This window comes from Sus scrofa, chromosome 8 (genome assembly GCF_000003025.6).
Source record: "Sus scrofa isolate TJ Tabasco breed Duroc chromosome 8, Sscrofa11.1, whole genome shotgun sequence".
NCBI classification, from domain to species: Eukaryota; Metazoa; Chordata; class Mammalia; order Artiodactyla; family Suidae; genus Sus; species Sus scrofa.
In genome coordinates this window covers 108,706,419-108,850,597 of record NC_010450.4, presented here as the reverse complement: position 1 = coordinate 108,850,597, position 144,179 = coordinate 108,706,419, and the positions used below count along the sequence as shown (strand labels likewise).

General features: G+C 36.7%; 1 protein-coding gene across 1 annotated transcript; it reads right to left on the bottom strand.

Annotated features, from left to right (window-relative positions):
• ARSJ (arylsulfatase family member J) lies at positions 45,752-139,962 on the bottom strand. Its single transcript, XM_021100702.1, is given in 7 exon segments — positions 45,752-47,499; positions 47,502-48,436; positions 123,755-124,767; positions 125,048-125,228; positions 125,749-125,830; positions 139,619-139,748; positions 139,863-139,962. Coding segments are annotated over 3 exon segments (1,806 nt in total). The 5' UTR covers positions 124,165-124,767; positions 125,048-125,228; positions 125,749-125,830; positions 139,619-139,748; positions 139,863-139,962; the 3' UTR covers positions 45,752-47,038.

Sequence of the window (144,179 nt, the reverse complement as noted above, 5' to 3'; positions counted from 1 at the left end):
CTGGAATAAAATGTGGACTGAGAGGATATGAGATGATACCCAGGAGATACCTAAAAAAAATGCATAATGTTCCATATTGTGTATTACCATATTTATTTAACTATACCCAGTTGGATAGGTATTTGTGTTGTTTCCAGTTTTATTTTTTGCAACCACAGTGTTGCACTGAACATCCTTATACCTGTATTCTTATTAGCGGGTACTTTTAGGTCTATATAATATATTCCCCAGAGTGGAATTGCTGGTTCAAAGCAGTTTTCATCCGTTAACTCATTTATTCCTTCCATAGCATAGTTATTATTATTGTCTTCCTTTTTCACTTGAGGAGTCAGGAGCATGTGGGAGTCTAGGAAATGAAAGTGGAATTTTTTATTGGGTACTGAAAGCTTTAAATTCCAAACATTTCTTAGACCATAAAAAGAAAAGATTTTAATATTATTAGATTAGTACATTTTTATTTCTTTAATCTAAAAATCATGTTTCTTGGCAGCCTTTTAAGCATCATATTTCAGGGGAAGGGAGAAAGGTGAGTGCTCCTCTCCAAATGAAGAGGCTCTGACCTAGCAGAATTCTATTCACACAAGAAGGTGAGGTGGAAGGCCTGACCCCTGCTGGCAGACCTTACCTATAAGATCATCCTTGGGGTGAGATCAGGGAAAGACCCTTAGATGAGGGCTGCAAGGTTGATTGCTTGAGTTGTAGCTTTTTGCAGGCCCTGACCTAGATTAGAGAATCTACATTTATGAACCCAACTTCTGCACTAGAAGACAGCATGAGAACAAGCTATCAGGCAGACACAGGAATAGGCAAGTTTTAGGGCATGTAATAGGGTCTAGGTTCCAGAAGTCTTTGGACAACAACATAGTTCAGTTTGTTAGACTAGTCCTTGGTCAAAATGTCTGTGATTCTTGAAGGAAACTCAGTATCATGTTCATTTTGTGGCCCTGATGCTAAGGAGATGCTCTTCCAAGTAAGAGGAAGAAGTGCCTATGTTCAGGTGAAACTAAGAATAAATAAGCCGCAATATAAAAGTCTCTCAAGAGACAAAGATGAGGAATCTAAAGATCTTCCAGTCAGTTTAGTTCAACTTTGACTATACTTGTTCTCTCTCTCTCTCTCTTTTTTTTTTTTTAATGGAAGTTCCCCAGCCAGGGACTGAATCCAAGCCACAACTGCGACTTACGCTGCAGCTGCAGGTGCAGAAACACTGGATCCTTTAACCCACTGCCCTGGACCAAGGATTGAACCCATGCCACTGCAGCAACCTGAGCCACTGCAGTCAAATTCTTAACCCACTGTGTGACAGAGGGAACTCCTACACTTGTTCCTTGAGTCAGAGATAATCCTAAGGACGAAAGCCTCACAGATGGATGACATAAGATTCTTGACACAATGAAATAAACCTCTAATGAGTATAATCAATGCATAAAGCAACTAACTGGAACATAATCTAATATGCTCTATTTGTTTTCTACTGCTGCCAAAACAGATTACCACAAATTTAATAGCAACATAGTTTATTTTCTCACAATTTCTTTAGGTCATAAGTCTAGGTGAGCTCAACTGGGTTCTTCGCTTAAGACTTTACAAGGCTAAAATAAAGGTTTTGGCTGCGCTGCACTCCTCACTAGAAGCTCTAGGGAAAAGTCCACTTACAAGCTTATTCAGATTGTTGGCTGAATTCACTTCCTTGTGTTTGTAGGATTGTCTCTGGCTTTTTTGTTTTGTTTTGTTTTGTTTTATTTTATTTTTTGCTACCTGTCATCCAAGGGCCACTCTTAATTCCATGAGTTGCCTATAATTCTTTTTATGCTTTCCAAGTTGCCCCTTTCAGCAATGGTGGACCAAGTCTCTCACAGGCTTTCAATCTCCGACTTACCCTTTTCTCACCTATCTCTGAACTCTGGCCAGAGAAAAATCTCAGCTTTTAAGGGCTCCTATAATTAGATTGGGCCAACATGCATAATCCAAAATAACCTCTTGGGGCTTCATTCTGTCCACTCCATATATCATATGAACGGTGTTCATGGGGACACAGAAGGAGATGATAATTCTGCCTGGACAAAAGGCGGGGCAGAGAAAGGCTTCATCACAGAGGTAACATGTGAATTATGTTTCTAAGGAGGAATGCAATTTCACCATAGAGAGTGGGTACACAGAGGTTATCCCAGGCCAATACCAAGTCAGGAAGACAAAAACACATGGTCATGTTTGGAATTGGCAAGTAGTCTGGTACAGCTCAAATAGGTCCACATTTAAATCCTAGCTGTGCTGCATGACCACCTGTGTAGTCTTAGACAAATCCTGCTCAGCCTCGGTTTCTTCTGTGAATTGGGCTTAGTTAGTCATAGAACTTATTTCACAGAATGTGAGGATTAAATAAGCTAAAATACCAAAGCCCATAGTGTAGTGTCATTCACATTGCACATCCAAATCAAAGACAGCTACCAGTATTAATGTTTCTGCTATTATTATGGCTAAAAGTAGAGTGGATTGGGAAAGAGTGGAGAAGTGATAGGAGTGAGTGAGGCTGAAAGTATAGGCTGGCGTCAGAGTGTGGTACCAGAGTGGCGCTGTATTAATCACTGTTTATTTTGAGTCATTTTCCTCTCTTGGTTTCTCTGATATCACTCTTCTGTGGGTTTCATCTTACTTTTGAAGATCTCATCTTAATTTCTGTGGGTTATACTTTGAGTCCATCAGACCTCTTTTGACACTGGGCCCTTTCTCTAGAAGACTTAGCCTATTTCCATGGTTTTAATGACTATATATTTCTGCCCCCAACTTCTCCCCTGAAGTGAGACTTGCACTTGGACATTTCAAACTAAAAACCACCCTCCTCACCCATTGGGCTCCTGTGTTGACTATCCCCTGCCCTCCCACTGCACCACCATTACTACCATCCCCTCAACATACCCAAGAACTATTCACATTCCAGTGTTCTCCATTTTGGTTCTTGAAATCAATATATATATATTTTTTGTCTTTTATCTTTTTAGGTCCACACCCGCAGCATATGGAGGTTCCCAGGCTAGGGGTCTAATCGGAGCTGTAGATGCTGGCCTTTGCCAGAGCCACAGCAACACCAGATCTAAGCCATGTCTTCAACCCACACCATAGCTCACGGCAATGCCAGATCCTTAACCCACTGAGCGAGGCCAGGGATTGAACCCACAACCTCATGGTTCCTAGTTAGATTTGTTTCCGCTGCGCCACGATGGGAACTCCTGAAATCAGTATTCTTAATAATAAAACTAATTGCACAAACAGTTCCTGGAATGCTGTTTTATTCTTAGGCACTTTGCATGTCATTCTGTTTACTTTGCTCAGACATCTTTCCATTCTGAAGCTCCTAAGATAAGTGATAATTCCCTCCTCCATAATGCTGCTCTACCTTGGGCATGCCCTTGTGGTTGCATATTTTGCTTTGTGCTGTAAATAGCTATCAATACATCTTATTCTCCTGGAAGTCCACTGTGGGTGTCTTAATCCATGCATTTCCATCTGTCGTCATGGTACATAGTAGACTGCATGGCTTGTAATTGTAGATACTAAAAAAATGACTGTTGAAATGTTTGAGTTTATCTTACAGGCAACAAGACAGTTTTTAAGTCAATGAATGACATTATAAGATAAGTGTTTCAGCTCAATAATTCTGGCAGCTGTGCTAGATGGATTGGTAGGAAATGAGAGACAAGTGGCAGCAAATCTATTCAGGAGGTTTCTTTTCAATCCAAACGAGAGATGATGATAAAGGTCTAACAGGGATTGTGGGAATGAGAAAGAATGAACACATTTGAAGAGTTATTACAGGCAGGATTTCTATGACTTATTGAGTGACTGGATGGTGTAGATGGGAGAGAGAGGGGTACAAGATAATGCTGCAGTTCGGGATTGAACCAAGTGAAATAAATATTGAGTTAGGGAACTTAGATGACTTGTTCATGGGGAAAGAATACTAGGTTTGGTTTGGAATATGTCAATATGTCAAGATAGAGGTGCCGAGGGACACACTGGGACAAATGTCCAATAGGCAATTAGAGATAGAGGTTAGGTATATATCTTGTATGTTTTAAAATATCCTTCCAAAAATCTATGTTGATTTTAAAAGTGTGTAAACAAATTTATGAAGCATTTCTTATCTTCTATTTTCCAAAATAGAAGGCTTTTTCTCCTTCTATACTATCTAGACATAGTGTACTCAATGCTGCAAGGTGAGAATCAACAGAAAAATTAAGTAGACAAGGTGTTGGCACCCCCTTGCCTCTTCTTCACTCTGACCCCCTCAGTGAGGAGGAACACAAACACACACCACTGATCACCATGGAAGCAATAGATACACAGAAGTCAAGAACAGGACCTGCTCAAGGTCCTATGAGAAATAATAATGGAACTTAACTACATTTTCTGACTCCCCAAATGTTTATTTCAAGAGAGGATTAGATAAATATAATTTGAATTTCTCAAATATGAAGAAAGTATCTCTTCTCTCTCATCTAAGATCCAGCAATAATGGATCCTTGAAGGACTGACTTTATAATACTGTTTTCAGAGAGTCATAGGCTATTTTGAAAATCTATGACATTAGTTTTTTAGTTTACCTGGATTCCTGTAATTGTAGACAAGACATTTAGGGCCATCTATTCCCTGTGACCTCTAATGCAATGGATGAGGCTAATTTGTACATCTTTCCCTGAACAGGAAGGAAAAGAGAATCATGAGGGATCTAGCAATAAGCAGAATCATTTCCCTGAGGACTATAATTGCATCATGCAGGGTTTGTGCCTGCGTTGTGTCTCCAACTATGGATTTTAACTGTACTGTGATAGCATGTTCATACCTACAAGGAGTATAAGAACAAGTAACAGGCACCTTATTTACCTGTCACTTACTAGCTGCAATATAAACCACAAACAATAAATCTCTCTTGAACATTTGTGAGATTTCATCTTAAAAATGCAGGAAATGTAGCCCTCCTACAGATTGCAAGCACTTCTAAACTCTTTTCCTATGAGATTTACTTAAACTCTTTGTACCAAAATGCAATTTATTTTGAGTACTCTTGAATTTCCTAGGACTTTAATGAATTTAATAAATGTTTGGAGTCATTTTTCACATCAATGCTATGAGCTTTAGAGACTATTCTTTATTATGCTGTACCAGACCTGCTCCCTCTGTGCCTAGCAGGTGGACATCGGCATTTTAAAAATTTGATTCTGAATGTTGCAAGGTACAATAGTAAAAAATACTGAAGTTCCAGTCATGGCTCAGCGGTAACAAATCCGACTAGGATCCATGAGGACTCGAGTTTGATCCCTGGCCTCGCTCAGTGGGTTAAGGATCTGGCATTGCCATGAGCTGTGGTGTATGCACAGACATGGCTCAGATCCCACGTTGTTGTGGCTGTGGCATAGGCTGGTGGCTATAGCTCCAATTTGACCCCCTAACCTGGGAACTTCCATGTGCTGTGGGTGTGGCCCTAAAAAGACAAAAATAAAAACAGTAAAAAGTATTTAAGTTACTGTGCTGTATGGTGGATATCAGAAATTGTAATAATAAGTTCATCAAAATGTTGGCGCATGCATGTTCCCTCTCATTTGGATCTCAAAGAGGATGCGTACAAATGCCTATCTGTCAAGGACCTCTGCGGACACAATAGCCATAGAAACACAAAGATGGTTCTATATACATACAGATGATGGGTTGGGTGCAGTATAAGATAATGTGTCATCTAGGTCATGGGAGTTGTAGACTAAAGCTTTTATGGGAAAAGTTAGGGATTACTAATATAAAAGCCCTAGAGGCTAACTTTCTTTGTCTGTTATCTGAGTAAAGGCTTTGAGCTGTTAGCCTTATTGAGATATAATTGACAAATAAAAATTGTAGACATTTATGATAAACAATGCATTGTTTTGATAGGTGTATACATTGTGAAATGATTACCACAATGAAGCTACATATCCATCACCTTACACAGTCATCATTTTTTGTGGTTGGAACATTTAAGATCTACTAGCTTAGCAAATTTCTAGTATAGAACACAGTGTTGTTAACTATAATCACTATGCCATGCATTAGATCTCCAGAAGCTTTCCATCCCGCACAACTGAAATCTTGTACACTTTGACGACTCTCCATTTCCTTACTCCCCAGGCTCTGGAACCCGGTATTCTATGTTCTGCCTCCATGAGTTTCACTTTTTTAGATTTCACATATAAGTACGATCGTGCAGTATTGGTCTTTCTGTATCTGACTTGTTTCACTTAGCATGATGCCTTCCAGTTTCATCCATATTGTCCCCAAAGGCAAAATTTCTTTCTTTTTAAAGGCTGAATAATATTCTGTATGCCACATTTTCTTTATCCATTCAACCATGTATGGACACTTAGGCTGATTTCACAACTTGGCTATTGTGAATAATGATGCACAGAATGTGGAAAGGCAGATATCTCTTTGCAATTTAATTTAATTTCCTTTGGATAATATACCCAGAATAGGGATTGCTGGATCATATGGGAGTTCTATTTTTAATTTTTTATGGAACTTTCATACTATTTTCCTAATGGCCTTATCAACTTACATTCCCATCAACAGTGCACAAGAGTTCCTGAGCTGGATATACTTTGTTCCGGTAGAAAATCTTGGTTTTAATGATTAGCTATATGGGAAAGAGAATGACGATCAGACTTACAGGCTTAGTTTGGCTCTAAATTTGAAGGAAGAGTGGCAAGAGGGAGGCCAGGTGGTCCTTGAGATTCCAGTATTATCTGATAGTTTCCTAAGTTAGGAGAAGAGGATGTGGATTTGAGACCAAAAAAAAAAAAAAAAAAAAAAAAAACCTGGCTCAGAATGAGTATACCTTGGCCTGAGTCAGCACTGAAATCCAAGAACCAGCACCCATTCAGTGAGATATCCTCGCATGAGACAGAGTAAGCCCAGTGGGATAGCAACATCCATAAAATCCTCACTACAAACAACAAACTGCACCACGGAAAAAGAGTTGGTTTCAGAAAAAGATAATTATGTATCAAGCCATAGCATCCCGATTTAGATATTCTTGTTTAAAAAAAGAGGCAATTATGAAGTTCATCATGTACTATTAGAGAAAATCTCCGTTCGGCTCCAGTATTCTTCAAGACAATTTGGTTTCCACCTGGCTACCCAAAGAGAATTGCTCAGCTGCTATAGTAACTGTGTCCCTGGATATATGGCAGTTGACAAAAGCACTCTTTATATGCTGATTTTTATGCTTAGAAACGTAGGCTGGGCTGGTGGGATGGATAAAATTACAAGCTGGATGATAAAACGGCTGTAGGACAATGTTACAGAACTCCTTTCTTTATCTCATGCCTCACATCCAATTCATCACCAAATCCTGTCACCTTCATCACTCCCACCCTTGTCTAAGCCATCACCATCTCTCATTGGGATTTTCCAGTGGCCTCCAAACTGGCCTGTTTCCTCTCTTGTCTTTCTTCCTGCTCCTCTCTAAACAGTTGTCAGAGTGGTCCTTTAAAAAATATAATTCAGATTACTTTATTCCTTTGATTTAAATGCTCCAGTAGTACATTAATTAGTCAGCTCTTGCTTCAATGAGGCAACCACCCTGACTCTCAGGAGTTTATAGGAGTGAGCATTCATTTTTCTTGTCCAGAAGTCAGAGGGGGTGGCTCTGATTCAGGCTCCGGGATGGGTTCTGGTGTGTTCCATGAATTTTATTCTGGGTCCCTGGCTGAAGGAACAATGATGTCTTGGAGCCGACACTTCCAGTGGCAATCAGGGGAGTTCCAGAAGCCAAGACAATGCATGTGAGCACACCAAAGTTCTCTGCTGGTCTCACATTTGCTAACATTCCACTAACCAAAGCAAGGCAGTGCACCAGTGGTGTAAGGAAGGATACTGCAAAGAAATAGGGTCGAGTGTGTGAGTTTGTACTCCCATTATAGACTAATAAAAATGTAATTGTGAATCAGTTAATAATCTGAATTGCAGTATCTTCATGTTACACCACACAACTTCTGAAGCTTTGGGAATAGAGGAAAATCTGGTCATGTAAAGACATAACATTCACAGGCCAAGGGCAAAAACTTTTTTCCTCTCTATGGATCCTTACATATAAGACTTCTTGCACAGATGGAAAATACTGATCTCATAGTCATTTTTTCTTGTATTTTCCCTTCCAAGTAGTTCTTGTCAGGTTTTTGAAATTGAAAAAAGCCTAAAAATTTTGTTAAGAACTTCTATCAGTCATTGCTCGAGTCAATGTACTTCGGATTGTTTGTATGTTTGTATCAGGGATTGGCACTTTAAATAGTTGGTGACAAGTTTCCAACTCCTGCTTTTTCTTGGTTTTGTTTTACCTTTTTTGAGGTATGGAAGTTCCCTGTCATGAATACCGTATGTATATATTTGAGTGCATAACTGAAATTACTCTCCAGGTCTGGGGATTTGACTGGGAGTAAGTAATACAGCCCTTGAGAGAGGTATTAAAGCAGCTTTCAGAAACAATATTTCTTTAAAAAAAGGTACATAGGTAATCAAACTTATAAGCATTTTCATAGCAAAGGAAACCATTGCAAAATGAAAAGACTACAAAATGAAAATGAAATGGGAGAAAATATTTGCAAATCATGCAACCAACCAGGGCTTAATTTCTAAAATATAAAAACAGCCCATACAACTCAATGGGCTGTTTCTTAAAAAAACCCAAAAACCTAATAAAAAAATAGGCATAAGACCTATATAGACATTTCTCCAAAGAACATATATAGAGATGGCCAATAAACACATGAAAAGATGTTCAGTGTCACTAATTATTAGAGAAATGCAAATCAAAACTACAATGAGGTATCACTTCACACAAGTCAGAATGGCCATTATTAAAAAGTCTCTAAATAATAAATGCTGGAGAGCGCATGCAGAAAAGGGAACCCTCTTACACTGTTGGTGGAAATGTAAATTGGTACAGCCACTATGGGTAACAATATGGAGTTTCCTTAAAAAAGACTAAAAATAAGAGTAGCCAGATGAACCAGCAATCCTACTCCTGGGCATATACATGGACAAAACTCTAACTCAAAATGACACATATGTCCCAGTGTTCACTGCAGCACTATTTACAATAGCCAAGACATGGAGACAACCTAAATGTCCACCAACAGATGAATAGATAAATAAGATGTGGTATATATGTATATATAGAAATACTACTCAGCCATAAAAAAAGAACAAAATAATGCTATTCACAGCAATGTGAGTGTATCTGGAGATTATCATGTAAAGTGAAGTAAGTCAGAAAGAGAAAGACAAATATCATATATCAATTATATGTAGAATCTCAAATATGATATGAATTAACTTATTTACAAAAGAAAAAGAGACTCACAAACATAGAAAACAAACTCATGCTTACCAAAGGGGAATGGGGTTTTGGGGGGGATGAATTAGGAGTTTTGGATTAGCAGATACAAACTACTATATATAAAATAGAAAATAATTAAAGTCCTATATAGCATAGAGAACTATATCCAATATCCTGTAATAAAGCATAATGGAAAAGGAAGTGAAAAAGAAAAAGTACATGTATATTTATATATATATCAGTTTGCTGTATGCCAGAAACTAACACACATATTAAATTAACTATACTTCAATTTAAAAAAAAGAGGCACATGGAGTTCCTACTGTGGTGCAGCAGATGAAGTATCCTGTGCTATCTCTCTGGCAGCTTGGGTTCAATCCCTGGCCTGGTGCAGTGGGTTGGGGATCTGCATTGCTACAGTTGTAGCTAGGTCGCAGCTATGGCCTGGGAATTTCCATAGGCCACAGGTGAAGCCAGAAAAAAAAAAAAAAAAGATATATAGGAAGGACTGCCAGTGACCTAGGGCCCAGTTTCTACTGGGAATGTTCAACAGTAGCACGTGTGCAATGTGGGCAGATGATCCTTCCCACATGTAAGCCAAACCTACAATATCCTGCACATACTCTGCAGGCCAGGCCTAACAAAATATCAGTTGCAAGGAGATGGTATGTGTGGGAGAAGCATTGGAGTAATTTCCAAAAAAGAGAGATCCTTATCAGGGGATAATTTGGGACGAAGTCAGGAAGAACTGTGCTTTGGAGAACAGGGAATGAAGTCAAAAGTCTGGAACTCTGATGGCAGCCAATCAGTTTATCAAGCTTAACAACAAAGGAACCAGGAAACAAGGGAAGGTTAACCATGGGATAACAAGAAAAAGAGAAAATTATGATGGGGCAGTTCTGAAAGTCATTCTGTGAATGTAGCATGCAGGTCATGGTGTTCCTTTAAGGCGAGCTTGAAACTGAGCTGGACCAGGCATATTAGATATGTGTGCTTTATATATGTTTAGAGATTACAGTTTTACTTACTTATTTAATATTGGAGTATAGCTGATTTACAATGTTATGTTAATTTCAGGTGCACAGCAATGTGATTTTTCTCAGAATCTTTTCCTTTATAAGTTTTTACAAAATGTTGAGTATAGTTCCCTGTGCTGCAATGCCAGATCCTTGACCCATTGAGTGAGGCCAGGGATTGAAACCACATGCTCAACAGAAACAATTTGGGGAAAGGATAAATTAGGAGTTTGGTATTTTCTTTTAATTGCCATTATTGTTTAGGAAGAAAGATGTACTTCAAGAGTTAGATAAAGTGTGTAGTTTCTGGCATTTGAAGAAGTTTAAGTTGCTTCAAAATTCAAAAGTGTTTAAAAGTTCTACCTCAAGTCATGTAGTCAATGAGTATTTAGTTCTACTAAGAAGTAGGACTGATGCTTGTTACTCCAATTAAAGGTGAAAGAGAAAGTATATGAGAATAGGTCAGCAGGTCTATTTCTAAGCCCAAATTTCTTCTTTCAGAACTCTAATGATGTATTTATATCATAATTGAGGTGACATTTAATGGAATATACATTTATAAATTATTAAAGTACATACATGTTTTAGGTAAAACATTTTTGTATATAACCAATAAATATTTCAACATCTTTAAAATTTAATTTATCATCATTTTATCTCTATATGTAGCTTTAGCTCAGTATGCTGAGATAAAGGACAAACTTTTGAAAAGAAATACATGATTATATTCATAACATTAAATATAATGATAAGCAAGCAGGCCTTATTCATGTAATTGTTTTGGGCATCAGGGAATTTTAAATAAACACAGGTTAGTATTGTATTCACTAATTCACACTGGTTTACCCAGTTTTTTTCTCATTGTGGAAAATTACATGGCCCAAGGAAAAAAATCTTCTATCTGAGGCACTGATAAGGCACACTTCTAGGAATGTCCTGGGTTCATATAATTATTATTTCTACTCTGCTTGAGAGCATTGTATTTACATTATGTTCTTTTTCAATATTTTTTCTCTTTCTAAATTAATTTTAGGCAGTAGATACTTTCACATCAATTTTTTAAAATAATATAAGTATTCCTGTTTATTCATGTTTAGTCTTTATCTTGTGGTCTGGCACAAAATAGGAATTCTCTAACATAATGTCCATACTCTTCTCAGACCTATCTGTCTCCTTGTCATTTTCTAAGCTCCTTCATTCAACAAATACTGAGTGCCAGACAGGCTCATAAAAAATTGTATGATAATGAACCATCCCAGAGGGTTGTATTATTTCAGAGCCAAGGTTATGGTCAAGTTATATGGTCCATTTATATTTCCCAGTATTTCTAACAGACTTGTATGTTTTCAGTTTTAGTTTTTAATGGTTCTGCAAGCAAAAAGCTCTTACTAATTTCACCAAAATAAAATTATTACTCATTTATATGCATTTATGAAAATTTTTCATTATATAACATTAATTTATTTCAGTGTCATTGCATTAGTCACCTACTGCTGGGTAACAAATTATCCCCAAATCCAGCAGCTTAAAACAAGTGTTTTTTATCTCACAGAGTTCCTGAGTGTTAGGAATCCAGAAGCAACTTAGCTGGGTGGTACTGACTCAGGGTTTCCCATGAGGTTACAGACAAAATGTCAGCCAGGCTGCAGTCATCTGAAGGTTTGACTGGCTGGAGGATCTGCTTCTAAGATGGCTCTATCTCATGACTTTTGCAGGAGGCTTCAATTCCCTAGACAGGAGACCTCTCCTTAGGGCTGCTTGATATAGCAGATAGCTCCACCCAGAATTAGCAACCTAAGAGCCAGAGAGCAAGGCGCAAGCAGCAATGTCTTTATGACTTATTCTCAGTTATTTACACCATATTCATTTGAGTGACTTATTAAGACCAGCCCCACTCAAGCAAGGAGAATTGGTCTCCACTTTTTGAAAGGAGTGTTGTCTAAGAACCTGTGAACATATTTTAAAACTGCTACAATTATAGAATCTGAGCCATTTTCCTGCTTTACAAATGAGGAAATTTGAGTCCCAAAGATGTGATAAGATGCAAAGCTCTCATTACCCTCGTACTTCTGCCCTAAATAGAAGAGAATTCTTTCCTTTTTGATTCAAGTTTTTAAACTTTCTGGCTTCTGGATTTTATTAACATTCTTCAGTCATTTTCACTGCTTTCTGTCTTATATTGGTAAAATAAATAATAAATATTGGGAGTTCCTGTTGTGGCATAGTGGAAACAAATTTGACTAGTATCCATGAGGATGTGGGTTTGATTCCGGGCCTTCCTCAGTGGGTTGGGATCTGGCGTTGCTGTGAACTGTGGTGTAGGTTGCAGATGAGGCTTGGATCCTGTGTTGAAGTGGTTGTGGTATAGGCCATCAGCTGTAGCTCCGATTTGACCCTAGACTGGGAAATTCCATAAGCCGTGGGTGCAGTTCTAAAAAGCAAAAATTTTAAAAAAATTAAAAAAACTTATCTCTAAGTTCTTCATAAGCAAGAACATTTATTACTCATAATGCATTTCAGCCCTAATGCATGGCACAAAGTCTGACGCATAGTAGAAACTCAAATATGTGTTGATTTCTACTAAGCTGGTTAATATTTGTCACCTCTCACTGGCAGGTTGGTGTGCTATTGTTTGAGATCCTAAGTTAAAAATAGCCAGAGGATACCTCTTAATTCCATTCTATAGTCCTTAAGGATATGCACACTTTATTACGAAGATGTTGAGGCAGATAGCAGCTATAAGCAGAGAAAAATGTTCTTTACCTGTCATTATTCTGCCAAAAGAATCATGTGATAGGAGATGAAAGGCAGATTGTAAAAGGGAATGAAAATATTTAATGGGTTCATTAATGGCTACAAAATTTAAAAAGGTACTATTAAATAGAATCTGATTATCTAAAAGATGGGAGTGGCTACTTCTGAGACATCAGGGTTTGCTCACAGCTAGTGTAAATACCACCATAACCGTAACTTGGTAATAGTACACATTTTATTCAACAAATAAATGTAATGAATTAGTGTAAAGGGAAGACATTGTGTCTTATTCTCTATTCCTTCTATCAGAGTGGAACAAATTCACAGAAATATGATACCAATGTTGAAATAAGTATACATGCAAGAGCTAAATCTTCTTATCTGCTGTCATCTGGTTCCATACATCCTACTGCTTTCAGGGAGCAAAATCGGGTCTCTAAGACTGTTAGGGAAACAATCTCCAAAGGGGTTGGAGGTGGGAGCTGAGGATTAGAAGCAATTGGGGCTGGACTCCCGCTGTAGCTTTCTCTCACTCTGTTCTCTCTAGTGAGATAGCTTATAATTGCTGTGAGCTATTTCCTAATGTACTCATTTAGTCATTATTTGTTAAGCTGTATACATGATAGACATTGAACAAAGGACTTTAAGAACTTAAAGGCTATAAATAAAAAATGTTCTTTGGTACCAGAGATATGATGATAATATCTACTTGCTTAGTGTTTTCCAAAGGCCAGGATAATTTGTGCATCTGACCTTCATCCATTGATAATGGCAAGGTAGATATTATCTCCATCTTACATATGAGGAAAGTAAGACTTAGAACATTATAAAAACTTGCCCTAAAGGACTGCAGGCCAGGAAGTACCAATCTGAGCTCAAACTCAGGTAGTCTAATCTTACATTGAATATGTTTTCTGTATAGAAGGCACAGCACCTAACACATAGCTGGTGCTCACAAATATCCATTGATTTGAGAACAAGACATGATTACTAAAATTCAAGGATGTTTACAGTGCTGGATGACTATTGTGAACAAATGTTTCTCTGGATCTCAAGTATGGAATGTGAGATCACTTACATCTCAGGATAATCTACTCAGGTGTGAGAAAAGAAATAGGGAGAAAAGTTTTTATGGACCAGTAGTGTCTTTTAAGAGTTCTTTTTATTTTATTTTATTTTTACTGTCTTAAACACTTAAACAAATATGCATTATATGCATTTAGTCTCATTAAAAATGTTCTTGGTTGGTAGAGGCAAACTATTACATTGGAACAGATAAGCAATGAGGTCTTGCTGTATGGCACAGGGAACTGCATCCAATCTCTTGTGATAGACACGATGGCTGATAATATGAGTCATAATGTATATATTATGACTGGGTCACTTTGCTGTACAGGAGAAATTGATATAGCATTGTAAATCACCTATACTTTAATAAAAAATTTTAAAATGTACTTAGTCCCTTCATTATCCATCTTTTATTTCTATTTTCTTTTCCTTCTATTCATGATCTATTTTGCCTATTTTCCCTTATTTTTGTCTTAGTTCCAAAAGAGAACTAAGATTAAAAAAAATAACATTAAAAAAAAATAAGAGGGTGGAATGGATTAGCAATGAGATCCTGCTGTGTAGCACTGGGAACTATGTCTAGTCACTTATGATGGAGCATGATAATGTGAGAAAAAAGAATGTATATGTATGTGTAACTGGGTCACCAATGCTGTATAGTAGAAAATTGACAGAACATTGTAAACCAGCTATAATGGAAAAAAATGACAATCATTATATAAAAACATTATTTTTACCAAGCCAAAAAAAAAATGAGGATATAAAATGTAAAATTTCTTCAGATGCTCTCACCTTTGTTAAACAAGAAACAATAGGCCCAAAATGGAGTCACTTGTGCTAAGCCCACACCAGCAAACCAAGATTTACTATCTAACCTAATTTTAGCCTCTCCCAGGAATGCGACTTTAATCAGTCAGTCTGGAGTTACCAGGTCAGCACTAATGATATCATCTACCTGATAGCCCTGCCTTCCCCAAAGAAAGGTGACTTGCCTGAAACGATCCACTCTTTGCCAGAAACTTCCTTTTCCACCCATTCTGCCTGTAAGTCTTCCATTTTGTACAGCTCCTCAGAGCTCCTTTCTACTTATTAGATGGGATGCTGTCTAATTCATAAATCCTTGAATAAAGCCAATCAGGTCTTTAAATTACTCAGAATTTTTCTTTTTAACTATCCATATCTTATTTACCTGAGAATTTGGGGTCTATGTGAAACTCTATTCTTAGGTATTTTTGATTAAATGAGCTATTAACATTATGGGTATATGAGAAAGTAATAGCGTTAAATTCAACACATATATTTGTATTCCATAAAGTTTAAATTCTAATTCCTCTAGTTCAGTTTTAGCTGATTTTTTTAATTTAAAATTTTTTTTTTAATATTACTTTCCCAGGAGAGGTGGAAATGGTATCTTGAGGTCCAAGGGAAATTGGGAAATTACTTTATAAAGCTATGTAACATGATTAGATTTATTTTAATAATGTGTGGCATGAAAAGGTTAATTTGAAATGTTTAAGAAAGCAGTAAATTCCTTCAGAATTCACTAAAATGAGCTTTACTTTACAAATTATTTTGCTATACTGTCTTTCTTGCCTGAGAGTCATTTGGTACTAAAGCCCAAGTCAGTAGTAATGAGAAGAAATAATATCATATGGAAAGGACAAAATTTCACATTCAAGTGCTTGTATAACATACATTAACCATCATTTAACATATTTTTATTGCCTTCTGTTATTAATATATCCCCCAAGTTTCATAGCATTTTAAAAATTGAATACCCATAGTTTAGTTAGTGATCTAATAAAAGATAGAATAATTAGATTTAACATACTAAAAACAATTTGCTTTTTTTCATTATAGTGAATTCCCTTTTGATTTAGCTTTTGGATTATCCCTAAATGCGGTTTTGAAATATTTCTTCAGTACATTTAATCGTATGTTTTGAAGCTGATAAAATAAACTGAGAAATGTTTAACTCTCCTGGTCAGCATTTAAAATGTTGTTGTAGTGTTCCAATAAAGTAAAATAAAATAACTAACTTTTATGTTAGGCAATTCACTAGTAATTGACCCAGTAATAAGTTATTTCATAATTAGTTTCAAGATCATTCCAAATCATTTATTAACTTATTCACCTGTCAAATACTTATTAAATATCTTTTAGTTCTTTACAAAAGTATACAATCAATTTTATGCTGATTATCAGTAAAAACTCTACTAATACCTAACCTAAGTATTTAGAAGTATGAGATAGAACTATATTTTCAGGTAAGTGCTTTTTTTATTTCAAGAATTTCTTCCAGAATATTAACAAATTCAAGCAAATTTCTTTAACAAAATACATCTCTTCACAACTGCCTATAATAATAAAGAATATGAGCTCTTGATCCCTATGAAGTACAAAGAGAAATAATTACTGTTTGTAGAAGGACTCAGCTCTAAACTGGAAAGCCAAGATGGAGGATTGCTTAAAGCACAACACATTATTATTAGTTAGGTTTAAATTTAGACTACAGAATGCAAACACAGTCTGCAATTCTACCACCGGTGTAATTGGGGGCAGCCAGGTAACCTCTCTCATTTTGTTTCTTTGTGGGCAATTTAAAGCATTGTAGAGCATTGTTTGGGGGAATAAAATGGTCAAAAGACCTACATTTCCCCAAGAAGACAAACAGATGGCCAACAGGTGATGAAAGATGCTCAACACCACAAATTATTAGAGAAATACAAATCGAACTATAATGAGTTGTCATTTCACACTGGTCAGATGGCCATTATCAAAAGTCTAAAAATAATAGGAGTTCCACTGTGGCACAATGGGATTAGTGGCATCTTTGCAGCATTGGGATGCAGGTTCCATTCCTGTTCTGGCACAGTTGGTTAAGGATCTGGTATGGCCACAGCCGCTGCAGTGGAGGTTGCAACTGCAGCTTGGAGCTAATCCCTGGGAACTCCATTTGCTGCAGGGTAGCCCAAAAAAAAAGTCTACAAAATAATAAATACTGGAGAAGGGAACCTTCTTACACCATTGGTGGGAATGTAAATTGGTATAACCACTATGGAGAACAGTATGGAGGTTCTTTAAAAAACTAAAATAGAGTTACTATATGATTCATCAATCCCACTCTGGCATATATCCAGAAGAGATAATAACTCTAATTCAAAAAGGTATGTGCGCCCCAATATTCATAGTAGCAGTATTTACAAAGCCAAGACATGGAAACAACCCAAGTACCCATCAAAAGATGAATGGTTTAGGATGTGGTATATATGTACAATGGATAGTATTCAGCATAGAAAAGAATGAAACAATGCCATTTAAGGCAACATGGATGGATCTAGAGAATATCATACTAAGTGAAGTAAGACAAAGACAAATATTATATGATATCACTTATATGTGGAATCTAAAAAATAATACACATGAATCTATACACAAACAAAAACAGACTCACAGACATCGAAAACAAACTTATAGCTACCAAAGGGGAAAGAGAGGAAGAGGGATAAATTAGGAGTACAGGATTAATGGATACAAACTATTATATAATCACGCATAAAACAGACCAGCAACAAGGATTTACCATAAGCACAGGGAACTGTATTCAATATCTTATAACAACCTATAATGGAAAATAATCTGAAAGAAAAAAATGTGTATACCTGAATCAATTTGCTGTATACTTGGAACCAACACAATATTTAAAATCAACTGTATTTCAATTAAAACATATGAATTTATATATTTAAATATATAAAATAATATATAAGCATATATATGTAAATGTATAAACAAATTTATACATATAAAGAGTGCTAGCAACTATTATAACATTGCAATTGTTATGCTTAATGATATTTTCAGTTAGAGAATGATCTCTGCTGAAGACTTAAATAGCAACACTTACTGAGTGATAGAGACAAAGACAGAAACTAGAAACTTTGCAATAATGTATTAGAAAAAGGTAAAATTGAAATGTACTCAGAAATAATTTCAGTATTGGCCTTATAAACCACATGTTTGCATTTCTTGTCAAAGCTGTAGTGTTTCTGCAAGACAGCTCTAGAGCCATTGTAATCACTTAATATGCAGATAATCTCAGGAGGCAGCATAAGCTGATGCAATCTCTGGTTTTGTTCACCTAGATATGTTTTAAAATTTCATTGGTTTGGGGTGAACTCTGCCATCTTTAGCAACTCCTTCTCTCCCATTCACATTTGCCTGGATCAAATGAGACTACAGACTTAAAAAAAATAGGTGCTTTTCTTAGCCAGTGTGGGCTCACTATGTAAAGCAAAAAAGAAGTTAGCATATATTATATATGCATTTGGCTACTAATATGTGAAGCAAAGTTTTTATTTTATTTATAATCTGTTGTGATGAAAGGCCCTGATTCAAAATACAAATAGCCACAGAACCACTGTTCAAAAATACCTCATTTTTATGGCACTTTGTTCTATGAAAAAGGGCTAATATTATCTGTGAAATGCTATTTTTAAAAATTAAATAATTTTTATAATGCTGAAGCCTAGGAAGAAATCATTAGTTTATTTGTCAACTTAGTTATTAATTCTTTCTGTCTCTGATCCCTCTGGTGGATAATGTTCATTAGAAAATTCTCCATTATTTCCACCTCTATCTCCACAAGCTCTACATATCTAACACAGTAATATCAAACCTGACAAATTAAAACTTTGCTCCTGAGTAATACATTCTGTCATATCCTTTATTATCTAGTACTGTACCAGTGTAGAATTCCCCATCATAATTGTGAAAGCTAAATGAAGGATAGTACAGCTTAACTATGTGTTAACTATCCATAATTAAGGGCAATAACAAAAGTTTTTTCATGCTCATGAGGCACCTGATGTCATGAATATGCCAGAATCTTTCTTCACAAAATATTTAGAATATATTTGTTCTATTTTAAAGAATCAAATAATGTAATTAATCCAACTTTATCATATAATTATTTTTGAATATACAAGGACTACTTTGAGAATTATGCAACATTTGTCTACTACTACTAGCCAAAAGGAATGCTCTGGCTTTTCTGTTTAACACCTTTTTTTTTTGGCCGCACCTGGGCATATGGAAGTTTCTCCATCAGGGGTTAAATCTGCACCTCAACGGGAACCCAAGTCACTGCAGAGACAATATTGGATTCTTAACCCATTGATCCAAAAAAGAATACCTTAAAACATTTTTTAATTTTAAACAAGGCAGATGAAGAAACACTTGGATCTGAATTCTTCAATTACCTTGATTATATTTACTCAGAATTCTACAATTTCATGAAGAAATATCCCTACTTTTAGAAAACAGTGTTTTCCTTCTAGACCACTATTACCAACCATGGAAAGAATTCTTCAAAAAAGACCTCCAGTGTATTCTTGTTTCCAGCCAGAAAAGAATGAGTGATGGTAATATGCAGAAATCTAAGAATTATCACTCCAAATAAAATTCCTTATTTATGAAATTAGTGACGGTAGTAGTGGAATTTTTAGAGCCTAATTCCCTTAAACTATCTCCTTCCGGACCAAACATATACACACCTGATTAAAACCAGTGGTCTAGACTAGAGAATTTATTTTCTTTCCGTCCTTAAGTCACTTTTTTTTTTTTTTTTTTTTTTTTTTTTATTTTCCCACTGTACAGCAGGGGGTCAGGTCATCCTTAGATGTATACATTGCAGTTAAGTAAGTCACTTTTGATACAAATTGACAACCATAGTTGTTAGAGACTTTGTGTACGTATTGAAAGCTAGATAGACGTGTTAAAGATAGTCTATGCTCTTAAATCTCTAAACTACATTTCAGATTAAGATTTTTAAATGGTGAGTGTATCACTCACATAGACAACCCTGGATGTTATTTTGACAATTAGGGCAAAAAAGTGATACTTTCCACCCATTACTATCCATATTGATTACCCTACCATTGTCCAATTTGAACTTGCATACAAGTTAATACTGAAATCCTTGGTTTCATCTGAAGCTATAATGGCCTTCTATTCCACAGTTAACCCATTACCAAACATCAAAGAGAGGTTGTTCTGAGCTTGTTCCTTAGAATCTCTTCAGTGATATGGGAAGCATGAACATCCTGTATATAAGCAGACTAAAAATAAGATTTCCTGGGAAGGCCTCTTTGCTTCCTGCTGCTTTTCACTACCAGATCATTCCCTAGAACAAGTGCTTTCAGTTCAGCTGTACAGCTTATAATATTTTTGTTCTCCAAATCACAGCTCTTTGGCTGGAGGTTGATAAAACTTGGTGGTTGGAAATGTTCATCTAAATGAACACATCCTGCTTAGCTCATTCTCTATAGACATGGCTACAATTATACTCGGCATTATTCATCTTTCCCCTCATCAAACATCCAGCAAATATTTAATATTTGAATTCTGGTGCTGAATTACAGACACCCTCCACCAAAAAAAAAGTGATGGGAGGGCTTTTCCCCATGAATAGTCTGAACACTTGTGTTGGAAACATAATTACAAAAATGGGATGAGAACTTCAAACAAGCATGGGGTTCTGAAATTGCACAATGACCTAACTGTTGTGTAGATTAGCAACCAGAAAAAAGTCAATAACTTACTAAATAACAGACAAATAAATAAATGCATCATGACACTCTTCTGGAATTCTAGCCAATTCATAGACATTAAATAGGAAAAAAATAAGATTTTCAGTTTGCAGTGAATGAGACAAAACTATTTTCTGGCAATACAGGAAGACTGAAGAAGGATTTGAAAACTCTTAGAAAGCAAAATCAATAAAAGAGTCTGGTATGTGACAGATATGAAAATAATAGCTTTCCAGTAAATATTTAATACTTAGCAGATCCAAATAGCAACAGAACACTACTAAGGAATATATCTTGCTAACAAATATTAGGAACTGCATTAAGAAAACTATAAAACTTTACTGAAAAACATGAAAAATTCTAATGTGTGTAGACATAAGATTTTCCTTATGAGAAGATTTTAATGATGTCAGTTCTTTCCAAATTAAATTAATACTTCTTGCAACTTTAAGTGAAAAGAATAGTATGATAATTTTAGGACATTGGAATAAATATTTGAATATTTATTTGAAACGATAAAAAGATAAAACGGAAAGAGTTAAATTTTTTCTTTCTTACCCTTTTTAAGTGTGAAAAGATTGGACTGGGATCTTGCCCTAATAACTAATAGATTAAAACTGAACTGGGATCTTGCCCTAATAATTAATAGATTTACAAATATAAAAGTAGAAATAATGCTATTCATTATCGTAAGAATTGGTAGATAAATTAATCAGACCATAGTATTTGTTGGTGTGTGTATATATATGTATATAGAGAATATTATATATTGGAATTACACATATATATATATGTAGATATGGATGGATGAATTCTTCAATAAATGGTATTGAGAAATGGCCTTTACTTTGTTGGGATGTGTAAGCTTAAACCTTCTCATTTCATCGTGCATCAAAATAAAACCCAAATGAATCAAAAAGTTAAGCACAGAAAAATTCTAAATTATACTAGAATTAAATGTAACTGAATACTTAACACCTCAGGATTAAGGAAGAATATCTGAGGATATATTCTATGCGAGAAAATACAAATGAAAGACTGATAGATTTCAAAAGTAAAAATATGCAAAGTTTTTCTGTAGAAAAACATCAGAACAGCAGAAGAGAAATGAGGAAACAAGAAATTTATCAAGAAGTTAATGTGTTTTTTTATATGAAGACTTTTAAAGATAAATGAAAAACAACTTTAGTTCCAACAAAAAAACTGGAAATAATGCAGACAATTCATACATGAAAATATACAAATGGCCAATAAATATATTTTATAAAATATCAAACTCACTAATAATAAAAAATGCACAGAAGATAAATTGTTATAAATTTTTAGAACTGGAGTTCCTGTCGTGGCTCAGTGGTTAGTGAATCCAACTAGGAACCATGACGCTGCAAGTTCGATCCCTGGTCTTGCTCAGTGGGTTAAGGATCTGGCATTGCTGTGAGCTGTGGTGTAGGTCACAGATGCGGCTTGGATCCCACGTGGCTGTGTCTCTGGCGTAGGCCGGCGGCTACAGCTGCAATTGGACCCCTAGCCTGGGAATCTCCATATGCCATGGGTGTGGCCCCAGAAAATACAAAAATACAAAAAAAAAATTTTTTTTAATTTAAAAAAAAATTTTTTAACTGCAGAAATACCCAGTGGTGCTGAAGATATGATTAGAAAGACTATTATACACACTGCTGATCAAACTCTAAGTTGAAATAACATTTCTTAGAAAATAATTTCTAGAAAACACATTTATATTTATTTATATACATTTATTTTTGCATGATTTAATGGGAAAAATTATAAACAAACTAAATATCCAATTATAAGGGGAGAGTGTAGCACTTTTGCTGCATATATATAATAGAATATACCAGCAGTAAAAATTCAGCTTTTAGAAAAGATCATCTATTATTTTCTAATATGGACACAACATCATTTTAAAGGAAAATCAGAAAGTGCTAAAAAACCTAATAAACCAAGAAGCTAAAAGATTACTGATAGCCTAACCACACAGAGAAAACATTTTTTTTCCTTTTAAAATTGAAGTTTAGTTGACACACAATATTACATCAACTTCAGGTGTACAATGTAGTGATCTGATGTTATACACTAGGAATTGATCACATGGTAAGTCTACTACCCATCAGTCAGCATACAAAATTATTAAAATATTATTCACTATATATCCCTAATGCATCTCCATAACTTATTTATTTTATAACTGAAAGTTTGCACCTCTTGATCCCCTTCACCTATTTACCCCAACTCTCCTTACCCCTGCCCTCTGCCCCAAGAAGACTTTTTCATGTGTATCCCCTCCCCCATGTTTAAAGAATTAACCTGTATATTTAATCTATCACTTAACATTATTTTATCCTAGTAGTATGTATGTATGTGGAGCAGAGAGGAAGAGCAAGAATGAGAGCTAGAGAGAGAGAGGGAAGAAGGGAGAGAGGAAATAGAAATTCCTTGGGGGAAAAAAAAGGCGGAATGAAGGCAGACACTTTTGTTGCCTGGCTGTCTTTTGATCTACTACAGCTTTTTCTAAACAGTGATTGGAATAGGAGCATCTATGTGCAGTGGATTATTTGTAAAGATGGCCACTCCAAATTCCTTCCATCCCTGCATACGTATGCCCCCTTCTTCCAACAAAAGGTTGAAGTCTGCCTTCCTCTGCCCTTGAATCTGGGCTAGTCCGATGACTTGCTTTGACCAGTATGCTGGAAGTGGTATTGGTTGACCTCTGGAGAGACTGAAAAGACTGTGTCTGAAAATACTTTGCGGCTTCCATTTTTTCACTCTCTCAGAAGCCAGCTACTATGTAAAGAATTTACCTGGGTAGAAAAAGTTCATGGGGAGATAGTGAAGGGCACTGGAGGATGAGAAATTATGAAGGAAAGGAGAGAGACCTAGTTGATCTCCAGTCAGTCTGAGGGCCAAGGAGAGTGCCAGGTTTGTGGGTGAAGACATCTTGGATCTTTCAGCCTCAGTAGAGTTGCCCCTGGAGTTTCACCTGGAGTAGAGACGAGCTACCCCTAGTGAAACCTATCCAAAAAGCAGAATTGTCAGTCATTTTGTTGTTTTAAGCCATCAAGTATTGGGATACTTTGTTACACAGTACTGAGTTAACTGAAATACTCTATGAACCAGATCTGGGTTCATATAGTATTGAGAGAGGGTTCTAATGCACAGAGCCATGGGCAAGATCATCCCCTCCCCCTCAGCCTTTTTTCTCCTTCCTGAAACATGACAGCCACAGATGCAGCAGCCACCACATGGCCAAAAGGTGACGAGCATAAGGATGAAGCCCTATATTCTAAGGAGAGCAAGAAGAAAGACGGAAAGAACCAAATTGCTGAAGGCGTCCTTGAACTACTATGCCTACCTTTTATCTGCCTATCCCTAGAATTCTTACAATTGAATAAGCATTTATAAGTTTAAATGTTAAATTTATCTGTTAGGTTTGCTGTCACTTCAGCTGAATGTAATTGAAACTGACTTGCAGGGTTTTAAAGTCCTGGTAAATTTTAAAGGATGAAAAAAACCCATGATCTAATTGTATGTGGCTGAATCAGTTTTCAAATATAATTGTCTTAACAATAAGAAAAAAAACTATCTACCTACTTATTTATCTATCTATTCATCTATCATCTATCAGAATGAATAAAAATGGGATGTAATACATCAAAACCCACTTTCATCTCTTATGATTAGTGGTCCATTCACTTAATCACTTAACCTCAGTAAATTGTTTTTTCTTCAGCTATAAAATAAGGTTAAACAGTGTAGCTACTGTGCAGTGTTGCTGGAAGGTAGAAAAAATGCATGTAAGATGCTTATATTTGTGCTTACACTAAGTAAGCAATAAATGTTATAATTATTTCTATGAAGTTTTCATTTTCATTTTTATTTTTCTACTTTTTTGCTTCTTCCATTTTTAGCAGTAAGAATAATTAATTTTATCATCAGAAAACAAAGCAAAGCAAAAATAATCTTGTAGGAAAATCTCTGGATGGCATTTATACAATATTGAGCTCCAAAATAAATATAAAGTTCCATGGAACAGAGTTTGAATTTCAGAGTTTTGTGGCTTGGAAATATCTATTCACTATCTATAATATTTATCAGCGTTATTTAAATATTTTGTTTAATATTAACTGGCAAAAACAAATCTTTATTGCAATATGAATCTTTATGTTATGCTCATCTATATATTCTCAACTAAATGTGCATACTTTAAAATTTCCACAAAACCCCGCCCAGTAAAGCTGCAGTGTTTCTAGATAAGTATTCACAAAACATCAAGCTGAACTTATCTAAGAGTTTTCTGAACATATGGCAAAGAGGTGGGAGCTAACACTTTCAGTTACTTACACTCATTGGATTTGCCTGGGCTGATATATTTCTAGAACTTTAATAGTACTCAAAATAAAGTAAAGAAAACAGCACAAGGAATTTGATTATTTCTGACTAGTGGTTGATCCCCAATGTTGATGGAAATCTGGCAATTATAACATAGCAACGGAGTCTGATGGCTTTGGATTCTTGAATTTTAAGTTATTTCATAACTTGCAGGTGGATGTTCTAATTTCTGTTCTGCCACTGACTGGCGGCCTATAATTATCACATTGTCCTGGTTTCTTAATCTGTAAAATTGGGTTATAATGCTTACTTTTGCTTAGTTTTCCTCTCTTTCAGAGTATTATTCTTTTCTACATTCTTTAGAGTTTAACAATGCATATAATATACTCAGATAAAATAAAAATATGTAACTAAGAAAATCACCACAAAGGGAATATTCAAATGAGAGAAATAAAATGAAACTAGGAGTAGTAAAATGTTTGCCAAGAGATACCATGTGCTTGTTGGATATGGACCATGATTTGACTCTGTGTTCTCTAGCAGCCAACAAAAAGGAAATGAAAATGAATAACACAATTCAGAGGGTTGATAAGATAAAACCAACCACATCAATCATCATAGAAAACCCCAAAAACCCACTTGTTCCACAGACACTATACTCCTAGTAAATTCTCTGTGGCAGATCACATTAACACTTGCATAGGGCAATTTCTTATAAAATTAAATAGATCAGTGAAATAACACCAAATTACAATTTTGTGTGATCAGTCTAGATGGGACTGGAACACTATAAATACAGGAACAAGCTTTCTGATGGAAGCACCTAGAGAAACATGGAAGGATTACACAACTTTTAAGCAGTCTTCAATCAACTTTGTTTCTTTCAAAGAGCCTTTGTTAAGACTTAGATTGCATTTACAATACACTGTCAGTTACAGTTCAAGTTGATTGCCAATTAAGTTTCAGTGAGGCTGGCAAGGAAAACCAACATTCTCTTGTGCACATTGAGCTTAGCAAGGACCATGCCAGAATAGAGAGCCACCCTACCTCTTCATGCAGACAGGCTAAGGAGTTATCTGTGTGTAGGGCCAGGGATCCTCCTCATGAATATGAGTCATAGAATGAGGTTATTCAAGAGAATAGAAAAAAATTTAAGTGAAATAATAAATGAAAAAAACTCAGGCATTTAAATAGATGAAGTCAAAAAAAAAAAAGCAGAAATAAGGTATAATTTTAAGGCAAGAGAATTTAATGCTAAAGACAAATATAAATTTTAAACTATGGAGAAAGCAATTAAGAAAATAAAATTTGAAAATAAATAGATGCCAAAGAAGCTAGGTCTAAATAGCAAAAAGTTAAGAAAGAAGTTATTAAGACTAAAAGTAGTTTTTAAGACTATTAAAGTCAAATTGTGTATATTAAAAATGTAGGAATACCTTTTTAAGTTGAAAAAATAAGAGGCAGAAAATCTAAAATCTAAAAATAAAATAGAATAAAATTAAGAGCAAACATTACACAAGTTATTAATAAATTTTAAGTCAATGTTGCACTGATGAAGCACAGAAGTCAGGAAACAAGTATGCTGTAGGCAGGCTAGCAGGAGTACTTGGTTAGGAAAGGTACTTGGTTGGAGGCAACTTCCCAAGTCAAGTCATCAGAAGGTGTGTCCTCCCAAAAGAGGAGACTTATGCAAATTCGGTAGCCTATATTTTTAGCAAGAGCCTCACTCCTGTTAGAAATAATTCACAATGACAAACAAGATTGTGATAAACATTCATGTATTTACTTCTTTACACACTCTTTTTTAAGGAAAAAGTACTAAAAGTTTAGTTGGCTAAAGTATATACACATTTTTAAATGTTTTTTAAGTGATATATAATGTCAATTTGTCCTCCTGTGGCTGGTAGCAATTTATATTTAAACTAACAGTGCATAAAACATCAGTTTTACTTCCCCCTTGTCTAACTCTGGCTTTTTACACCATTTTCTTTGGTAATTTCAGAGTAAAAAAATATCTTGTTTTAAATTTTGTTTCTTTGTTACTGAGATTGAGCCAATTCTTATGAAAGGAAAATTAATTCACTCAGAACTCAACCCTTCCTTTTTCCTCTGCCTGCTAATCTTGATATAAATACTAGAATATTTTACTTCTTACAAGGTAGATAAACTAATTGGCAAATAACTTTGGAGTTGTCACTACATTCAAAACATGTTTGTTTATATTCCTTTTGTTAAATAGGTCCCTTACCAAACTTCCTGCTTACTAGTTAGTTCTCAAATTTGGCTTGATTCCTAAGAAAATGGAAATAATGATTAATTAGTGACAATAGTTGGTTGAATTCCCCACCTTATTTGGTAACATAAAATATGTTGACTCTTATGAACTTCTGGCTAATTTAATTAAAATTAAAAATAAAACAATAAATTAAGCTCAAACTGCTCTACTAACAATCAAGAATAGTTGTCTTTAATGATAATTAAGCTGTATTATAATTTTTTTTATTTTTTGTATCATCAGAACTTGAAAATTAAAACAAAAATTGATGTAAAATTGATATGGTATTTAAATTGCAGGTAATATACAATGCAATTCAAATTTTATTTTCCTAATAATTCATGAACTACACATTTATATTCTTGTCTATTGCATACTAAAATATCTTTGGCTTTTAAAATGTTTTCTAAAAAAAAAAACAAAAATGGAGTTCCCGTCATGGCTCAGCAGAAAGGAATTGGTATCCATGAGGACATAGGTTTGATCCCTGGCCTTGTTCAGTGGGTTAAGGATCTGGCGTTGCTGTGAACTGTGGTGTAGGTCACAGACGCAGCTTGGATCTTGCATTTCTGTGGCTGTGGCATAGGCTGGCAGCTACAGCTCTGATTCAGCCTCTAGCCTGGGAACCTCCATATGCCATGGTGTGGCCCTAAAAAGACAAGAATAAAAAATAAAAAAATAAAGTGTTTTCTTACCTTTTCTTTAGAGGATATTAAATATTGAGAAGATAGGGTTGATAGCTTCTATATTCTAAAAGTCAGTGAATGAGAAAATTTGGTCTGTATATTAAGAAATATTTACATCCCTGACAAAAATAGTTTCAATATTGAAAAGGGAAGACAGATGTTCTTACATTTTAAAATTGGATTACAGACTGTACCCTATATAGCTATAGAAAATCTTTTAAATTACTTAAAGAAAATAAAAATTACAAAATATTTAGTTGAATTTTTCAAGTAGCTTATAGATTTGTGGCAATTTTTCAAAATATACAAAACTGTTTGAAAGCCCTAAAAAACTTTGATATTGAAATTTCATTAGATACTATTTTAGGAGTTTTCCCCCTTACTTTTAATAGAGTTTATTGAGAGTTACTTTCAGCAAGCAAGGAGACATTAAGGTATAAATCTAAAACTTTAATTTTAGCAAAATAGTTGACTAATTGAACAGAAAACCCCTGCCAGCACTGATTGCCTGAAATAATGGATTAACTGCTAAAAAAATAAAGCCAACAACCCAATTGGAAAATGGGCAAAAGACCTGAATAGACATTTCTCCAAGGAAGATATACAGATGGCCAATAAGTACATGAAAAAATGCTCAACATCACTGATTATTAGAGAAATGCAAATCAAAACTACCATGAGATACCACCTCACACCAGTCAGAATGGCCATCATTAATAAGTCCACAAATAATGAATGATGGAGGGGTGTGGAGAAAAGGGAACCCTCCTGCACTGGTGGTGGGAATGTAAGCTGGTACAGCCATTATGGAGAACAGCATGGAGGTACCTCAGAAATCTATACATAGAACTACCATATGACCCAGCAATCCCACTCTTGGGCATCTATCCAGACAAAACTTTTCTTAGAAAAGACACATGCACTCACATGTTCATTGCAGCTCTAGTCACAATAGCCAAGACAAGGAAACATCCCAAATGTCCACTGATAGATGACTGGATCAGGAAGATGTGGTGTATATACACAATGGAATACTACTTGGCATAAAAAAGAATGAAATAATGCCATTTGCAGCAACATGGATGGAACGAGAGACTCTCATACTGAGTGAAGAAAGTCAGAAAGAGAAAGACAGATACCATATGATATCACTCATATCTGGTATCTAATGTACAGCACAAAGGAACCTTTCTACAGAAAAGAAAATCATGGACTTGGAGAATAGACTAGTGATTGTCTGGGGGGAGGGGGAGGGACTGGGAGGGATTGGGAGCTTGGGGTTAACAGATGCAAATTATTGCTTTGGAATGGATTAACAATGAGGTCCTGCAGTGTAGCACTGAGAACTATGTCTAGAAGCAACGCAGCATGACAATGGGAGAAAAAATTATGTATACATGTATGTATAACTGGGTCCCCATGCTGTACAGTGGGAAAAAAAAGTGTGTTGGGGGAAATAACAATAAAAAATAAATTAAAAAAATAAAAAAATAAAAATCATTGATAATGTGGTAGTAAAATAAGAAAAAACATTAGAGGGCAGAATTGACAAGAAAACACAAATCTAGAATAGTAAATGAGCACAGGACTCAGTGTTTGCATGGAAAGCACTTGACAGTTGTCAACAGGCTTGGGCCTGCATTTTAAAGTCCTATGTACCCATGGAGATGGAAAGCAAAGCATGGATCTGAGTTCAGGGAAGGCTGGGTCAGAGATAACCTCAAAATTCTGTAAGACATCACTTCTCAGAGGACAACACCCTCAGGGACTGAACTTGAGGAGAAATCCCCTTTTAGAGGAAGATGTTGAGAGTACTTGCTTATCTAGCCTTGTATATTATAATTTTTAATACTTTATGATGCTTTGATATCTTGTGACCTTGCTGATGGGGAAAGACTGCCCCACTCAGGGCTACCTATTTCCTAGAGTTAGCAAACAACTTACCTATGATCATGCCTTTGATGTGCAAGCCAAACAATCCCAAGTCCATACCCTCAACCATTATGTAACTCTCACATACCAAAACAAGATCCCCTTCGTCCTAAATAACCCCACAACTAAGGATATGAAGTACATTACTGTGTGACTGAAAACCCAAGCCAATAACTAAGTCAAAGTGATTCCAAATTGGTAAAGACCTCAAGAGCCCAGCAAAGAAAACACAAGTCTGTTATGCGGAAAGTATTTACAACACAATTTTCAAACATTTCTCAGAGTTCAAAAGAATACCATCTCATGGTAAAATATCATTCATTAAAAACATAAAGAAATAAGCCACAAGCAAGGTTAGCAAAAACAGAATGTCATGAACCATATCTGCAAAGCCTGTAGACATTATAATAATCAGAAGAATATGCATATTTCTTGGAGTTCCCATCATGGCTTAGTGGAAATGAATCTAACTAGTATCCGTGAGTATGCAGGTTCGATCCCTGGCCTCACCCAGTGGGTTAAGGATCCGGCATTGCCATGAGTTGTAGTGTAGGTCACAGACGCAGCTCAGATCTTGTATTGCTGTGGCTGTGGTGTAGGTTGGCGGCTACAACTCTGATTTGACCGCTAGCCTAGGAACCTCCATATGCCATGGGTATGGCCCTAAAATGCAAAAAAAAAAAAAAAAAAAAAAAAAAGAATACGTATGAGTATTTCTTAATTCCTTGAAGAAAGAAAGAAAAGAGTGAATCAAAAATACAAAGATCAAATTACTATTGATAAAGAACAAAACAGAAGTTCTAAAAATTAAAATATAAAATTAGATTTAAAAACATGACGATAAATAAAATAACACATTACACAGTTGAAGAAAGAATTATTAAATGGAAGATTGATGCAAAGAAACTACCTAGGATGCAGCAAAAAGGGAGAAGGAAATAAAAATGTGAAAGATATGAAGAGGGAAGAATTCCCAGATACTCCTAATATAGTTCCAGGATAAAAAATATAAAGATGGTGAAAAGAAAATATTTGAAGAGATAATTGCTATTTCAGATATGCAAATATCAAATTCAGGAAACTAATGAATCCCAAGGAGGTAAATAAAAACAAATATACACCTAGACATAGTGAAGTTAAGACATTAATGAAAAACAGGAGATGTTTAAAGTATCAGAGGGTAAGAGAGAGTAATCACAAAGAAGAACAATTAGAATAAAAATTGACTTCTCAAGAATAGAAACTGAAGTCAGAAAACAGTGAAATAATTCTAAATACTGAGAGAAAATAATTGGTACTACAGAATTACAGATGAAACAGAACTTTCACCAATGCAATGTATATAGGTATTTTATATAAGAAAAATAAAAGTTATTGTTTGTTAATATGTAGTTCTGCCTATTTTAGAATGTAAATATTGTAATCAATTTAAGCTCTCCTCTCCCTAGAGTCCAGCAGCTTGGAAGCTGTGCTTCACAATGGGAGTCGAGAAAACTTTCATAATATTGTCCCTTTTCATTCCTTCAGTCCACTGGTGTTGAGGCAAAAAAGAAGAGTCAAAACGAGTAACTACACAACTGCCTATGGATAACTGGCTGATGTTTGCTTTGTTCGTTGAAACTATCTTCCATTACTTAAACCAATCCCTCATGAGTGGATTGCTCTTTCCTTTCTGTCAATTGCAGCTACTTCTCTGTGGTAGACATCCTAATGCTGGTTTTCTAGTGGGCAGATATTTGCTGGTGCTGTGAAGGGACTCTTACCCTTTATGGTGATGGCTTAGGAACATCAGATGAGGCTTGACCACATACTGCCCCTCATTTCTTCCAAGGGAAATTGACTTCATTCTTCTTGTGATTGGGAATTCCTATCCTAGTTGTAGCTCTCTTAGGTAGGGCTAGTAAAATAACTCAGTGTCTAACCTATATCCATAGTGATTGTGAAACATCAATGTCCCTGCCACACCACACAGTGGGAGTAGAGGCTGTGTCCCCTTGCAGTTGTCTCTCCTTAGCAAGTCTCTTGCACTTCTCCAATCAGCAGCCTGAAGTCTAGGACACCAAGTGCTCTGCTAGTTCAGCAGCTTTGAACATTTCACTGGACAGATGACCAGAAGTCACAAATTTGTGGAAGGAGTAAGGATTCTGGCATCTCAAAACCACAATTGTCCCTATTTTAAAACTTGTATCGTTTCACTGTAAACAAACTATAAATAGCATTAGAAACACACAATGAAGGTAAACTATGTGCAGTTAAAAATAGATAAAGCACTCTGGTTCGCAGAATTGTCCAGAATGAGTAGTATATAGAGCCATTCAACTTGAGAACTTTTAGGGTACTAATTTCCTTTATAAATTTAATTTCAGGGAGTTCCCATTGTGGCTCAGTGCGTTATGAACCCAACTAGTATCCATGAGGATACAGGTTCAATCCCTGGCCTGGCTCAGTAAATTAAGGATCTGGCACCGCCCTGAGCTGTGGCGTAGGTTGCAGACGGGGCTTAGATCCTGCATTGCTGTGACTGTGGCGTAGACTGGCAGCTGCAGATCCAATTCAAACCCTAGCCTGCGAATTCCCATATGCCATGGGTGTGGCCCTAAAAAGCAAAATAAAAATAAAAATAAATAAATTAATTTCATACTTCTGAGACTTACTCTGAGTCCTAAACTACAACGGTACAAATTGACAGAACACTGTAAATCAACTTTAAATTAAAGGAAAAAATAAAAGTCATAAAAAAAAAGACTTGGAAAAATCATTTTCTATTCTCATTCTATTCTCTCTATTCTTAATTGGATTGGTACAATAATAATAAAAAATTTGGATGCCTATGTAAAATGTTTTAATCTAGTCTTTCTACAAATTCTGTGTAAGAAAAAGGCAAGTTCTTTCTATACAAAATATTCAGCCAAAGGTATAATTAAATTAAAAACTGATTCAAAGCCTTACCTTCTCATTTGATGACCAAAGATCAGAGTTTGTTTTTATTTAATATTTTTCTTCATAAATTCTTACCAATTTTATACTATCACTTATTTTCAGACTTTTTTCAAGAAAAACTTAAATCCCTATCATATCTAGCCCCTTTCAAAGCTACTGTATTTCTTTAGAAAAATAAAAAGACATCATAAATTAAAGGTATGACAATAGTCTTATCCATTGATAAACCTCTTAATAATTAAAAAGCAAAGAGTAGTTGTAACAAATGAAGACTAATTTTGATGTAATGCTCAGCATACATCTACAGACGAACTTAGCACACTTGCAGCTGATATAAATAGGAGAAACGACAGCTCTTGGAAATACAACTAAGGTTTATGAACTGACTCTAATGCAACACCTTATGCTCTCTAGGGGGAGTTGATCATAAACACTGGCATCATACGAATGGTGGCTGGCTGAATGAAATTTGGTAATGATTAGTCTGTCCCTAAAGTTTCCTTTAAACAGTTAAAATAAGAGCAATACTTTTCATAAATCCACAAAGCCACACCCTGAAAAGACATATCTTTTAAAAGTTTCATTTTATGGAATAAATATATCTTCAAGATACATTCTTAGAACTTCATTTTGGAAATGTCTGTTACCTTATAATTATTCAAAAATAAACATACAAGAAATGGTTCCTTTACTGATTTTTTTTAAAGTAATTAACTGGTTAAGATGCATAAGAAAGAATAGGCCCTTTGACTTCTTTCCCAAACTACCAATTTAAAAATCCTATTATGTATAGAAAAGAACAAACTCTAATCAAAGTTGCTCAATTGCATTCTTCAGTTTTGGATATATAAGAGGAAAAGGCAGAATATTTTACGAGCAAGAACTATTGTTTCTGACTGTCCCTTCTTTTTGAGCAAACTCCACTGCTGCATATGATTTGTTTCAATATGCTAAGACAAATTGCTGTTATAAAATTTCTCTTTTGTAAGCCATTTTTGCCCTTTTGACATTTCTATCACTTTGAAAAAGCTAAAATATTATACTATATTATGTTATTTGTGAACAACTTTTTCTCTTCCAATTTTCAGCATGCACTGATGATGCAAGTAGACACTTTTGTGGTCCTCCGGTGTCATTCTTCTTGCTTCTTATAATCACATGGAATAAACTAATGTATGATCTAATGTCAACATTACGGCTTCTGATATTCTTTTTCTATAAAAGTAATCCAAAACTTCTTGAAATATAGATGACTCTACCCTCTTAAGATCAGAAAAATAAGAATGGGCTTGAAATATAATGATATAAAAAGGATGCTTTCAGAAGTATCTGAGATAGTGTGGAAAAAAAGCAGAGAGGCTAGTTTGTGAGAGGGCTTTCAGGGACCCAAGATATCAATTTTAAACTCAAAAGGAAAAATGTTTACAGTCAATTTGAGTACATTAAGTATATTAAAGGAGACAAGATTCTGTGATGAAACTAAAATAGCACAAGTTAACAAGTGATTGTAATGCTCATACAGGGTTCTAATGCTTGTATAAAAATGCAATATATTAACCTCAATTATTTGAGACAAACACTTAAGTTTTGATCAACTATAGGTTTTTAAAATACAGAAGTTTATCCCTCTTTATTTTTTTAATGGAGATAAAAATTTTGAGACGGACATGTAAAAGATGGGAAAACTATTTTGCTTTCAAGGTGGGGAAATTATTTGAATTAATAAAAATAAAATATCAACAAGTCAAAGGAAAAGAGTATAGATCAAAAAGACCTTGTAAAAAATAAGAAAATAACAAGGGGAAACTGCCGAATGCTTGCATTTTAATTACACAAAAGTGAGGCCAATCTAGAATCCAGAGGGAATTTGACCAAGTAGAACAGGCTTTAAGGAAACAAATCGTGCGTTTAGGTTGCCCAGGCAACATGTGTGTCTTCTTACGCTAAGACATTATAATGAGAAAACCACATGAACATAAAGTAAATCACAAATAGAGGTTGGCCCTATTTCCTTGGAGATAGGTTTGGAAAAGAGTTGGGAACAGGTGCATGCCACCACCTAAAGATGAAGTCATGAGAGAGAAAGTTTGAGTGGTGTCCAGAGGGAGAAGTTGAGCCTGTATGCTCACAAGCTTCTGAGTATGGCACAAGCCTGTTGTTTTTTCTACTGATTTCAGCTGAAGCCAGGGAAAATAAATAAACCATGTACACACAGAATCACTGTTGGGAAGGAACCTCGGACTGTGAATCTGTGGAAGGTCATTTTTCTGGTTGTCTGTGTAAGGTGGTTTTGGACCCAAACTGTTAAAACAGTTTGGGCTCTGGATGACTCTTCTGGCTCTAATCAACACAGTCTGGGTATGTCCCTCGCATATAATGATTCCACTTCTATTGGATTTCTTACAATAATGGGAAACACTGTTTTCGAGGCTACCACATTCCACTGAATGTTGCTAGAAAGTTCTTGTTTATATTGAGCTAAAAGTTGCCCCTTAGGAGTTCCAGTTGTGGCTCAGAGGAAACAAATCGGACTAGGAACCACAGGTTTCAGGTTTGATCCCTGGCTTTGCTCAGTGAGTTAAGGATCTGGCATTGCTCTGAGCTGTGGTGTAGGTCACAGACCGCTGCTCAGATCCCACGTTGCTGTGGCTATGGCGTAGGCTGGCAGCTGTAGCTCCAATTCGACCCCTAGCCTGGGCACCTCCATGTGCCACTGGTGCGTCCTTAAAAAAATATATAAATAAATAAGTAAATAAAAGTTGTCCCTCAGTAATTTTAATCTCTTAGTCCTAGGTTTCCTTTACAGAGTCACCTATGGCAGTTTTGAAAACTTTTTTTTTTTTCCTTTTTCTCTTTAGGGCTACACCTGCAGCATATGGAAGTTTCTAAACTAGGGGCTAAATCAGAGCTGCAGCTGAGACCTATGCCATAACAACAGCAAGGCTAGATCTGAGCCACATCTGTGACCTATGCTGCAGCTTGCAGCAATGCTGGATCCTTAACCCACTGAGCGAGGTCAGAGATTGAACCTGCATCCTAATGGATACTAGTATGGTTCTTAACCCAATGAGCCACAACAGGAACTCCTAAAAACATTTTATTCTATTCATGAGCTCTAATGAGTTTAAGCTAATGCCTCTTATAATGTGTTTGAGTGATATGCCTTAGTAATCATATTTATGTTATTAACTAAAATAAATAAGAATAATACACTTCTATTATTTACAGTAATAATAATTATATTGTATGATTCTTTTTTATTATGCAGACAACACTTTATATTTTATAAAAAAATAGGAACAGTGACTTTCCCTGGCTATGAGTCTCTCCAGGATGGAGAATAAGTGTGAGGTATTCAGAAGAGAGGTTGAACTCATCATTTGATTGATTTCAGACTTTTTAATATTTGTTGTTAACTACCCACAGCAAAGGATGAGGTGAGATTCAGATGATACTTATGAAGGATTTGTCAAGCTCAAGGAAATTAGTACACCTATTTTTAAATATTACTATTTGTGAAAAATTAATTTTTCCTTTTACTGTCTTGATTTCCAAACTTCTCTTTTTATAGGAAAAGGCCCTGTATTTCCATATTGACAAAAACCTGAGGTTTATTCAAGAATTTTCAAGGAAACAATTCATGGTGAAAAAATTGGTCAAATGCTGGCTAGAGGATAAAGGAGAGCTATGATATAGTAATAAACTGAGGTTTACTGAAACTACAAATTTGTTTTTAATAGGAAGTGTTAGGTGAAATTTAGAGGTAGAATTATATAACTCATGAAATAACTACAGTTTCTTTAATCAACTGAAGATAATTTAGAATAATTCAAAATATATTCTACTAAATTATTCTGTAACACAGCCTATTAGGTAATTTGACAAATGCATCAATGCTCAAAGTTAGTAGGATATAATTTAATAAACTACTTCTTGCTGGAAAGAATTAATGCAGTTTAATAGAAAAATGGTGATTCACTTTTTTTTATCATAAGTACTTAAATCTTAGTGTTACTTATAAAAATGATCATAAGTATAAAAATATTTGGTAATTTTGGCAAACAGAAATAATACAATTATTTGACAATTCACAATCTATAAAGCAGAGATTTGCTTACTGTTTTATTTTGCAAGGTAATAATGTGAAGCCACTTAAAATTAGTTAATATCCTGTCAGTATATGACTTTTTCCTTAGGAAATATAACAAGACAAATTTTTGAGCCACAAACACATTTCCTTATTTAATGGCCAGTAATAGCTGTAATTAGTTCCAGAACCATAATTCAAGGAACCATTATATGATTATATGATTATAATTAAATATACAATTATGTACACAAAGATAGTTATGAATCTGGTAACAATAAATAAAAATTTTATCTGTTGTTAAAATATGATCAGTACCTTTGACTGTAGGTAAAAATACAAATTTCAATCAGTAGTCTTTTTCACTCTTAAATTAGGTTGGAATGCAAGCGGCGATTTGGAACAGAACATACAAACAAGAAAGTCTGCTCAAAGACTTTTTAAAGATAGGTGCAAAGAACTAAGAGGAGTTAATATTAATTTTCAACAAGTTGGTTTGTTTTGTTTTTAGAGATATTAAATACATTATATTTATTGAAAGATGGGGAAGGAAAGGTAAGCATGAGGAAGAGAGCCAAAGAGAAGTGGGAAATAGACAAATAGGCAGGAGAAACAGAGGCAGTGATAGAGTGGGGCAGGGCAGAAAAACGGAGGCACATTCACTGAAGAGATAAGGGACTCGAGGGGAATTCATGTTTTCTTTGCAGAGTGTCATATAATCAGAAGCTATACATGCATAAGCGTGTACCTTTTAGTTTATCTTTAGTTTATATTTATTAGCATTATTAGACACAAATCAATTGTGAATGAAATGTATATATAGATTTGCACTTACTATTCAATATATCATTCATATTGCCTGTTTCCTCATTTAATTTTAAAGAAACCAGATTTAAATAATTAAAAATTAGTTATAAACAGCTTCAATCAGTTGAAAGAAGCCTGTTGGCATGACACCTGGTGGCAGTCATCTATAACATGTAACAGGGGAAATGCTTATTTGGGTCACACTAATTTCCACTTGCTGGTATCATGGTAGAAAAATGATTAAATATCAAGTGATTATATTAGGCCTTTTTTTTCTGTGTTCAATGTTAATTAAATACTACAATGTACAAGATGCTTTGCTAGGTATGTACTGGCTATATCACTGGATTTGGGTACTGTCGATTAAAAGAAAATAATGCAGGAGGCTGCAGATAAGAAAAGAGTTTATTTAGAGTCTCAATGAAACCAAATATAAACCTCCATGTCCCCATCTTTTGAAGTAAAAGACTTCTACTTTAGTCACTTAGGCTTGCCCTGAGTCTCAAAAGCTGGTTTAAGAGTTAATAATCAGGAAATGTGAGCATGTAGAAACAAAGAACAGCTGTTGGGTGGGGGAACTGGAAACAATTTAGACTATATACATCAGCTATATAGAAGAGTCACTGAACTCCTACTTCCCTCAAAGATATAAAGGTTTGACACACATTCCCAAGTTGTTTTTATAGGAACTGGACCCCCACCAGATGAAAATTGCTAACCAAATCATGTAGATCCCAAACCAGTTGAAACCACAAGATTGATGAAGCTGGAAAATTCACCTTGATGTCAACCAATCCCAGAAGTGAGCACCAGCTTCTCAGGCACCCTGCAGCTCCCTACCTTCCACTGCCTTTTAAAACCCTTCCCTGAAAGCCACTGGGGAGTTAAGAGGCTTTTGTGCATGAGCTGCCTGCTTTTCTTGTTTGGTGCCCTGCGAATAAACACTGTACTTTTCCTATACCATAACTCAGGGTCAGTAGATTGGTTTTGCTGCTCTTGAGGTGAGTGGATTCAAGTCCAGGTTCAGTAACATTAAGAATTGTAGTTTGGGAGACTCAGATTCTGGTAACCCTGAAGGAGGGAAACTACAATAATGACAATGACAGGGACTCTGATGTCTGTTCTGGAAGCTTCATGGTTGCTTTTGAGACAACAATGAAGAAATATAGAGTAAAAATGTATCAATTTTGCTGACAAGGATGGTTTCCTGTTTGAAATGTGGTTTTCTAAAAGAGAAAGAGGAGACTCCTATAGGCTGACAGAATTTGAGAGAAGTCCACATAAGCCAGGAGCTAATCCTATTGCAAGGATTTAAAGACATTTGTTGGCTGATGACTGGAAGATAGGATTGGGGCAAACAGCCTAAATGGTGCTTTTGATTTTTGCTCTCTCTTCCAGGGAAGGGAAGAAAGGGTCCAGGCCTTCCCCAAATTGGGCTGTGGGTGGTACAGAATGTTAGAAGTCTCTGTTGTTCTCCCCTCTGTGCTAGAAAGAAAGAGTAGGAATTCTAAAGGTGGGATATAGGTCGGTTAGACACAGGAGAAATTACCTTGGTTATTGCTCTATCCTGTAGACAGTAGAAGAAAACATTAATTAGTTCCCCAAACTGAAGCAAGGCTTTGGGCACTGCAGCTGGTGAGCTGTTTGAATTGGAAAGAAGATATATCACACTTATTCATGTACTTCCTCCAAGGGCCCACTCCCCTACTACCTTGATCTTGGCTGCCTGAAGGTTTAGGGATGGTGCTCAGCGGAATGGGGGTAGCTTTACACACCCATCCCTTTATCCTAGGGAATTTCAGGAGGGGAGGGATTCAAAAGTTAATAATCCATTGGACACAGGTGTCTTTGTGCCTAGATCTGGGGCAGGAAGTGGTGTGGGATGCGGAGATGGATAATAAAGGTAGCAAGAATGTAAAATGTGGAGCCATAGTTCTATGTAGAGGACGGAAAGACAGTCCAGGCATAACCCAAGTGGTCTGAGGATGTGACAAGGCACTGGAGTTTGGGCTAAAGCAGTGAATTGTGGGAAAGTGACTAGAAAGATGAGAGTTTGCATATATTTGTCTCAGCTTTGACTTCCCTTTTTTGGCAATTAAGAATGTCTTCTTTCCTCCCGATATAGAGAGGGCAATTTTTTTTTTCTTTTTGTCTTTTTTTTTAGGGCCTCACCCAGGCTAGGGATGGAATTGGAGCTGCAGCTGCCAGCTGACACCATAGTCACAGCAACTTGGGACCAGCTGTGTCTGTGACCTACACCACAACTCACTGTCGGATCCTTAACCCACTGAGCGAGGTCAGGGATTGAACTGTGTCCTCATGTATACTAGTTGGGGTGGTTACCACTGAGCCATGACGGGAACTCAGAGAGGGCACTTTTTCCTGGGATTTTTATCTCCTTTCCAGAAGAAAAAGGAAGGTCAGGGAGTTCCTGTCGTGGTGCAATTGTTAATGAATCTGATTAGGAACCATGAAGTTGCAGGTGCTATCCCTGGCCTTGCTCAGTGGGTTAAGGATCTGGCATCGCTGTGAGCTGTGGTGTAGGTTGCAGACTCCGCTTGGATCCCGCGTTGCTGTGGCTCTGGCATAGGCCAGTGGCTACAGCTCTGATTAGACCCCTAGCCTGGGAAGCTCCATATGCCACGGGCGCAGCCCTAAAAAAGGCAAAAAGACAAAAAAAAAGAAAAAGAAAAAGGAAGGTCAAAGTTTCCTTCTTGATCTGCTGTTTTTTGTTTGTTTTCTGCTGCACCTATGGCATGTGGAAGTTCCTGGGTCAGGGATCAAACCAGTGCCTACCCCAAAGAAATGCCAGCTCCTTAACCCATTGCACCACACAAGAACTTCAAGCCTTGATGTGACTTTAAATCATTCAAAATACTAAATATTGCAAGGGGGCATGTTTTGGGGTAACATGCTCTGAACCCCTACATTTTATTGCTAAGTCTGAATGTATAGTATAAATTAATGTGAGTGTTATATGGTTATAATTGCCTACCTTCTAGGTACTACAGGGGATTGATTATTCCAATCAGGAAAACCTTAAAATGGAGAAATGTTAGTGGGGCATGTATTAGAGTCTCCACAACTAAGGAGTTATGTTAACATTTTTGTTGAAAAGAAGCCTCTGGGAAAATTCTGGTGAGGGTGACAAGAGAAGATATAGTTTCAGATTATTGAATTAAATCAAGGTATTTTCATATTTTTTAAAAACTTTTCTTATAAAAACATTCTTTCTCACAGTTGTTTAGAATTTAGATGTTCAGTTGAAAGTATTCCCTAGTCACTTACAACTGTCAAGGCTGAAGAAACTTTAATTTTTTTAAGTATTATTTCTAGAGATTAGTGTGTCATATTGAAAATTGGTTTTGGATTTTTATTCTGAAAGATAAATTTTACTTTTAATTCATTAGATAAGGTGTTATCCACTTATAATTAACAGCTAATTTTGGCAAAGAGTGATATATAGACATTTTTAATGTGTATGTTATTTTCTTGCATCTTTTGAGTTGTTGGGATTGATTTTATCCAAATTGCATAATCCAATTGACAAAGATATTATAGGATTGTTCAAATTTGAGAGGAAGGAAATTTCAAACCAGAGATACAAAATGGTAAGGTAGGAGTTCCCACTGTGGCTGCACAGGTTAAGAATCTGACTAGTATCCATGAGGATGCAGGTTTGATCCATGGCTCCGCTCAGTGGGTTGAGGATCCAGGGTTGCTGTGAGCTTCAGTGTAGATTGCAGACTCAGCTCAGATCTGGTGTTGCCATGGCATAGGCCTGAGGCTGTGGCTCCAATGCAACCCCTAGCCTGGGAACCTCCATATGCTTCAGGTACAGCCCTAAAAAAGCAAAAAACAAAATGGTAAGTTAATATGTTCAAGTGTGCCTAACTTTCAAGGTCATTTTGGTGTTATGTATTTTGTAATGTAATATATAATCAGTTAATCAAGAGATTTGCAGAGATCTATGACCAATAAAATGTTTTAAGAAAAACTTACCTTTAAAGAAGTAGAATTCTTCCTTTGCCAAACTGGAGAGCTTCATAAGAAGATACCCAAGGACGTGAGATATAGTTCATTTGGCTTCATAATTCTATCAAGACACAGAGGTTTATTTGCTATTTATATTTTTCACTTTTACGGTTTGCTACAAAAAAATATTCACAATTTAAGTCATTTCTCCTTTTCAGAAACTCTCATTATTCTGTTATATTCAAAGCAGTGTTAGAATAATTATGTTTTGCCCAGTTAGGTAATAAAGACAAAATTTGCTCTCAATTTTGTATGATTCTTTTACTTGGTTTTTGCTATAACACTCTGTTCCTATAACTATATATTATTCAAGTTAGTTTTTTCTAATGCTAGAAATTTCTGCATTTCACATGATTGCCCCCATTATGAGGAATGGTATTAGTAACGATAGTTCTATTTTTCAACAGTGAAATTCCTATGCAACAATTTAAGTGGAAACTCAAGCCAATATAACTGAATATGTGAATATTTGTGATTTTATCTATTCACTCAAAAAATAAATATATATTGAATGCTGACTATGAGCCAGACATTGTTTTATGGCTGCATCTGCAGCATGTGGAAGTTCCCCAGTCAGGGATTGAATCTGAGCCACAGCTGCAACAATACTGGATCTTTAACCCACTGCACCAGGCCAGGTTGTGAACCTGCCCCTCCACAGCCACCTGAGCCATGGCAGTCAGATTCTTAACCCACTGCACTACAGCGGGAACTCCCAGGCATTGTTTTATATATTTGCAATACAGATGTAAATAGAGCAGGCATAAATTACTTTTTAAAAGAAGTTTATACTCTAATGGGAAGAACCAGAGAATAAATAAGTAAATAAAATTTTACAGAGAAAGATCAAGTAGGGAAAGAGAGTAGGGGAGAGGAGATTGTTTGGTTATTTGACTAAAGCTGTGACCCCCAGGAGAATGTACACTATATGAAGACAGGGACTCTGCCCCATGTGACCTGTCACCATATTCCAGTGTATATCATTGTGTGGCACTTACTTAATGTTGAAGGGCTATGAGTACACTTGGTGTTGAATAAATCCTCCCCTTATCCTGATGTACTCTTCTTTTTCACACTACTTTATACAGTATACAATTTACTCATTAGCTATGTTTATTATTTATTGTCTGTGTCTCTCGGCTAGAACACAACCTGCACAAGTGCTAAGAGTTTTTATCCATTTTGTTCACTGATGGATCCCAAGCACCTAGAACATTGCCTGACAAGCAGGCAGTAGGACTTAATAAATATTTGTTGAATGAATGGACTTTAATAAGTAACTTCACTAAGAGGAAACAAGTTACTAACTCCCAATACAAGAATTTTGTTTGCTCTTTCTGGCAAGCCAGCTTATTCCTGCCAACAACACATATTCTGATTGCTGCTGACAAATTCGCAAAGAATCGTAGGAATAAAATGCTTAAGAAGTAATCCTGATGCCAAATTCATGTACCCTGGAATATCAAATGTTACAGTGTATTAACTATCTATTCACTCAGCTATTAAAGGGACAGTTTCTCCTCTATTAAGATTTTCAAAAGGACCCTGGCCAGGAAACTGTAACATTTACTTGATTTTTAGAAAAGTGAGGGAAAATATGTAAATACAGATAAAGCAAGACTTGACAGCCCTGGCACAGATGTATTCACTGACTGAAAGTCACCACAGAGTTTTGTTTGTTTTTTTATTTGAAAAAGATGATTTGGATCCTTTTCCATCCAAGCCGCATAAGCCATATTCACAATTTATTTTCAGACAAAGCTTGGGGGGTTTCAATCCAGGAGTTTCCTTTGTTATCCTAATAAAAGGATCAGAGATTTTAAAGAGGTGCCATTTACACTGGAAAATGCCATGAGCGACTCTAGAAATGTAACCTGAGAATCACAGGGCAGGAAAATGACACCTGAGAATAAATGCCCCATTAATGGTTAAGGCACAAAACTCAAGTGCACAATATTTTCTTCCCTGGACACCTTAAAATACCTCGTGATTTTCCTGACAGCATTTTGGAAACATTTCTTTTCATTATTTATACATGATTATTGTATTAGATTTTAGTTTCGTAAGAGCAAGACACAGACTGCTCTCACATCATAGTCTCCCCAGAGTCTTTTGCAGAAGTACTCTACTAAACTGTGAGCAGCTTCACTGAAGCCATTTCCAGGTGGAAAACTGTGGGCTAATTTATTTCATTGAGAAAGTTATGGTCACTTATAAAGAACTTAAAATCATATCATATAATACTTGCTGGGCTCAAATGTGAGTTAATTTTCATAATCGTAATATGCCTCTTTGCCGTTTTGTCTTGCTAGGGACTTCTAGAAGATTCTATGTTTACATTAACAACTTCCACAGTCTGTTCCACACTTTGCCTAGTCCTGTGTAATGTGCTGTAGACAAGGATTTTTCAGGGAAGTACACAATAAGGTTTTCGTGATGAAATTCTTTTAAAAGCTACAAAAAAAGTCTGCATAAATTGGCCTCTGTAACCTTAACTTCATATTTCCCAAACTTATTTTTCCTCAGAACTCTTAAAATGTAATAATAACTATATCTTTTTAATTATACCATCTATTTGACGTCACCTCATTAATTTATGTGCCACTGAGAAAGGAAAACACTGACAGCATGGCTTTGATTTTTAAGACTTATTTAAATACACAGTTGACAAAACCCAAACTCGGTAAATAGCACTTTATACTACATAATGAAATGGAAATATACTCTCTAGAAGTGAAACATTAAGATTTTTAAACGTTAAATTTTTTGTTCATTTTAATAAGTTGTTATAGTTTGTCTATTTTTTATAGATTTCCATAAACTGAGAAGCTATCCTTTGAACTGTGATATAATTTTACTTAATAGTATGCCACCATACCACCTCCTACATTTCTTTTAATCCACAGTTGTAATTTCACATATCACAGTTCCAGTTCTCTGCAATGTTTTTTCGAGTGTAGACTATGCAGCTTAGAGGCCATATTAGTAGAGGGCACTTTACTTTTTTTAATTTTTATTTTTTTTGTCTTTTTGCCATTTCTTGGGCCGCTCCCGCGCATATGGAGGTTCCCAGGCTAGGGGTCTAATTGGAGCTGGAGCCACCGGCCTACACCAGAGACACAGCAACGTGGGATCTGAGCCACGTCTGCGACCTACACCACAGCTCACAGCAATGCTGGATCGTTAACCCACCGAGCAAGGCCAGGGATCAAACCCGCAACCTCATGGTTCCTAGTCGGATTCGTTAACCACTGAGCCATGACGGGAACTCCTAGAGGGCACTTTAAAGTAAACTCCAGGGCCCACAGGAATCACATCACCCTTTTTTCACTGAGGAACCATGATAAATCTTATTACAGATCACTCTCCTTTAATCTCCTAATGATGTCTGCATATGTGTGTTCCAACCTAGTTTTTTTTTTTTTTTTTTTTTTGGCTGAGCCTGCGTCATGTGGAAGTTCCTGGGCCAGGGACTGAACCGGAGCCAAGCTGCAACCTGAGCCACTGCAGTGACAATGCCTGGTCCTTAACCTGCTACACCACGAGGGAGCTCCCAAATTCGATTTTTAACTATTTCATGTAGGATCTATGTTTTCATTTCTGCATCTCTTACCATGTCCACTTTAAGAGTAGAGTTGTTATAAATCTTATTTGTTAACATGAGAACACTTTTCTCCATGCAACAGCCTAATAGTAACATCTCTTATTTGCAAAATCCGTATTATATTACTATAGTTGCAAAATCCGTATTATATTATATTATACCTTAATTTGCCAATTTGTAAAGGTTTTCATTTGTTAAAATATGAGTAATATAATTCTATATAGACATTAAATCAGAAAAGCCACACAATTTAGTAGTGCCATAAAATGTCATTTTAATAATTAAGATACATAAATAGTGTTTATGACAGAAACAATAAAGATGTCTTTCTTTCAATTCTGTACAAACACTGAATTTCCAAGAAATCTGTAAGGAATATATTCATCTTATTACATTCAAAACAATGGCTGAACAATGATATTTATCATTTTTCTTTTTATATCCTATGAAAAAACTCTTACAGTAATTTAAAGTATTACAGTGCTTGATAATCTTGGCAATTATGAAATAAAATTCTCCTAATAGCATGTAGAAAATAAAAATAAAATAATTAAAAGTCATTTGTATAGCTTTTTATGACAACAAAATAATTAATATTTTTTCTGTAAAAATAAATTATGTACTTTATGCTGAAATGTCACTCTAGTAAAGTGTTTAGAAAATAGTTACATTCATGTTTTGGCAGTGTGCTCAAACATTCTCATTAGCCACTTTCTCATGTAGGATAAAATGAGGTGCAAGCTGTTCACACGTGAGAAAAACAGCTTATTTTCACAGGATAGGAAATGATATGTGAAACAGAATTAAAAAACCCAGGTGTCCTATGACAGAGATATAAAAATTCATTAAGAAAATAATTTTCAAGGCTTTTGAGGTGATGCAAGCTTTGACTAGACTTCATTAAAGGTGGTTTTCTGTCTTTTTTTTTTTTTTAGGGCCACATCCACAGCATATGGAGGTTCCCAGGCTAGGGGTCCAATCAGAACTACAGCTGCTGGCCTGTACCACAGCCACAGCAACTAGAGATCCAAGCCACATCTGTGGCTGACATCACAGCTCACCACAACACCAGATCCTTAACCCACTGAGTAAGGCTGGGGATCGAACCTGCGTCCTCATGGATGCTGGTCAGATTCGTTTCACTGAGCCATGACATGAACTCCTAAAGGTGGTTTTTAATCATGTTGCCCTGTAAGTCTTATCAGATTAGCATGTTAGAGTCCTTTGTTATAATTTAAAGCATGGTGTTTGGTCAATTGACTGAAGCACAACAGTTGAACTCATCACTGACCACCTTTCATAAAGGGGCAAGAGAAACCAGCATCTCCATTGCCCTCTAAGCGTTGCTCACGAGAGTAGCACTTTTGGCACTGATCAGAAGTCTTCTAAGTGGCCGAGGTCTGTAGAATGGCACAGTATGGACAGTGTGACGCTGATAGCAGTGATCCTACTGAGCCAAATTTGCTGGTTCACCTAGAAAACTGATGAAAGACTAAGAACTGACTTAAGTTTAACCAGACAGGAAAAAATTTATACTTATCCACGAGTAACACCAGAACGGCACTTTGGAAATGAACCCGACTTCGGCCGTTTCTTCTTTGTCTTACTTTTCTTCTGCTTTTTCTCAGTCTTACTTTTGCGTGGCTTCTGTTTCTTGTTTTCCTCTTTATACCATGGGCCCCAGACTCCTCCGTTGAGCCGAGGGTTACTTCTGGGGTCCTTAGGGGGATATCTGACGGGCACCGCGGTTTTATTGAACTGGGAGAGTCTCCGGAGGAGCTGCTTCACGACTCCGGGATATCTGTTAGAAAGGTCCACTCTTTCGTAAGGGTCAGCTGTGATGTTGAACAGCCACACACTTTTGCCAGTTGACAAGGTAATCCTTTCGTTGTGCCACCGGTTCGGCCCCAGGTTGCTGAAAGACTGAGGGGGCACCCAGTCACTGTACCCGGGGTTCCCTGTGAGCAGTTTCCAGTGCTGCACTCTGATAGCTGATGGATGGCAGTGTTCCAGATCCCATAGCCTGCTGCCCAGGAGCCATTCTTGGCCTTGGTATAAATGGGGTCAATGTTGTGCAAAATGTCCACTCGAGGAGAACGAAGGCCTTCACTTATGGTCTCCCAGACGTCATAGCCATCCAGTTGAATGTCCTCATCAATCTGTCCCTCAGCCAGTGAAATCAGAGTAGGGTACCAGTCAGTGATGTGCACGAGCTCCTTACACACCGTTCCCTTGTTTTTCAGAAGTGGGCTGTGCACAAAGCCAACAGCCCGGATCCCCCCTTCCCAGTAGGTTCCTTTGCTACCTCTGAGAGGCCAGTTACTTCCTCCTGCCGTGGGCTGGCCACCGTTATCGGAAGAGTATATGATAATGCTGTTGTTATAGAAACCATACATCTTTAGAGCTAGGGTCACATTGTTGATTGCTTCGTCTAAGCAGGAAAGCATGGCAGCGTACCTGCGCCTGTTTATGTTGATAATCGATCTGTAGTGTTCAAAATACCTGCCAGGGGCTTGCAGTGGAGAGTGCACAGCTTGATAGGCAATATATAAAAATATAGGCCTTTTGGGGTCATGGGAAGCTAAGATTTGCTGCACCCTCTGAGTATACATCTGTGTGGAGTATATGCCATTGTCGTAGTCCCAGGCAGCATTTTCATTTTCATACAAGTCATAGCCACACATCCCAGGACTGTCACATTTGTAGTGTGTATAATAATCGCCACTTCCCAAGAGGGAACCAAAAAAAGTATCAAATCCTCTCTTGGTAGGCATACATTCTTTTCTATAAAAACCCAAGTGCCATTTTCCAACCATATGTGTTGAATATCCAACCTCTTTCAGCTTCTGAGGTAGGGTTGCATTGTCCAGAGGTAAGCAGTTGGGCTGGGTAGGCCTTATGATAGAATGTTGAAGTCCGGTATGTATCTGATACCTTGACAAAAGAGTAAAAATGTGTCAGTGCAGGATAGAAGAGAGATTCTACCCCAAACAATGATTCTTAAGTGAAACAATGTTTCTATGAAGAGGAATTTTACCCCAGTAAAGTATAACCAATTCACTATTTCTACTGTTGACCCAAAAGCCCTACCCTAATTAGCCGCACATTTAACATCTGAAATGCATTTCACTTTAAATTTGCACTCTTGAAACTAAGATTTCACCACTTTTCTCAAAGTCTTTTAAAGTTGTTATAAGAGAATTAATTTAAATAAACTTTAATTTTTTAATTGGTTGTATTACATGGAAAACTAACATGATGAAAGAAAGGATATAAATTTCAGTGTTTATAACTGAGCAGGATCCTCCTGTTAGGCCTTCTAGAGTTAGGAATCCTCCTCCTGCTATGTCCTCTACCTGCCCGTTACATGTAGAAAAACCTTAGCCTTTCAAGTTCCAAAGAGTAAATTTAATTAGAAAAGTGAGAAAGGGCAGAAACAAAGAAAATAGCCAAGCAAGACCAAATAAAGATGTTGAATCCTGGTTACGTTACTCACCGTCAGCCAATCAAAAGAATGTCCATGAGCTGATACACACCCAACAATGCTCTCTCTCACCCTTTCTTTAAAAACTTTTCCCTGAGGAGTTTCTGCTGTGGCACAGTGGGTTAAGAACCTGACTGCAGCAGCAGTGCAGGTTTCATCCCTGGGTCAGCCCAGTGGGCTAAAGGATTAGGCATCAAACACAGCTGTGGCTTGGATTCAGTTCCTGGCCTGGAAGCTTCCATATACCACGGATACAGCCATAAAAACAAAACAAAATAAAAACCTTTTCCTGAGAGTTTGGAGTCTTTTGAGCATTAGCTGTCTGGACTCCTTGCTTGGGACCCTGCAATAAATGCTGCCCCTTCTTTCACCACAACCCAGTGACTACACACAGATGAGTGGACTCACATTTGGCTTGGTAACATGTGTTGTTGTTGCTATTGTTGTTTTTGGTCTAAGGACCACACATAGGCTCCTAAATTATTTCCTAAAACAATTTATTTCAACCTGATTTGGAACTACCAAAAATATATGCAAAAATTATAAAAAAAATCTCCTGTTTGATTGTCAAAACCTGTTAGATCTCTGTGATGAAAGACTATTTCTGACTCACAATATACTGTTGTTGAAAAGCCATCTTAGAGTAAATGTTACAGTGCGAAGGATTACATTTTCCCAAAAAACATCAAGAAATGAATCCTTTCATGTTTCCCCCAGTGTCTCCTTTTTAAGAAAATTACATTCACTTACAAAATAGTCTAAGAAAACACGGCAACTCCCTATACATTAAAATTCAGTGGATATTAATTTCTAGCATTGTTCTCTTCCCAAGAATATTCTGCCATGGGCTTTTTTTCCTAGAGAATGGTTATTACCACATAAGTGTATGAATTTTCGACTGGGTCAAGATGTGCCTATTAGTTTATGGTATTTAAATAGTGATTGATTCTACAGTTACTATGTAATTTCAAAGAGATTTTTAAAAAAGGAAATATAGAGATTCTGAGAAAGTGAAGTTTACAGACAGCATTAGCGTGAAAGTAAAAATATCCTTGGAATCAAATTACAAAGTAATATTGAATTCAAAAACAATTTTTTTTTCCCCAATAGACTGAACCTGAAAAGCCAATGTGTTACACATGCCTTGGGTGAATAGTTCAATTTATTTTTAGATGTTTAAATGACAGTATAATGCAACTGTGAGTTCTTTAAAAGTGTCAATGGCAATACCATGCTGATGGTTTTTGAAGCTATAGGGATGTCCAGTTACTAATACAATGTAGGGTTCATATGGGCCCTGTCTATTCTGCTGATCATTTTTAGCTGTCAAAATTCACAATTAACACAGCTATGATAATTTAAAATGTAATAAACTCCCAAAGAAATAAGCTTTTCATAAGCATTATTTAGCACTAAATTCATAGTGTTATTGTTCTTGACAATTTTTTATCCAGTTCAGGATCCAAAACATATTCACTTGTGAAACCACTAATTTTTGTATAAGTACCTGATAAAATGATAACACCTATAAAATAAAAATTGAGGGTATTTAAAAAGTAGAAATCTGTATGGGAAGAACTTTGAGAAGGATTTGTGGGAATGGGTTATTAGCTAACTAGCTATCTTATGCAGAAAATGTACTCTGCCAGATACCTATTCAAGTCATTGAACTGCTCACCAACTGAAGTCTTTCTAATTAAACTGGGCGTTTTTTTGCACCTAGTACTAAAGGCAAAGGGAATTTAGGCTTTTTAAAAGTGTAAAATACAGTAGATGTTCACATAAAAAAAAGAGTAGGAAAGAAGACTGCTGCTTACAGAAGATGGTACAATGTTAGCAGATAAATAAGGGAGTTCAGAGCTATTAATCAACTGTGTGGTTTCTGTCTTCTCCAGAGAGTAGAATGGTTTTCATACTGGAAAATTTAGAATCAACAACATAAAGATTTGGCAACAGTTCCTAAAAGAAGAGAACTTTCAGGGCAGCTCTTGCTTAAATGAATTCAAGCCTCTGGGGCCAAAAGGGAGGGAGCAGGAAGTAGAATTGGAAGTAAGAGTTAAGGGTACAGGTTTTGGGGTCACATAGATCTGGGTTTGTATTTGCTCCAATGCTTATTACTTGGGTTACTTTGGGCAGTACTTGGCCCCTCTGATCCTCCGTTTCATCATCTGTAAAATACAGATAATAATACATATTGAGTTGCTGTAGCGTTGAAAGCAAGCACAAGGTCTGGTAAGGAGACTAGCTTCAGTAAATGATAGGTTTTACTGTTTTATCCTAGTGTTCTGAATGACAGGTTACTAATACGTTTCTTCAAAGTTTTATAATTTATAGGCCTTCTTTCACATGCATTATATTTAGTCCTCATTACAACAGTGAGAAAGAGGATTTTTTATCTTCATTTTACAGATAGAAGAAAAAAAATACAGAGGTGTTCCTCCAAGTCTCCCAAACTGCCCTGCCAGGCTGTGAAATATGCTCCTGAACAACAAGGCCTAAGACTAGTCTCTAGTCTCTTTAACAGTTCATTTCAGTCCTTCATGAAAAATCAAGGAGCAGAAGAAAGATACTGTCTTGAGAAGTGAATCTGTTCTAACTTTCTAATTAAAGATAGGAAAGACTGGAGCTCCCACTGTGGTACAGTGAGTTAAGGATCTTGTGTTGTCTCTGTGGCAACACAGATTCAACCTCTGGCCCAAAGTAGTGGGTTAAGGATCTGGCATTGCTGCAGCTGTGGTGTAAGTCACAGGTGCAGCTTGGCTTCAGTCCCTGGCCCAGGAACTTCCATATGCTGTGGTGCAGCCAAAGAACAAACAAACAGAGATAAGAAGGATTTATAAACCAAATAGTGTGTGTTATGCTGATCCCAGAAACATTTGAAAAGTCCTGTCAAGTTAGCTTTGCTTGTTTGTTTGTTTAAAGGATCAGAATTAGAAAAATTACTTAAGAAAATGATAGGCATTTGAAAAGCCTGCCTATGATTATTTTCTTATAAAATGGAGAATCAACTGTACGACAACCCTGTATATTTGTGATAAGAATAACAGTCTTGTACTTTCATACCAGTCAACTGCATACAGAAAATTTTCATTTTTCATGATCTTCTCTGGCTTCCACAACTGTGTGGCGCAGGCAGGGGGGTTGGGGGTGGTGTTCCATTTATTAGTTCCATCTAACAACAGTAACAACAATAAAAGGACATAAATTCAGAGTGATTTAGTGGCTTACCAAGTTTTCTAGCTGTTAAGTCTTGAGTTCTACATAGGAATACAGATTTTTGGCTTTGGAGACTTTTTCATTGTACACTCATAGCTAGCTGGACAGCTGGATCCATGTAAAGTTTGGATTAATTTAGTTGCATTCATTCTCAATATATATTCATTTCATCAGTTAAGCAATATTACCGAGAGTATAATGTGTGCCAGGAATTAAGGTTTTGTTTTGTTTCTCCTCTTGCCCTCAGAGATGCTCTATTACTAAGTGGCTTGTAAGTAAAGACACTTCTAGCAATGGGGGTCACCTGAAGGTATGAATTCTCTGAACCTTGGGATCAGATGGAGACAGTGCTGTCAGTCATGGAGAACAATACTGGGTGCTAACAATTTTTTTCTTTCAGGAAGAAGATCTAGGGAAGATCGTGGTAGAGTTTTTGGCTTGTCAATAACATTGACTTAGCAGCAGCAACTAGCTGGAAGGTCAATCAGATAATTCTTCAAAATAAACTACAAAATACTATATTAATTAATATTAACTGATTAGCTGGTTGAGAATCCCTGGTCTGGAAGATAGTTCCTGGAGCAGCACAATTGGGCCCTTTCTTTGCCTTCAACTCATAATTATTATCTATGACTTGAATAAAGGTATGTAAGACATGATTATTACCTAGGAGGAATAGTTAAAAATGGCATAATGAAGATTTAGAGTCATCTAGATGATCTAAAATGTTATTGAAACAAAGACAATGAGTACACAATGAAATTTAAGGAAGAAACTAAGAAATACATAGAAATTTAAGGAAAGGCTTAAAGATTGAAGGGACTATGTCAAAAAGATGTACAAACCTGAATTAGGGGGTTCTTAATGGGTCAAATCAGGGACAATGGAAGCATCAAAATAGATAGTGGTAGTAATAAATTATACCCACTGAACAAAATAGGAGACCTCCTGGGTCCAAACTAATGTAAGTAAATAATACAAGTTTGATATGCAATAGACTGATACAGTCTCAAAGTACCTCTAATACTTACTAATTTTATATATGGAAAAGAGTAACTGCACAATGGAAGTGCTTGAAAAAGACCATATTAATCAGGGATCAAAGATAACAACATCAGTAACTGGGACAAACCAACATCATGTGCCACCAGACAGGGTGCAATGAGAACACAGCATTGTTCCCACATGCATAATCTGAATCTAACCCTCAGTAAACATCAGGCAAAACCAAACTGAGAGACATTCTACAAAATAACCAGCCTAAAATCTTCAAAAGTATCAAGATTATATAAGTCAAAGAAGGTCTGAGGAACTCTTCCAGTTTGAAAAATACTAAGGAGACATGATAAGTAAATGCAATATGTGATTCTGAATTGGAACTGTTATAGCAATAAAATACATATTTAGAGAACTGGCAAAACTTAAATGGGGTTTGAAGATTAAATGGGAATAATAATGTTCTCTTTTTGTCTTTGATAGTTGCTTTACTGCTAATGTAATTAAGTATCTTTGTAGGATATAGACACTAAAGTATTGCAGATGATGGGCCATCAGCCTGGCAAATAATTTTCATACGGTTCAGAAAAAAAATGTCACCTGTGTTCTCCTTAGCTGTTTTTGATTTTTTTTTTTTGTAAGTACAAGATGGTTTCAAAGATAATCTAAATATGATAAATGAAATGCATTATATGACAGTTAAAAAATCAATTGTTTATATGTTAGTTATATAAGAATATGTATATGGATGTGGGAAGTTGGATCAGACTATCAACTTTTTTTTTTTTTTGTCTTTTTAGGGCCACACTTGCTGCATATGGAGGTTCCCAGTCTAAGGGTCCAATTGGAGCTGCTGCTGCCATCCTACGCCAGAGCCACAGCAATGCCAGATCCGAGCTGCATCTGCAACCTACACCACAGCTCACAGCAATGCCAAATCGTTAACCCACTGAGCAAGGCCAGGGATGGAACCCACAACCTCATGGTTCCTAGTCGGATTCGTTTCCACTGTGCCACTATGGGAACTCCCAGACTACCAACTTAATAAACAAAAAGAAAAATGAGAGCTAAAATATATACACTGTCCTGTACTAATTTATAAACATTATAGAAATGTACACAAAACAGAAATTAAAAGATAAAAAAAATATAAAGAGAATTTCTGGTATTTCTTCTTGCATTCTAATGAGTTATCCTGTGTTTCCCTAGGCTCTCAGGACTACAATTTGTAGATTGCTGGTATAGAAGGGAAACTGTAGGGAGATGAAAATCAAAACAGAAGGTTTTTTTTTTTTATGGCTATTAAGGTAGTTTGGGTCAAAGATGATGGTGGCTTGGACTACCATCCAGTGGCAGTAAAAAATGGAAGTAAGTGAATGGAGCAAATGTATTCTTTGGATTTAGAACTGATGGGACTAAATCAGTGAGGGAGGATAATGGGAGAGGAAAGGGGGGGAAAAAACAAGAATGACTTCTAGATTTGTGGCTTTCATAATTTGCTGAACGGTAGATGGACCAACTGGTCTCTTTCATTCCTAAGTATATAACTGGAGCTAATGGGTAACATTACAAGGAGGCAGATTTCAATTTAATACAAAAAAAAAAAGTTCTGAAAAAGAAAAGAAAAGAAGACCAATAAAATAGGAGGTGATTATCTACCAAAAATTCTGTAAAAGATATACCTGAATTGGAAAAGAAGCACTGAATGACCTCTAGGGTTCCTTCTATAAGAATTCAAGGGTCAAGGACTATAGCTTAGTGTTTCCATAAAGAACTCCACACAACTTCAGAGCAACATTACAAAACCAAGTTTATAATATTATGTACAGGTATTTGATAGAGAAGTTTCCTCAATGCATCAATATTTATTTAACTTCTTTCTCTGAAAAGTATAAAGTTAGTTTAAAAACAGGTTTCTCACACAATATGTAATATGTACTATAACATACTGTAATCACGTTGGCTAAAAAAACCCTGAAATTTAGTGAAATTTTTTGTCTCCATCTGGCTACCATGTATAGAAAATTCCATGTGAACAATAGTTAACCTAGAGTTAATGTCAAATCTGCTTAAATCAATAACCAACATTCTCACTTTCCTGTCAACTTAAAAAGAAAAAAAAGCTAGGTAGGCCTTTCAACTCAGCATCAGAACATATGAAGAGTTTTGTAATCTTTTAAAATATTAGTTTATATTACTGCTTGCTGGTAGTGGCAGTAGTTTATGAATTCTCCTTTTTCTAACAATGTCTAACACAAAATTATCTTAGCTCAATTATATATTTTAAGTATTCCTATATGTACAACTACTTACAAGGAGAAAAAAATGAATCCTAATAGTTTCATGCAGAATCTAAAGTACAGGATGCTAAGAGAGCGCAAAAGCAGCCAATAGTGCAGTAGGAATAATTGATATTTGGAAAGGAAGGAAACAGGTACAAGTGACTCCAGTTTACAAACCAACTGTCACACAGATATTTTTAAGTTAGAAATACACAAATTATTTTCCATATTCTGAAAGGTTTTCTCTTACTACTTTCTTCCAAAATACTCTTTTGTCTCAAAGGCTATCATTCTATTTATAGGCCTTAATGTCATCATTTAGTATTTATATCTTCTGGTGGGGGCAGAAGTGGGGGAGGGGAGTTATACCAAGTCTATGCCTAGTTTGTCATCTCATGAACAAATATTCACTCACTTAGGAGATGAAAACCAGGCATAGTTTAGAACTGATTACTTATTTAACACTCTCACCCACCATGAGACAGCACTGCCAGTTTTGGGGGTCAGAAAGTTAAATAACTTTCCTGCTCTCAAGGAACTCAGTGTATATGAGATGTAGATGACAATGACAGGATTATTATGGTAGGAGTAAATGCTACAACAAAAACAACCAGAGCATTCTCTGAGTGCTCACAGAAGGGTCAGGAAATGCTCTCAGAAAAGATTATGTTAGGTCTGAGTGCATTCACAGGAGTATCTGGGTAAATTTTGGAAAGGGGCAGAAATTTCAAACACAACAACACGGACAAAAAACAGTCACAGGGGAACATGAATCTGAGATGACTCTTGAGGGAGGAGAAGCCTTCAGGTGAAGGCTGAAAGGAAGGAAAAGAGAGCATTTTAGTAAGAGGAGCAGAATGTTCAAATACAGAAATAGAGAGTTTGTCCCCCTGTGGACCAACAGTACAGAATTAAGAACAGAGATTCTTAACAGGAGATGAGAATATATAGACAAGTAGGTGCCAAATTACAGAGCTGTAATACAGCCTACAGCTGTACTAAGGTTTCTGTACTTCATGTAGCACTCACAGGAATCCACAGAAATGCTTTTGAAAAGAGAACAACATGATAATAAGTTCTGCATTAGAAAAATCACTCTGGCTGTAGTGTGAATAATGCATTAGAATGGAACAGGGCACAGGCAAGAGCATTTGCCCTTATCTAAGAGAATTTATTTTATTTTTAATTTTTAAAAAAATTGAAGTATAGTTGATTTACAATGTTGTGCCAATTTCTTCTGTACTGCAAAGCGACCCATTCTCATACACACACACACACACACACACACACACACACACACACATTTTCCATCATGGTCTATCCCAGGAGGGCAGATATACTTCCCTTTGCTATAACAGTACTACTTTGTTGTTCATCCTTTCTAAATGTAATAGTTTGCATCGGCTAACCCCAAACTTTCAGTCCATCCCTCTCCTTCCCCTCTCCCACTTGGCAACCACAAGTCTATTCTCCTGTGAGTCTACCGTCAGTGAGTGTGCTTCTGTTTTGTAGACAGGTTCATTTGTGCCATATTTTAGACAAATGTTGACAGTCAAAAGTGAGATGGGTGACAGTAAGGATGAGAGAAGAGGATTAGATTATAAAGTGGAGCAACTGACAGGATTGCAGGACTATTCCTGAGGAGCATGGGACAGAAGAATGTTGAGAATGAGTCCAAAATGTCTGGTCTGGGTGACTGGCTGAAAGGTTCCTTGCACTAAGTTAAGAAATCCAGGAAGAGGAACAGGAATGAATGGGAAGATGATGAATCCTGCTCTGCATTAAGCTAGAGACACTTGTAAGAAATCCATCTGGAGGTGCACAGGATGAAATAACATAAAGGTTTGAGACTCATTAGCATATAGGTGGTCTATGAATTCACAGAGCACATGACACTACCTAAAGAGAGAATGGAGACTGAGGACCAAGGAAATACCATCACTTAGAAGAAAAGCAAGGCGCTCTAGTGAAATCAGTCTGAGATGAAACAGCCACTGGGTGAACTAGAGTAGCAAAGAGGAGTTATACAGAGTCGCATGCATCTGATACTGTAGAGGACCCAAAGAAGGTGAGAAGTGAACAGCATCAACTGGATTTCATAAGCGACCTGACAAAATATACTTTGGTAGAATGGTGTGGGAAGAAGCCCAGATTTTTGTGAGTTGAGACATGATTGGAAAGTGAAAATGTATAGATGGTGAACATAGATTACTTCAAGACTATAGATGGAAAAAGAAAAAAAAAAGAATATGGTGGGGTTCTAAGTGCTGATATAGAGAAGTGCTGATGATGTATTGCTGGGTGCAAGAAAGATCTGGCTATGGCAGAGTATCTTATTGTATTATTACCTTTCTATAATAAAAAAAGTGTAAGTTCCACGAGGGCAGGGACTATCCACTGCATCACCTAAAACAATACTTGTTTCATAACAGGAAATCAATAAGTACTTTTGAATGAATGAATGCAAGTATATGTGTATTTACTGAGAAAGAGAAAGACAAAAATGTAAAGATATTCACCAAATTGTTAGACATGATTATTTCCAAGGGGATGGCAATTGTGGGAGAAGAGGAAGCTTTAACTTTCTGTTACATAAATTTATATATGAATGAAATTTAGATGAATGGTTTCAAAATAACCAGCTTATTCTACTCAGACAAATTATCGATATAGGAAGAATTGTGCCAAAGTAATTTTCAATTTAAAATGAAAAACAAAATCTAAATGCCAATTGAATGGAAAAACTCATTCATCTCATCAAGGACTGTTCTTCCTAGTAAGGACATCTACTTTAGACCAGAAAAGAGGGGATGGAATGAGCTAAATGAATTCTAAAATTATCCCCCAGAAGCCTGAGAAAATGCCCCTTTCACTAAATAAGCAAAAGGACAACCTGTGACACAAATTAAAAAATTTTTGCCTTTGAATGGTCTTTGCTGGTCATCAGAGCCTGCTGTTCATCCTTGCAATTGCCTTGCTCATACACAGTATGTTAACATTTACAATATCAAAAGTTTTTGCTACATTGCTTACAGTTTTCCTGGTCTCATTAGAAATGTGGCTGCAAATCACATGGTATATGATTTCTTTCTGAAAACTTTCTTTTTAATCTCATCTATAATAGTGTATGAATTCTTGGTAGTTTCCATCAAAAAAATAAGTTAAGTCCCTAACTGGAGGGACTTCTCCCTGACCCCCTTTTTCAATGTTCTCTTTGGAATTATGCCTTTAGAAGACCCCATACTTTCTACACTCCATTATTTAAAAAAAAAATAAAGCTTAATACATAAAGACTACCAAACATCTATCTAAATGAATGTTAGCTTATATAATTAATGGATTCCTTATCGGTAACATTTACTAGGGTAAAACTGAAGAAAGAACTCCAGAGGTGCATTTAAAATGATTTAACATAACAGAGACTTTTTCAAGGACACATCATTCCATAAAGCAAAATGTACTGCTTCTGTCAAAATAAACTTCTATTTTTCTGTTTTCACTACCACCACAGAGTATTATCAAATCAATTTTTTAAAACTTTATCTCTATTCTAAACCAAAAATGCACTTAGAGGTGTAGAACAGAGAGTAGCTTAAATATTAAACCACATTTCATGTTGCCAACTTTGCCCTGGTGACAGAATCTATTAAGGAAAATACCCTGGAAGAGGATCAAGATGGCGGAGGAGGAAGACCGGACTCACCTTCTCCCACAAACACCTCAAAAAAACACATCTACATGTAAAACAATTCATACATAATATCTACTGAATGCTGGCAGAAGAATTTAAGCCTTCAAAAAGGGCAAGAAACTCTTGACTTACTGGGTAGAACAAAAGAAAAAAAGAGATACAGAAAAGGAATCAGGACAATGGGACTAGCATTCCTGAGAGGGAGTTGCCCTAGAAAAAAGGAACTCACACCCTGGGAAGCCACCTAACTGACAGGGAGATCAGCCCAGAAAGAGGGACCTCAAAGTCACTGAGAAAAGAGCAGTAGCTGGACTGAGGAGGGCAAAATAGAGTGAGAGCCACACAGATCATCTGTACCACTGCCCCAGACACCATAGCCTGAGATGCTCGGGCAGGGGCTGGGTGCTGAGACTCAGGCTCCAGAGGTCAGTTCCCAGGAGAGGACTAGGGTTGGCTGCGTGGGGACAGCCTGAGGGGCTAAGGAGCAGTGTGCCATGGGAATGGGAGCAGTACGCCACAGCAGAGGGAACTGGGAGGAGGTCTGGGCCTGCAGGAGAAGTAAGGTGCCACTGCTGGAGAGGGCGAGAGGAGGAGTGGCGGACCACCATAGGAATCTCCCTGTGCACATGCGTGGGCTCTCAGAGCGGGGAAGCTCTGGTGCAGGCTATGAGTGGCAAGAAGCCACTTGCTCAGGCTATAGGAGACCAGATGCTTCTTTGCAGGCTATGGGTGGCTGGGCACCTCTTGTGTGGGTTAAGGGCAGAGGGGAGCTAAGTGTGACATGGTGCCTCTTGAGTGATCTACAGGTGGCAGGGATGGCCTGTGGTGGTCATCTTGGAAGCCAGAGGGAGGTGTGGCCTGCCACCACTGGGGGTCTGTCTGTGGGCTCCACATGTGGTCCCAGTCACCTCAGGGGTCAGCAAAAAAAAGAAGAAAAGAGGCCACTGCAACCAAGCACAACATGTTGTGCTTGCCCCCCTGGGAACACACCTGCACTGATGCTGCCACTTCCAAATGCTCTCTGGGCAGTGCCCACATGCTTGATCATTGCCCCCTCCCAGGACCCTGAAACTAGGAACCACTTGTGCAGCACCTCCTGCATGGGCTAAGCGGGACGGGATGCTTCTTGCATGGTCTGCAGGTGGCAGGGGCAAACCACTGCAGTCATCTCTGACTCCAGAGCAGGGCACAGCCTACTGCCACTTGGGGTCCATGAATAGTCACCACTTGTGGCCCCAATCACCTAAAGAGCACCACAGAGGAGGGCACTACAACCAAACACCACTTGTTGTTCCTCTCGAACCCCTGGGAGCACACTGGCTCTGCTGCTGCCACTGACGAAACCTCTCGGCAGCTCCCATAAGCTTGACCACTGTCACTTCCCAGGACCCTGCAACTATGACCAGCCTGTGCAGTACCTCTTGCATGCGTTAAGCAGGATGGGGTGCTTCTTGCATGGTCTACAGGTGCGGGGGCAAACCACTGCAGTTATCTCTGACTCCAGAGGAGGGCATGGCCCACCAACACTAGGGGTCTGAGAACAGACACCACTTGTGACCCCAATCACCTCAGAGGAGGGCACTGCGATCAAACACTACCTGTTGTTGCTCTCACGCCCCTGGGAACTCACACACCCTGCTGCTGCTACTGCCAAATGCTCTGGGGACTTCTGCCTGAGGCTCATTATCACTTCTTGGGGGCTGCAACTAGGAGTAGCCTGTGCCACCTTCCTGCAGGTCCTTGATGCTGTTAAGAGCCCAGCAACCAGGCACTGACTACCTTACCCATTGCCTCATTCTCCCTGGAAACACCCTCAGCCTGGGGATAACAGCCTGCTCACACTGAAGAAAGAGACAGCAAATACCCAGACTCCCACACCAAAAATAAATAGTAACCCCCCACAAAATCCAAAGGGGTGCTTTTGCATAGAAGTAGCCCCCAAGACTACAGTTTGGCTTGCTTAAACTCACAGAAAAAGAAAAACATAAACAAGATGAAGACACTCAGGAACCATTCCCAGTTAAAAGAACAGGAAAATTCACCTGAAGCAGCAAAAAATAAAACAGACCTCTGCAGTCTGATAGACACTGAGTTCAAAAGGAGATAGTGAAAATACCGAAGGAATTAAGGCAGAATATCAAGGAATTAAGAGCAGATATGAACAGTAATGCAGATTCCTTTAGGAAGGAACTAGAAAATATAAGGAAGATGGAGATCCTGTTGTGGCTCAGTGGTTAATGAATCCGACTAGGAACCATGAGGTTGCGAGTTCGATCCCTGGACTCTCTCAGTGGGTTAAGGATCCAGCATTGCCGTGAGCTGTGGTGCAGGTCGCAGATGCGGCTCGGATCCTGTGTTGCTGTGACTCTGGTTTAGGCTGGCAGCTACAGCACTGATTGCATTCCTACCTGGGAACCTCCATATGCTGTGGGTGCAGCCCTTTCTTAGAAAAGACAAAAAAAATACATATATATATATATATATAAGAAGGAACATAGAAAAATTAGAAAATTCATTTGCAGAGATGCAAACTGAGTTAAAGGCACTAAAGAGCATAATGAATAATGCAGAGGAACAAATTAGTGACTTGTAAGATAGAATAATAGAAATCACCCAATCAGGACAGCAGACAGAAAACCAAATAAAAAGCATGAAAGCAATATAAGAAATCTATGGAATAATGTAAAGTCAGCCAATCTATGCACAATAGGAATTCCAGAAGAAGAAGAAAAAGAAAAGGGGATTGAAAATATATTTGGGAGTTCCAGTTGTGGTGCAGCAGAAACAAATCTGACTAGGAACTAAGAGGTTGCAGGTTCAATCCCTGGCCTTGCTCAGTGGGTTAAGGATCTGGCGTTGCCATGAGCTGTGGTGTAGGTTGTGGACACAGCTCGGATTTGGCATTGCTGTGGCTCTGGCATAGGCCGGCAGCTGTAGCTCTGATTAGACCCCTTGCCTGGGAACCTCCATATGCCATGGATGCAGCCCTGAAAAGACAAAAGAATATATATTTGAAGAAATTATGTCTGAAAACTTTCCAAATCTAAAGGAAACTAATATCAAGATACAGGAAGCACAGAAGGCCCCAAACAAGTGGAATCCAAATAGGACCATACCAAGACATATAATAAAAATGGCAAAAATTAAAGAGAGGATTCTAAAGGCAGCAAGATAAAAACATAGTGTTAATATAAGGGAACCCCCATAAGGCTATCAGCTGATTTCTCTACAGAAATACTATAGGCCAGAAGAAGAGTGGCAAGATATATTCCAAGTTCTAAAAGGAAAAAAATTGCAGCCTAGAATACTCTATCCAGCAAGAATATCATTTAAAATAGAAGGGGAAATAAAGAATTTCCCCAACAAACAAAAGCTAAAAGAGTACAGCAATACTTAACTCATTCTAAAAGAAATACTGAAAGGGCTTCTCTAAATAAAAAATGAAGTGAGAAGAAATAAGATGGAGGAAAACACAACTGGAAAGCAGTCACTTAAATAAGCCAGCCTACAGATCTAAAAGTGGAAAGAAAAAAAAAAAAAAAAACTACTGTAAAAGTGATGATAAACACAAGGAACAGCCAAAGGACAAACATGAAGATGTTAAAAAAGGACTTCAAAATCATAGAATGTGGGGAAGGAAAGTAAGAAAATTGAGACTCTTTTTTTTTTTTTTTTTTTTTTTAATAATGTGTTTGAGCCTATATGACTATCAGGTTAAAGCAAGGAGATATAGAAGGGGGTTAACATATTTAAAAAACAGGCCAACCACAAAACCAAACCAAACATTACACTCACATTACACTCACAAAAACTTAAAAGTACACAAGTATAAAATAAATCATCCAACCAAAAAAAGAAAGAAGAAACCTACAATCAACTGGAAACAAGGTTTAAAAGGGCAATAAATACATATTTATCAATAATTACCTTAAATGTCAATGGACTGAATGCTCCCATCAAAAGACACTGAGTGGCAGATTGGATAAAATGCAAAAAGCAAAAAGCTGTCCACAGGAGACTCACCTTAGGGCAAAGGACACACACAGATTGAAAGTGAGGGGAGGGGAAAAGATATTTCATGCCAATGGACAAGACAGGAAAGCAAGAGTTGCAATACTCATATCAGACAAAATAGACTTTAAAATGAAGGCCAGAAAGAAAGACAAAGAAGGACGCTATTTGATGGTAAAAGGATCCGTTCAAGAAGAGGACATTACAATCATCAATATATATGCCCCAACATATAAGAGCACCCAGATACCTACTACAAATACTAACAGACATAAAAGGAGAAATCGATGGGAATACAATCATAGTAGAAGACTTTAATACCCCACTCACATCAATGGCCAGATCCTCTAGACAGAAAATCAATAAGGCACCAACTGACATGCATTAAATAATTTCTTTCCCAAAAGATAAATTCATGGACTTCTGTGACTTTGACCTTCTATTGGTGCCTTTTCTAAATCCTAACAGTGGCAACCACTGAGTCTGTCCTAAATATATACATATAAATATATATACATATATATACATATATATATACACACACATATATAAATAGTTCTATATATATGTATATAGAACTATTTACAATAGCTTAGGATTTATCATTAAAATGGTAGTATTAATAAGCAATTAGTGCTGGCAGATAAGAATGTGGAATTGATATTTTATATTCTGAGGTGCTGAACTTATAAGTACTTAAATAAAATGAACTTAGCAAATATAAAGAGATCCCTTGTCCTAATCATTATTATAGTTCATCTTTATTCTACCCCATGTACAACAACATGGTTACAACTGCCTTAATTTTACATAGTAATTCTTTTTTCATTCAGCTTTCTCCTTTGTGTAGAAAAATAACCAGAGTATTTGTTAAATTATTCTCAAGAGGATTCTGTATGTTTGAAATATTTCATAGTGATAATAATTTTAAAAACTGGAAATAAAAAAGAAAAATAAATATGCCTGAAGATCCCTCCACAAGATTTATTTTTCATTTCTGGCTAGGATTATATGAAGTAAACATAGAAAACATATTATAAATTAAGAAATTCTATACAAATGCTAGTTATAACTATTTATTTCTGTATTGTCTTTCTTGTGTGCCCTTCCTGTTCATCATCTCTTCAACTCCACATCCTTCTCCTACTGCTCTGTTGTGTGCAAGTGATGAAACTAAAACCAGGGCAAAACATGACAACATTAGTTGGGACTAGTGAATTAGTGTCTTGCTCACTGTCTTTCTTCCTGGCAGTTAGACTGGAATTTCCAATTGTCAAACTTAAGTTTTCGTCGTGCAACCACTCCCCTGCCCGCCCCTCCCCCATTTTGCCTGATGAATGCATCAGTTCCTTTAAACATCTATGGAAGCCATGAGCTGTGGTGTAGGTTGCAGATGCGGCTGGGATCCTGCATTGCTGTGGCTGTGGCCTAGGCCAGCAGCTGTAGCTCCAATTTGATCCCTAGCCTGGGAACCTCCATATGCTGTGGGTAGGGCCCTAAAAAAACCAAAAAAATCTATGGAAGAATGCAAAGAAATAATTCACACCGACCTATAGGGAGACCCAGGTTACTTGCCAATTACTCAACTTTACTTTTACAAGATAAATGTTCTGAATGAAGACAGTTTGTAAAAAGAAAGATAGGTGTTAAATCTACAGGAATACTCATGGTATGCTGAGTTATAACGACTTGTAAATAAACACCAACTGCTCTTTTTGTTGCCTGATCATACTGTCCAGTATTAATATATGCATCCTGATATATTTTAGAAGTAGAGATAAACTTGTTCCCCAAGGTTTCTTTGGAGTACTTTAATATCAGTCTACCAGAGGAAAGATCTGATAGATAAATCTCAGCTGGGATATATTCCATCCAATTTTTTTTCTTCGTCTTTACTCATACTGTGACAGACAGGTTTCCAAAACACCACAGGGATATTGCATCTATGACTTAGGGAAAGCACACGCATTACTGATCTTAGGTTTCTCAGCTGACTGTATCCTGGAAAGCTCCCAGAAAGTAGCATTAAGATTTACAGTAAAAATCGTTCTTGAAGTTGTTGCTTTTCCTACTGCCCGTTACCTGCTTTCCTATACTATTAGGAAGAATCATGTGTCCTATTAAGCTATTCCTGTCAAATCCTCTAAAAATTTGTGTTATTACATCTGAAACTGTCATTCCCATATTCTTGAAATTCTGCAATCCTGAAAAGCTGTTAAGCATTGTTTTAGTTGTATTTCTCCTAGAATCCAAAACACAGATTCTCAAAATTATCTTAATGGTATTTTATAGTAATATAAGGGAAAGTACATGCAAACATTATTGATTAGCTAACTATTATATTCAGAAGCTGTATTAATGTAGTTCTTAGATGTCATATTCAGAAAAATTATACCACAAATAAGTTAACAAAAACAGATCACTCATGACAATATAATTGGAGGCATACTAAAGGGATAATAAGTGATTTGGAAGACTTTGTGATCTTCCTTTGGAATTTACCAATATATTATCAGGGTGTTCAATATGTCATGTGCTTATCAATAACTTTGCAATTCTATTATTTGTCCTTGTCATTAGGTTTATTTTACTTTGAATTTACTATCCTGTAAAACAACAGAGTTGAGGACTAAAATGGCAAGTTCACTTCTGAGGATCTTTATGCATTAATTTCCTCATTTCCATTTTTATGCCTCAGTTTACTCAGTCACCCCAGTAACCTCGAAATGAGGTTAACAGTAGCACTTCGCTCATTTAGTTATTGTGAGCATTAAACGAGCTTACACATGCAAAGTTCTTAAAAGAGCATCCAGCACATAGAAACATAATAGAAACAATTACAGAGTTGCCAGAGTTTTGGCAGACATAACACATTTCCCAACCTTTGGATGTGGTCTGGTTTCATCCAATAACAAGTAAGAATCTCTAACTACCACTCAACAAATTTTGGTGTTGTTATCAAGAAGAGTACCCACATGTATCTGAAAAGATGACTCAAACACATCTTCCTTTTCCAAAAACACACCTAAGCTAAATTTTATTATCACACTTCAAACAGAACAATGAAAATCCAATTATCTTCTATTAAACTGGCTATTAAAGAGAACGGAAAAATTGAAAATGCTACTCTTCTCACTTTTTAAAAAGAACATGTAGTCATAAAAATATCTTGCTTATGTTAACATGTAATTGGTTTGTTATTTTTAAATGAATTAATAAATACTTTTAGAAGTGCTCAGTTTTAATTTCTATTACAGTAAAAACCAATACTTTTAACTCATATAATCAAAAGCTTTTTGGAGTCCTTGGTGATTTTTGAGAGTACAAAAGAGTCCTGAGGTCAAAAAGTCTGAGAACCACTGATGTCTTTGTAGTCTCTAAATTATTCTAGGATTAAAAATTTCTGAAGAGATATATCAATCATTACCAAACTAAATAATATGGAAGTTATTTTGTAGTAAAAAGAACACGAGATTAGGAGTAAGAAGCCCAATATTCAATCTATTATTAACTCTCTAGCAAAATAAGAAAAATTGTTTTTTAAAGCCCACTGTTCAGTGCAACACTATTTACAGCAGCCAAGACATGGAAGCAACCTAAATGTTCATCAACAGAGGAATGGATAAAGATGTGGTACATATGTATATATTATATATATATATATATAATATATATATATATATATATAATGGAATATTACTCAGCCATAAAAAATGAAATAATGCCATTTGCAGCAACATGGATGGAACTAGAAATTATGACACTAAGTGAACTTACACAATGAAAGACAAACATCATATAATGTCACTTACATGTGGAGTTTTTATAAAGGATACAAATGAACTTATTTACAGAACAGAAACAGACTCACAGATTTTGAAATACTTAATGGTTAATGAAGAGGACAGGTGGGGAGGTGGGAGGGATGGACTGAGGGTTTGGGATTGGCATATGCAAACTGAGGTGCATAGAACGATTAGCCACCAGGGACCTGCTGTATAGCACATGGAGAACTCTATCCACTATTCTGTAATAATCTACGTGGGAAAAGAATCTGAGAGAATGGATATGTGTATATGTACGACTGGGTCACTTTGCTGTACAGCAGAAATTATCACAGCCTTGTAAATTGACTATACTTAAATAAAACTTTAAAAAAATAATGTAAAAATAGTATGCCAGTTCTGGCAGAATTCAGGTCACTAGCGAAAATTTTCTATATTGCTTCCTTCAACTTCTGGAATAGTCAACTTTGGTTTTAACAATGGGGAGTTCCCATTGTGGTGTAGTGGAAATGAATCTGATTAGTAACCATGAGGTTGTGGATTCGATCCCTGGCCTTGCTCAGTGGGTTAAGGATCCAGTGTGGCCATGAGCTGTAGTGTAGGCTGCAGACATGGCTCAGATTCCACATTGCTGTGGCTATGGTATAGGCTGGCAGCTACAGCTCCGATTCGACCCCTAGCCTGAGAACCTCCATATGCTGCAGGTACAGCCCTAAAAAGAAAAAAAAAAAGATGCAAACTATTGCCTTTGGAAGGGATAAGCAATGAGATCCTGCTGTACAGCACTGGGAACTGTATCTAGTCACTTATAATGGAGCATTATGAAAGATAATGTGAGAAAAAGGATGTATATATGTATGTATGACTGGATCTCTTTGCTATACTGTAGAAAACTGACAGAACACTGTAAACCAGCTATATAATGGAAAACATAAAAATCATTTTAAAAAATCAAAAAAAAAAAAAGAAAAAAGAAAAAAAAGTATTTGGGTTGCACTGAAGCTGAGAGATGTATTTTCATAGATGAGAAGATGAGATTCAGCTAAGATCAAGGACTCAGCTGTAGGAAAATGTGATCATGAGACTGGGAACCCCTAGCAATTAACAGAAATGTTTGGGACACTACTGGGCTTCCCACAAGGTATGGGTGAAGGAGATGAAATCGATTTTAGGTAAATGAAATCTCAAAGGTAAAGCTGAGCGATAACAAATAGACATTACCTAAGGTAAATCAATTTTCCATGTATCCACATCTGCTTCTTCAAAATGGAACAATAAAATAATTACTTCAGAGGGTTATTAAAGACATCAAAATGAGTTAAGGTAAGTAAAATGTCTATGTAAACTATAAGGTGGTAAACAAATGGTTATTGTTGATCTTGTTAAAGTCACAAGTGGAAACCTGGATCTGTCATCAGAACACATAGCTTTCAGGTCATGCTCCATCATTTGGATCCATCACTTACTCCTCCTAAACCTGATTTTACCATCCCGTATGAGGAGCAGGGACATGTTTGATGCTTGTGGGCTTTGGGGTAGTTTGTGAGGTGGAGATTCAGAGAGATGGCAGAAACTGTTGTTGTGCAACATGACTCCACATTTTCAGAAAAGTAAGTAATGCCTTAGAAAAGACTGTGACTCTTATAGAGAAAAGAGAGGGCAGGACTCCATAGTTCAGTGTGACTAGAGGAGGAAGCTGGAGGATGTGCAGATGCAGGAATGTAGCCCAAGAAAGGCAAAGAAATTATAAGAATTGCCTTGGCCAGCCTGGGCTATGGAAGAGGGCGGTAGATCATGGTTAACTAAATCGGTGCTCAAACTGACATCTCACTTTCACTTAATATGGTCACGATTGTAATATATGCCTTTCTCAAGTTGTTGTAAAAGTTAATTAAGATAATATGTATAAAGCCCCTTTAATAAAGAACGAAGTACTATACAAGTTTAGTAATCAATACTAAGTAAGATAGGAGCAAAACAGAGACCTGTAGATCTCTCTATAGCCACAATCTGGCTGTTGAAATAGTTTTGTATCTAAGAGGAATCATGCTTTGTAAAGTGAGTATTGTCATATTTTATTAAAGATTTCTAGTAGGAACAAGAAACATGGTATTCCATGGAAAGGAAAGGAAGTTCTTCCTTCCGTGAAATGAACACTTTGTTCTAAACTCCTTTGATTTGAATAAAAGAGAAAGTAACTTGATATTCCTTTGTATAAAGCTAACAGCTAGTTTCTGAAAGTTAGAAAAATTAATACTACCCTTCTGCAAAAGACCATAATTATTCTCTAGCTCTTCTAACAGAGTAGTATAGTGTGGATGGAAAGGCTTTCACAGAATGTTTATGTTTATGTGAATGTTCAAATTTCATAAAATAACTCTCCAGAAAAGTGTCCAGTAGCTCTTAGGTACAGGTGAGCAGATTTAAAGTACACATTCATAGGGAGTTCCCATTGTGGCTCAGTGGTTAATGAATCTGACTAGGAACCGTGAGGCTGAGGGTTCAATCCCTGGCCTTGCTCAGTGGGTTAAGGATCCCACATTGCCCTGAGCTATGGTGTAGGTCACAGACGCAGCTTGGATCTGGCGTGGCTGTGGCTCTGGCACAGGCTGGCGGCTACAGTTCTGGTTAGACCCCTAGCCTGGGACCCTCCATATGCCATGGGTGCAGCCCTAGAAAAGACCAAAAAAAAAAAAAAAAAAAAGTACACATTCATAAAACAAGGTAACAAACATAAAAATTACCCAGGATCACTTCCCAAAATTTCTGAACACTACCGATTCACCTGCAGAAACAGGTTAGAATAACGACTGGAGATATACTTCAAGAAGTATACTAGTCAACATCAGGAAAACTCTTCTAAAAAACTGTGAAATTTCTTATATAAAATAAGGAGTCTGGAATTAGAGAGTCTCCATGGCTTTTCTGTTCTAACATTCTATGAATAAGTAATTTTCACCAGCAATTAGAAGCTGAAAAAGGGACTGAATTCTCCTAAAATAAAAACTTTTAGGAGAGAAATCTTAAGAATCCAGAGGCCCATGTCTCTTCAGAGGCACAGACTTAGCATCAAAGTCCACATCAAATCTAAGTCCATGTGGGAACATGAGTATGATGACGGCCTGTTTTGAATGCCTACAGTGAGAAAGTCAATCTACATTTAATATACGTTATCACCTTTTAGAATAAGAATGAAGTTTTAATTTTTTTGAATAGCCATGAGGTCCAGGATAACATAAATGTCACATTCTCATTCTTCAATAATTTAATCTGGGTCACTGACAAGCTTTAGAAAGTATTTGCTAAAAAGCAATTGCACCAATAATAACATCCTGGAGCATTAAAGCAGGGGTTACTGAATGAAACGGAATGGCTGGATTCTGTGGACATTGTATAGAGTTGAATTTGATTCATCAAAGAGAGAGAACAGAATATTGCTTAAAACACTTGGAAATGGTTGTACAGATACACATTTTTAAATGATCATAACTGAAACCATTAGAAAACCAGAGTGGAGAAAGGAAAAATATAAGCTTTAAACTTTGAGTCATCTTTGTTTAAAGTAAAAAGAAACTATAGAAAACCATGGTATTTGATGACAAGGCTTGAGAGAAAAGAATCTTGTTGACACTAGTGCTTTGCAATTTCCATAAGTGGTGCTAAGTATTACTCATTCCAGTAACAGAAGGAAGAGAACAAAAAACTGGGCTGTTAAGGAGACTGGGGGGTTGGGAGGTGTGTGCAAAGGACTTAGGGATGATTCTTTTAGTTTATACACATTCTTTTTATCATCTCTAATGATAGTTCCTCTGTTTAATATTTACTGAGAGGCGGAAGGAGGTTCTCAGAGCTATTCACCTGCAACTACAAAATTTCTTTAATCTACCAGCAAAGTAACTTTTAACCAAAAAGCTAGGTTAACCACAATGCTGATTAAACAGACTTGCTCATCTAGGCTGTAAACAAAGCCACCAGCTAAGTGATTTTTAACCCATTATTCTAGGAGTAATTTCACCACACTTGTGTTAATTAAACTCACCACACACAGGCATAGTTTCTCTTCTTAGAAAGCAACAGTCACTATGAGTCCAACTTTCCAAATTGCAAACTGCTAAAATAAAGCCTACTTCCAGTAGTTTCTAACCCAAATGCAACATAAAATGTCATCTTCTACAACAGCCACACAGCCTGGTGGGCAGCAACCAGGAATGGGCTGCCTTAGCAAAAACTTGAGGTGGACAATGAGTCTAAACAAATAGGCAAATATCAATGAATTCTCAGGGAGATGGGATTAGGATGGAAGAATAGAAGGACTGGAGCACAACTTCTCTCCTAAAAACAACAAAATTTACAACCAAATGCTGAGCAATCTTCAACCAAATGGACCAGAAACTTTCAAAAAGATATACTACTCCAGAAGATAAAGTGGAGGCCACAACAAGAGGTAGGAGAGGCAATTACGTGATATAAGCAACCTCATACCTCCCTGGTGGGAAGCACTACAGACTGGAAAGTAACTGTATCACAGAGACTCACCTATAGGAGTGACAGCTCTGAGCCCCACATCAAATCCCCTCGCATGGGGATCTGGCAATGGGAGGAAGAGCCCCTGGAGCATCTGGCATTGAAGGCCAGTGGGGCTTGTGCACAGGAGCTCCACAGCACTGGGGGAAACGGAGACCCCATTCTTGGAAGACACACACAGACTTGTGCACTGGGTCCCAGGGCAAAGCAGGGTCTTTGTGGGAATCTGGATCGGGCCTGGCTGTGGTTCTTGGAGGACTTCCTGGGAAAGCATGGGTGAATGTGGCTTGTCATGGGGGAAGGACATTGGAAGCAGAGCTCTTGGGAATCTTCATCAGCATGCATTTCTATGGAGGTGGCCATTTTGGGAAAATCTGGCCCCATTCATCAGTGCTGAAAAGCCTCAGGCCAAAAAACAATCCAGGTGGGATCACAGCCCCACCCATCAGTAAACAGGCTGCCTAAAGACCCCCACCCACCCCCGGCACACAGCAGCCTCTATTCTCACCCAGAGACAAAGCCCTACCCACCAGAGGGATAGGAATCAGCTCTACCTACCAGTGGGCAGGCATCGGTCCCTCCATTAGGAAGCCTTCAGCAAGCCCCCATACCAACTTCAGCCACAAGGGGGGAAGACACCAGAAGTAAGAGAGGCTACAACTCTATTGTCTGTAAAAAGGTCACCACACCAAAAACCTATAAAAATGAAAAGACAGAGAACTATAACTCAGATAAGGGAGAAAGAAAAAAGCCCAGAAAAACAGTTAAGTGATCAGGAGATCCTCAGCCTCCAGGAAAAAGACGTTACACTGTTGATGCTAAAGATGATGGAAGACATTGGAAATAAACTGGAGGCAAAGACGGATAATTTACAGGAATCACTGAGCAAAGAGATACAAGATATAAAACTTAAGCAACAAAAGATGTAAAATACAATAACTGAAATAAAAAATTCATTAGAAGCATTCAACAGCAGAATACAGGAGGCAGAAGAACAAATAAGTGAGGTGGAGGACAGATTAGTGGAAATGACAGATGCAGAACAGAAAAGAGAAAAAGATTGAAAACAAATCAAGAGAGTCTCAGAGAACTCTGGGACAACCTTAAATGCACATGCACCAACATCCGTATTATAGGAGTGCCAGAAGGAGAAGAGAGAGAGAGAAAGAGACAGAAAAAATATTTGAAGAGATAATACCTGAAAACTTCCCTAACATGGGAAAGGAACCACTCACTCAAATCCAGGAATCATAATGAGTACCATATAAAATAAACCCAAGGAGGAACACCCCAAGACTCATATTAATCAAACTGACCAAAATTAAAGACAAAGAGAAGATATTGAAAACAGCTACGGAAAATAAACAAATAACATATAAGGGAACCCCAATAAGGTTATTGGTAGATTTTTCAGCAGAAACTCTGCAGGCCAGAAGGGAGTGGCATGATATATTTAACGTGATGAAAAGATAAAACCTCCAAACAAATTTACTTTACCCAGCAAGGCTCTCACTCAGATTTGAAGGAGAAATCAAAAGCTTCACAGAGAAGCAAAAGCTAAGAGAATTCAGCAACACTAAACCAGCTTTACAACAAATACTAAAGGAACTTCTCTAGGCAGAAAAGAAAAAGTCACAACCAGAAACAAAAATACTACAAATGACAAGGCTCGCCAGTAAACGTATATATGTATATATATATACAGTAAAGATATGAAATCATCCATGCATAACTATGCCACCAAAATCAGAAATTGTGAGAAGAGGAGGGTACAAATACAGGACACTGGAGATGCACTTGCAATTAAGAGACCAACAACTTAAAACAATCTTGTTTATACATATACACATATATAGACTCTTACATCAAAACTTCACAATAATTGCAAACCAAAAATCTACAATTGATACACAAACAAATAAGAAAAATCAACTCAAATACAACACTAAAGATAGTCATCAAACCACAAGAGGAGAGAACAAGAGAAGAAGGGAAGAAAAAAAGAGCAACAAAAACAAATCCAAAGCAATTAATAAAATGGCAATAAGAACATACACATCAATAATTACCTTAAATGTTAATGGACTAAATGCCCCAACCAAAAGACACAGACTGGCTGAATGGATACAAAAACAAGACCCATATATATGCTGACTTCAAGAGACCCATTTCACTTCTGGGGACACATACAAATTGAAAGTGAGAGGATGGAAGAAAATATTTCATGCAAACGGGGATCAAAAGAAAGCTGGAGTAGCAATACTCATATCAGACAAAATAGACTTTAAAATGAAGAATATTTTAAGGGACAAGGAAGGTCACTACCCAATGATCAAAGGATCAATCCAAGAAGAAGATATAACAATTTTAAATATCTATGCACCCAACATAGGTTCACCATAATATAAAAGGAAACTGCTAACAACCTTAAAAGGACAAATTGACAATAACACAATAATAGAGGGGGACTTTAACACCCCACTTACAGCAATGGACAGATCATCCAGACAGAAAATCAATAAGGAAACACAGGTCCTGAATGTAGCATTAGACCAGATGGACTTAATAGATATTTATAGGACATTCCATCCAAAAACAACAGAATACACATTCTTCTCAAGTGCACATGGAACATTCTCTAAGATTGATCATATACTGGGCTACAAATCCAACCTCAGTAACTTTAAGAAAATTGAAATCATATCAAGCATCTTTTCCGACCACAACGCTATACGACTGGAAATCAACAACAAGAAAAAACTGCAAAAAACATAAACATGTGGAGACTAAACAACATGCTACTAAACAACCAATAGATCACTGAAGAAATCAAAGAGGAAATTAAAAAATACTTAGAAGCAAATGACAACAAAGATACGATGCTCCAAAACCTATGGGATGCAGCAAAAGCTGTCCTAAGAGGAAAGGTTATAGCAATACAAGCCCACCTCAGGAAACAAGAAAAAGCTCAAATAAACAAGCTAACCTTACATCTAAAGCAGCTAGAGAGAGAACACAGAAGACCTAAAGTTGGCAAGAGGAAAGAAATCATAAAGATCAGAGCAGAAATAAATGAAATAGAAACAGAAAACCACAGAAAAGATCAATGAAATGAAAAGCTGGTTCTTTGAAAAGATTAACAAAATTGATAAACCCTTAGCCAGACTTATCAAGAAAAAAAAGAGAGAGGACTCAAATCAGTAAAATTAGAAATGAAAAAGGAGAAGGAACAATGGACATCACAGAAATACAAAGGATCATAAGAGACTACTGTATGCAACTATATACCAATAAAACGGAAAACCTAGAAGAAATGGACAAATTCTTAGAAAAGTACAATCTTCCAAGACTAAACCAAGATGAAATAGAAAAGATGAACGGACCAATCACAACTACTGAAATTGAAACTGTGATTAAAAAACTTCCAACAAACAAAAGTCCAGGACCAAATGGCTTCACAGGCGAATTCTATCAAACATTTAGAGAAAAGCTAACATCTAAACTTCTGAAACTATTCCAAAAGATCACAGAGGAAGGAACACTCCCAACCTCATTCTATGAGGCCACCATCACCCTGATACCAAAACCAGAAAAAGATACCACAAAAAAAGAAAACTATAGGCCAGTTTCACTGATGAACATCTATGCAAAAATCCTCAACAAAATAGTAGCAAACCACATACAACAATACATTAAAAAGATCAATACATCATGATCAAGTGGGATTTATCCCAGGGATGCAAGAATTCTTCAATATCCGCAAATCAATCAATGTGATATACCACATTAACGAACTGAAGAATAAAACCCATATGATCCTCTCAACAGATGCAGAAAAAGCCTTTGACAAAATCCAATGCCCATTTCTGATAAAAACCCTTCAGAAAGTGGGCAAAGAGGGAACCCACCTCAACTTAATAAAGGCCGTATATGACAAATCCACAGCTAACATCATTCTCAATGGTGAAAAGCTGAAAGAATTCCCACTGAGATCAGGAACAAAACAAGGATGCCCGCTCTTGCCACTACTATTCAACATAGTTTTGGAAGTTCTAGCCACAGCAATTGGAGAAGTAAAAGAGATAAAAGGAATTCAAATTGGAAAGGGAGAAGCAAAACTATCACTATTTGCAGATGACATGATACTGTACTTAGAGAATCCTAAAGACTCCACCAGAAAACTGTTAGAGTTCATCTGTGAACTTAGCAAAGTGGCAGGATACAAAATTAATACACAAAAATCGACAGCATTTCTATATATTAACAATGAAACATCAGAAAGAGAAATTAGGGAAGCAATCCTGTTTACTATTGCATCCAAAAGAATAAAATACCTAGGAGTAAACCTACCTAAAGAGACAAAATATAAGACACCAGTGAAAGAAATCAAAGATGACACAAATAGATGGAAAGATATACCATGCTCGTGGATTGGAAGAGTTAATATTATCAAAATGACTATACTACCTAAGGCAATCTACAGATTCAATGCAATCCCTATCAAATTACCAAGGACATTTTTCACAGAACTTGAACAAAATATTTTAAAGTTTGTTTGGAAGCACAGAAGACCCAGAAAAGCCAAAGACATCCTGAAAAAGAAAAAATGGACCTGGAGGAATCAGGCTCCCGGACTTCAGACTATACTACAAAGCAACAGTCATCAAAACCGTACAGTACTGGCACAAAGACAGTAATGTAGGTCAGTGGAACAGGAGAGAAAGCCCAGAATTAAACCCACGCACCTACAGCTAACTAATCTATGACAAAGGAGGCAAGAACATACAATGGAGAAAAGACAGCATGTTCAATAAGTTCTGCTGGGAAAACTGGACAGCCACATGGAAAAGAAAGAAATTAGAACACTCCCTAACACCATACACAAAAATAAACTCAAAATGGATTAAAGACTTAGATATAAAACCAGACACTATAAAACTCTTAGAGGAAAACATAGGGCAAATACTCTCTGACATAAATGACAGCAACATCTTCTAGATCCACCTCTTAGGGTAATGACAGTAAAAACAAAAATAAACAAATGGGACTTAATTAAACTTAAAAGTTTCTGCACAGCAAAGGAATCCCTAAACAAAACAAAAAGACAACCCAAAGAATGGGAGAAAATCTTTGCAAATGAATCGACTGACAAGGGATTAATCTCCAAAATTTATAAACACCTCCTACAGCTCCATACCAAAAAAACAAACAAGCCTATCAAAAAGTGGGCAGAAGATCTAAACAGACAATTTTCCAAAGAAGACATACAGATGCCCAAAAAACACATGAAAAGATGTTCAACATCACTCATCATTGGAGAAATGCAAATCAAAACCACTATGAGGTACCACCTTTCACCAGCCAGAATGGCCATCATCAAAAAGTCTACAAACAGCAAGTGCTGGAGAGGGTGTGGAGAAAAAGGAACCCTAGTACACTGTTGGTGGGATTGCAAATGGTGCAACCACTGTGGAAAACAGTATGGAGATTCCTCATAAAACTAAAAATAGAACTACCATTTGATCCAGGAATCCCACTCCTGGGCATCTATCCAGAGAAAACTATGACTCGAAAAGACACATGTACTCCAATGTTCATTGCAGCACTATTTGCAATAGCAAAGACATGGAAACAACCTAAATATCCATCGACAAAGGAGTGGATAAAGAAGAGGTGGTACATATACACAATGGAATATTACTCAGCCATTAAAAGGAACGAAATAACGGCATTTTTAGCAACATGGATGGACCTAGAAATTATCATGCTAAGTGAAGTCAGTCAGACAAGAGACACCAACATCAAATGCTTTCACTGACATGTGGAATCTGAAAAAAGGACACAATGAACTTCTTTGCAGAATAGATACTGACTCAGACTTTGAAAAACTTAGTTTCCAAAGGAGACAGTTTTGGGGGGTGGGGGAATTTGCTGGGGTTGTGGCATGGAAATCCTATAAAATTGGATTGTGATGATCACTGTACAACTATAAATGCAATAAATTCATTGAGTAATAATAAAAAAAGAACAATGAATTCTCAAATAGTTCTAAGAAAAAAACAACCACTATGTTTATACAAGAAGAATAGGGCAGATGTCTTCTTCCCTGTGATCCACCTTCCTCATTAGAATGTGAAAGAGAAAAAAGTAACATCATGGTTTGTGAAGAAAGTAATGTCTACCTCAGGAAAGAACACATAAAAATGAAGGAAATATCACTGTGTCTACTTCTATTTCCAAGGGCAGTCCTTTGCTTAAGTAAAATCTCATGCCTTGGTCAAAGATGCTATGTTAGGAAAGTAAGTACTGAGCTGAAATCCTTGGTATGAAATTAAAAAACAGACCAAATCAAATATTGTTATTCAATTTTAAATAGTTCCAATTACTAAGAGTTTGCAATCAATGAAGAAGTATAATTGACCACTAAATTTTCATATTTAAAATGTAAACAGAAGAATTAACAAATATTCTAATTATTCTTTTATGATCAGCTACTATTGAATATTAAATTATGGCATGTGTAACATATCATCCCATCAGCTCTATTGTTACACTTTCCCCCTCAAATATATTAGCTATGTTCTGTAGTTTTCTGATGGAAGTAATGGTGGATTGAACTCCAAGTATCATTGTGATATTTCCACTATGGGAAAAATGATAATATTTAGAGCAAATTTAATACTTTTACTCATACAGTATGGAAAGCAAGGAAGTAGTATTTGATAATAACTAGATAGCATCAAAGATATTTAGAATACTCTGAAACAATGTAACTAAGTTAGAATGCTCTATCTGATGGTTTACTAAATATGTCAGTTTTGTTTGATTTTATGAAAGCAAATTGGTACCAAATTCCTTTCTAGTGAACTTCATGGAACAATGCAATTTGTTATACTGCATACAAAACATTGAGTGAACTATGCTGTGACTAATTTTTGCATCAACTTGGCTAGGCCATGGCACTCTCATATTTGGTCAAACATTTTTTAGATGAGATTAACATTTAAATCAGCAGACTGATTGAAACAGATTATCCTCCATAATATCTGTGGGCATACTACAATTGGTTGAAGGCCTTAGTAGAAAAAGATTAATTTCATCTGAAGAAGGGAGAATTCTCGTATACTTCCAACTTGAACTTCAGGGTCTACAGCCTGCTGACCATCCAACAGATTTCTGAATTTGCCAACCTCCACAATGATGTGAGCCAGTTCCTTAAAATAAATCTTTCTTTCTCTGCAGCTATTTATATTGAAAGCAATTAAACTAAATTAAAATTCAGTTTCTTACTTACATTAGCCACAATTCAAGTTTTCAATAGTTACATGTGACTAATGCCTACCATTCTGGACAGCACAGATATTTCTATTACTGAATAAAAGTTCCAATGAACCACACTTCTCTAGAGTAAGACTGCCTAGATTTAAATTTTACTTCCAGGCTTATTACCAATACAAACTCTGTGCATTTAGTTTTCTCATATGTAATATAACAATAGTAGAATTTACCACCTAGGTTTGTTTTGAGAATTAAGTGTTATAACTTATATAAAGTATTTGTTTTTTTGTAAGTAATTGTTGTATTTTACTATTAGTAATATTACCATTGTTCCCAATTCTAAAATGTACATTTTTCATAACTTAACAATTCCAAAATTATTAAGTATTTTATATTTAACTTATATATTTAACATGATTTTACTTACTATATTGGGTTTTCTATTATTAATGGCATCTTATAATCAATAAAATATGAAATATATTCCCAGAGCAATGTATATGTTTGAAATTTGCATATCAAAGTGGTATAAAATTTTAAAGCACCAAGAGATATAAATTAGGCAGGAACATTTAGATAAATTGCTTGGAACAAAGATAATTTGTTTTTATTTTATGTCATAACTACAAAACTTCATATTTATATCCCTATCCTTCATATTATGAAAGATTTCCAGCAAGTATTTGTCATTTTAAAGATGGAAGACCCAGAGCTCTTTACTTTTCCTCCATTTTATAATTAACTTCCTCATTCTCTCCCTCCCTCCCTGTCTTGCTTCTTAGACAATCTGCTGCCCAAACAAAGGTGAACAAGAAATAGTGGCTTATCTCAAGGAGTTCATGGCCAAATAATAAAAGATACAGTAAACATCTAGGTAATTTCAATTCAGTGTGTTAAATGCTTAAAAAAGGGCTGATGACAGTTTGATATGGACACTCAAATGTTGGCATTTCAAGAAAGTTCAAAGAAATATTCTCTGGGGAAATATTTAAGCTGAGACTTGAATATAGAATAGAAAGATGAAGAGGGTAGGAAAAAACTTCTTTTATGATTTTTATTTTTTCCATTATAGTTGACTTACAGCATCCTGTCAATTTCTACTATACAGCAAAGTGAGCCAGTCATACATACATATTATATATTCTTTTACATATATATATTTTTTCTCATATTATTCTCCATCATGTTCCATCACAAGTGACTAGACATATAGTTCCCTATGTGCTATATAGCAGGATCTCATTGCTTATCTACTCCAAATGCAATAGCTTTCATCTATTAACCCCAGACTTGCAGTCCATCCCACTCCCTAATAATGTGAAAATTCAATGGTAGAATTTTAAGTAGCTCACTATGGCAGGCAAGAGCCAAGGTTGAGTATGTTGAGAAGGGTTTTGTTTTGTAAAAGGATAAAGAGTGCAGTGTCTGCTGATAGAACTTTGTTGATATAACTCTACAGTTTTCAAGATATTCTAGTTTTCAAGTTACAGCAAGAGAAAGTTCCTCTACAAAGGAATGGGGAACAGTAAAGCTTTGAAATATTGGATGTGGAAGAGAGAGGCATAGAGCCCAGATGTTGTCCATGAAGGGCAGTACTAGGCCATGAGGTATACCAGGAGGGCACTGCACGATGGGGCAGTGAAGCCCAGCTACAAGGGAGAGATGTTCTGGGGGGAAAAAAAAGGTCAGAACACTGGAAGCCAACTTTATGTATCTCACTTTTTGACAACATCTGGTCAATCAGAGGACATTCCATAGAAAGAGCATTAGCTTCACTGCGCACAAAGCAACAACTTGGGATTTTATGAAGGGGTGTGTAAGAGAAGCAAACTCACAAACTCAGAGGAAAGAAAAAGACGTACCTTATGAGAATTAAACTACAAAGTTAACCAGATTAGGGAAGAATTTTGGTATAAAAGTCATTTGGTGAAGATATCCATTGTTAATTACCAATGACATTTGTGCCTATATAAAAAGGAATGTGTAACTCAGAATGAGGACCACTGACTTGCAAGTTACCCAGAAAAAGAAGTCAGAGGGGCATTCTTTATTTTTGTGTCTCCGAGGCTTTTCTGTCATTTGCGTGCCTTGGTTATTTGACTCTTTTACCTGTCCAGTACCTGTGACAAGTTTATCTCTACAGCGAAGATTCAATCACTTGGTTATTGGTCTCCAAACTGATGTGTCCACCTCAGGGCAGGCATGAGGCAGAAAGAAAAGATTAGAAATACTGTATATATTTTTCTTTCTAGTTTTGGGGGGTATTATTTCTTATTAAGCATATTAAATATTATCTGTACATATAATACATGATTAAATACATATGCATACTTTGGGGGAACCTAATTTTTTTAATTCTAAGTTGTTGGTAATAAAAAAAAATCAACTTTGTAAATCATAAAACCGAATTACAAACATGTCCACCAGTTCTAGACTCACTAACCAGTTTTTGTTTATAACTTCGCTACCATTTAGGCAGAGAATAAATGCAGTGGTTATGCAATATAATAGCATTCTATACCATATGAAAATTTACAGTTTAGGTTAATGAATAATCTACTTGATCTATGTACTTACAATGGTAGGTACTACACATCTATTTCTAAGAAAAAGATCCATATTCATTGCAATGGCTGAAAACTCAAATACCACACTCCAAATCATGAAAACTTAAGTTAAATATGACCCAATTAAGGATCAACAATTAATGTGATTTTTCAGCATGGTCCACACATGTTTGAATCCACTAATTATTGCCAGTAGAAGTATAAATAAATATAGATAAAAATAAAGACTGTCAATGGCTCAGCTTCCTTTGCTTTGGCTTAACTTCAACATTTTGAGCAAGACGAAAAATAATGAGTTAATTTTTCCTATTCATTAACAACTTTGTTCTCCTTTTGGATCTACTATGATCCAAGATTAAATGAAAAGAGAAGGGGAAAGCAATTAATGAGATAACCAAAGAAAAGAAGACTAGAGAAGGAGGCCAATTGATGGAGTAGCCATTTATTTCACCTACTTGGAAGAGAGGAGAGCTACCTTAAGGTAATAACAGTTGTATTCTCCCCTACTCCATTCCTCATTTTATTTTGTTACTGAAATTTATTTAAATAAGTGTATCCAATAAAACATTTTTCCCTGGTCATGATTAAAAATAATCTCTGGGTTATTTTGGAATGGGAGAAGTTAGATATCTTTCTCCTCTGAGGAAGCTTTACATGTAAGCAGGGACTCCATATATCAAGGGGTTCAGAATATCTGCAAGAAAAAAATAATACTGGTAATGGCAAATAAATAATAATTAGAATCGAGTTGAAAAGCAAGAAACATCTTGATCCAGGAGAAATTAAAATGCAATTCAATGTCTTAATCTAAAACTGAAATCTAAACCTAGGGCAATGAAATTATAATCCCAACCAGGAAAGAATGATGAGAATTAATAATAAGCCAACAAACCAACCAAGACGGGATCTAAACATCACAGCCTCAAAGCAGCAATGAGGAGAATCCACTACCAAGTCAGAAGAAAAGGAAGAAATTTTAAGAAATAGGAGAAAAAGAAAATAGTTCAGAGACTTCCACAACTTACTATTACTGAGAAATAATTGGCAGTTATCTAATTTTCATTCTTAAGCAGGGGATTTAAGAGTGTAAGTGTATTTTTAAATAATTAAAGCTGATGCATGGACCAGAAAATTGGTTTACTCAGCATACTAGTTCCTGTCAGAACCACAATAAAGCTAAATGTTATTAGTGAAGCTTCAACTCTGGGTAACTAAAAGGAAATATGCAGAAAAGGGGGAGTTCCCGTCGTGGCGCAGTGGTTAATGAATCCGACTAGGAACCCTGAGATTGCGGGTTCGGTCCCTGCCCCTGCTCAGTGGGTTAACGATCCGGCGTTGCCGTGAGCTGTGGTGTAGGTTGCAGACGCGGCTCGGATCCCGCATTGCTGTGTCTCTGGCGTAGGCTGGTGGCTACAGCTCCGATTCGACCCTTAGCCTGGGAACCTCCATATGCCGTGGGAGCGGCCCAAAGAAATAGCAAAAAGACAAAAAAAAAAAAAAAAAAAAAAGAAAAAAAGAAAAGGACATTATCTAAAAATCACATGATGTGAAAGGCCAGATTTTCCCAAGATGTTAATGAAGAAACATATATGAATTCCTGGAGCAACAGCTTTAGCTTAGATCTGGCACAACTCATAAAAATCATTCTCTAGACAAGTTTTTCTTTTATAAACTAAGATCAAGCTTAGGCTAAATTTTTACAGAATATTATTAATTTGTAAATGACCCAAAGCAGCATTTTCTAGCAAGAGTTAAAAGACTATTCTTATTCATAGTCTATCTCCACACACGCAAACATCAAAACTACAATCTCATTTGTCAAATATGCTTGTTTTCCAATAGGATATTTTTAGCTCTGCAGACCAAGGGGAAGACCCTCCCCCACAACAATGACAGGTTCCCACCACATTGTAGCTTAGTTCCAGTGCCATTTGGTCACTTATTCCTATTCAAGTCACACTCCAGAGGAAACCTGGGTCTCCTCAGGTTTCATTTTCTAATTGCACTAAGGCTCTATATATTCATTCCTCCTTTTGTTCCCATTTCCAACTCCTCCCCAACAAACCATATCCTCTGGAGCAGTCATAAGCAAAAGTTTATCTTCAGTCTTTTCTTGAACATGATCTTTATCCTCTTGTTGCCACTGGGAACCAGCTCTCTTCTGACAATACTCTATCCCCCAGAGCTCTCTCAAGTGGTGGCTCTTCTTTCTTTCACACTTCTCATACCACCAGGCCTCAAGGTGGGTAAATGCCCTACTTGCATTTCATAGTACTTCCAAGCAATTCTCTCTTTCTTCTCCCTATAAACTCAAACTTGGAATCCATGTTACCAGCCTACAGAAGATACTGCATCTCACTTTTTCATACCATTCTTCTTCCTCAGTTTTTGAGGATTTTGGCTCTTGGTTTACCGTAAAACACTCTTCAGCTCATCTTCAGTATCCATGTGAAGTGAATGAGTTTCCAATGCCTTGAACTTGGTTCCTTGACATCCTCTCAAATGAGGAAAAGTACCTTGAAAAATGGGCACATCACTAACAACAGATACTTTTTGAATTTTCACAATTTATGTGATACTGGGCAGGATGCTATATGAGATTTATACACTAAAAATCAAGCAAGGAATATAAAAAGTTATACCACTGTTCATAAAATAAAGACAATACTAAGATCTCCCTCACTATAACTCATAAACTTAGAGAAAAATCTATTTTTTCATTAGACATAGAAAACTACTTAGAGAAAGTTACTACATAAAGAATAGAAAATTTTGATAGAATTAAAAATAATGAACTAGTTAAATTTTTTTCTACTTTTTATACTAAACTGAAATAACTTAATCACAAAATTAGTTATTAAAAAAAACCTAGAACATATTCTTTTAGAATCAGAGTCAGATTCATTGTTGGCTTTTTTTAATATAAAAATAATTAGAAGGGTACTGTCATCAATCATACAGGTGAAGATATTTTACTATAACTTGAATACCAAACTATTTTTGTTTTGTAGCTCATAAAAAGCAGGATAACAATGAAGTAAAATAAATAAAACACCTATAAGAATGCAGTATTTGGTTGTTCCAAATGAAATATTAATATGTCTTTAATATCTTCTGTTCATATGTTCACATTCCCATTTTAATTATGTTGCATTGAAGTCTGTGAACACAGGAACATTAATGCATCTAAAAGACATGAAAACCTTAGTGAGAATAAAATCCTGCTGGAGTAAGCAAAAGGATAATCCTAAAAGCCTAGTGAGTGAGGGCAAAGATGGAGGACTCAGAGAAGGACATGATGGAGTTACCAAAGATGGATTTTTATCACTTTCGAATGTGATCTAGATTTGGCTCTAAGAAAAACTTACATTAAAGAGTAAATTCAAAATGAATTAAAAATTCAAAATAAGGGAAAAAAGTTTTTTCATGTTAAATCCAAATATATTGACAGGCTATATACATACTTCTTGAATTGAGATAAATATGTTTAAAAGAGATTACTCTTAGGGTAAGGTTCTTAGGGGTCCTTTGCACAGCTGATTTTCCTTTTTCTTTTCTGGCTTCTAAAAGACCCTCTTGAAGTAAACCTCCAGGATTCAAAGAAAAAGGAGATAAGCCTTCTAGTGAGCAGCCTTTGAAGGATTATTAACAGAGGGCAAATAAATCTTTCCATTTGGTTCTACATCTGAACTTTTGTGCTCTTCACAGAGCCAGGAACATTGTAGAGGCTCATAAATATTTCCAGAAAGAAGGAAGGCCATCTTTCCAGATGTAAATGCGAAGTACACAGCAATATGAGAACATCCCCTATATTCAGAAAATAAGATGCACTAGTCAGAGTTTCTAAGGACTTTTTTGTAAAATAAAACAAAAGCTTTTCAGTTACATGAATAAGCAAGCCAATGTGTAGTTCTTTGGCATCTTAGAGAATTTCAAATGCTACAAGAGTTACTTCTTCTGTGTTCATGCTTTGGTTCATCAAATATTTATTTGGTTTCTACCATATGGAAGAAAACCTTCTAGGAGTTTAAAAGACAGCAAGGAATGGCCTATCTGTCCTCATATGACTTAAAGTATCTGATATGGATGTGTGGCTCAGAAGCCTCAAATAATCACAATTCAAGACAAATGTGCTGTTAAAAATCATAAAATGTCACTTAATTCATATTATAAATGTGAATTAAATAGCTAGCATATAAAGTAGCACATGAAACTGCGGTATAAAGCAAAATAATATACAATTTAGACTTTTAATTAGATTACAATCTAGATCAAGCAATAATTCACTTATATGAATTACTGTAAGCAAGACAAAGTGTTAAATTAGTATTGCCAAGTTAAAATTGCAGCAATTCAAAAATAAGAATGTTCAAAATCTTTTCATTAATTAGTTAACTGCAGCAAGCCTTTGAGACAGATATGATGATGATGATGATGATGATTACAGATAAGAAATTAAGAGGTTTAGAGAGGTAACAATGTATGAGAGGTCATGTTTCCAAAACATGGAGTTGTAAGAATAACGGTGGAATCAAGTTAGAGAAAGTGTCACGGATCTGACTTCCTTAAAATATGATTAAACTGTTGAAATGCTGGAGAAGGAAGACTGGATACCAGTTATAAGGAATCTTGTTAAGTATATGTATTGAATTTGAAGAGCACAGGAGTAGTCAAGTTTAACTGGAAGATAAGGGGTGAGTAGTGAGCAATAGTGAGCAATAAAGGCAAAGAAAGATCAGATCCTGGGAGGACTTGGAGACCTAGTCAATGATGGTAATTGCCATCGATCCCTGGTCTCCCGTGCCATGAGCTGTGGTGTAGGTCGTAGACACAGCTTGGATCCCGTGTTGCTGTGGCTATAATGTAGGCCAGCAGCTGCAGCTCTGATTGACCCCTAACCTGGGAACTTCCATATGCTGCAGGTGTGGCCCTTAAAATCAAAAAACAAAAACCAAGCAACCAAACAAAAAAACTCAAAGGAATCAAAATTGGAAAAGAAGCAAAACTGTCACTGTTTGGAGATCAGAATATTATACAGAGGAATCCTAAAGATGCTACCAGAAAACTACTAGAGCTCATCAATGACTTCAGTCAAGTGTCAGGATACAAAACACAGAAATCTCTTGCACTTATATACACTAACAATGGAATATCAGAAAGAGCAATTAAGGAAACAATCCCATTTACTACTGAATAAAAAAAAATACCTAGGAATAAATCAACCTAAGGAGGCAAACGACCTGTACTCTGAAAACTACAAGAAGGTGATGAAAAAAACTGAAGATGACACAAACAGATGGTAAGATATACCATGTTCTTGGATTGGGAGAATCTATATTGTCAAAATGACTGTATTACACAAGGCAATATGCAGATTCAATGCAATTTCTATCAAATTACCAATGGTATTTTTCACAGAACTAGAAAAAAAACTTTTAATTTATATGGAAACACAAAAGACCCTGAATAGCCAAAGCAGTTCTGAGAATGAAAAACAGAGCTAAAAGAATTAGGCTCTCTGACTTCAGACTATCATGCAGCACTTCTCATATTTGCAAATGTAGTGGCTGGATTAATCTCCAAAATATACAAAAAGCTCATGCTGCTCAATATAAAAACAACAAACAACAATCAAAAAGTGGGCAGAACATCTAAACAGACATTTCTCCAAAGACATACAGATAGCTATAAAGAGAACATGGCAAGATTTTCAACATCACTAATTATCATAGAAATGCAAATCAAGGCCTCAATGAGGTATCACCTCATTGTGGTCAGAATGGCCATCATCAAAAAGTCTACAAACAATAAATGCTGGAGATGGGGTGGATAAAAGCAAATCCTCCTACACTGTTGGTGGAAATGTAATTGGTACAGCCACTATGGACGACAGGTATGGAGGTTCTTAAAAAACTAACAATAGAGCTGCCATATGATCCAGCATCCTACTACTGGGAATATATCTGGACAAACTATAATTCAAAGAGATACAGGCACCCCAACATTCATAGCAGACCTATTTAAAATAGCCAAGACATGAAAACAATCTAAATGTCCACTGACAGATGAATGGATTAAGATAATGTAGTACATATACGCAATGGAATTACTACTCAGCCATAAAAAGAACGAAATAATGCCATTTGTAGCAACATGGATAGACCTAGAGATTATTATACTAAGTGAAGTAATACCATATGATATCACTTACATGTGGAATCTAAAAAAAAAAAAAATGATACAAATGAACCTATTTACAAAACAGAAACAGACTCATAGTCATAGAAAACAAACTTATGGTTACCAAAGGAGAAAAGTGGGGGGGGGGTAAATTAGGAGTTTCAGATTAACACATACACACTGTTATATATAAAATAGATAATCAACAAGAAGAACCTACAGTATGGCAGGGAACTCTACTACATATTCTTCAATAGCCTATATGGGAAAGGAATTTGAAAAAGAATGGATATATGTACAAGTATAAATGAATCATTTTGCTGTACACCTGAAACTAACATGATATTGTAAATCAAGTATACTCCAAAATAAATATTAAACTAAATTGAAAAAAGATTACTCCAAACATTTATATTTTATTGTGCTTTGAATATTAACCAGTTTTGTACTTATTAACAAATTCATTTTGGCATTTATGACTGCATATACATCACTCTTCAAAATCTCATTTGAATTAATTTTGATTTCTTCATGGACCTCTCCTTATTTGATGAGTTAATAAAATCTTTGACATGCTTACTTTATATTTAAATGACGGTGAAATTTTTTCCTTTTGAAATTACTTGTGTTAAAAACAAGACTATAAGCCCAAAAGGGAGTCACTTGTGCTAAGCTCTACATCACAAAACCAACACTAAACTACTGTTTAAGGCTCTTCCAGAGATGAAATCTTAAACCAGCCAGTCAGGAGTAGCCTGATCAGCACTAGTTGGGTAATCTGCCTGATGGATTCCTACCAACCCCCAAAGAAAGTAACCTTGCAGTAACCAACCCAGTATATTCTTGTCCAGTATAACATCTGTGTTCTGCTCCCTTTTGCCTATAAAATTCTTTCATTTTGTATATCTCCTTGGAGATTCTTTCTATCTGCTAGATTGGATGCTGCCCATTTCAAATTGATTTTTTCTCAAATTCAAAATTTCTAATATCCCTCGGTTTATCCTTTAACATGCTAACAGGAATAACAATAGCACATTAAATATGTTCTATTCAGACATTTTAAAAGTCCAAATAGAAAATTATTTGCTCTGGTTAGTTCTCTGGTGATCTCTCTTGAAATGCCATTTTTGACAAAAAGACAGGAAAAGGACAGAAATAGGTGAATTTTGAATAGTTAGGATTATAATTGACCAGGAGAGATATGAATGATATCATTATTGTGACTAAGTACATATGGAATGGTTCCTAGGATACATTCTAAGGGTTTTTTTGGTTCTTGTTTTGTTTTGTGATATCTTTCAAAAAAGGCATCATGAACAAATATGAGAAAACCAGTTTAATTGCCATCATAAATCCCATTGCTACATTTTCATATTAAAATCCTTAATGCTGTTTACCTTTTTGTATCTGACTTTTATATAAGTAGATAGAGCCATTGTTTAGAGGTATTTTGTATATTTGTAGTTTACATGTTCTTTGATGTCTTTTTACTTTTTTCCTCGTGAAAAGAAAAATAATTCTCCCAAGTAATTTTCACACAGCTTCTTTTATGATTTGAACCCACAATCTTGGTTGTTGGAAGAAGATTCTTGGGCTTAAAAATATCAATCTTTTCATAGTTGCAGGCAGAGTGATCTAGGAAAGCAATTTCTCACAAAGTGCTTTCCTTTTACTCTTTAAATTTCTTCCCTCTATACCAATCACTTCTTGGTATAAAATAATGTTCCTTTTGGTAGTGTGATGAATAATTTAAAATAAAGGAGGTGTAAGTCACTGCCAACTACATTCCCTAGGTTAGAGAAGAGGAAGTAAAAAGTGAGCTTCAATTTACTCCTTCATTCTACTTCATGTCTTTCTCACCACTTTATCTGCTTAGAACTGGAAACAATAGGGACTGTGCTTACTCTCCAAAACTAAAGTGAAATTAATCCTAAATGCTGTAACTACAATTTTTGAATGACTCACAAATCACCAAGCACAAATACAACAAAGCAGTGCAGGCACACAGAGAAGTTTCACAGAGAAGACTTCTTTTCACAGCATGCATTTTTAGGAGCATAGAAATGTATTGGGTTGTTCCTACTGTGGCTCAGAGGGTTTGAACCTGACTAGTATTCACAAGGATGAGGGTTTGATCCCTGGCCTTGCTCATTGGGTTAAGGATCTGGCATTGCCATGAGCTGTGGTGTAGGTTGCGGATGTGGTTCGGATCCTGAGTTGCTGTGGCTATGGCCTAGGCCAGCAGCTAGAGCTCTGATTCGATGCCTAGAGCCTGGGAATTCCCATATGCCATACCTGCAGCCCTAAAAAAAGAAAAAAAAAAAAAAAAAAAACTCCATGTTTTACAGTGGATCAATATTCCAAATTTTGCACATGGGCTTCACCAAACTTTTTAGAGTGAAAAAAAGAAATCAAGAAATGTGGTAATATATATACACAGCACATACACATAGGTATACATGTATGCACACAAACTGTTCACTAACTACAATTTATATACTCACTATGCCAAACTCTCCTTCTATTTTAATTTACATAAATTTACATTTCTCCTTGACCTTAATAGCAATAACAATGCATCTATAATCTTTTGTATTTGCATAAATTATACAATTCATTTTCACACACATTATTACAGTTGAGCTCAGTGGGTAATCATGAGGAGCAAATGTAGTTATTGAAATCATTTTGGTGACTTAAATTATAGCTATTTTGTTTTCCTGTGCAGTGGTTTCTAGGTTCTTATTTTCTCTCCCTACACATAGCTACTATTTCTTAATTATACAAGTTTTAATTATCTCATAATAATAGTTAAAAGTTACTTATGTAACAAAAATTAATATAATCAAATTTTTATCCATTAGAGGTGAGGCATCAGCAAAATGAAATGGTATCCAATATTTAATGGTTCAGTAAAAAAAATCTGATGAATATCACTTCTCATCAATTCCATCAATTAGGTGGAAACATTTGATTTTTTGTATGTGCCCAATAAGATATTTTATTAAGATATTTTAACACCTCCAAATTTTCAAACTGTCATGTTTAGGTATTTTAATTGTAAGTTAAAAGTGAAAAAAGACCTTGTCTTTTTTAAATTTATTTCTATTTTTTTTTGTCTTTTTGACTTTTTCTAGGGCCGCTTCTCACAGCATATGGAGGTTGCCAGGCTAGGGGTCTAATCGGAGCTGTAGCCGCCGGCCTACACCACAGCCACAGCAATGCAGGATCCAAGCCGAATCTGTGATCTACATCACAGCTCATGACAATGCCGGATCCTTAACTCACTGAGCAAGGCCGAGGATCGAACCCACAACCTCGTGGTTCCTAGTCGGATTTGTTAACCACTGTGCCATGATGGGAACTCCTGCCTTGTCTTTTTTTAAAAAAATGATTTTTATTTTTCCCTTATAGTTGGTTTACAGTGCTGTCAGTTATTACTGTACAGTAAAGTGACCCAGTCACACATATATATACATTCTTTTTCTCACATCATGTTCCATCATATGTAACTACATGTAGTTCCCTGTGCTCTACAGCAGGATCTCATTACTTATCCACTCCAAATGCAATAGTTTGTGTTTATTAACCCCAGACTCTCAGGCCATCCCACTCCCTCCCCCTCACTCTTTGCAACCACAGGTTTGTTCTCCAATTCCATGAGTTACTTTTCAGTGGAAAAGTTCATTTGCGCCATATATTAGATTCTACATATAAGTGATATCATATTTGTCTTCTTTTTCTGACTTACTTCACTTAGTATGAAAGTCTCTAGTTCCATCCATGTTGCTGCAAATGGCATTATTTTGTTCTTTTTTATAGCTGAGTAGTATTCCATTGTGTATATATACAACATCTTCTTAATCCATTAATCTCTTGATGGACATCTAGGTTGTTTCCACATCCTGGCTACTGTGAATAGTGTCTTTTTCAAGGAAAGTTTTGTCTAGATATATGCCCTGGAGTGGGATTGCTGGATCATATGGTAGTTCTACGTTTAGTTTTCTGAGGTACCACCATACTGTTTTCCATAGTGGGTTGTACCAATTTACATTCCTACCAACAGTGAAGGAGGGTTCTCTTTTCTCCACACCCTCTCTAGCATTTGTTATTTGTTGACTTGTTAATGATGACCATTCTGACTGGTGTGAGATGGTACCTCACTGTAGTTTTGATTTGCATTTCTCTAATAATCAGTGTTGTTGAGCATTTTTTCATGTGCTTGTTGGCCATCTGTACGTCTTCTTTGAAGAAATGTCTATTCAGGTTTTTTGCCCATTCTTCAATAGGGTTGTTGGTTTTTTTGCTGTTGAGTTGTGCTCTTTCTTAATAGATAGAAAATAAACTGCCTTAATTAAATAAATTATACACACTTTTTAACAAGTTAAGTTTGCTTGTTTTTGATCATTTAACTTGGGAAACATATTTTCTAAGGATAAATGCAATATGGTAAAACATTACCAAATTTTCCTGAATACAGAGTATTTCCTTTAATTACAACATTTGAGTTAAAAAAATTTTCAATCTATATAATATTAAAATATATTTATTATATTACAGAATGATGGGGTTCAGGACACACTACCCCAAAATATGGTACCTTACTATACTGAATATTTTAAGCTGAAGGAATCTAAGAAACAGGAGAATGACCTCCCTGTTTCCCTGAAAGGAAATAACCTCCCGTGTGAAAAGTGCTCTACCTATACCAGAGCGAAGGGAGACATCACCAGAGAAAGGGAGATTTAGGGCACAGAAGGCTATAAAAACAATCTTTACTACTTCACCATTTACTATCCACAGCCCAAACCCCTTTGTCTTGTCAATTCTTCACAAGTCTGTTTTTGTCCAAAAGGTATAAAAACTGCCTGCTCTGGTTACTTCTTCTGGTCTTCATTCTCTTGTGAAGGGTCCTATGTACATATAAAAATTCAATGAAATAAAATTTGTACTGGACCCAGCCAGAGACCCAAAAAGAGGAGGAGAGAATTCTTCCTCTTCTAATGAAGTAATATGCTGGTGAGTTATTTATGAGTTCATTCTACTGTCTTATCTCTATGAACCTGTAGGGAATTACTTATTGCACTTTATATTCTTTCATTACTATAGATGTAAATGCAAATGGTTTATAATCACCAAGAAATCTGAGCTAGAAAAAAATTAAATAATTACTACTCTTTACTTCAGAATCTTCCTTATCATTAACACTGTAGATCTGAACATCCCCTGGAACAGTAAAGCTATACGAAATATCATATTTTGTAATATCCAGGCAGCTTTACTTATTTTAAAACCAACCACTAAACTTTTTATGTCCTGATAATAGTTGCAAGTATGCTGTATTCTGGAATCTTTTTCCAAGCATATTGTTAATGTTATCCTTCTAGCCTTGAATTTTATTGCACTTCCTGACTTTATCTATTGATGCCTAGGCAATCATATTCTGGAACCAAATTTCAAAGTATATTCCACAAAATATAACAATTATATGGCTGCAGGAGCATAAAGGGAAGAGTGCTCTGTGCCACGGATGAGCTCGATGCTGCTATTCTGTATCCTTTTCTAGGCTTCCTGGATGATATTTGCCTTTGTTCTTAAAATTTTCTGTATCTCTTCATTTGGCTTTGCTCTTAAAATTTTCTGTATCTCTTTACCGCAACAGATGTTCAAAGAGTTTCTTAAAGTCCACCATGACGAAATGTGCTATCTTATCTATGGCACTTTTTTTTTTTTTCTGGCTAGAAGTGAAGATACAGTGAATACCAGAGACCATCCTTTTCCTTTATGCTTGACTTTCATCAGAGGAGGAAGAAAAAGGCACATGGATGAAAGTTGAAGAAGCACACGCCAGACTCTGCCATTTCTCAACAAAGTTCATCATCTGCACTCAGTGAACGAGGACTAGTATTCGATGACACACTTTCATTCCACAGATATTTACCAATGGCCCCTTCAAAGTCCAATTTAAAAACAGACAGGAATGATGTTAACAGCAAAGTATTATGGAGGTTTGATTCCAGGCCTGTCCTTGTACTAAGGGCTTTACCTCCTTCTTCTTATTTACTTCTCATAACAAGCCCATGGGTTACATAAATTAGTGTCATTTTAAATATGAAGGTAAAAAGAGATGAAGTTGGTGAGTAAGCCTACTCCATACGTGTCATATTAGCTCCTTATGCCTCCCAACACCCTGGCAAAGCAGATCATGATTATGGCTTGAAGCTCTCCTCCACTTGATTTTAAAGGCTCTTTGAAGGAAAAAAAAAGTATAGGGGAATTTTCTTTTCTAGCCTTTTCCCACTTATAATCTAGGAATGGAGTCAGACACTGAAAATACCAAGACTCTAGGGGTCCACAGAAATGCATGCCACACAGACGCAAACTACACGGTTTCTCAGGAAATAAAAATAAGTTCTAACATAAAGTACCAAAAGGTGATTACAAAGGAATAGTGATATTGGGCTGTCTGAAAGGAGAAACATACTTCTGAAAGAGCAGCTCTCTACTTCCTTCCCTTTGAAGTAATTTCAGCTGTCCAGAGCTGCCCTGAAGAAAACCCATCACACTGAAGAAAGCACATTTCTATTCCCTACCCTCCCCATTCCTTTTATGTGCTCCCTAAGCCTGCCTCGCCCTACACCCTCATGGTTGCTATATTGCCAGCTGATGAAGGGAGAGCTATTCCTAGTTCAACAGATGTAGGAAGAATCAACCTGATAAGCCTGGGACCTGGCAATTGTTGTGGTTTAGTAATAAGGAAACAGCTTAAGAGAAACATAGGAAAGGGACGCTGAATCATTCTTCTGAGAAAACTTATGCAACAGCTGTGAGATAAATCTTGAAAGAGGAAAAAAAAAGAGGGAGAGAAGGATAGAGAGAATAAGACAGACAGAGAGAGAGACAGAGAGAGAGAGAGAGAGAGAGAGAGAGAGAGAGAGAGAGAGAGAGAGAGAGAAACTGATTTTGCTTCAAAAGGCCTGCAAATTTTGGAGTTAAACAAATTCTGTTTGGTTCTGCAACATGAATATCAAAATATTGCTCATCAGCTCCTTGGACTTAATGCTAAAGTGATTGTGTTCTCTTTATTTTTACAGCCACTGATTACAAAGACTTGCATATTAAGAGGCTATGCCTTTCTGATTATTCCAGAATAGGCATAGGAATAGGCATAGGAATTATTTGCTCTGGAGTTTGTTCTGAGACAGCATCCTATTCTTAAAGAAGTCTGCACACAGTTGAAACACTGGCATCCTAGTTTGGCCAGGATATGACTATGTAATTCTGTTTATGACACTTCCTTGTCCAATACTGTACAAGTTTGGGAGGAGAAATTGAGAAGTAAAATAAAATAAAGGTTTCCATGTTTGAAGAAACAAACATAAAAGAGGGAAAGGAACCAGAATCATAGACGGTGAAGATACATGAGAAAGGCATTAGAAAGCCCAAGTAGTAAAGCTGCAAAGAGCCATACTTGTCTCTTAGTCCCATAGCTTGTTTCAGAATGCTTCCAGGGGTGGAAATTTCAGTTTCTTAGCAGAGAGTTTAGTTTATTTCTAAAGAGTTTGCTAATAGAAGGTTGTTATTTAGATTGATCCAGGTTCTACTCGTCTGGAATGATAATAAATGTAGACTCTCTTCCACATTGCAGTTCTTCAAATATGTGAAGACAGATACCATGTTTCTCAGTTGTCTTCAGCCAATCCTCACGCTCAGTGGTTGCCAGAACTCCTCCTTGGCATACACTCCAATTTGTTGGAGTCCTTCTTTAAATCTGGCACTAGATGTTATGATAGTCCACATGTGCTCTGAACAGTGCAAAGTTCAGCAGGACTGTTACCTTCCTGGATGTGAGGTCTACACTTTGTGAGGACTCACAGCAGTTTATTTGACAGTTCTTCACATGGTTGGCACATGATGAGCTTGCAGGCAGCTAAAAACCCTAAGTTATTTTTTTTGTGTGTAATTTTCTTAAGCCTGATTTCCTACATCTTATAGAAGAGCAGTTTAATTAGTAAATCTGCACAAAGAATTTCCTATTTCCTGATGTTTTTTTCTCATTCTTCCTGCCATTTAATGACCTAGAAGATACTTGATTCTGTCAGCCAGTGTGTTAGCTATTCCTCCCCTGTGGTAAATATATATCTTCACCTGAGTGATGTGTTAAAGACTTTGATGGGACAGCACTAACTCAAAGCAAAGCCTTATAAAATATTAGTAGAGACCTGCCCTCAGATAAACTTTGATTTATTATTCAAATCACTCTGAATGGCTCACTCAACTTTTTAACATTAAGTCTAATTTTTAAAATTTAAAATAGCTGACTTTTCTATAAGCTTTGATGATACTGAGATATTATATACCTAGAACTTCCCCTGATGTCGGCATGCCAAAAGACAATTAAATGATATTTAGGGGGGCATGATTTCTCAATGAATCTGAGATAAATTTAATCAGGGCACCATAATCAATTAATCAGTCTTGTTCCTGTAATTCCGATATTTCTGTTTTTGACACTGGGACACTACACATCTTCAATATTCTGATACATTTGATTTTCAGGAGTCTTCAATGGCTGACTTTCAGTTTTTCAAACACATATTAATGTTCAAAATATGGTATGTAATTTAATCTAATGTACACTCTCAATTCAACTAACTCTTCTTAACAATCTCTTAACAAGGATAAACCCCCCTGGATGAGGTAGTGCTGAAGGCAGTCACTAGAGGGCAATAGAGGGCTGAGAAATAGGTACTGGATGGAGTGACAGCTTGTTAGGACCAAGAGGCCTATAGGCTAGGCAAGGCCAGCCCTCTGTAGGAAAAGCAAATCTTTTAGGCTTATTTGAAAATTCCAGTTTAGATAAACAGTTCACATAAGAACTGAGAGAGAACTGGGAGATGATCAAGATGGATTGGCCAGTCAGCACTCAGATGGAGGACACAGCAACGACAAACTTTTTTTAGGAAGTTTGATATCAATGTCAAAAAATATCCTTGACAACAGAAGTCTTGGTGTCATGGTTGAAGTCTATATTCAAAGCTAACACCAAAAAAGCACAGACTCTGCAATAAAAGCTACAATTTACTGAATGTCTACTTTACATCTAGTTATAAGTCAACAATGTCATGCTTCCCTGGAACCTTTGGAAAGTAATAGCATTCCCATTTCATAGACAGGAAATGGGAGTTCTAAAAAATTTAAGTGGCAGAACTTGGACCTAGATCAAGGTCAGTTGAGCTCCAAAGCATGTATTCTCTATGTTTAAAAGACTGTAGAGCACCCTGATTCAAACATTAGAACCCTGGGAAGAGAGCATGGCAAAAACTTGTGGCAATTGGCTTCAAAGATCAGACCTTCTCTTTTAGAATTTGTGGAGAGTGGAAATATCTTCTCATTTATCCTGGCTTTTGATTGCCAGTAATCGTATTTCATAAGTCTTTCACAGGTGGGTTCATTCTGTTTTTTAAGGAAGATGTAAACAAAATACATACTATTTTTCTTAAAGTCTTAAGGCACATGTATATTTTATAAACATAATACACCACTTTTTATAGTTCTATAGATTTAACACAAACTTAGTGCAATAAAAATTCTCAGTAATAGTTTGAGTTTCAAATAGAACCTGCACCTTTAGGCCCCAAATATTGGCCACATAAATGTAGCACCAGACCGACCTAGTGAAAAATGCCTACTAATTAAAAGAAATATTTAAAGAAGTAAGAAAGAATTTTCAACGTTAGTTATCTGTAAAACCAAAACCAAAACAAGCAGTGGTAGCATAATAAAGGTTTTTAAGAGTGCTGAATGTTAAATAACTTAGATGGAAGTGAAGATAAAGTACTCTGGGAAGATAAAGTACCCTATTATTCATCAAATTATAGCTGCAGTGATGGTAAGTTCACTGATGTCAAGACATGACATAAATCTGGGTAAAATTCTTTCAAGAAATGTGAGATTGGAGTTCCTACTTGGCTTAGTGGGTTAAGAACCCAACATAGTGTCTGTGAGGATGCAGATTCACTTCCCTGGCCTCTCTCAGTGGGTTAGTGATCCGGCATTGCCACAAGCTGCAGTATAGGTTGGAGATGTTGTTTGGATCTGGCATCACTGTGGTGCAGGCTGCAGCTCTGATTCAACTCCTAGCTGAGGAACTTCCATAGGCCGCAGGTGTGGCCATAAAAAGAAGAAAGAAAAAAAGAAATGTGAGATTCGAAAAGACAATAATTTTAAATACACTGGAAGCATTCTAGAACAAGCTATAAAACTAAGAGAATGGTTCCTTGTGTGTGTAAACAGTCTTTTTCTATGTAATTTTTATTTATGTTATTTTTTACAGCAAATGGCATCTATTTTTTATGATTTTTATTTATATATATATATATATTCTTTTTCTCACATATTCCTCCATCATGCTCCATCACAAGTGCCCTGATATAGTTCCCTATGCTATACAGCAGGATCTCATTGCTTATCCAATCCAAATGTAATAGTTTGCATTTATTAACCCCAACCTCCCAGTCCATCCCACTCTCTCCTCTTCAGCCTGGCAACCACAACTCTGTTCTCCAAGTCCATGGGTTTCTTTTCTGTGGAAAGGTTCATTTGTGCCATATATTAGATTTCACATATAAGTAGTATCATATGGTATTTGTCTTTCTCTTTCTGACTTACTTCACTTAGTATGAGAGTCTCTAGTTCCATCCATGTTGCTGAAAATGACATTATTTTGTTCTTTTTATGGCTGAGTAGTGTTTCACTGTGTATATATATACCTCGTTTTCTTAATCCATTCATCTGTCGATGGACATTTAGCTCATTTCCATGTTTTGGCTACTGTGAATAGTGCTGTGATGAACATATGGGTGCATCTATCTTTTTCAATGAAAGTTTTGTCTGGACGTAAGCCCAACAGTGAGATTGCTGGGTCATGTGGTAGTTCTATATTTAGTTTTCTGAGGTACTGCCATACTGTTTTCCATAATGGTTGTACCAATTTACATTCCCACCAACAGTGTAGGCAGGTACCCTTTTCTCCACTCTCTCTCCAGCATTTGTTATTTGTTGGTTCTTTGCAACTGTGTTATACATGGTTCTTTACTGTTCTGTGTTTCTAATGGCTTTCTCAGCAAAGAGGTAATTAAGGTAATATATTAAAACCAGAATTTATCTTAGACTTTTTGAAAGGATGTCCTCTGGTTTCCTAGAGTCACCTACATCTCATTAGATAGCTGAATATATCCATTCATATTTGATATGGAAAGCTATTACAATGGTCCACTTTCTCTTTGCCTTCCTCCCTCCCAATATATAGAGAATAGTCCTTGCAATGAATAAAGATTTTTCCTTAAAGTTATATATAGTGTTTCCTTAGTAGTATAAGTGAAAAAAATGTTGCCTGCCATATCAGTAAACAAAGGATGTTGCCGCCATCAAGCCACTTCAGCTGTCCTGACGGTGAGCCCTGAGGGAACTCAGGATAGAGACAAATAGGCTGCCTGCTGCCAAGCCCTCAGCCACTGCAGCCACTGCAGCCACCCACAACTGTGTACCCTGAGGGGACTCAGGATGGAAAGAAGCAAGATACTAGCCCCAGATAGCTGTGGTACACATCAAAGGAATGATTTCAGTGAGCCCAGACTCTAGCATCTTCCTATACCTAGAAAAGCGCTAAATTCCTTAACTTGAGGTAACTGGTTTTCTTTAATTAACAATAATCTTGTGAAGTTCTGACCACCTGGTCTTTGTTGCAAAAACTCCTATATATCCTGGCCATTTCCTCACCTCTTCAGAGCAGCCTGTTTGAGCTGAGAGGCTGCATCCTGGACTTAAGTCCTCAGTGTTGTCTGCCAAATAAAACATAATTCTCAACTTTTAGATGGTGCTTTTTTTTCCCTTTTTTTCAGTTGACAGTAGCTTTCTCTGATCTTAAATATATATATATATATATATATATATATATATATATATATTATATATATAACTTGCAAGGAGTTTGAAATAGATTAAAATTTCAAATTTATGGAATGTAAATCCATGATTCATATTATTGATATGTTTTTATCCTTAATGAGGATACAGATTTCAAATACTATAAGAAAAAATAAATGTTTATTTCAAATTCTGACTCAAACAAAATACTTTGTAAATTTTATATTTCAAAATACTAAAATATCTTCCTTTATTTCATTTAAAGTTAAACATAGATTGTACTTTAGTAGTCCACATCTATTTCTTTCACTCTCACTGCACTGTCTGTGAAGGGCAAAGATTTCAACAGATTTTATAGGCATTTTTTGATGTGTGGGTATTACCAATAGGTGGGAATTTAACTCACAGCAGCAAGAGATGAAGCCAGCTCACACTGGGCAGCAATCCACCGATGGCCCACTCGCTGAAAATAGAGTTATGCCTTTTAAATCTGCACTGTTTCTGACATGTCCATGGACATTCATCACCTATACCCTAGAAGCCAGATGTCCAGAAGCACATAGAAGTAATTTCCAATTTGTTTTAATGCACTAAGCTTCCTCTTTGTTATTCCCTGTGCATATATCTTATGTTATTTGCTAATCTCCTTCTTTTCGCCTACAAACAGACCTATATTTTTTTAGCCCCCCTCTCAATTTTACTGTTTTCCTTAGCATATGTGAACACACAGCATCTGTTTCTTGAGTCTATGCCATATGGAAAAATTAATTGTTGGAGAAATATGAGGAAAAGGAGATCAAGGTACTTTTAACATAGGGAGGGGATAATGGAAAGGTAAAACAGGAATTGATAAATGGAGACACTTATTACCAGGAATACACTAAAACCACTTCCCAGAGTTTGGTCAGACCCAAAGGGCATTTATGTCTAGTTTGAGAAAGTTCTTGAATAGTTATAGCAGATACACTACACTTACCCCCAATGCCCCCATCCCAAATTCTCATTAAGATCAAAATATATGGACAGATTGGTTATTATTTACATGTTAACTGATAAACCAACTACTCTTAGGTTCTAAATCTACAGAGACTCACGGTAGTCTAAATGATTACACAATTAAACAGGAAATTTGGAAAAAAGAATTAATTTACCTTCCCACCAACACTGTAGGAGGGTTCCCTCTTTTCCACACCCTCTCCAGCATTTGTTATTTGAAGACTTATTAATGATGGCCATTCTAAGCAGTGTGAGGTGGTGCCTCGTTGTAGTTTTGATTTGCATTTCTCTAATAATCAGTGTTGTTAACAACACTGATTATTGGCCCGTTGGCCATATGTATGTCTTCTTTGGAGAAATGTCTACTTAGGTCTTCTGCCCGTTTTTCAATTGGGTTGTTTGATTTTTTTGCTGTTGAGTTGTATGAGCTGTTTGTATAGTTTGGAGATTAAGCCCTCATTGGTTACATCATTTGAAATTATTCTCTCCCATTCCCCTATTTGTCTTGTTTGTGGGTTAATATTTGCTTCTGTGGACTAGCTTCTCTTGACTTAGCCCAGTATTCAAGTGGGTATGAGTAGAGAAAGTAAATTCCACCCTATCCTAGGAGACAAACTATATTTTGTGGGTTTTTAGTCCTTTGCCTTACACAATCTGAGATACTGAAAGCATTCTGTGACATCCCATCACCCTTGGGTTATGTGTCAAAGTCTTTACCACAGGCTGCAAGACTGTATGTGGTCTGGCCCTTGACTCTGCCTCTCTTCTCATTTCCTATCATGCTTTTCTCATTCACTCCACACCAGCCAACTGGGCATTTCTCAACCATGCAAAGCCAGCTCTAATCCCAGGTCCTTTGCCACTCTTGCTCCCTCAGACTGGATCATCTGTGGGCTTTGTTCCTCATTTTATTCCAGTTGCAAGTGTTTCCTCTTCACAGACACCTCCCCTGAGTGCCTGATAAAAATAGGGCAATTCCTCTCACTCTTTTTTCCTTAAGTTGCTTTATTATTTTTTAGGTTATTTACCACTTAACATTGTATCATCTTTTATGAATATACATATTAAGTATAAAATTTTTATAAGTTAAAACAGTCCAAATATCAGAACTTACATAACAGCACCTAGATAGACATGCAATCTGTTTATCTTCACTGATGCATTTTTTTTTATTTATAAGAAAAAGTTTCATATAAATTCACTTCTATTAGGAAAAGTGCAGTGTTGGTTGGGTTATTCTATTCTACCTAATGTATACTACTTTATGGCTTTTGTTTATTTTATAGGGAGATTAGCTATTGTCACAAAGTATTCTTTTTGAATCACATGTTTATTATATATAAATTAGAGTAAAAATGTATCTATAGAACCATTAAATAGTTTATGAAAACTAAAGTGCTTTGCTAACATTTACTTCATATCAAATTCTTAATACATTTTCTATTTTATTAAATAGAAAAACATTCCACAAAAAGAAAAGCTCAAGGAAATAAGGCTAGGAAATGAATTAAAGTATTTATAAGTTATGAAAATGATGGCTTATGGTAAGTATTCTAATCCCACTGAATATGAGGAAGGACAGAAGAAGCTTAACTGAAATTTAAAATTGGTTAGGAAAGGGAACTTTCCTACTTATGTGGTTGAAGAGAACCATGACTTTTTTAAGATTTTGGATTTTCTTCTCTGGATTCATTCTTTTAATGAAAATTACCTTTTGGAAATTATATAGCTATCATTAACTCAAACTTAACATAAGCAAAATGACTATGCCCAAGGTTGCAACAGAAGGAAATAAAACTCATTCCCAAACTGTTCTGGGATAACAATACATCATCCTACTTATGTGAAGACAAAGTACATAAATCAATTTATGCCTGCTATATCCAAGTTTTAGTTAAAAAAGTAATATATTTTTTAATGATTTTCATTTTTTGAATTGTAGTTGGTTTACAGTGTTCTGTCAAAAGACCCAGTCACAAATATATATATACATTTTTCCCCTCACATTATCCTCCATCAAGTTCCATCACAAGTGACTAGATATAGTTCTCTGTGCTATATAGCAGGATCTCATTGCTTATTCACTCCAAATGCAACCATTTGCATCTCTTAACCCCATACTCACTGTCCATCCAACTCCTTCCCCTTCCCCCTTGGAAACCACAAGTATGTTCTCCAAATCCATGCATTTCTTTTCTGTGAAAAGGTTCATTTGTGCCATGTTTTAGATTCCAATATAAGTGATATCAGACAAGTAATATGTTAAGGAAATGTGGAAAATAAAAAATCCTTTCACTTATAATTAAATTATTCAGTAAGGACAATACAACTTGATAACTTTAAAAGTTTGGCTTGAAATTTATAGTAGAGATATAATTGTTTTTCAACAGGATATATTAGTGATAAAACCCAAACGGATATAAAATATCTAGAAAATGCACAATATATATTTATACTTCTTTGCCAACTATACCCAAATGGTAGCTGTATTTGGCTTACAGTCTAATGATGATTTCTGTTCTTCCTTCCTCTTCTCTGTCTTTATATTTCCAACCAACTTGATTTAGGCTTCTAATTATCTGGAACAATATCTAATTTAAACTATAACCAGGAGTTCCCATCATGGCGCAGTGGAAACGAATCTGGCTAGGAACCATGAGGTGCAGGTTCGATCCCTGGCCTCGCTCAGTGGGTTAAGGATCCAGCATTGCCATGAGCTGTGGTGTAGGTTGCAAACGCAGCTCGGATCTGGCGTTGCTGTGGCATAGGCCGCGGCTACAGCTTCGATTAGACCCCTAGCCTGGGAACCTCCATATGCCATGGGTGCGGCCCTAAAAAGAAAAAAAAATAAAAAATAAAAAATAAAAAAATAAACTATAACTAAATAGTCACTGAACCCCATCTCTTACCTAAGACTGGATGAGTAATAGATGGGTCAAGTTAACAAAAGAGACTTGTACTGAAATATGGTAATTTTTCAAGTCACCACTGGAGAAGTGGAATATTCATTGTGCTATATGCCTAAGCAAAAAAATATATATAGTATTTAATTTCTTTGTCTGAAATATAAGAATAATATTGGGGAGGATAGTGATTTTGAAAGAAAGCCTACTCTATAAAAACAAACACTTAGAATAAAAAAAGAGAATCTAAATTATTCATAAGAATAAAGGAGCCTCCTCTTTTTACAGGGTACAGTTAATATATTGTTCCCTTAGAACATACAGAGTTAGGAAAAATAGGAAAAGAGGATCTATTAAAAGCAAAAATGTTAAGAAATATTACAAATACACTAGAAATCAGTAAGGCACATGTTCACTTAATAAATATTTGTTGACTGTTTACTATATGCCATATAATGTCAGATATGGGGCATATTTAAAAATTTAAGACTGGATCTATGCCTTTGAAGAGCTCAAAGTGCAATGGAGAATACGGCAATGTGAACTGTGGTATGGGTAAGTGTAAATAAAATATGTGAATAAAAATGAGAAACTCATCTGCAGGAATTAGCAAAGGAAGTAAATTTGACTTGAGTTCTGAAGGATATATCACATATGCACAGGATGAAAAAGAGGTAAAAGTCACTTCAAAAGGAACAGCAAGAAAAGTCAGAGAAGTATGAGAAAGAGATAAGTTCATGAAACAGTAACATGATTAGACATATAAGAAGATGATAGGGTACTTGGAGGAGTGGTGAGAAAGGAATCTGGAAAGACAGTGAGTGGCTTGTTTGTGAGGGTTCTTTTGTGCCAAGATGTGGGCTGCCCATTATCAAGAACACCATCTGATATGCACCTTAATAAGACAATTACAGTGGCTTAATGGAAAAAAATGGTGAAAGAAGAGAATGGTGGCCATGGATCATTTCACAAACTGTTGCAACTGTACACATAAGATGAACCTACATAATTACGTATGTTGTGATACACTAGAGAATATGTTTACTTTAGAATAATTAATGCTTTTAATACTGTGAGCAGGTCATAATTATGAAATTTTTTTAGGCAACGTTAGGTTTGGGGAGGCAGGCCTTGAGGAGGACTCACTATGAAGTAATCATGATGGAAAATAATAACAAAAAATGTATACATATGTATCACTGAACACATTGCTGTACAACAGAAAGTGATAACAACATTGTAAATCAATTATACTTTAATAAAAATATTAATCTAGGCTCACAAAAGATAAATCCTGTACGACTGCAAAGATAGTATTATATTTCACTGGAAAATAGAATATAAAATTAATTAACCATTTACTTGAGAATGGCGATGGGTCATTAAAGTTCTTTTGCAATAACAAGATCTAAACAGACATTTCTCCAAAGAAGACATACAAATAGATGGCCAATAGGCACATGAAAAGGCACTCATCATTGCTAATTATTAGAGAACTACAAATCAAAACTACAATGAGGTACCACCTCACACTGGTCAGAATGGCCATCATTAAACAGTCTACAAATAACAGATGCTAGAGAGGGGATGGAGAAAAGGGAACCCTCCTACACTATTGGTAAGAATGTAAATTGGTACAGCCACTATGGAAAACATCATGGAAGTTCTTTACAAAAACTAAAAATCGAGTTGCCATATGATCCAGCAATCTCACTGCTGGGCATGTATCCGGAGAAAACTAAAATTTGAAAACATACAGGCACCCCTATGTTCATAGCAGTGCTTTTTACAATAGCCAAGACATGGAAAAAACCTAAATATCCACTGACAGATGAATAGATTAACATGATATGGTACATACATGCAATGGAATACTAGTCAGCCATAAAAAAGAATGAAATAATGCCATTTGCAGCAACATGGACAGACCTAGAGATCATCAAAGTGAAGTCAGACAGAGAAAGATAAATACTATATATCACTTATATGTGGAATCTAAAATATAACATAAATGAACTTACCTACAAAACAGAAACAGACTCATATAGAGAACACATTTGTGGTTGCCAAGGGGGAGGAGGGTAAGGAAGGGATGATTGGGAGTTTGAGATTAGCTGATGCAAACTATTATACATAGAATGGGCAAACAACAAAGTCCTATTATAAAGCACAGGGAACTATATACAATATCCTGCAATAAACCATAATGGAAAAGAATATGAAAAAAATATATATATATTATTAAATTCTTGGCTGTATAGCAGAAATTAACACAACATTGTAAATCAACTAAAGCTCAATAAAATAAATTTTTAGAAAAATAGAAAAAAAGTTCTTCTGCAACAAATGTGATTTTTAGTTCCACTGAATAGGAAAATTTTAAATCGATCTTTCCAGGATACAGGATATAACACTGCAACCAAAACCTAACAACTAGAAGTTCTCTACTGATGAACACAAAAACATAATCACAAATGTACAACATGTTTTCATAGTTCATAGCCACTGATTTTTTTGTATATTGAACATAATGGTCTGCTTCTTTGACGTTCCTTTTTTTTTAAGTAACATTAACTTGCAAAAAAGACTCCAAAACCTTAAAAGTCAGAATTTCATCTGCATGCTTAAGTAACATCTTTTAATTGTATGACGTAATGGCAGTCTTAAAACTTTTGTGCTAAATATTATTACATTTATATTGGTCAAGCGCACAGACCTTCTAAGACCTCCTCTCTGGACAACATCTTTTAAGCTAGGAGTCAGTGATTACCATTCTATGTTCCATGCTAAGGTGCTCAAGAAAAGAGTTTCATATTGAGTGACATATACAAGTGCAGCAAATCTTTTAAAATTTGCATGTTGTTTGGGGAATCTTTTTAAACGAAACGGTAAGCCAGCATATGGAAAGTTATAAATGCGGCCCATGTCTGCCTGGAATCTAATTAGAGATGCCTTCCAGCTGTTGCCACTGCCTGGAGCCTCCATTTCCTCTTACTCTCTCTTTCCAAACTGAGTAAAAAAGATGAAAAATCAGCCACCTTACTTAATGTTCCTGTACATAAAGCACTGCACTATGAAAAAACAGTCTAAATGGGGAGAGTTATAGAAGCAAAATTAGTGTTAATTTAAAAATTCTGTGTTATTAGCCAGTAGGCAATAACAGTGTTATCAAGGTTATGATTAAAGACACAATGCCGTCTAACGTTTCCTGTGTATAGAGAGGTTAAGGAATCCATTAATTATTTTTCTATTTGTATTAAATTCCCCAAGCCAGACACCTATGAAGTTTTGTAAGCCGTTAGAGCTTTGATGAATATCAAGTCCTTGCATAGATTTTCTATTTTTTTCTCTCATTAACTGAAGTATTTTGTCTTTAGCTATGATATATTTATGTGTGTGTGTGTGCATGTATGTATGTGTATATATAAAAGGCTTAAGGCATAGCATATTTAGAAAACATTGATCTAAATCTTTAAGGATAAATAAGATTTCAAATAGGCTGAGAAGAGGGCAAATGTGGTACAGTTTTACCTCTCTCATTTGCTTAATCACTTACTGTCCACTAAATTCCCCTCTATTTTCTGCTATGCCTTTACCCACATCTTCAAGTGTTAGTCTCCACCTTAAAAACAACCTCTCTTGGAGTTCCTGCTGTGGCTCATTGGTAACAAACTCTACCAGTATCCATGAGGATGTGGTTTGATCCCTGGCCTCACTCAGCAGGTTAAGGATCCAGCGTTACTGTGAGCTGTGGGTCAGTCAGTAACTAGAGGCTGCAGCTCTGATTCAACCCCTAGCCTGGTAACTTTCATTTGCCACAAGGTGGCCCTAAAAAGAACAAACAAACAAAAAATCTCTCTTTAAACCTGCTACTTTTTAAATTACCACGCGATTTCTCTCTTGCTTTAGTTTCAAAGCCAAAGACTTCACACAGGTTACACACACTCTTTTTTATTTCTACTATACCAACACTTTCAAAAACCTCTCCAGAATCACAGCTATTTGAGTTTTGGTAATGGGTATGGGTGGAGGATGAAATGATGTCTTTCCTCTAAAACAGTGATTTTAAAGCACTATAAAAATTATAATCCTTACTAAGACTATCTGAAAAGGAACATTTCTTTTCAGGCAAATGTTGTAAATTAAGTAATCTGACTCAAATTGCTGTAGACATTTTTTTGAATGGCTCACTCAGGACATGCAACTCACAAGCCAGTAGCAAACTGTGGGGGTTGATGGGGTGGAGAAATAATTTGTTTACCCTCGTCTAGTGTTCTGTCCTATTAACAGCTATACCTCCAAATATGCATGACATTTCCTTTAAAAAAAAGTCTTTGGTTTAATATTTCAAATGCACAGACTAGTCCTGACCTAGTGAATCAATTCCCTAATATTGAATCATTCCAGCCAAACATGAGTCAGAGTAATAAAGCTCCCTAAGGCACTTAGCTATTAGAACATCAGGGACATATATAAACCTGTGAACAATTTCAGAGTCTCAAAAGAGACAGAATTTTTAGCTTTTATGAGAGACCAGGGTAAGAAACAGCATTTCATTTGTTTCACGTCTTTTTAAAAAATTGATTAGCTGATGTATAGTATTACATGTTAAAAATGTACAATACAGTGATTCACAATTTTTATGTTTCATGCCTTATCTTTTCTGAATTTCAACATTAGAGGAACCTCATTTTGCTATCTTTTTAAATTTATATAGGTACAATCATCATGTGTAGCATTTAAATAATTTTATAGATACTTGCTTTGTTTCACTTCCTATTTATTTAGTTTGATTTTTAAAGATCATTTGGCAACTATAATCAAGATAGGATTAACTCACTAGAATGTTGCATATGGTTGTATATTATTAAATGGTATTTGATATTTGAAAAATGGAAAGCAAGTATGAAGTCAAACAGCATAAAGTCAGAGTATTTTCCACTTTGAATTTTGATTAATGCCTATTTTGGTTAAGGTAACTATGATCTACCAGATACCTGAACTGAACATTCTAAGCTATGTTCATTCAGGTATTAAGTAATGCCCATTCTATCGCTTTTAAATTTTTGTTTCCTTTTCTTTCTCACTGCTATTATGTCTTTGCAACTTATTATTTCTCATGTGAACACTTGATTTCCCTGTTACAGAACTAGAGAAATAATGAGGCGGTAGGGCTATAGTAGGCATTTTATAGAATATACAAAGGAGAACAAATTTTAAATGTTAGTTCCCTGTAACTGTTCTGCAACATGCTTCCCTACAACTTAGTTATTGAATAATAGCTTCCTCCTATTTTCTCTCTTTCGACATATTGAAATGGTATTTTACGACTAGAGAAAAACTTGAAATTCTGACACCTGAAAAGTCTTCTCTGCTGTATAGATATTGTTATTTCATTATTGTTTCCCACAGACCTCCATGTCCCTCCCTTTGGATGTTACATCTTTCATTCCCCCTCACTGTCATTATAATATACCTCAAGATTATTACTGAACTGCCTCATCTTTAAAAACTATCATCAATTCTTTAAAAGCATCAAAACAAACAAAATAATTTACAAAAAAATGTAATCAAAGCATTTTCTATATGAAATATGTTTAAGAGATTGTTGGCTTTCAGTTGCTGCTGCTGTGTCCTTATTTTTACATTTTGTACCTTGATGCCGTGTTCTGTATTCTTGAGAATGACTGTATTATTGAAAAGGTACTTATTTGTAGTATTCAGTCAGCAATTTATCTTCCTTGACATGTTGGAAAATTACTCCCAGAGTATATTAAATAGGCTTGAGTATCTCTAACAATGACCCAAGAGCCCTGGAGATTTGATAGAGGTGCTCTGAGTTTATGTTAGAAGAAAGACGTTGAGGCTGGGAACTCCCACCAGGAACACTTTCCATATTTTTTTGTATATTGAGCTATTCTATCAAAGAATTCATTTGAATAAAAAAAATTCCACGTGAAAGAAAAAGTTTTTAAATCACAGAAGAAGTTTCAAGTCCAACAAGGAAATAAACCAATTTACCTATGGCAGACAAACATGTCTGAACTGGCCAGCTCCTTAAGGTCAAAAATAAGCAGTGGAAAAAGAGACAGTGTAGTTTCCATGTAGTAAGTCAGAGATGTGACATTGCTTCTGAGACAGGAGGGCTTCCAGCACTTGGGAAGTGAAATTAACATTTATGTGACAAGGCAATTTGGCCTGACTACAGTTTCATATAAAGATTTAAAATTAAGAGACTTAAATGGGTAGAAGATCTAAAGGGAGAGTTCTCCAAAGAAGACATACAGGTGGCCAAAAAACACATGAAAAGATGTTCAACATCACTCATCATTGGAGAAATGCAAATCAAAACCACCATGAGGTACCACCTTTCACCAGCCAGAAGGGCCATCATCAAAAAGTCTACAAACAGCAAGTGCTGGAGAGGGTGTGGAGAGAAAGGAACCCTAGTACACTGTTGGTGGGATTGTAAATTGGTGCAACCACTGTGGAAAACAGTATGGAGATTCCTCATAAAACTAAAAATAGAACTACCATTTGATCCAGGAATCCCACTCCTGGGCATCTATCCAGAGAAAATCATGACTCGCAAAGACACGTGCACTCCGATGTTCACTGCAGCACTCTTTTCAATAGCCAAGATATGGAAACAACCTAAATGTCCATTAACAGAAGAGTGGATAAAGAAGAGGTGGTACATATACACAATGGAATATTATTTAGCCATTAAAAAGAACGAAATACCAGCATTTTTAGCAACATAGATGGACCTAGAAATTATCATGCTAAATGAAGTCAGCCATACAATGAGACACCAACATCAAATGCTTTCACTGACGTGGAATCTGAAAAAAGGACAGAATGAACTTCTTTGCAGAACAGATGCTGAATCACAGACATTGAAAAACTTATGGTCTCCGGAGGAGACAGTTTGGGGGGTTGGGGGATGGAAATCCTGTGAAATTGGATTGTGATTATCATTGTACAACTATGGATGTGATAAATTCATTGAACAATAATAATAATAAAAAAATTGTCAAAAAAATAAAAATAAAATTAAGAGACTTAGAGGAGGGATCTGAAATTGTAAGATTCTTTAGATTTAGCATTCTTTAAGAAAAAAAATCATAGAAAAACTTATTTTGCATCAGTAAGAGATTTTTTAATAGTGCTTATCCTTAAAATCCAAGAAAGAGGAAGTTGTGGGCTTACTGTTACAACAGATGAGGTTGGACTTTTTGATTCCAATAGTAGGGGGTAACTAAGGTGAACGCATAGAAACACACATTCCTGTCAATAAAGCTTTTCTCACAATCTGCAAAGCTGCTGACTCTTTGCTCCAGAAAACAACAACAGAAACCTGCAGTAATACAACTTACTCAGGGTGGTTCATAAGCTATCTAGGAGGTGCTTTTCTAACCTGAAGAACAAAGAGAAGAGATCACCAATATGGAAAGTGTGTTTTTTTTTAATGACTTTTTCTAAACATAATAGCAGATATTCTATTTTTAGTTATTTTAAACTGAGGAACAAAATGAGTGTACCTTAAGTTTAAAACAACATATTATGAGAAGTAAAGCCTTAACATCATAACTCTAAAATTACAGGTGGGGAGCCAACCACAAAGTACTGTCCAGCCTCTTTGACCTTGACATTAATCCAAAAGAAAGAAGAAACATGTGGGTGTGTGCATGTTTGTTTGCATACATTCGATATTTAATCTGTCTGAATAGCAGTATTTTCAGCATGGTGGAAATAGAGAGGCATGTTGAGTTGGTACACTGGCTCTTTTTGCTGGTTTCCATTTTTCATCAACCATTGAAGAAACTATGGATGTGCAGTTTATGCTTATACACTCAATATGACAAAGTGCTGGGAATGGTCAATTCACCCAGTCAATGCCATCCTGCAGAGCCTTGGGGGAAGAAAAGACATCTTTGCCTTAAAAAGTCTGCTCCTCCACATTTACCTGTGCTGCTTTGTCTTTCTTTTGAAATATTAGTAAATGGCTGAGCCAAAACTCAAATGCAGATTTCCTGACTGCCATCTACTACTCTTTCCCCAAACTGTACTGCAAAATGAAAAAAAATATATAAAAAAAATAAATGTATCACTGCAATGCTTTAAATCTCAGGGAGTCAGGCAAAGGAGGATGGAGAAACAAAGGCTATTTTTCATTAGTGGGCTTTGAATTGTAAAATGTAATTGTCAAAGAGGTGCCTGTAATTTGTGATTGGTAGTAACTTTATCTGCTTGAGTAAGCATTGTTTTTGTTTTTTGCTAGTAGCAGAATGAATAACTTTCAAGTTGTCCTAGATTCCTTTTTCTTTCCAACCCATCCAGCCTGTTTATAGTCCATCCAAAAATCCTGTCTGCTCTACCTGTGAAATGTACTCAGTATTTATCCCTCTCTACACTCCATCATTTCTCACACAGGCTATTGTGATGGTCGCTCTACTAGGTCTTCCTCCTACAAATCTTGACTATAGGATCTATCTTCAACACGTCCACCAAAGCGATTTTGTTAACACCCAAGTTTGGTCATGTCACCCCTCTGCTCCAAGCCTTCCAATGGCTCTCATTTCACTCAGAATGGAAATCAGTGGAATGCCTTGGCCTTCACTGCACTACAGGATCTGGCTCCCTTAAAAGCCTTGACCCCACCTACTCTTAACTCTCCCCTGCTCCCTCTCTGAACCATCCTAGCCTGAGCACATCAAGGATGCTCTTGTCACAAGGCCTGTGCAGTTATGCAGTTACTGTTCTGTCTGCCCAGAGCATTAACACATGAGGCTCCTTCCTTTACCTTCTTTCTTAGTGAATCCTTCTCTGACCACCATGATACTGCCTGCTCACACTTAACCCTTAACCTTTTAACTCCTGTTCTTTTTCTGCTATGTTTTCCTTCACAGGGCACATTGCCCTTTAGCACACTATGCATTTTATTTGTTCTCCTAGCACTAGAAAAAATGTCACGAGAACAGGGATTTTGGGAGGTTGTATTGACTGATACATTTCCCAGTGCCTAAAACACTATCTGGTGAAGAACCGGTGCTCAATATTGAATGAATAAATTTCGAGGAAATAAGAAAGGAATCCCAATGAAATCAAGGTTATTATTATTATTACCTCATGAACCATAAACAGTTAATGGGAAGCTCATGAACGCTTACACATGAGTTTGACAAATTAATTAATGCATAGTTTTCTCTCCTGTGGAACTTTTAAGGATATGCATTTAATTTTGGAAATCTCCTTTGCAAGACTGAGAAATAGTATTATTTATCTACCTCACAGATTTGTGCTGAGGATTAAGTGACAACAAATATTTGCCTCAAAAAAACTCTATTTTTTTTTTTTATTTTGACATTTGAAATCATTCAAAGCCACATCAGAAAAGAAATCTGAAAAATTCTATTGTTGGAACCAATTAGAAATTTCAGACTACCAATCCAAATGACCCAATTTTCTTTTAAAGGCAAATGATGACAATGAATTCCTGGCTAACTCCGACTGCATACAACACTACATAAAATTAAGATATACATGTATTTATCTGGAAACAGATGCAAATTAGATCAAGTTCATAGTTTAATTCATAGTTTCAAGACTCTGAAATAAATGTTCACGTTCCTCAAGTTGGCACTGTAGTAAAAAAGTTTCTCAAAGAAAAGAGCAGTGTGCCAAAATGTCTGTTATCTCCTAGTACCATTAATTTCAGGATTTAGTTCTTAAAATGATCAGAAAGAAGATGAAGGAGGTAGAGGGTCTAGAAGGATGTAATGGCATCTTCCCAGAGGAGAACATACTAGCAAAGGACATTGTGCTTTGAAAGGAACATAGGAAGGTTAAGGAGCACAGCCCTTGTGGGAAAGTATAAGTACCTTGGGTGTGATAATTCAGAGGGTATAAATGGGAAAGTGCTGAGAGACTGCACAAGAATCGTGTCAGAGGACAGATTTTGAAGGTCCTTATATAGGATGCTTAGGAATTGTGTTTTAATCTACAGGTAATGAAATAGGGAAGAATAAGTCTGACTCCATAATTAGATCTGTTCCTTTTTATTTCCCATGCTTAATCATGCTGGCTCAGCACCTTTTGTAAACTGAATGTTGCCTATAGTGTGAAATATACAGGATAGCCTTTTCTCAGGGCTCTGACCTTTAAGAATCCATTCATATAGGGATAAAAAGTTACAAAACAGAATAACATTTGTCTTGCTGGAGGTTTCCAGGAACATCCTGACCTGACCTGACCTATCTGGATAGTTACAAGAACAAAGGGATCTGACACCAAAAGTTTGCAACAACTAACCATGCCCTTCCCTTCCCTGCTTTTAAAGTTGCTTTGGGGAAACCCTTTGAGAAGTCTGGAGTCATATAAATAATTGGCATCCTTGCAGGGCCCTGCAATAAACCTTTCTCTGCTCCACACTCTGATGTTTTGGTATTGTTTGGCTTCACTGTGCATCAGGCACCCTTGAGTTAGGTTAACAGTAGTGGTAGCTTCTAAAGATTTTAAGCAGGGAGTGGCATGATTTTTTTTTTTTTTTTTTTTTTTTTTGGTCTTTTAAAGGCTGCACTCAGGGCATATGGAAGTTTCCAGGCAATATGGGATTCGAGCCGCATCTGTGACCTATGCCACAGCTCATGGCAACACCAGATCCTCAAACCTACTGAGGAAGGCCAGGGATCAAACCTGCATCCTCATGGAAGCTAGTCAGATTCGTTTCCACTGAGCCAAGACAGGAACTCCCTGAAGTGGCATAATTTTGACAATGTTGCAGAGACTTCTCTCAGGTCTTAGTGTGGAGTGTGGATTCAAATGCTGCAGGCAATATAACCATTTAGGAGGTTAATGGAATAGTGATAATAATAGTGCACATGAAATTTCAATCACTATGAAACCTAGAACAATGTCTTAATTCAAAACTCTATTGCACACCTATTGAGTTGTAGTCTCTGGTGTGAGCTAGCATTCAAAGCTGAGTAAGACATTAAGTAATGATATTTAGTAAAATGTTTTAAAATTGTTGATTGAAGGGATTTGAAGTAATTAGTCACTAGCCTTTCCATTATCCAATTGCTAGTTATTCTCATTTAATGTGGTACTCCTAATGTCACTATTTAAATATACATCTGCTTTTGCTTGCCACAGGCTTAGCAGGGTTCCAATAGATTCTGCCAAGCATGACAACAGCAACATGCCAAGTATGACAACCAACAATAACACAATCTCCAACTGGAGAAACTTAAAAATACATACATATATATATATATATATGCTTAATTACCTCCTGGACATCTCAATTAAAAATATACAAAAAAAAATCCTGGAGGATAAACTATATTAAAATTGAAACATACAGTATTTAATTTTAACTTTCTGTACTTAAGATGAATTCGAAAATGAGATATGACTATACTCACAGAAAGAAAATCCCTTGCTACTTAAAAAAAAAAAAAAAAAAAAAGAGCAAGAAGGAGTTCCCTGATGGCTCAGCAGGGTTAAGAATCCAGCATTATCACTGGCCAGGGTCACTGCATGAGTATGATCCCTGGCTGGAGAACTTCAGCTTGTGGCGGTCATAGCCAAAACCAAACAAACAAATAACAAAAAACAGGAGTTTGCATCGTAGTTCAGTGGTTAATGAACCTGACTAGCATCCATGAGGATGTGGGTTCAATCCCTGGCCTCACTCAGTGGGCTAAGGATCCGGCATTGCTGTGAGCTGTGGTGTAGGCTGCAGATGTGGCCTGGATCCTATGTTGCTGTGGCTGTGGCCTAGTCCAGCAGCTACAGCTCCAATTCAGCCCCTAGCCTGGGAACTTCCATGTGCCGTGGGTATGGCACTAAAAATACAAAGAAAAAAAAGATAAGGAAACTGTGATGACTTAATTGTCAGTCTGGAAACCTCCATATGCCTTGGTGTGGCCCTAAAAAGACAAACAAACAAACAAAAATACCCCAAAACAACAAAATAATAATAATGAAACCTTTAAAAAAATAAAAAGAATAGTTCTTTTAATGTTAGTATGTTATTAAAGATGCAGCTCTAAATTTAGAATTATTTTTATTTATAAACCATTTAATACTTAAAAGTTTTCAAACCATTTTCACATACGTTATCACCGTTAAATGCTATAACCTTTGAGATTATCATTATTCCTATTTTACAGATGAAAACATAGAGTCTCCAAAAGATTATTCATTCAAAGTCATAGTCAGGAATTTGCTGAATCAGTACTGTAATTCAGATTTCCTTACTATATATTCTATGTTATTTCTGCTCTGTCACAGGGAAATGAATAATTGTTTATTCATCTTTTCATTCATTCATTCTTCACATGTATTCTTAGTGTCTGTTAATAAAAATGGACTGGTTTTGGTTGCTGGGAGATTTATGGAGGTAATAAATCAGTCCTGCTGCTCTTGAGAGGTAGAGATTCAGTAATAACTTTGAACGAGGTGGAAAATCATGCCTAATAAGAGTAATAGAAAGAATTATGTAAGGTCATCATCAGGTAAGTATTTCTGGCTGAGGAATCATGGAAACCTCTACAGGGAAGGTGGCATTTTAGCTGAATCTTAATGAGTGGCTAGCACTTGGGCCAAGTGAATTCCAAGGAGTGGAAACAGTATGTGCAAAAGAAGGAAGAAAGTCAAGTATAGCACATCTTGAGAAACAATGAATCATTCTTTTTTCTGGAGAAGAGGATCTGAAGATAGAGAAAGATAAGGTTAAAATTTTTTTTGAAGGCTAGAGTAAGGTGGTTACAAATTTAATAGCAGCAGGAATGGGGTGATGAAAATAGCAAGGGTTTTGTTGAAGTCACAGGAGTTTAGGTTCTCATACAGGTTCTGCTGTTTAGAAGCATGTGACCACCACCAACTTATATAATTTCTCTAAAACACTTATCCATAAAATGAGGATATTTGTTAAATATTTAATAAATGTTTTCCAAAATAATAAAAATATTTTACCTTCAAGGTGGATGTGAAGAGCAAATGACAGTGTATTTCAAAAACAACTAACACAAGAGGTCCTCAGTAAAAAAATCACTTTCTTTCCATCTTCTATAGCAGTAAGTGGTAATAGGGACGGTGTTTGCTGAGGATGGTGATATAGTGAGACTCAAGTTTGAAAAAGGCAAATGCACTGGCTGAATTAGAAGAGGGAGGAAGTAAAGGAGTAGAGACAAAGTCTTTTTTGCAGTAAAGCACAAAGAGCAATGAATGTCTCAATGAAATAACAGTCCTGTGGATATTTAATATCTAGAATGAGAAAAGAACACTGCAACATACTCTTATTATTTCAAAGTAAAACACAGAAAATACAAAAATTAATCCATAATATTGTTATAGGAAGAAGTCTGAATGAAACCAAACTTTGAAATAAAATAAGTTTGGGGAGTTCCTGTCATGGCTCAGTGGTAACAAACCCAACGAGTATCCATGAGGATGAGGATTCGATCCCTGGCCACAATTAGTGGCTGAAGGATCCGGGGTTGCCATGAGCTGCAGTGTAGGTCAGAAGCAGCTCAGATCCCAGTGTTGCTGTGGCTGTGATGTAGGCTGGCACCTGTAGCTCCAATTCAACCCTAACCTGGGAACGTCCATATGCCATACCTGCAGTCCTAAAAAGCAAACAAACAAATAAATAGTTTTCATACTGAGCTCCTATTACAAGCTGGGGCTCCAAAGGTTTTTGGTCCTCCCTTCTTTGATCTCTGAGAGAGGTCAAATGGATGAAACAAAATGATCTGAACTCCCGGTACCTGGATAAATTTCCACCTTTCAGGGTACCTATTCAAGTAACTCAACAGAGTTTCCTGAATAAGGATTCACTTCAAAGGATGTCTTTTTAAAAAGACTCATTTAAAAGAAGGGACTTTGATCAACAGGGTGTGCTAATAGCTTACTTGAGCATGAATCTACAGACAGAAAAATCCATATGGTCAAATAAGAAGAGGCAGATATTTGTTGAATGGTATTGCCTATTGTACCATTCTTTTTGAAATGGATATGTGAGGTTTTAAAGCTATCCTCTCCATTTTTTTTAAATTACTTGATGAATTTTATTACATTTACAGGTATACAATAATCATCACAGCCAAATTTTATAGCATGTCCAGCCCAACCTCTCACATTTGTTATATTCATTTTCCAAAGCCAAAGTTAAGGCATGGAAAAAACTTTCTTCTAAACTTCTAACCATAAACATTTCCTTAAATGTTTAAGTATTAACTAAATATTTATGAATAAAATAAATAAATGCTTTAGTAACTGATATTTATTGTGTAGTCTTGGAATGTAGAACACTACTTAAACTTAGGCCTCGGATAAAAGAAGTGGATGGAAAAGGAAGTATACACAACCCTTGATGTTTACAATCTAAGTAGAGGAGAATGTGTGTATGTACCACATCCCTATGAAATAGAATAATCAAACCCTATTCTCTTTTGCTTCCTTGACTCTTTCTCCCGTGAAAGTGGCTGAAAAGAATTCAATTACTTTTTCAGAGTTTTCAAAACCAGGGTCATTGTTAATTGATAATTTCATATCTAAAAACAGTATTTTGTAAACTCCTGGGAGACATATTCCTTTGCTTCTATAGCCCACTGCAGTCCATAGAAGAGGCCTACACAGATCTTGTCTTCCTGGACCAAATACCCAGACCTCCTGACTGTGTATCTGATTGTACACAGTGTGACTGCAGCAGTGGGCCACCGACAGGCAGGAGGCCCAGCTCAATCAATCTTCAGAAAGAAGGTATAATTAAAACTTGACACAACATTTCCTAACAGATCATCCGGAAAAACTCCCCTCATGCTTTTCAGCCCATTTTATTTGAGTCTTTGCCATAAATGCAGTCTTTCCAGTATGTCTGCTTTCACTCTGATTTTAGTCTCTATGCATCTCTGTACAGTCTCTGTTCTGATTAAATCATTCTTCTAAGTCCCTCTTTCCAAGAAGGCTTCTGTTATTGAAAGTCTGTCATTAGCAAAATCCTCTATGACCTCATCTACTTCCTGGACATTCTTTCCACCTTCTTGCTCTAACTGATTGCTAGCTACCCTTTCAATTTAGAGTTGATCTTCTACTCACACCTCAATTATCAGAGAGTCTGAAGGAGGGATGAGTATCTGCCAAGTTCCTCACTGGCACTTCAACACACTTTGGCTCCTATCTCTTTTTGAGGCTCAACTTTTTTGAAAAGGCAGGCATCAGACTAGAGACTCGTTATGTTTCTTGTTAGAATTCTTTATCCAACTCTAGGCCCTGCCTTTCCACCCATCGGTCATAGATGATCCCAGCAACTGGCTCACTGTACTCTTTACATGATTTTTCTCACTATTCTTAATAATTTAAATATCCGCACAAGTGATCCATCCAACTCCCTGCCCTTCTAATACCTTGTCTTTCTCACTTCCAAAGATGTTTTCCTCTATCTCATCTTAGCACCCATTCCCCTAACACTTCTAAAAACTGCACTACTTAATATAAATTTTGATCCCAAGCATGCATTTCTCCAACTACAATTATCTGTCTTTTCAGCTTTCCAAGTTCACTGTAGAGTCCTCACTTCAACCCTAAACAGTCAATCCATTCACCCTGGCACTTTTTTAAAGAACACAAAACCCCTTACAGTCTTCCCCTTTCCCTTGCCAAGTTTAGAATCCACGCGATCCCACTCTATTCATTTGGCAAAGCTCCAAAACTAGTTAAATCCACCTCTTCAACAGCGCTTTTGCACACAACAACCTGAATATGGTGTGAGAAAAACAAACAAGCAACGACTGGCCTCTATTTAAATTCATGAGCACAAATCTTGAAAGGGCTCTCATTGCTGCCCAGTATTTTCACAGCATCTCCCTACTCAATTTACTTTCTCACTCTCCTAGAATATTTTCTGTCTTTAAACCTTAAGATCCTCATTCTCATCTAATGACCTCATTTATTATTTCACTTAGAAAGTAGGATAATTCAGAAGAGAACTACTTCATATTCTCCAAAACCAAATCTTTTAACCTTTTTGATTCTGTATATCCATACCTTCCCTTCTTTCATGTTAAAATGAATGAACTGCTAAAGAACAGTTAAGGCAATCTGTAAGAAGAACAAGTAAAAGGACTTCATTCCAAATATCAATATTTATTATAAAGCTATAGTAGTAAAAAGAATGTAGGATTAATACAAAGATGGACAAAGAGACTAATAGCACAGAACAGAGTCCAGAAACAGACCCAAACAAGTATATTTATCTGATTCATGAAAAAGATGACTCTGTAGTAAGGTGGAGAAAGTATGATATTTTTAATAGTGTGGGTCAAATGGATTTGGAAAAAATATTCTTGAGCCCTGACTAATGCCATATTAGAAATTAATTTCATAAGAAGTGTAGATGTAAATATAAAAATAAAACTATAAAACTTAATAAGGACCATTGTTATGATCTTGACTTAGTCAAAAATCTCTTAAATAGGACATAAAGAAAAAGATTATAAATAAGACTACAATGAAATTAAAACACTCCGTTCACCAGAAAACATTACTTAGAGTGAAAAAGCAAGCCACAGAACTGGAATACAATACAAATAGATTATTAAAATAACTACCACAAATCAATAAGGAAAAGCAATCACCTAATGGAAAAAAAGGCAAAAAATTGGATATGAGATACATGAAAAGGATGCTCAATGTCTCTAGTCACTAAGGAAACACAAATCAAACCATATTGGTATACCAGTACGTAACAACCAGAATGACTGAAAGGAAAAGTGTCAAATGTTGGCAAAGATGTGAAGCAAACAGAACTCTCCATACATTGCTAATTAGCGTGTACTGAATAGTGGTAGAACCACTCTGAGTAACTGTTGAGCATTATCTACAAAGACTGGACATACATATCCTGGTGACCCAGTAGTCCAATTTCTTATAGATAGTTGAGATGTGTATACCTATATTCACAAAAAATATATACGTATGCAGGTTTGTTTACAGCCAGCATTATTAATAATAGTCCAACACTAGAAACAATCCATTTGCCATTCAACAGAATGGATGAATAAATTATAGTATATTTATATAAAAGAATACTATTCCGTAATGAGAATAAATGAGTTACATCTACAGGCAACAACGCAGATAAATTTTACAAGCACAATTTTAAGAGAAAGAAGCCAGACATGAAATAGTACCTTCACTGTAATTCCATTTGTATTAAGTTCAAAACAGGCAAAATTAATGTAACCTATTAGAAATTGGTAGTATGATTACCCCTGGTGAGAGGCAGGGGTTGTTCGTAAAAGGAAATTAATTTATCAAATATCCTATTACAAATATGTACTATTTAAGTCATCTTTGCATTCATTAAAAATGATCATCATGGTATTTCAGGTGAGAAAAATGAATAACAAAACAGTAAAAACACAAAATTACTGCGAAAGATAGAAATTCAACTCAGATTGCCAATCTTTCCTACTCTAAATTTGGCATAAAATGTCCAATTTTGCAAAATTTATAATACTCTTTCTGATATCTTTACTATATTCTCTTTTAAAAGAAATTGTCATTTCTATATGTCTTTATTTGAAAAGCTGCTTTAAAAAGGTGAGAAAATTACTTTGAAATGAAGCAAAAGTAGGAACTTTCCCAATCAACCTTTGTATCACCCGTCTAACTCTGAACACCTACATTGTTGTTTCTCAAAGTCCAGTGTATAGAACCTCTGCATTACTACCTCTCTTGGAATCTATGGCCATTCCCATTTAAAATGGGTACAACAGTAACTACCTCATAGAATTAAGATTAAATGAGATAAAAATACATTGTCTCAGCACAAAAAACTACTCAATTGATGCTAGCATTTAATACTAGCACTCTTAATTTATATTAGTACCATTATTAGAATAACCTGACATGCTTGTTAGATTACTCTTAATTTCTGGTCTCAACCCCAGACCACTAAAGCTGTATCACTAGTTGAGCCTGGAAGGCTAGTTCTAGGCCTAATAGCTACTAGCCTTTTAGTTGATTTTTTTGCACACTCAAATTTAAGTGATCCTAAAATTTAAGAATCACTGACCAGAGATTAGGGCTGGCTTACTTGTTCCTCATAGTTCCAATGCAGGGATCTGTACACAATGAATGTTTACTGACAGGCTGACTTATACTCAATACTGCCAGACTGATATGATGTAAATTATTAAACAATCTAGGATTTATTATAGATTTAAACAGTATAAGGGAACAGATTTTTACATTCTGACTCCAGCAAAATTATAAAGGAAGCGTTGTTTTGTTAATTGTATCAAAAGTAGCTCTAGCTTCAATCACTTAAACTATTTCAATGTAAGTGTGAAGATATTTGAATCATATCATATTCCACATAACCTATTCTTTACCTAAATATAATTCAATCCATTTATATTTTCACTATTTATTTAACTTTAGAGGGTCCAGAAAGCATAGATATATACCTATGGAGAGGACAAATGACCATATTTTCTGGGCTCACATTATGAACATGAGGCCCAGAACTAGGCTTCCATAACCACTTTCTTTCTTTCTTCGTGTTTATTTAAGGAAAATTCCAACAATTTCTTTAAAAGGAGGACTGAAAGTGCAAATGTCTTCAACTGTTTAATTCAAATAGAAATTTAAGTCAAATCACAGTAGTTATTTGAACTTTCTGTTTATAAGACAATTACACAACTGGTTACACTGAACAGAAAAATTTAATAGGAGAGTAAATTTTCTCATGAGATGTTTGTGTTGAAAAACAAGAATCAACTTTTAACAACAGAGAAAAATGCGGATTTATTTCCACCTTCATGTCTGCTTCATGCCATGAAGTAAATATAAAGATTAAAAGATATCACCTAGATATTTTATCATTGCAAGATAGCTTTTAGGAATTAGATATTCTTATTTGGTGAAAAGCCTTAAACACATGCTCTATTGTGAAAGATAAATTCATAAAAGTTAGTTATATATTTTTCAGTTACTCTTAGCTATCTGAATAAATCTAAATTCTATAAATTTAGTTGAAGAGGAAAACTTTATGACACATTTATTTCATAAATCAAATAGAAGAGTGTCTGGGATGAGACATGAAAAACTTGACCTCCAGGCCACCAGATGGACTTATTTTCCAGCCAACTTTATAAATATCAAATGTCCTTGACTTGATGATACCACAGGTAACCTTTAAAATGATTTTGAAGTACAGTGAGACTTCTTTTCTCTCTCTCTTAAGAGAGGAAAGGACTGGCTTTTTTCTTTTCTGGCAATGATGCTAAATTCTGACAGTGGAAATCATGTAGTAAGCAAAAGCCTCTTCAGGACAGAGATTCCTACAAAATAGTCTTTATTTTTCCAATGGATACTGGCTACTCTTACAGGATCCAATTCCAAGAACAACTTCAATGAAGCAAGGGTTCCCTGAACTGAAATCACAAGACTCATACACTGAAACCACTAAGGCTTTTCTTCTACCTCTGTGCAGTGGTAGCTGTACCACTGGGTCTCCTAATTTATCTCCATTCCACAGGCTGAATTTGGATGTTCAAATCAGGTATAGTAATCTATATTGACAGGAGAAAGTAAAAATATGGAAATGAGTGAACACTCTAAGTAGAAAATTTAGCTGTCTAGCAAAGCAATGTTAATATTAAAAACACTTTAAGTATGCAAATAATCTGACTTTTCTTAATCAGAAAATTCCCAGGTGTATGAGGAGCAGGAAACTTCACATGAAGTTTGACTCATGTTGAGCATTTACTACTGCATTTTCTCCCATTTTGAGAACTGCCTTGGTAATTACATATTGTCATCCTTAGTGATGCTGTAAGAGAAAATTATCAAAGAACCAAACAGAATCACGAGTACACTGGTCAGATTTTACACTGCATTCCATATATTTCTTTGGCCCCTCTTTTTTTCTGTGATGACTTGTGGCTTTGATTATTAAGCCCTAGATTTCAGAATAAACCAAGAGTCCAGAAAAAAAACTTGGTCTGTTTTTCTTATCAATGATAGTGTCTGAATTCCACTGTGATATCTGAAACAAAATCTGAGCATGCTCAAAAGCCAAAACAGATTTAGAAAAGGAAAACACTTCTGAAGATCTCTGGTTGGTAGGCGGGAGTGTCTAAGTTCTTATTTTATTTTAAAACCCTGAAGGCACTTCATAGCAGACTCAGAGTAAGGAAAATGAGATTAAACTAGTGACAAGCCTTTCAAGATCATTAACAGGACATTCATTTTAATAACCACAGGAACTAAATACATTTTATCCATCCACTCATTCACTCATTCATTCATTTAGTTCCCCGTATTTTCTGCTACTTGTCTTAATTAAATGCTTAAGATATTTCCAAGGAATAAATATATAAAGCATTACTTACTTTCCAGTAATAAACTGACTCCTAGACGGTGTGCAAATAGGCTGGACATAGTAGTTCTCCAGTTTAACTCCTTCGGCTGCAAGCTTGTCAAGAGTGGGAGTCTTTATCTCTGATCCGTGGTAACCCACATCTCTAAATCCCTGATCATCCGCTAGGATGAAAATGAGATGGGGCTGGGAGCTGGCAGTTACGCTGTGCTCTGGTCTCTCTCCAGTTTGAGCTCGCAAAAGCCCGTCTTCTTCTTCCTCCAAGCCCTGGCCCCAGGACAGGTAACCATATGTGAGGAGGCCGAGGACCCAGAAACCTGCCAGAGCCCCCATGGCTAGCATCTTTCCTGGCCAGACCCAGGCCTGTGGAGGAGGTGGCGGTGGCCGCTGAGGTGGAGGCCCCGCAAAACCCCTGGAGGCCATTCACTCGGGTCTCAGCTGAGACTCCAGGGCAGAACAACGCACCTCGGACCGGCGCTGGCGCACACATGCACGCAGATCCAACAGGCGGTGGAGGGTCTCCCCACCTAGAAAGAAGTCCTGCACTCCTCTCAGCTGTCAACACGTCCAGCAATTTTGATATTTCTACAAGTGACGGCTTATGAGCTGGGACGTGGGGAAAACAAGGAGTCGTTTTTCTCCATCAAATTTCACTTTCTCCTCTTCTGTGCTCCCCAAAGTAGCTTCCACACCGAAAGTTTAATGCCTCTCCCAAAAGTTTTCAGGAGAAAAAAAAAAAAAAAAGTAAGGAACTGACAATCACCTAGGGCAGGAACTTTTCATGGCCAGAACTTTTTGCCCTTGACGTTAAGAAAGAGGTTCCTCAGGGCGCGGGCACCAACCGCTGAGGGGTCAACAGTCAGTCCAGCAGTCCTCTCACCTGGAAAGTACTGGGAAGCTGAAACTCCATGCTTTGCTCTTACTCAGGCAGATAAACTGCATGCAATGAACTGGCATCCCAATCACTTTCTTCACTTCTCCAGGGTTCTCTTTTTCTCTCTCGGTCCTCTCCGAGGAATTGCCAACCTCCCCGACAGACATTCACGAGGCAGCGAAGTGAAGAAGGAAAAAAAAAAAAAAAAAAAAAAAAAGGCCCACTTTACTAATTTTCCTCCATCTCCGACCACCCCTTCCCGGCAGGAACTTCGGGCAGCTGTTTCTTCTTTCCGCAGCTGGAGCTCATGGAATCGAAGTGGGTCCCTGACCCGGTGCCCACTCCAGGCTAACCAAGCCCACTTGGTCTCGGCAAGGTTTGTGCACCCGGCAGAGGCGCTGCAAGCTGCGTGCGTTTTGTCAGCGAACTTACTTCGTTTTGGCACTCGGAGTGGAGTTCTTTGCTGCCTCCACCCTCATCTCTCTCCAGTAAATCACGGAATGGTACTTTCAGCTTTAGCTCCCCCAGGAAGAGGGGGAGGGGTAAAGCCGGTTTAGAGTTTTGATCTTTCCTTTTTCCTTACTGGAAGGAGGATGAAGGAAGGAGAGGGGCTCTGCAGGAGACAGAGAGAGGGAGAGAGACAGAGAGCTGCGTGCCACTTGAGCCCTGCAGGATCCAAGAGAATCCGTCTGGGCTACCGCTTCCCCGGGTCTCGTGAACTGCCCTCCACCATCCGGAGAGGCGGGAGACACCGCGGCGGGAATGGCGAAGAGCGAAGTGAGCGCTTTTCCTCGTGGGTCTGCAAATCATGAGCCCTCTCTACCACCCCATATGCTGTGCATACAAACTTTTTCTAGCTTCCAGAGGGAGTGGGAGAGGGAGAGCAGGAGAAACTGCGTAGCACACTCTCCTTGCTTCCTCGTCTGGTTTCCCTTTACTAGTAACCCCCCACCCCCTAATTTTTCCTACTTTTTATCCCCGCCTTTTTTTTTTTTTTAACAGTCACGACTACTAGTTGTTAAGTTGAATTTCCTTTCCCTATTCAGTCTTTACAGTCCGACTTCCTCATTAGCGTCTCCCGCAGTGCAAAGGGACAGAAACCGCCTCCCCCTTCATACATCTCCCCAAACTACACAGCCCGTCTCAAAACAAGAACGTGGGGAGGAAGCGGAGTTAAACACTTCACACTCAGGAATCACGAAGCCGTCTGCACTCCTGCAGCAAAGAAACCACCATTTCCCCTTTAGAAATTCAGGGAACTTTGCCGCCACCTCCCCCCCCAACTCCCCGCCATTTTTAAAATAAATTGTCCCGATTGTGATCGTGAAGATATGCCTGCTTTTACTAAAATCATGTTTTTAAAGCCCTGCTCAAATTCAGGAGTGGATTTTATAGTATCTGTAGGGAAGGCAATCAATGCCAAGAGTCACTGAGACATGCTCCCTCTCCCCTCAACTTATTCAACTTAGTTATTGATTACCTATTATGTGCTGGCAAGTAAAATGTCAGATTCTCCCAGCTACCTAGGTATAAATCCAGGTTTCACTTAGCCATGTTTTATCTTTATCTACTTGTTTGTTTTGGTGAAGTATAGGTGGTTTATGATGTTATATTCTAATCTGTCGCTCAAGTTCCTGTTAAGTTTCCAGGCAAAACATTTCTAAAATGGAAATTTAACATCTTTGAAACATGCAGTGTGTTCCATATAGTTAATTTTGCTGACATGGATAGCCTTCTACTAGTCTGTTCTATTTGCTGAGGCCATTCTGGTTAGTCTGTGGAGAGACGGGCAGTTTTAGAAGGCCTGCTCCGAAATGTGAGTTAAATCACCAAATACATAATGAGTGAACTTACTACTGGGAGATTGAAAGCACTGTGAGGTAAAGCTCCTGACTCTGTAGGCCAGGTGCTTGAGTAGGAAAGATACAAATAAACATTCAGATCAATCCAGCTACTTTTAGTTGGGGAGTGTCAATGACATAACGTGTCCATGTTGTTACGCAAGAGAGAGGGCCATTTTCATTTCATATTTCAAGCAAGAGTTAAAAAAAAAAAGATGTTAACATTTACAGAATACTGACTATACGCTAACCATAGTACACTATATACTAGTAATCGTATACTCCCATATACATGTACACACACGTATAGGCTTTAAGTATTTATATAGTGTTTTATACACTTTACCTCCTTTCCTTCTCCACCAACCTTATAAGGTTTTCTTCCATTTAACAAATATTTGAAGAGTTGGGTCAATGCTAGAATTTGGGAACAAATTGGTAAATTAAGTCAGGCATAGCCTCCACTCCAGTGAAACTTAAATTGTTGTGGGGCAGAAATAGACTGATCAACTAATCATCCCCAGACGCCAATAACTACTATTCTGTGCTATTCTGAATAAATATTCAGACAAGTATTCAAAAGGAAAGGAACAAAATTCAAAGAAATTTTAAAACTAAGAAAGCTGACACTGAATGTGGTTAGTGGTAAGATGCTACAGGGAAGTGACCTTTAAACTGAGAGAGAGGTTATTTTGTGTGTTGTCCCCTTTGTGCAGGAAATTTAGACTCAGAAATATATCTGACTATAAAACCAATATTTTTCAAAAGATAATTCTTCTCGCAAGTGGCTTTAAGATATTTTCCAGCTACACACAGCACAGAAAGAACACAGCTGTCAGAGTTAGAGAATTCTAATCTCCACACAAGGCATGCAGACTCTCAGGATGGAAGGCAGAACTCAGCCCTAAAACAGTCATTTCTGGAATAAACAGAACTAATGCTACGTGAGACTAAGAACTGGTACAATTAGTAGTAAGAGCCAAGAAGCAAGAATGGTCATGTCATGGTAGACCAAATGAGATGTGACTGAAAGGGGAAAATCCATCAGCTGGGTGCCCTACCCATGGTAGGAAACAGGTAAGGGTTATTCCCACATTCATAAGGAGAATGAAATCAGAGGCTGTTGAATGCCCTATACTTGACTGTACTTACACTGATATTTTAAGTGCATAAACTTAGCATTTCTAATGATAGGATTGTGTTTGTTGCACTCTAAGCAACAGTTTTAACATCCTCATGAAACCCCAAGTTAAAGACCCCTATTAATTAATAGTTCTCTCCTGAGCGGGCATTTTGATGTTCAGGCATCAGCTTCCCTTGTGGAATCACATCTTAGGTTTATTTCGGCTTGGATGTGGTTACACTGCAAATACATTCCTCTAGTTACATAGAAAAATTAAAGGTACTCTTTGATTCAGTTAAAAAATGAGAAAAGTAGAATTGCTTGTAGATGAAAATTAGTGTGGACTGATTATTCAAGTGCAGATTAATCAGGAGGTGGGACTGAAGCTATGCTTTAAAGTATGCTGGGAATTTGGAAAGGAGAAGTTAAATGTTTCAGGTAAAAGAGAAGACCAACTGGCTGAGACACTTCTAGACTTGGAGAGCTTGGGAAATAATGTTGGAAAGTTCAAGTGACACCAGATATTGAAGGGCTTTCGAAAGGTATGAAGGGGTAAAACTTGATTCCAGGGCATTAGGAATGATGAGGTCTTTTAAGCAGGATATAACATGATAAAATATTCTATTAAATCTTACTAAGTTTATTTCTGGGATTTACAGAGATAGAGGTTACAGGTAAATTGCTTTGGTCCATAAAAGTGAAGAGTTGTAGTTTTATCCCAAGAGTACTGAGTCTATTAAAATTTGTTTTACAGCAAGACATGATGAAAAGTATAGGAAAAGAAATCCCAGGACATTTTTAGGGAGAGATATGAGGAAGTAAAGACTACAGTCACACAACTGATTCAATGTATAAAATTTCTCAATATATTCCTTAGGATAAACAACTATGCTACGGCTCTGCCATCTGATGGCAGATGAGCATTCATGCAAAGCTTAGAAAGAAGTAATCTATCAACTAAGAGAAGCACAGGGACAAAGGAATAAGGACACAGGACAGGATCTACTTTGACTGGATAATTTTAAAAAGAAAAGAAAAAGTAGGGTAAATTGGCAGGATGGTCACTACCAGACAGGGGAGATCAGAATAACACACCATAGTGTGACCTGGGGCTCCTCAAGGGAGAGACCAAGGATGGTGGATGGCCTAGAGTTGAGGATGGAATGAAGAAGTGGATATGAGAAGACTATCAATAAATATAGAAGCTAAGAAAATCACAAATAAGCAGTAAAATGAGTAGCTGCACAGTATTTCTTTAAAATAGTTACATTAATCCTCACCATAAAGTGACATTCTCTAAATCTACCCTGCTCCCCCAACAGTATGCATGGACAGAATTGTCCTAGCTTTCAAACTGCATTTTTGTTTTTTGCCTAGTAGGATAGCATGCCTGGTATATCTTTTTGTTCTGTAGGTATTTATTTTCAATTAAACATATTCTACTCAGATGATTAAAAGATACAGCTAATTTTTAAATGTGGTTTAAAAATGTGAAAATGGTCAATCTGGGAATTTATAGACAATTGAAAGATTTTAAATCCTAACTGCTGCTTGTTTGGGTTTAAAAGTAAATAATATTCTTAAAAATGAAGGAATGTTAATTATGCAGGTAAGTGCTATTATTGTACAACGGAGTAGGAAGCAAGAGGACGACATTAAAGAGAATAGGATATCGAATAGTGAAGGGCCAAAGAACCAGCACACCAGGAAGTGGGAGAAGTCAATAGAGTCAAGAGTGAAGATGACAGTGAGGTAACACAGTAGGTGTTAAGTTCTTTGGGATGAGTTTTCTGCAAATAGCACACTAAAGCTTTTTTCTCATCTGTGTTTACCAATATTGACAAAGACAGAGCTCTAAAGTTTTGAAGTATTGATGAACAAAGTAGGTTTGAAAAGAAAACAAGGTTTTAGTCCAAAATCTATAAAGAAAAATCTGGTAATTGTCAAATAACATAAATGTTAGAATAAACTAGATATGTGTAGAGACTTTACAAAGAAAAGTATATATTTATATTGGAAGATGAAAAAATTTGAATAAATGGTTTTGAATAAACTTTCTTCAAAATGAAGGACCAAATATTGCAAAAATAATTAAAAACATGTACTTTGGAGCAATTCTGCCCACTTGCTAGCTAATAACTTACTTAACCTGTCTTCACCTCACTTTTCTCATTTGTAAAATGGGGATAATAATGGTACCTACCTGAGAGGATAGCATATTCCTTAACTGTGGCCAAACAATGTTGCTTAACAAATGGCTAAAAGCAACAATAATTGAGTCTCGGATATCTAAGCACCAGCTCTGCTCCAAGTGTTTGTGTTTCCTCCTGGCAGTGTCTGAAGCACAAGAGAGCAAGCTCAGCCAAGCAAGCACTTATCAACCCTCAGCTTATCTCCTTACACATCTCTGACCAATGCAAATCTTACGGTCAAGCCCAGAGTCAAGGGGTAGGAAATACACCCTTCCCAGAATTAGTCCATGACAAAGTTGTAGATGCAGGAAGAGTTAAAGAGAAAAGGCCAAAATTAAATCCACCAAAGTTGTTTTGAGAATTAAATGAGTTAATATTTGAAAAGCACACAGAAGGACGCTCGGTTCACTGTAAGAACTATTAATGTTTAACTTGCTATTGTTATGATAATTATTCCTAAATTATAAATTATTCTTAAATTTAATGTCATTCAATCAAAACCTCAATCTGATGATAATTCAGAACTCCACATAAGGTAATCTCAAAAAGAAGAGTAACAGGAATGCCTCAGCCTTACCAGATAGTAGAATGTATTGTTGTACAATGATAATTATTGTTTTGTTTTGTTGTGGGCCATGGTCTTGGCATGTGGAAGTTCCTGAGCCAAGGATCGAACCTGTGCTACAGCAGTGACCCAAGCTGCTGCAGTGACACCACCTGATCGTTAATCCAATGAGCCACCAGGGAATTTTGTACAATGATAATTAAGTGCTGATCAATGAAAGGAAGGAGAGGCCAAAAATGTATCTGATGCTATAGGAAAACAATATATGAAAATAAAATTTCAAAAAAAGAGAAAGGGTAAGCACAAAGTAATGAACATAATATGTGGATAATTATGTAACTATGTTAAAAAATTAACACACACCAAGAGAAAAATGTAACAATTGAAGCTGGAGAGCTTAACAAAAATTTAAATGAAAGAAACTCCATCAGAAAATTTAATTGACTATATGTCAGGTATATGGGGAAAACTATTCTATTTTCAAGTTTTTGTTTTTTTGTTTTTTTTAGTTTTTAAATGATACAGAAATTTCAGTGGTAAATGATTAATTATGAAACAGTTTTAACAGACTATTAAATCAGAAGTTTTAATAGAAGTGCCAAAGATTCAAGCTGTGATTTTCCAAAGAGGTATGCCAGAACAAGATACCAGTTTTCAAAGGAGATTATTAAAAACCAGTTCGACAACTCTTAATATTCTTACCTATGCCAAGGTAATAAAGGGTCAGTGTGTGGAGAATGGAAAGGATTTATGAAGACATATTTTCAAAGGTTGTTGGTGTACCCTGAGAACAGTTAAACCTTCCTTACATAGGTCTGAAGTGGGAGGCACTGACTCTGAGGTTCCATGGTTTGGTGTCTGGCTGTCGCTTGAGAAAGTGTCAGGACCAGCTGCCAAGGAACCAGAGGAAAAAGGGAATTTACAGGGGCTGGCCAGCTCTCCCAGAGTTTGTTGGGACAAAGGATGCTTAAATGTTCCCTGGGAACCAGATGTGGGTCACATGTGAAAGGAAGCAGGCTTGGAATTGTCTCAGGTCCTGTTCAGGAAGGTCTCCATAAAGAGAATCACAGGTAGCTGTCCATTCTGAGGGGATGACTCTTTAGAATTTGCCTAGATTTGTCTGTTCCCATGTCAAGGGAATTGTAGATAAGACATTGTGGGAAGCCCATACAAAAAAAGTTACTTCTGAACACCTACCAGGCCCAGGTGCCTTATAGGGGTCATTCAAGAACTTACTTGACAACTTTACCTGTTCTGTCTCCCTCCCCAGTGATCCTAGAGGAGTAGATGTTAACAAGCTGGGAAAGAGGAGTGAAAATACCAGGCAGAGAATAGGGAACTAAAGAAATACTCTAGGTTTCCAGGCTGAAATAGTACTGATCTGGAGAACGGACAAAAGATTTGCTTTAAAAGAAGTTAAGAATTTTCCCATTATATATGATTGGGCAAGCTAATTCTGAATTGAGATCAAGTTCTGTGACAGAGTGACAATCAGACTATTTGCTATTTGGGAATGATTCTGGAAGTCTGAGGGCAAGAGACATTAGGCCCACAGAGTTTTATTTATTTATTTATTTAATTTTTATTTTTTTTAGGCCCACAGAATTTAAAGGGATATTGAGAAATAAAACAAAGTTGTAAGAATCTGCTGATTGTGCTTGTTCAATGTAACAGATATAAAATTTTAACTGTATGAACGTTAATAACAAAACTAAACCTTAAAAGGAAAATAAATTGGTAAAATATTTCTAGTACTATAGCAAGAAAAGAGATCATATAAAGAGCCTCATTTGAATTGGTAAGAAAAATATCCTGGCCACAAATAATAACTACATAAAGAATTTGGATGAATAATTAATGCAAATAGCAATTAATTAAAAGTAAAAATATCTTATTTGTAATGGAAGGAATATAAAGTAAAACAAAGTATTATACATTTTTATACCTGATAGATAAAAAGAATATAAAATATAATATTAGTAAGATTGGTGTGAAATTGGTACTCTGCTTACAGCATTGGTTTGATATCTCTTTTAAAAAAGTGTGACAGAAAAAAACAGTATGATAATACACATCACAATATCATATCACAAAACATACAAATATCTTAACATATTAGCTCAGTAATAGCATTCTTTGGATCAAAAGATAGTTGATACTTATCCTAAGAAAATGATACAGAATAAAAAAAGGTATATTGATGAAAATGGTCATGGGAGTACTATTTATAATTGAAGGAGTGAAGACAATTTCATAGGACACAGAAAGAAAGGAGGCCTCAGAGTTCTGAATCAGAAGTCAAATTCTGAACCATGGTCAAGTTCTTCCTTCTCTTTGTGATTTATGGCAATTTTTCTGAGCCTCAGTGACCTCAAATAAAAATAAAGAATGAGAAGAAGTCTAGCCCTAAAATTTATATCCTTTGTTTCATGTTTATATTCCTTTTATCCTTAATAAAGGTGCAAGATTTCTAGGCCTTAAGCCTAATGGACAACAGCTAAATTGATGAAGTCAGAAAAATTTCAAAAGGGAAACCAAAGGGAAGAATTTATGTCTCTTCAAAGAGAAATACACCATCTTCTCACAGTGAAATTACACATAGGTATTCACTGTAGGTTCACGTATCTTGTTTTGTTAAAAAAAAAAATCCTCAAATTTTGTAAATGTGTTAACTTCTTTCCTTTTGAAAAATAAAAGGATATTCGAAGATGAGATTCTAGTTCTGCTGAACACCTTGGTGCAAGCTCTCTGAGTTTCAATTTTCTCAGCTGTCAAGAAAGAAAACAGTACTTTCCCTATTTACTTTTACAGTGTGGCTCTAAGCACCAAATTGAGATCATAAACATGAAAGTGTTTTGAAACTATCAAGCACCATATACCTGTAGGTCCTTCATCTCCCCCTGGTTTCCTTAACTTTTCTGACTTCAGAAAACCCTTTGCCTCTGGGAACTCCTAAGCAAATGAATGACTCAGTGTCCATCTGAAAAGAGTGGGTGGAAATATAAACCTGAGCCAGTGGTTGTGGAATAGTCTAGTTCACTTTCCACATAAAAATAAGAGTTACAGTACTAAGAAGTCTACAACTAGCCAAGATCAACCTGTAGTGAACAATCATTACATGGCTATGGCTTTCCAGCATAAGGTAAACATTCTGGCTGGGCCCACCCCTAACATTACAGAGCTGTCAAAATTGAAAATGGAGGCCTATGTGCAATATATCTAAATATTTAATAATTATTCCAAGCTAATAAACTGTTAAATAAAATAGGTTCTACCCTCTTATCTACAATGAATTCCTCTGGTTGGCTTTGGTTTGAAATTTCTGACTTCGTCAGTTTAGCTGGTGTCTGACCTGTTTTCTGCTCTAGAAATCCTGTATTCTCGTTTGTAGGAATAGTAAAGGAATATACATGGGAAACAAAGATATCATTTGAGAGCTGGAATGTATATGTACCTTCAAAATGATCTGGAAGCCTATCAGGATTAGAATTTCTGGACTTGCCAGAGTTCCTGGCTGTTAGTTGGTGGTTCAGCGAGGGTCCCGAGCTCACGCACAGGCCTTTCTCTTTCTGTCCCTGCTCCTGTACCAGAAGGCCTTTAGATACTTAGGGTGTGGACACTCCAGCCTATATGAACAAATTCTCCAATATCCCTCTAATACAACCCTGTCTTGTTCTCCCCTTGATCCAAAGAGCACATGATAGTTGTGTGGCCCACTCTCAGGAGAACAGACCCACAGAAGGGAACTTTATATGGAATTTTGGGGTTCCAGATATTCCAAATGTGATCTAAAAGAGGGGTGGACTCTGGGTGGGCTTCCTGCCCTCTGGGAAGGAAAACTGGGATAAGGCCAGACAGTAGGTCCTTTACAGGGTGGGATCTGGGCAGAAGCCCCTCTTGCCCAGGTGTTCAGTACTGTTTCAGGCTTTTTGATTTATCAACTTCTTTAATTGCCTAATTTCCTTCTTACCTCCACTTTAACCACTCTTAGGCTCAGCTTCACTTTGGGCCTCCTAAGCCTTCAAAATGGGAAGTCTTTGTTCATGCCCTACTTTTCTACTTTCACTCCTACAAAATATATTTTTATTTGCTTTCAGTGGATGGTCCTTTCCTTTCTTAATGTGTATAGGTAGGCCCCTCTATTCCTTCACTCAGCTCAAATCCTCTCAATCAATTTCAAAGACATGCTTGCATCTTTACATATTTGTGTTTTCCTTCCTCCTGCCTTGCCATTTTTCAACTGTCCCCTATCGAGGGTCTACTGCTGGTCAGCCATTGGAGAGACGTACAACAGGGCATAAGCAGGCATGGTCCATGTTTCCATGGAGACTGCAGTTTACTGGGAGAACTGATAATGGGTAATTAGTTACAATTGTTATCAGTGCTATGAAGGTGATATATATACATAATTCTATGAGAAGCTAAAACAGAGGCATAACATAGATGGGAGTAATCACATCCCAAGCTTAGGTAAACAGCTCTATTTATTTTCTTTACTTTGGCTTCTGTGCTGCTGAGTATTGCTTGATTTCATACTAATCAGAATCAGCAGTCTTTCTTGCTGTTCAGTTACCCTCTTAATAATTTTGAATTTTCTCTCCATAGCTTTTGATCAAATGTAATCAATGTAAAGTAGGCTGTAATATAACTGTCATCTACATGTGGTAATCTCATGCTGGAAGGATACAGCCAAATTTAACAGGAAATATGACAGAAATAGGTTTCCCCTTCATATTGGAGCCTAGATACACTCAGCTTCTGTCTATGCCTTCATAAAATATCTCCTAAGAAACATTATATCTAATTGCCTTGATTCACTTCTTACTGCTTGACCTTTTATTAGTATTCACATTCAAGGAAAAGAGAAAAGCAGTTAACTTCACTAGCAAATGCAACCTGTCTAGCTACTGAAAAGATAATAATAAATTCAAAATAATGAACTAGCATTCTGATTTTTTTGATTATTGTCTTCTAGTTTAGGTTCATGTAAATTACACACAAATTGCTAATCTGCTCGTGCTTGGAAAACAATACAATAGAGCTGCAGTTTCTGAACCTAGAATGTTGAGAATGTATCCTGAATCCCTGTTACTACGAATGATGGCATAAAACTAAAAGCTGTTACCTTTTAGGCTACCTGTGAAATCAACTGTATCAACTATGGGTGTTGAGAGAGAAGAAGAGGGCTGAAAGAAGACTCCTAGGGTTTCTAAGTGTTACGATCTGAATGTTTGTATCACCCCAAAATACATTGTTGAACTCCTAATCTCTCAAAGATGATGATATTAGAAGGTGGAGCTTTGGGAAGGTGTTTAAGTCCTGAGGATGGACTCTACATGGGGATTAGTGCCTTAAAAGAGGCTCCAGAGAGATCCCTATGTGCACCATAGCAAGAAAACACTGGGTAGGAGCCAGAAAGAGGACCTCCAACAGAACACAACTATGCTGGCACTTAGATCTTGGACTCCCAGCCTCTGGAACTGTGAGAAATAAATTTATGTTGCTCATAAGTCACCCAGTCTGTTATTTTATTACAGCAGCCCAAATGGACTAAGATACTAAGTAATGAAAAGTTGATGCCCACTGCTGTTCTACATGTAATTAAAACATCAAGATCCTATATCATTATAAGGAAATCTAACTTAGTACTGATTTTTCTATAACCACTTTAATGCCTTTCTGAAAGTTCAAATATTAAAAATTGCATTTTTCCCCAATATTTGTGATGTCTTAACTTTTTCTTTCCCCACAAGGCTCAGCCTCCTGTGAAAACTGGGCATAAATTCTTCCCATCTCTATATTCTGCCCTTTGCAAAGCTCCTCCTTTCAAGAGAAGGAATCAATTTTCCTCTTCTTGAATCTGGGCTTGACTGTGTGACTTGCTTTTGTCCACTGGGACCCAAGCATATTTGATGTAAACAGAGGCTTAAAAAGTGCTTGTTCTCAGGGATATGCCTTTTCTTTTTCTGTTTTTCAGAACCTTGAGATCCCAGTGGGTAGAAACTAGAACTGGTAGACTCCTGGGGGATGGGAAACTGCATGAAGTGGAGACAAGCTATCCCTTGTTCCAGAGATGAAGCCCACTAGAATGAACTAGTTATGAATGAAGCCATCCAAATTCATCAGCCCCAGATGAGTTACCTTCTGACCCCAGAGATCTTTCAAGTAGACAAAGACCAGAAGAACTGCCCAGCTTACTCAAAGAATCATGAGCAAATAAAATGCCTATTATTTTAAGCTACTTAGTTTGTGTAACAGTCACCCTGCCATGGTTTTTTTGGCTCGGCCTATACCCAGCCAGGATACAAGGCTTGTCAATAAAGGGTTAGGATGAACAGATGCTCTTCCTAAAAGAGAAGTATCCTGAAGTGAGAGTGGAAAGATCAACGAGGACTGATTCAGGGAACCAAAGTGAAGCGAAAATGAGTTGAATGGCTTTTTAGAAAGAAATGCAAAATTAGAGGGAAAAACAAGTCATATGGGAATAAAAATTATGAAACTAAATACATGGTAAAAACTGTTTATTCTGACCTTAACTTTTGTCATATAATAAAAAGGCCTTTTTGAAAGAAATCTCAATATAAAGAATTTCAACATATTTCTGGCACATATCAGGAAATATCTGTGGAAAAGAAGTAAATTCAATGGATTTTTTTCCATTAGAATATTTTAAGATTGATAATAGCATATTCTTGAGTGCTATAAACTTAAAAAAATTATTTGATGTCAGATTTTCTTTTGGTGGGGGGTCACAAACATAATCCCATCCTTGTAATGTCTTTGAGTAGCAATTACTACCATAGAGGCTTTTTGCCCCAGAGAACATTAACTGGGCATGGAGAATGAGATGATTTTGTGAAAGCATTGTGTACAGTACCTGGCAGGATGTGAAATGCTCACTGCAACTCTAACACTCATTGAATAACTTACTGGTGCTGGGCCTTTTTTTTGTGCTGTGTATTAACATAGCTAATTCTTGCATCAGCCTTATGAATGTGTAGCATCTTTACCTCTATTTTATAATTAAGGAAACAGAGAGAAGTTAAGTAACTAGTTACATAGCTAATATATTGGAACAGAGATTTGAGTCCATTTAGTCTTGCTCTCAAGCCACTTGTCTAAAACTAACAATTTTGGTTAGCACTTTTTTATTCCAGGAATTTCACTAAAGTTATTCCAGTAAGATCAAGTTCTTTTAACGCTCATGATTTCCTCTGAGGTAGTGTTTCCATTTGCATTTTAAAGCGGGTGCTCAAAATGTGCTAGTCTGGTGTCCCTCCTTTCTCTTTTTCTCCCCCCCCTTTCCATTTCTTCCCTCTCTGCTCCTGGCTCTGCAGTGACTGGAGGAAGGCCTGTCACCTAGTGCACCCAACCTTTCTCTGCATACTCTTACCTGAGCTGCCTGGTGCTATTCTTTCTTCTGCTTTATTAGTCAGCTGTTGAATCCTGGTAGTGTGTTTTTCAGTTCAGTTCTTGTATCCCTCAGTTCTGTGACTTCTGTTTGGTACTTTCTTTCATTTTGTATCTCTTTACTTAAGGTCTCACAGTTCATCCATTTTTCTCCAAGTTCAGGAAGCATCTTTATGACCATTACATTGAACTCTATCAGGTAAATTGCTTATCTCCATTTCAGTAAGGTTTTATTCTGAAGTTTTTACCTTGTTCCTTCATTTGGAACACATTCCTCTGTTTCCTCATTTTACTAGACTCTGGTTTGTTTCCATATATTAGATGAAACAGCTACTTTTCCTAGTTTTGAAAGGAGTGGCCTCGGGTGTAGAAGATGAACTTGTCTTTTAACCTTGGCCTAGCTCTTGGCTTCTATGGAAACTTTGTGATTGTGTGAGCAGCCTATTTTATTTTTAATAGCTCCCAGTTGCTGAGGGTGTGCCAGGATCCATCAGTTTCCCAAAGGGAAGAATCTCAGTTAGCACCTAGTTGGAGACTGACTGGAAGCCAGACTCTCAGGCAGCAGCTTTTAAAATATGCAAGTATGTATATAAATACTATGGAACCACAATCCTAAATCCTGCTGGCCTCCAGGACAGAGGATCTGGAGATGCCCCTTGGGCAACAGGTGCAAGCATCAGGGCTCCAGATCAGTGTATAAACTCCTGTCTGGGAGGTTTCAGCCAGCTGGCACTGAAGTAGAGTAAAAGCACAAACTGAGAGCCCCTTCACAGTCTCCAGATGTCGGGCAAAACTAAAGCTGGCTTCTTAGGCTCCAGGACAAGCAAATAGGCCTCTTTCACAGAAAGGCTAGAGATGCATCTAAGTCTGTGGTCTGTGCAGGGCCCTGGGGGGTTGTAGCCTGGCATGAACTGTCTCTCTGATTGTTACCAGCGGTCCCCTGGAATCAGGACTGCAACTCCCACTGGCCACCTGAGCAGCCCTCCTGGGCAGCAGCCGCAAAACCTGGGGCACCAGACACATAAGAGGTTCCCTCCCTGAGATCCTGAGGCTCTGGAGCAGGTAGAGGGAAACCATGAAGACAGCGTCCACTGTCTGAGTTCTCACGGAAAGTGGAGAGTAGTACTCAAATGTGAGTAGAATTAGGAGCCTGCCCCTCTGGCTGCAGCTAAAAGACAGCTGATAGGCCTCTTTCATAGAAAAACTGTTGCCTCTTGCTGGGCCCTGAGAGGGTAGCGGTTTAAGAACTCCTTCTCCCTTGGTTACAGTCCTGTGGGACCCAGGAGCACAAACCCAGCCGGTCATCAGACGTGGCCCCTGCTAACAGCTGTAAAAACCCAGGGACCAGTCAAGGGTGTAAAATCCTTGAAGGAGATGCTGGCGAGTGGGGTGAAGCAGAGCAGGAGCACAGTGATGGTAGCTGCCAGCCTGTTTCCTGAAGCCCCTCTGCAGCTTCTAGAAGCATTGCCAACCAGAAGCCTGCCCCTCAGGACAAAGCTCCGGGACAAGAAAACAGGCCCATTCCTCAGAAAAGCTGCAGGTTTGCTTCATTCTGGGGTCCGTGCAGCACCCTGGGGATGGTAGCTGCCGCTGACAGTTCTTTATCTGATTGCAAAAGTTGCATAAGTTCCTGGACGCAAGGCCCCCTGGCCTCCAGAGCCAGGTGATTAAGAGGTGTCCCTTAAACTGCAGCCACAAAAACTGGGGCTCCAGACGTGTGCACAATACCTCCCGCACCTACTGGCGCTGTGGAGAGCCGCAGAGGAAGAGTGAAGATGGCGCCCACCCACGAGGGAAAAGGGGCGACTGGCTTCTTGGCCGGGGGGGTGGGGGTGGGAAGGGGGGCGAGAAGAGACCAAAAAGGGCGCCTACCATCATCTCTGTCCCCGAGAGAGTGTCCTGAAAGGCTCCCTTTCTTCTGGCAGAGGCTTTAAGATTAGCGACTGAATCTTCTTCATCCACTGTCTTGGTGCTTTTGAAACTGCAGCCTCTGCGCTGGATCCTGGGGTGAGAGAGTCGGTTTGTGAGCCCTTTAGGAAGTTTCTCATTCCCTTACACATCCCTTGAGTCTCTGGATGTGACCCCGTGGGTTTTCAAAGATGTTTTCGGGGCTCACCTCTCAGGTGCAGGCCTTTAACAGTTGGGGTGCCCAACGTGGGGTGTGAACCCTTAGCTCCGCAGCGAGAAGCTCTGGATTTGAATTCCTTCCGGATTGCCGGTCGCAGGCGTGGTTCTCGCGAGATCCCGTCTCAGGCGCTCCCGCAGACTGCCAGGTGGACTTGCGCTCATTTCCTGAGGTGAAGGAGCTCGTAGCTTGTTTCCAAGTCATTTTCAGAGGGAATTGTACCATTTGTAGGTGCACATTCGGGGAGTCCGGAGGAGGACGGGGGGAGTCCGGAGGAGGACGGGTGCAGTCGTAGACCGTCTCTAGCCTGGCTCCGTCCTGTGGGTGTTGGCCTGGGCCTGAGGCTTCGTGCTGCTGCTCATCCCTTTAGGGTCCTGGACAGGTTCAGCCAGGCCCAGCTGAGGTGTATTTTTGTAACACCAGAAGGTCCCGCCCAGACCCATCCACCCTGGAAACAGCTGGTAACTATTACTTTGTATTTGCTTCATAGACACGAGTAAAGGGAGGCTTTGAGTTAGTTGATTTTTCAAGATCACATAGCAAATCCGTGACTAAAACGCAAGGCAAGGCCGGTCCCTGCTCTTGCCTCTGCCTTCATACTTTCCTTTTTCATGACATCATGGTCATTCTTACTGTTTCTTTTTTTAAAGTAAGTGTCTTCCTTCTTATTTATAAATTAAGTGCTAGAAGATTTCAATTTAGAAAAAGTTAAAAACATTGCCCTCGGTAAAAATATTGTTAATGAAGTCCTTACACTCAGTTATTCAAAAGGAATTTGATTTTCAGAAAATAAGTAGACTTGGCAATGGATATGCTTTTATATTATGATGGAATATAACACTTAGCCTCTACTCCAGTCTCTTAGGAAGCTTTTGATTTTAAGTTGCTGGGTCAACTGTAGCAATAATACAGTCTTTTGGCAGCACTAAAACAAATGCAGCTGTTTTGCATTACTCCTTGTCCGAAATGGGGGACACTAATTTTGCTGATAAGAGTTTTTTAAAAATTTCCTTTAAAAATTACATTCCATATTTGAAAATGTTGTTTGTGATATTTTCATATTAAAATAATACCGTGAGAAAGGCATTTCATTGCTTCAGACATGACTGTAATTGACATAGTTTCCTTTTGATACAAAGATTTGACTCATAAAAATAAGGTTTTGTAGGTCTTGTTTCCTCTTGTGGCTATCTTGTGCTTACTTGCCACAAGAAATAAAAAAATAGATTTTCTGCAGATGTTTCTATTAGCATATTGAAAATTCTGAGCCATAAATTCTGGTTATAAAATAGACTCTGACTCTTGTTTATAAAAAATATCCACCTTAAAACCTTTTGAAAATGAAATGAAGGTATTTTTTCTGTTTCTTTCATTTTACTACCACATGGAAACGAGTTTTGCAACATTCATAAATTTCTTTTGGTATGAATGAATTTAAGGAATCTATACTTCCTTTATTATGATGTTAATAGTTTTAGCAAAAAACTTACATGTAAATATACATTTAATCATACATTGTCTTTTTTGTGGAACAACCCAATTATTTTATGTGTGTTTGAATTCAATATAAAATAACCAATAATAATAGGTGTACAACTAGCATGATGGGAATTTTGCAAATTTATAAATTGATAGTGGGAAATAATTCTGATTTGGTTACCGCTATGAACTTTAATTACATTTGTAAGGAGAGAATTTCTAGTTCATATCCTATGAAGTAGAAAAAGTCAAAATGTATGGGAAGGCCCTTGTCAGTTGCATCATTTGAAACTGTTTTCTCCCATTCTGTAAGTTGTCTTGTTTTCTTTTGGGTTTCCTTTGCTGTGCAAAAGCTTTTCAGTTTGATGAGGTCCCATGGGTTTATTTTTGCTCTAATTTCTATTGCTTTGGGAGACTGCCCTGAGAAAATATTCATGATGTTGATGTCCGAGAGTGTTTTGCCTATGTTTTCTTCTAGGAGTTTGATGGTGTCCTGTCTTATATTTAAGTCTTTCAGCCATTTTGAGTTTATTTTTGTGCATGGTGTGAGGGTGTGTTCTAGTTTCATTGCTTTGCATGCAGCTATCCAGGTTTCCCAGCAGTGCTTGCTGAATAGACTTTCTAGACATTTCTCCAAAGAAGATATACAGATGGCCAACAAACACATGAACAAATGCTCAACATCGCTGATTATAAGAGAAATGCAAATCAAAACTACCATGAGATACCACCTCACACCAGTCAGAATGGCCATCATTAATAATCCACAAATAACAAGTGCTGGAGGGGCTGTGGAGAAAAGGGAACCCTCCTGCACTGTTGGTGGGAATGTAAACTGGTACAGCCACTATGGAGAACAGTTTGGAGATACCTTAGAAATCTATACATAGAACTTCCATATGACCCCGCAATCCCACTCTTGGGCATCTATCCGGACAAAACTCTACTTAAAAGAGACACGTGCACCCGCATGTTCATTGCAGCACTATTCACAATAGCCAGGACATGGAAACAACCCAAATGTCCATCGACAGAGGATTGGATTCGGAAGAAGTGGTATATATACACAATGGAATACTACTCAGCCATAAAAAAGAATGACATAATGCCATTTGCAGCAACATGGATGGAACTAGAGAATCTCATCCTGAGTGAAATGAGCCAGAAAGACAAAGACAAATACCATATGATATCACTTATAACTGGAATCTAATATCCAGCACAAATGAACATCTCCTCAGAAAAGAAGATCATGGACTTGGAGAAGAGACTTGTGGCTGCCTGATGGGAGGGGAGGGAGTGGGAGGGATCGGGAGCTTGGGCTTATCAGACACAACTTAGAATAGATTTACAAGGAGATCCTGCTGAATAGCATTGAGAACTATGTCTAGATACTCATGTTGCAACAGAAGAAAGGGTGGGGGAAAAACTGTAATTGTAATGTATACATGTAAGGATAACTTGACCCCCTTGCTGTACAGTGGGAAAATAAAAAAAATATTAAAAAAAATGTATGGGAAGGAAGTAAATACAATGCTAGAAACTTTCTAAATAAACTTTGGACTGTATAGGTAGTGGTAAGCAAATAGTGGTGTTTCCAATAATTGAAGATTAAATGGGAAAAGATGGTAGAGGAATGATGGAAGAATAATTGCATTTTTAGAGAAAATATACAAATTTAGGTTAAATATGGATGGAAAGATAAAACAGAGAGTTGTCTCATTATACATTTTGAAATATATTTTAAGTCACTTTCAATAAAAAAGTATCGTTTTCCCATACTACCCTAATTTTAACATTTTGATATCATGTCTATTAGCCAAATTTCTCAAGTCATTGTTATTTTCTGTAAATAACTAGAGGAATCTATTATGATAAGTTTTGTGTTGTGATTTTTTTTTTAAGGATCCATGTTGTTGACCTAACACTTTGATTCAGAAGTAACAACTGGTTGAATCTAGTTCTACAGGTAACCATATCTTGAAGCTTTATAGAGCAAACTATTAGAGCAAGTTTTAACAAGCAGTAAAACTTGCCTGCCACCCACTCAGACCCTACTCCAGTTAAAACATGCATGAAAATAATATACAATGAAATATCAAAAGTATCATGAACATAGAGTAACTTTGCCTGGATGATGCCCAACTTACATGTTTTCCCACATAGAATATAAAATTTATTTTTCAAAGTTCCAGACAAGTGCACATAAGATAAGGTTTTCTCCATATATATTTTTATTAACCGATTATTAAAAAGTCAGTTCCAGAGTTCCCTGTGGCAAAGCAGGTTAAGGATCTGGCATTGTCACTGCGGTGGCAGCAGGTTGCTGCTGTGGCCCAGTTCAATCCCTGGCCCAGGAACTGCCACTTGCCATGGGCATGGCCAAAAAAAGTCAGTTCCCTTCCAAAGTGACTAATTACTTGGCTTTCCTCCAGTTGATTTTCTACATTCAGCAACTGTATTTAAAAGAAAAAAAATCACAGATCTGATCATATAACAGTCCTACTCTCCAACAACCTCATATTCCTTTTGTCCAGAATGTTTATTTTAGCTTGTAATGGTGGTATATTTGATTAATGCTGTCCCCTAACCCCACTGGAATACAGATGCAGTCAGGTTTTGCTAGGCTTAGGGCTTAGCACAGTGTCTATTCTATAGCAAGTACTTAATGAATATCAGCTGAAGGAAGAGGGGCCATGGAAATTGATGTTGCATGGAACCAGGGTCCTTTCTACATTGTGTCTAATTATCTTCAGGAAATATGTAGATCCTGGAATCTTCGATATTTTTTCTTGACTTTGAAAAGTGCCTCCATTTACCGCCCCCCAA